The sequence below is a fragment of the Ovis canadensis genome, chromosome 1 (genome assembly GCF_042477335.2).
Source record: "Ovis canadensis isolate MfBH-ARS-UI-01 breed Bighorn chromosome 1, ARS-UI_OviCan_v2, whole genome shotgun sequence".
Taxonomy (NCBI): Eukaryota; Metazoa; Chordata; class Mammalia; order Artiodactyla; family Bovidae; genus Ovis; species Ovis canadensis.
In genome coordinates, this window is record NC_091245.1 from 67,668,874 (window position 1) to 67,813,052 (window position 144,179).

The 144,179-nt window shown below is 40.7% G+C and overlaps 1 protein-coding gene across 1 annotated transcript; it reads left to right on the plus strand.

Moving 5' to 3' along the window:
• The first annotated feature begins 35,817 nt into the window (after window positions 1-35,817).
• LRRC8C (leucine rich repeat containing 8 VRAC subunit C) lies at window positions 35,818-118,866 on the plus strand. Its single transcript, XM_069597462.1, has 3 exons — window positions 35,818-36,140; window positions 86,493-86,634; window positions 116,410-118,866. The coding sequence occupies exons 2-3, from the start codon at window positions 86,497-86,499 to the stop codon at window positions 118,681-118,683; spliced, it is 2,412 nt and encodes an 803-aa protein (XP_069453563.1). The 5' UTR covers window positions 35,818-36,140; window positions 86,493-86,496; the 3' UTR covers window positions 118,684-118,866.
• Window positions 118,867-144,179: the final 25,313 nt, after the last annotated feature.

Below are 144,179 nucleotides of genomic sequence, written 5' to 3' on the forward strand. Positions count from 1 at the left end.
ACTTTTATGTAATATACAGATTTAGTTTTTATAAACAGCAAATAAAAACAGCTTCAGTGTTGGAAGAAGTTGACTGGGCTAATCTTGCCTGTATACATTGATCCGTGCGCAAGCTCCAGGAATGAGGCCCTCCTCTTCCCAGGGTTCCCTGTGCAGTTGGGTAGTTATATTGTTCACCAAATGATAGATTTCAGATTTACGTAGTTGTCTTCCAGTTGCTAAGTTGTGTCTGACTCTTTGTGACCCCATGGACTGTAGCCCGCCAAGCTCCTCTGTCCATGGGATTTCCGAGGCAAGAATTCTAGAGTGGGTTGCCATTTCCTCCTGCAGAGGATCTTTCTGACCCAGGGATTGAACCCACGTCTCCTGTGGCTTCTGCACTGGCAGATTCTTTACCACCGAGCCACCAAGGAATGGTGGTATGACTATCATAACAGTAATATGAGTTTTTAAACTGTGCTACAAGGGCTGCAAGGCTCTGAAAACTGCTGGACTGATCCTAGAATACACTGGGAGGGTATGCAATCTGTCACTCTCCTGATTCATCTGTCCAGCAGTGTTCGTCCCTTGGGACTGGTTCACAAACCAACCCATCTCGCTCCCTTTCTTCTTCTTGGCTCCTGTTTCTCCATCTGCTGTTGGTTTAGCACTAACATTGACTAGTGGACCAGATGAAGTACAAAGTAAAAACCTAAGACAGGAGATGTTGAAGTTTAGGTAGGGAGAAGAGATGGAATTCTCTGGTAAACCAGGTACATAATAGTTTGAACTTTGGGATAGAAGACTTTCCCCTCTCTCAGTCACATACACAGAGTTTCAGGAGCACATTAGGAAGCAGATACCAAGAACTTTTCTCTGCTGAAGGGCAGAACTTGATATAGACTGAAGCAGGTTATGAAGGAAACTAGATGGCACTATTTTTCCCTGGAAATGTACTTTAAGCAAGGCTTTCTCTCACCTCTAAATGCCTTGGGAATGGGAATATGTGGAGGAGATGAAACCAGTGCCTGACCTAAGGCATCACTGCGAGGTGCTCTGGCTGAGTCCTGTCCTAACAGCCCAGAAGGCAGTCACCGGCCCCCACAATCGTGGCAACAAGGGTGACTCCGTGTTCACTCCTTTCCACTTTGCAAATCACTTTTCAAACATGCTGTGAAGGGAGCCTGGCTGTGCAGGCAGAGGCTGTGGCCATGCTGTTGAGGCCACAGCCTGATGCTCTGGAGCTGCAGCTCATGGTTGGGTTTCTGCCCCTTGTTTGGATTCTCTGAAATTCAGGTTCCTAGCTTGTTTTCTGTGTCCCTCTCATCTCTGAGATCCAGAGAAAAGCAGTTTATCCAAAGGCACAAAGCCAGAGCTTGAACTCAGCCCCATATTTACAGAAAAATATCCATATGCCAAGGAAGGATCAGAAGAAAGTCATCTTTCAACATGTGTAGTCTCTTTTTTGGAAAATATGTCTCTCTTCACCCTGTGTTGTCTCATTATGCTCCAGATGAGAGTTCTAAGTCCTGCCTCCTAAATACCAGTGCTTCTATAGAACAGCCTTTTCAGATTACTTCTTATATAGCAAATACCTTACATTTTGTGTGCCTTTTTACACAGGCCTGTTGTTGGTTTGTGTAGGGCTTCAGGCACATCATTTTTTTGCTCTCTGCCTCCCTCTGCCGCTGAGAAGGGAATAAATCAAATAGAAGCTTGCCTGCTTCCTGTTTCTTCCCCTTTTATTCAGTTTCCCCTTGCCTGCCTTCTGAGGGAAGATCTTTAGAATTCAGTGGCCCTCACTTAATCTCAGAGACTCCATCTCCAATGAGATGCACGTAGAAAGCCCTATGCGATGCCCAGCACCAGGATCAGACAGAACATGTTGGGTGCCTGGGCAGGAAACAATTCAGCAACCTTGAAACGTGCTTTGAATGTTCATTTATTAGGTATTTGGTAAAGATGGGGGAGCTGGTTTTCTACTAGTAAAAATCATGAAGCTTAAATAGGCTAATTATTTCCTTCTCCAAAAGCAATACTCACAAAAAAGTGAGGTAGAGCTTAAAGATGACTGAGCAGAGAGAGGTGGGGATTGGGGAGACAGTGTAAATAAGTAAGTCCTCATAGTATTTTTATCAAACACCCCAACAGACAGTCTCTTCTCCCAGGCCTCACAAGCAGGCCCATCACCTGCCAGGTCTCCCCTCTCTTTTTCCCTCCCAGAGCATCCTTCTCTTTTGGCTCTACTCTTTCCCTTCCCAGATTTCAGGTGCTACACCCTTCAGTATCTCTGTCTCTGACTGGACCGTTTAGCATTGTCCTAACCACATATTCCAAGCTTACATAAATCACCCTTTACTAAATCCCAACTTTGAGAGTATTAAATACCCATCATTTCAAGGGAGATGTTTTACTTTGTATTCATCAAAATAAATGTCTTTGAAATCACAGTGTCCAGAGGAATATGACTGTCAGCTGGTTCGTTGTGCTTGCAACCCTAGGAACTGGAGGCAAATGGGATTATACTAGGGACAGAATGGTTTCCCAGGTTCCTCAGGTTGTAGGTTTACCAGAAGAGGAGTAATAGATTTGGACCATTGAATACAACATGCTGAATAAAATAGGATGCATTTGGGAAAAAAAAAAAAAAAAGTCTTTCAGTTATCAGGATTCTCCCTTCCTACAAAGTGGTTTCCTGTCACAATTTCAGGTTCCAAATGATAGACTTATTCATTTTGCTGGATGGAAGTAGGACCAATTTGCAATCCTTAGTCTGGTAACCTAACAAATTGCATATGAAAACCCAAGTTAATTGGTCCTGACCTATTATCATTTATTCCAATAATATTTGGTGTTCTTTGTAAGTTAGTACCGAGGCAAATGTTGGAACATTGGGGGGACCAAATGCCACCTGTCTGAAGGGAGTTTCCCTCTAGTCTTTCCTTAAACTGGGTTAGGATTCACATCCTTGTCTTATGTGCCTATGTCTTAACGTGCTTCTATGGCATGTCCTAAAAAAACGCCACAGGTCATTTTGGGTTTGAGAAAAGGGCGGTTCTGTCACCCTTTCCATAATAGACTGAACCAGTCTTGGGTAACTGCTCTGTGAAAAAGGAAATACAGAAGAAGAAGAGGCCAAGTGAAAAAGCATTGATTCAATCTGCATTCTGAGGCCTGAGGGAAATTCACTGGCCTGGTGATTCCTGGGCAGAACAATATATTATAGACCTCATTAATGGCTTCAAACTGAGGAACGATAAAAATCTAATCATTTCATCTCTGCTCCTACAGCTTGGAGTCTGCCACCTTGGGGGAAACATCGTATTGGGATACACCAATAGCATCATTTACCTTCTGCGGATTCCCAGGTGGCAGCAGTGGTAAAGATTTCGCCTGCCAATGCAGGAGACACAGATTCGATCTCTGGGTTGGGAAGATCCCCTGGAGAAGGAAACGGCGACCTGCTCCAGTATTATTGCCTGGAAAATTCCATGGACAGAAGCCTGGCAGGCTACAGTCCATGGGTCACAAAGAGTTGGACGTGACTGAGCACGCACCTCCTGCAACTGGCCGAGTACTCTAGGTGGTTCTTCACGTGTGCTGTCGGTCCATCCAGCAACCTTATTTGGTGTGTTATTCCCAACTCACAGACAAGATAGCAAACCTAAAAATGAGAATTTCCCCAACATCTTGTGACAGTTCAGAAGAGGAATCTAGTTTAACTTACAGGTCTGCAAAGCACTTTCTACAGAGATTTAGGTAAACAGCACCCAGGATGAGCACTTCACCCTCTCACCCACCAGAGTATTTGAAGACGCACAGATCATGCTCTGCTTTTTCAGAGTTCACTAGTCTCCTTTTGGTAGCTTTTAGCCTGTTGCTTCCTTCTGTTCTATATCTATTTTAGTTTGTCTTCTCCTGAGCCAATGAGTCACTTCCTGTCCATACTATTTCCCCCATCCTCTCCTAGGATCACAGAACTTTCCAGCAGAAGAAACCATGGAGACTTTTTAGACAAAGAAAACCTAGGTGACTTGTCTAAGATCACAAGCCCACTGCCTGAGAGAGGTGGCACCGAAATCTGCATACCCCCCTGTTTGTGCTCTTCTCAGGAGCACAGGATTCTATAATAGGGGTCTCCAACCCCCAGGCCAGGAACCAGTACCCATCTGTGGCATTAGGAATCAGGCGACCCAGCAGGATGTGAGTGGTGGGCAAGTGAGTGAAGCTTCACTGTATTTACAATCACTCCCCATTGCTTTCATCCTTCTGATTCATGGGAAAATTTTCTTCCATGAAACCAGTCCCTGGTGCCAAAAAGGTTAGAGTATGCTGTGCTTGCGTCGCTTCAGTTGTGTCCAACTCTGCAATCCTAAGGACTGTATAGCCGCCAGGCTCCTCTATCCATGGGGTTCTCCAGGCAACAATACTAGAATGGGTTGCCATTCCTCCTCCAGGGGATCTTCCCATCCCCAGGATCAAACCCACCTCCTGCATTGGCAGGCAGGTTCTTTGCCACTAGTGCCACTTGGGAAGCTCCGCTAGTCTAAAACCAAAGCCCAGTGGAAGAGCCAAGACTAGCACCCAAACCTCCTCCCTAACTGCAAGTCCTGTGCCTTCTCTAACAAGCTGCGCTCATTTTAGCTATGTCCTGTATCCTGACAACACTTTCTGTGCAAAGTGCAGTGCTGGGCCCAAAGCACTTGAGACTCCTATCCCCACTTCACTTATCAGCTAGGCTCTGAAAGGAAGCCATCAATAATTAATCATTAGTGAGAACTTTTGAGTTCAATGGCCATAGACTTTATAAATGTATTTAAAATGTGTTAAGATAGGCACGGTCTCCATTTATAGAAAAGAGAAGTCAATCCAGGATGGTAAAATGACATGAGGTGACATGTTAGATTATATAGCTAGTATGTGACAGGCCCAGGTTTTGAACTGGAGACTCTGGCACCAAAGCACTGCTTTTTGTATAGTGCACACTGCCAAGATCATGTGACAAGCAAGTGATGGTGGTGTGAGAACAGCCTAGGATTTCAGCATCTGATCCAGTATTCTGTCCTTTAGACTGTGCAGACATGCTGGGAAAGGATTGATATGCACACAGATATATCCATATACACAAACACATCGCTTCAAACACCCTTTAGTATAAATACAACAATTTCATCCAAACGACTAATGTAATTTTAAACTTGTGGTTATTTTTGAAACTGCAGAGTTTTTCTTCCAATGTCCTAACCTAAACTATGAGCACACGTGCTCTCATCAGAGGAACAGAGTGCCATTCTGAGTTTCAGACCCTGTGTGAGATGATAGATAAAGACCTTATCCTGTTAAAAAAAAAAGAGTTGTCAATATTTTGATTCTTGCTTCAAGGTGCACATGGGGTTCCCAGTCAGTTTGGGTTTAATACAGAATTGCTGTTACAGTTTAACTCCCTGAGAATCTTGGTTTATTATACAGAGATGCTGGCAGACATTTTAGACTTGCAAAATGACTATCAATCACAGTTCAGGCTAAATTGATTCTAAATTCGCTCTGCTGATGTGGACTTTTGGAGAGTGCGGAGGAGGGGTAGGTGATGCTGTCCTTATTGAATTCCTGCTGTGTTCTGGATAAGGAGGTGTGTTCCTCACCCCAAGCTGGTGGTGTGTCCCCCCCGGCTCTGCATATTGGCTGCACATACCCCTAAACATGGAGAAAGCCTCACCTCAGGCTCTAAGAACCCACTTCTTGAAGCCTTGGTTCACTTGGCATTTCCAATTGGTTTCTTCAGAACACCTGCCCTTCGAGATAAGGGCATATCAGACCCACTGTGAGCTGCCCGATCAACCACCTCCAAGGCCCTTCACTCAGTGGAACTGCAGCTCCCAGATGACCTTCCACCCCAGCCACCAAGCTAAGCTCAGGAACAGAAGATGGCTTACCAAGTGACTTGGCAACATCACATTATCTGCTTTTATAGTCTTCTAGAAGATGAAAGAAATTGACCTGCCTCCCTTTTTCTTTCTGATGATGAGTCTAATTCCCCCAGCTTAGAAAAAACACCCACCAAGATTTTTTTTTTTTCCAAAATTGAAAATGAGCCAAATGGCTCAGGTGCTGCCTCAGATAATCAGCAGGGGCCCCAGCTGAGCCCCTGGCCAGAGTGGCTACAGGGAATCCCTTTCTGGGCATGAGCTGTGGCTCGGGAGTCTGGACAGGCTGAGGATGCCAGGGGCCAGCTCGTAGCGGGAGAGAATGTGGGATCCTTGTGACTTTTAGGATTTGACATTGGCCTTTGCTACTGCCATTTCCAGTGTGGTCTGTGGGTGCCTGCATGCTAAGGTCCCCATCTAATAGAGCCTAATGAAAGGGTGAGCTTAGGTGTCCCCTAGGGTGCCTTCCAACTCCAGTATTCTGATCTACGTAAGATGCTCCGTAAGTGAAGTGTTGATCAGGGTTATTATTGAGTAATTTTCCTAAGAGCTCGAGCGTGTCATACATTTAAATTTTAGCTTTATAAATGACTCATTTTTATGGCATGTGAACAAGTCTTTTATTCACTTAAGAACCTACTGCATAACAGCAGGTGAGGGAGGCTGGGATGGTTTTAAAGGGTTGCTCTGCCAAGCCTCCTATCAAGAGAACCAGATGTGTGGTGAAAAAGGAGCCATAGAGGGCAGGGCAGATAGGCACATTACCAGGAGGTCCTATGTCATCTCAGGTTACAGTTCCCTGTAAGCAGAAAAGACCTTGGGTGGCATGAGTAAAAAGGTGACATGGGAGGTACTTGACCCTCGTGGGCTTTTTTTTTTTTTTTTTTTAGATAGTGACAGGTGAAAGTCTCTCAGTTGTGTACAACTCTTTGAGACCCCATGGACTATATAGTCCATGGAATTCTCCAGGCCAGAATACTGGAGTGGGGAGCCTTTCCCTTCTCCAGGGGATCTTCCCAGCCCAGGGATCGAACCCAGGTCTCCTGCATTGCAGGCAGATTCTTTACCAGCTGAGCCACAAGGGAAGCCCCCCTCGTGGGCTTTTAACACCAAAGCATGAAATTCAAGGCTGATCCATCACCACTAATGTCCAGCCCATAGTCTAACCTGAGACCAACTGCTGCCTCCAAGCTTTCAGTTCTTTGGTTTCTGTTTCATGGGGCTCTGGGGCTACGTGTTCCATCAGCTAACAGGCTCCAGCTGCAGAGACACGCTTCCAGGCTTGGGTGTGCTGAGAGGTATCAGCTCCTCCCTGCTTTAAGGGTACAGCCCCGGCAGGGTGCCAGCGCCAAGGGCAGACTCGTCTGGCTGATCTGACCCATGATTGGCAGCCCTGGAGCTGTGTGCTGTGCACCTAGTTTGCACCCTGGTACCCAGCTGAAGACTAGTACAGGCCTAGGTGTGAACTCTGCTGTGTTTAGAAGAGGAGAAAGCAAGCCCCTTGCCTTAGAGCTAGGCTGTCAGCCGGCTGCACCCTGGGTTGGAGTCTTGTCTCTACCAGTGAGATCTGGGTAACCTTACCTCTCTGAGCCTCAGTTTCCTCATCTGTAAAGTGTAGATTCTATCCTACAAATGCCTAGTGCCTGCTCCCACACAGGCACTACCTTAGGTATTGACGATACAGTGGAATCAATAAGGACAAGACAAACAGCCTCATGAAAACAGACCTCCCTTGGTCTCAGGAGGATTCCAGGAGATTAAGTACAATGCTTAGCATCATGTTCAACCCCAATGAGTGTTCACTACATGTTAGTGGTCATGAGTTTTCCTCCCAAAGACAGAAGGTAGAAAATCTTTTAAAATATATTCTTTCTCATCTCTATCTTTACACATGTATTTCTCTTTCATGTTCCATTTGTCTAACTGACTTGAGTTCTTCCATTTCTTGGGTTCAGTGGTCACTTCCCCAGCATAGCAGCTGCCTGACCAGGTCCACATTCAGGCTCCCCCGTTTTGCGTTCTCATAGCGACTGGCACTCTACTTTGAGGTAGCCATCCCCTTGGTAACTACTACTTGTTTAACGTCTGTGTTCCTGACTAGACTGTAAATCTGATGTGGACAGCACCCATGGCTGCCTGAAGCGTCAGCACGGGGCTTTGAGATTCTCCGTGAATGTCTGCCGATCGGACCGGCCTACACGTGGAGGGGATGTTCTCCTCTGAAAGAGAAGAAAGTACATCAGACCAGAAAACGGAGAATCTGATCCATTGGGAGCACACGGCCCCTTTCTTTCCTCCCTCTTTTCTCTCTGCTCATATGAAGAGGACAGACAGCCAAGAGATGGCTGAGAAAACCAGCCATGCCCTGGACAGCACCCGCATCTCCCTGGGAGCAATCAGGTAACCAGGAGGGTATCAGTTACCTGATATCAGGAATCAATCAGGTAACCACATTATGATGCAAAGGAAGGCAGAAGGGTTCCCTGTTGGTACCAAGCATGTACCCACCACCACCAGGGCACTGCTGTGAACAGGGCAGGCAGAGCCTTCTCGGAGACCATGTACCACAGTCACGCTTGTCTGTTCTTCCTCAGTCAGATTGTGTGATTAAAGGAGGAAGTCTTGTCTCTTGTAGCTCTAGAGAGAAGAAGGCTGAGGAAATGGAATCTGACTCCACATGACTGGAATGGCATCAGCAGCAGAAATGTAACCATGCTGACTTTTTACTCTGTCACCCGGAATGACAGGAGCTGCCTCCTCCAGCCTCCCACCTCAGTACCTTGAGAAAGAGACGCAGTCTTTCACATGTGACTCACTGGAAATGTTCATTTTCTTGCCCTCTAGTGCACTGTGAGATTTAACAAAGCAGCACTGTGACCTGACCCCAGTGATCTGCTTCTGGCCAGCACCCAAACCCTCAGGGCAGTGCTGGACTTCCCACATGCATTCCTATAGGCCCACCACAGGAATGGCAGGGAACGGCACGGCAGTCCACTGGGCCAGGCCTTCCCAAACCTCCATGCCTTTGCCCACCCTGTGCTCTCACTCAGAGGCCCCTTCCTCCGATATAAATTTGGAAGATTATCTATCATCTACCTACTATTTAAAGAGGTGGGGCTATCAGACCACATTACCTGCCCCTTGAGAAATCTGTGTGCAGGTCAAGAAGCAACAGGTAGAACTGGACATGGAACAATGTACTGGTTCCAAATCAGGAAAGGAGTACATCAAGGCTGTATATCGTCACCCTGCTTATTTAACTTATATGCGGAATACAACATGCAAAATGCCAGGCTGGATGAAGCACAAGCTGGAGTCAAGATTGCTGGGAGAAATATCAACAACCTCAGATATGCAGATGACACACCCTTATGACAGAAAGCAAAGAGAAACAAAAGAGCCTCTAGGTGAAAGTGAAAGAGGAGAGTGAAAAAGTTGGCTCAAAATCAACATTCAGAAAACTAAGATCATGGCATCTGGTCCCATCACTTCATGGCAAATAGATGAGGAAACAATGGAAACAGTGAGAGGGTTTATTTTCTTGGGCTCCAAAATCACTGCAGATGGTGACCGCAGCCATGAAATTAAAAGACGCTTGCTCCTTGGAAGTAAAGCTATGACAAACCTAGACAGCACATTAAAAAGCAGAGACATTACTTTGCCAACAAAGGTCCAGAGTCAAAGCTATGGTTTTTCCAGTTGTCATGTTTTATGGATGTGAGATTTGGACTATAAAGAAAGCTGAGCACCGAAGAAGTAATGCTTTTGAACTGTGGTGTTGAAGACTCTTGAGAGTCTTTTGGACTGCAAGGAGATCAAACCAGTCAATCCTAAAGGATATCAGTCCTGAGTATTCATTGAAAGGACTGATGTTGAAGCTGAAACTCCAGTACTTTGGCCACCTGATGAGAAGAACTGACTCATTGGAAAAGACCCTGATGCTGGGAAAGACTGAAGGCAGGAGAAGGGGATGACAGAGGATGAGATGGTTGGATGGCATCACCGACTCAATTGACATGAGTTTGAGCAAGCTCTGGGAGTTGGTGATGGACAGGGAAGCCTGGCGTGTTACAGTCCATGGGGTCGCAAACAGTGGGACACAACTGAGCAACTGATCTATCTCCCTACCTCTTTATCTACCTAGCGATCAGCTTCTCAAACCTGCATTCATTTTTCAAGATTAAGACAAAATATTTTGTCTCTGACCACCTTCCTTCCCTCAAGTTACAGTTCAGTGCTTTTATTCTTAAACTTTATAAAAATGTAGTAAAGTTATTTATAGATTTCCTCCTCACTAAACTGACAACAGAAACCAAATCTTGTTAATCTTTCTTTCCCTTTCAACTAATAGAGTGCCTAGCACATTGTAGGTACAGAATGAATGAAAAGCAGAAGTTTAGGCATTGGCAAACCTCATCGCAGGACCAGGGGTCAGCCAGAAAGCCCAAGGAGAGGTGCACGTGCCAGAAACTGCTCGTGGGTACTTTTTGTGGACAGACTGTGAATACGAGAAGCCTTCGAAGGCTTGTGGGCAAGTGAACAACATGAGGAAGTAGAACTTTGGGCGCAGACTTTGAGGGTGTAATGGGAATGATGAGGTTATGGTATGAAAATCTTATGCTCATCCTACAGATGAGAGAACTGAAGCTTGGGAATGTTAAATGTTTCTGTAAAAACTCATACCACTGGTAAACAAATCTGGCTTAGAATCCAGATCTGATTTCAAAGTTTGTATTCTTAGACACTATGCAGAAACTCAACCAAATCTGCAAACACCGTCTTGAACTAACATCCTTTAGGTCTTCAGGGAACATTCTCCTAGCTTGTTAAGTGACTCCAGCCTGTCACTAACCCTGACTATGCCTACTTCAGTTTCCTCTTCAGTAAAACGAGGAGCATTGAGGTATGTGACTATAAAGGCAGTTTCAGGCTCTGATTCTCTCTGGAATGCAAATGGTTTCCTAATCTGGGGATCAGTGTGGTCAAAACATAAGTGTACTTGTGTATTGGCCCTGAAAACCTTTCACAGGTTGCAATCGTGACTCCAAAACACAACAAAGACTGTGAAATACGATCTTAAGTATTATCTTAAAGGTCTAATCATTCTTCCCAAATGGGCAGTTAAAATATGCTCAGGCACTAAAGCATGACTGTTGAATTCACAGAAATCATCTGTTTATCTCAATAGTCACACTCAAGTCACAGCAAAGCTTTCACTTGCTCTCTACCGCCTTAGGGCCTTTATTCTACCTGTAATTCTGTATCATAGTGAAAGAAAGTTCAGCAAGCACGGCTCTGACCTGTGGGACCTCCCCCCACCCCATCCCATTAGTCTCCATCAGACATAAATGCATTTCTCTGTCTTCAGGCTGAATCTTAGGGTAGAGCGGCTCTGAAAATGTCTATGTGGTTCAGGATGAACTTCACAGTGAAAAGTTTCCGCCTAAACCACTGACTAACATCCTGTTGTTGTTTTCATCAAATCTATGCAGTCCCTCCTTTGATTTGGCTTTCATTTGGAGTGATCTGTCCGATGCCATTTTTCTGAAACATTCGGAACAAGATACAATCTCATTATGGTCAGTGACATAGAGTGGACCTTTCAGAGCATAAAGAAACATCTGTCCTCCATCTGCAGTGCCTAAAAAATAGGACTTTCAATAGAGGACATTGTAGGACTCTAATGCCTTTAAAGGGCAAGAAATTCATTTCTGACTAAAATCTCCATAAATATGTCTAACAGAATATTTCCTCTTACATACTGTTTTTCAAAGAGCATTTCAGAGGCCACTAGTGCAGAGCATTTAATAAGAACATAATCTTTAGGTTCAACCAGACCTGGTTCAAATACTTTTTCTGTAATGTAGCTGTGTGCTCCTGGAAAGTGACTCAGTCCTGATAATTTTAGATTTTCTCAGGGATGTAAAATAGAATAATTGTACCTGCTCTGGTAGATAACGCTGTCAAAGAGAATGACGTGTGTGTGTGTGTGTGTGTGTGTGTGTGTGTGTGTTAGTTGCTCAGTCCTGTCCGACTCTTCGCAACTCTGTGGACTGTAGCCCACCAGGCTCCTCTGTCCATGGGATATCCCAGGAAAGAAAACTGGAGTGGGTAGCCATTCCCTTCTCCAGGAGATCTTCCCGACCTTGGGATCAAACCAGTTCTGTTTTGCAGGCGGACTCTTTACCATCTGAACCACCAGGGACGCCTGAGTGACACTTAGTCGGGCACTAAATAAACATCAGTTGTTCCTACTTCATCGTCGCTGTTGTTAATCCTTGGGCAGATTGGGCTGATTTCTCAGGCAGCTGAAAGAACACGGGATTTGGAATTAGACCTGAATTTGCACCCTACCACTGCCGTTTACTAGTTGTGTGGCCTTGGGGAAATTACTGAATCCTCCTCAACTCAGCTTCCTCACCGTAAAAGGAATATAAAAAATGATGCCAAAAGCTCAACTTCTCTGCACACCGGTGCCAAATCAAATCTCAGAGACAAGAGTGAAGTAGAGAAAGATAGTTTTATTACTTTGCCAGGCAAAGGGGAATACAGCAAGTGCCTGCCTCAGAAAACTATGTGTCCCCAACATGGAAAGGACAGTGAGAAGTTTTATAGTAATGCTTCAAAGAGGGCTTGTGATCAGCTCATGGACACTCTTCTGATGTGTTGGTGGTGAGGTAAGGAGGAGTCTGCATCATCAGCCTTCAGGTCTCAATTGCTCTGGGGTCTACATGCTTGTGGGCAGCATACCAAGGTTAATTGTAACTTCGTCCACCTGGAGGGGTTTCAGTATCTGCAAAACAGCTCAGACATTGTTGTGTGTATCCGTTGATGGGGAAACAGGACCTTGTTTCTCTTGACTATTTATCCCTAGTCTCGACTACCCTCCCTTCCCTAATTAACAACGGCTTGAATCTGCCCACTGGGACTCAGGAAGGTCATGGAGGCTGAATAAAAGTTATTTCCTATAATCAAAGAAATGGGGGACACAGAAAGGCTTTGTGTCCAGGAGCCCCCGTAGCACCCTGTTTGGTATCAAAACTAACTTGCGAGGTGCAAATGAGCTGGTTTATGTGAAATATATTTGCCAACTGTCAAACTCTAAGTGTTTAGCATTAGCATTATTTTGTCATTGTTAATATTATGGACTGAATGTAAATGTCTCCCCAAAATGTATATGTTGAAACCCTAACTCCCAATGTGATCATGTTAGGAGGTGGGGCCTTGGGCAATAATTAGATTTAGGTGAGGTCATGAGGGTGAAGCCTATAGGATAGGATTAGTGTCCTTATAAGGAGAGCCTGAAGCTCTCTCTTCTCTCCCACTCCCCATCTCTCTCTCTTTTTTTAAATTAATTTTTTAATTGATGTGTAATTGCTTTACAGAATTTTGTTGTTTCCTGTCAAACCTCAACATGAATCAGTCATAGGTATACATATATCCCCTCCCTCTTGAACCTCCCTCCCATCTCCCTCCCATCCTACTCCTCTAGGTTGATACAGAGCCCCTGTTTGAGTTCCCAGGGACATACAGCAAACTCCCACTGGCTATTTTATATATGGTAATGTAAGTTTCCATGTTACTCTCTCCATACATCTCACCCTCTCCTTCCCTCTCCCCATGTCCACAAGTCTGTTTTCTTTGTCTGTTTCTCCATTGCTGCTGCTGCTGCTAAGTCGCTTCAGTCGTGTCCGACTCTGTGCAACCCCGTAGACGGCAGCCCACCAGGCTCCCCCATCCCTGGGATTCTCCAGACAAGAACACTGGAGTGGGTTGCCATTTCCTTCTCCAATGCATGAAAGGGAAAAATGAAAGTGAAGACTCTCAGTCGTGTCCAACTCTTAGCGATCCCATGGACTGCAGCCCACCAGGCTCCTCCATCCATGGGATTTTCCAGGCAAGAGTACTGGAGTGGGGTGCCATTGCCTTCTCTAGTTTCTCCATTGCTGCCCTGCAAATAAATTCTTTGGCACCATCTTTCTAGATTCCATTAGTATTATGCATTAGTATATGATATTTATCTTTCTCTTTCTGACTTACTTCACTCTATAATAGGCTCTATGTTCATCCACCTCATTAGAACTGACTCAAATGTGTTCCTTTATGTGGCTAAGTAATATTCCATTGTGTATATGTACCACAACTTCTTTATCCATTCATCTGTCAATGGACATCTAGGTTTCTTCCATGTTCTAGCTATTGTAAACATTTCTGCAGTGAACACTGGGGCACGTTTGTCTTTTTCAATTTTAGTTTCCTGAGGGTGTATGCCTAGGAGTGGGATTGCTGGGTCATATGGTGGTTTTATTCCTAGTTTTTAAAAAAAGTCTCCATGTCATCTTCCATAGTGATTGTATCAATTTACATTCTCACAAATAGTGCAAAAGCATTCCCTTTTCTCCATACCCTCTCCAGCATTTATTGCTTGTAGACTTTTGATGAGGGCCATTCTGACTGATGTGAGGTGATATCTCATTGTAGTTTTGATTTGCATTTCTCTAATAGTGAGCAATGTTGAGCATCTTTTCATGTGCTTGTTAGCTGTCTATATGTCTTCTTTGAAGAAATGTCTGTTGAGGTCTTTTTCCCACTTTTTGATCGGGTTATTTTTCTGGTATTGAGTTGTATGAGCTGCTTGTATATTTTGGAAATTAATCCTTTGTCAGTTGTTTCATTTGCTATTATTTCCTCCCATTCTGAGGGCTGTCTTTTCATCTTCCTTATAGTTTCCTTTGCTGTGCGAAAGCTTTTAAGTTTAATCAGGTCCCACTTGTTTACTTTTGTTTTTATTTCTATTACCCTAGGTGGTGGGTCATAGAGGATCTTGCTTTGAGTCATCGAGAATTCTGCCTATATTATTCTCTAAGAATTTTATAGTTTCTGGTCTTACATTTAGGTCTTGAATACATTTTGAGCTTATCTTTGTGTATAGTGTTAAGAAGTATTCTAATTTCATTCTTTTACATGTAGCTGTCCAGTTTTCCCAGCACCATTTATTGAAGAGGCTGTCTTTGCCCCATTGTATATTCTTGCCTCTTTTGTAAAAAAATAAGGTTTCTGGGCTTCCTATCTTGTTCCATTGGTCTATATTTCTGTTTTTATGCCAGTACCATACTGTCTTGATGCCTGTAGCTTTGTAGTATAATCTGAAGTCAGGAAGGTTGACTTCCTGAAGGATGTCCTTCAGGAGAATGTCCTTCCTGAAGAATGAAGGACCAGCTCCATTCTTCTTTCTCAAGACTGCTTTGACTATTCAGGGTCTTTTGTGTTTCCATATGAATTGTGAAATTTTGTGAAATTTGTGAGTTTTTTTTGTCTAGTTCTGTAAAAAGTATCATTGGTAATTTGACAGGGATCACACTGAATCTGTAGATTACATTTGGTATGACAGTCATTTTCACAATATTGATTCTTCCTACCCAGGAGCATGGAATACCTCTCCATCTGTTTATGTCACCTTTGATTTCTTTTATCAGTATCATAATTTTCTCTATACTATTCTTTCATCTCCTTAGGTAGATTTATTCCCAGATATTTTATTCTTTTTTGTTGCAATAGTGAATGGGATTGATTCCTTAATTTCCTTTTTGTGATTTTTCACTGTTGGTATATAGGAATGCAAGTGATTTCTGTGTATTAGTTTTGTATCCTCCCCTCCCCATCTTAATTCATCTGTCTACAAGCCAGGAAGAGAGCCCTCATCAAGAACTGAATGTTGACCTTGGACTTCCAGCCTCTGAAACTGTGAGAAAGTCATGGCTGTTGTTTAAGCCACCCAATCTGTGATATTTTGACAGCAGTCCAAACAGTCCAAGACAACACCACCACCATCTAATTATTTTTCCAGAAGTTTTCATTTACAAAAGTCTTGATTATGTGCTCAAGTGATGATAACTGATTTCCATTCAGCCTCTGAAGTAAGGGTTCTGGGACAGACTAAGGGAGCACTGAGGCTAAACCATCTGTCTTCCCCAATGAAACATCACCATTACACATTAGGTGTGTGAGTTAGTGCTGATCTCCGTGAGCATTTAATGTTCACATGTCTGAAGAGATGCTGAGGCAGAAAAGGGTTGTTGACTATGGTCTCCACCTATCGTGTATTGTCTTTCTGTTATAATTGTTAGGTTTTTCATATTTCACCTCCTCCCCATCCCCACCCCCACCACATTTAAAACAAGTGGCAATCCAGCTCCTCCTGGGAACCTGATTTCCTGGGAACCTGATTCATCTGTCCTGCCCATAGGGTGGAAGTCCTTGGGCTTAGGGCTTTAAAACCAGCCAAACTTAAGTTTGAAGCCTGCTTCCCCGACTTTCTGTGTTACCTTGATCAAGTCACTTAACCTTTCCACACCTCCATTTTCTCATATGCAAAATGGGAGAGACCACCTGGTTGGGAAAAGTCAATAAGGCAGTACATTTAAAATTCTGAGAGCCACATCTGTCAGCCAGGGCCACTCACCAGCTTCACCCTCCTTCCTGGAGCTCTTGGATTATCCCTGCTCGCTTCTTTCACCTGATTATTGACACCTCTCCAGGGCTTTTGGTGAGATGATCACCAACAAAGTCAGCATCTACTGTGCTCGGGGAAATACTTATCAATACTGTATCTCAGTAAAAACAATAGACTTTATTAACTATATATGCTGATTGAATATTTTAAAGAGAGTGTATAAGCTTGGATATTCACAATATCTCTGGTGGATATATACACAAAAAAGGTAACACTGTAGACCCTTTTCTCTGCATACCTTTCTGTATTTTCTTTTAATTTTGCATCATGTGCATGTAATAACTTTTTAAATTACTTAAAAAACGTCAGTGATATGGGGATACTTTCTTGATTTGGATATTCTACAAAGAGTTCTCCAATGCCCTGAAGGTTAGCATAAACTCCAAAACTTTCTAATATATGGATAGGGGAAATGGTGGGTTTTGAAGCTGAAAACTACTGTCTAATAATAGCCTATTAAAGGCTATAAGAAGAGACTTTAATTCTGTGGCCTCTTTGCTGTAGAACATCTATAACCTCTCACCGCAAGGTGTACAAAGAAACCATTTGTCACCAGTAATAGGAGTAATGTTAATGGAGAGCTCACTGTGTCATGCACTGTTATGTGCATATTTCACACACTACATCAAGTTAATTTCACAACATTCTTGTGAACTGAGTCATTATTACTCATATTTTACATAGTAGAAAGTTGAGTCTCACAGAGTTTCCTAATTAGCAAGTGACAGAGCTGAGATTCAAACCTACTAAAGGGTTTTTAATGTTTCTTTTTTATTGCATAAGTTTGACAGGTAACATTGTATAAATTAAAGGTGATATTTATCACATTACATACTTATAGTATTATCATCTATATTATACTGTACATTAGATCTCAATTACTTATAATTACTCATTACAAGTTGGTACCCTTAAACACTATCAGTCTTATACCCCTACCAATAGTCCTCTGGTAACCAGCATTTTATTCTGGTATTTTTATTTGTCTTTATAGGTCAAACCTGTTGTAGGTTATGACAAGGGGCATTGGACTATTATAAGGATTAAATGAATTAATATATTTAAGTGCTTAGAACAGAATTTCTTATAAGTATCCATTCTCACTAAATACCAACATTAACACCTTGGAGTCAAGGAGGAATTTTGTAAGTTAGAAATAAGTGCAAGTCAGCAAAAGTACAGGAAGTCATTTTTATAAACTGAAATATGTTAAGGTCCCATTTATTCTGTAACTTAAAAGAGTCCTATGTTTCTCAAGATAGTTTTCCTTGTTTTTATTTCCGGTGTATTCCATTTCCTAGATCTTCCTAGAAGGTCTCCTGCCATAAATCTTTTGTGCCGCTCCTCCTCCTCCAGCATTTTACGCTTTTCAATTACAGACTTTTATTTTGGCCCTGCCATATGGCTTGCAGGATCTTAGTTCCCCAACCAGGACTGGAACCCATGCCCCCGGCAGTGGAAGTTTGGTGTCCTAACCACTGAACGACTAGGGAACTCCCCCATCATAGAAATTTTTAACATAAAATCCGAGAAAGATAATATTTTAAGGTGCAGCTATTAGGATGACCACCCGCACAAGCAGAAGCTTTGTGTTTGGATCGTCCTCGGTGGCTCTGATTGGGCTGTGTTTCTACCTGCGGGCGCTGAGAACAGGTGAAGCAGGGGACTTGCAGGGCAGTGTGCTGTTCCAAGTGGTTACGCGATAAAGACAGTTTGAGATCCTATTTTCAACATGTACGGGAATAGCAACTGCATAACTGCTTGCTATATAAAGCAAAAGAACAAGCAATATCTGAGCCTGACTGACACCATGTTTCTGCAGTCACATGCCAGGCTCACAAAAATACAAAGCAAGAGAGGAAAATCCCTTCCTTTTGCCACCAGAACTGCTTTATCCTCCCACCAGAACTGTAGTCTATTTGAGCTGCTCTAACAAAGCACTGGGGGCTTCGGGAGGTGGAGGGGCAGGGACTGGACTTCTTGCTATTCCTCAACAACAGCAGGTAATCTCCCATTTCAAGGCCTCCACCCAAATGCTCTTCCTTAGATACCGGATATCCATGTGGCTCATTCTCACACCTCCTTCAAGCCTTTCCTCAGCTGCCTCCTTTTCAGTGAGTTCTTCCATGACCCACATATTTTAAATTTGTAATTGCCCTTCCCAATTACTCCCTTCCCCTGCTTTATTTTGCTCCATAACCTTTATCACCAGCATATTTTACCTTCTACTCATTTGCTTTAGTGTTTATATCCCTCCAAGAGAATCTAAACTCCATGAAGGTGGAGACCTTATTTTATTCACTGCTATCTTCCCAGTTCTTAAAACAATGCCTGCCACAAAGTAGATGTTCCATAAATATTTGTTAAATGATTGAATGAAATCCTCAGAGGAGGATAATGAAGCAGAGAGAAGCTCAGTTTTAGCCCAAGATCACAGGACTAGTGTGTGCAAGGTTCAGGATTAGAACTCAGCCAGAGCTCATTGCACTCTCTCAAACTTGTTTGAGGCTTCCCTGGTGACTCAGTGGCAAAGAACCTGCCTGCCAATGCAGGAGACACAGGTTCAATCCCTGATCCAGGAAGATCCCACATGCTGTGGAGCAACGAAGCCCATGAGTCACAGCTAGTGAAGCCCACGTGCCCGAGAGCCCATGCTCTGCCAACGAGACAAGCCACCACCATGAAAAGCCCGTGCACCACAAAAGAGTTGCCCCTGCTGGCTGCAACTAGAGAAAAACCCAGCAGCAATGAAGACCCTGCACAGCAAAAATTAAATACATAAAATTATATTTTTTAAAATCTGATTTAGCAGCTGAGAGGGGGGACTCCCTATCCAACCATAAGACCTGGCTGGCTGGGCTATACTGTTGGGGAGGCACTCACCAAGGTTCAAATGCAAATCCTACTAGAAGGGCTGAGCTGAAACAGAACCAAGTCTTTTGGCAGCACTGTTGACAGACTCTGCTTAAGGAAAGTCATTTGAAGGCATATGAAGAAACGTTCCAGTTTTAAGACTGGCTTTAACTATTTTTCTTTCAGCTGTAGCTTTCTGGGACGATGAATGTACCATATGTCAGTATCTCCAGGTTCCCATACAAATTAGGAAACTAAAAATGCCCGATGATTAAAACAGATTTCTGCTTGTTTCCATGGGAAATCAACTGCTCCAAAACCTTAGGAAACTAAGAGGGAGGGAGACTGTTCAGCTCGAGGTGCTGTCTCGGAGTGGCTGCACTCTGCCTCCTAAGTTTCCCTCCAGTCTGTTCAACATTTTGGGCAGGCAGGGGGGCGGGGGGCGGGGGGGATGGGGGGGGTGGGGGGTGGGGGGTGGGGGGGTGTAGTCCTAGGTGGCCCACCCTGCTGGTAGCCAAGTGACACCACGGAGACCAGTGTGTCTTATCCAACTCCTATGAGCCTCCTGCCTCCAGGGGACTGGACACTCTACTCCGGGCCCTTCAGTGCTGGATCCCAGGCCAATGACACAGGAAGGGCCTCTTACTAATGACAAAGAGACACTGAACAGGCCTCTGGCCTCATCCTTTCAGCATGGTTTCGGCAAGTGCTGAGCCCGCTAGCAGGTCTTCTGGTGGACCAGGGGATGCCCCCTCCAGGACTCTTGTTTGCAGACTGACTGCTGACTACTCACAAGCAGGCAGTGCTAATTTGGGGAAGAGGGAGGAGTGGCCTCAAAACAGCAAGGGGGCCCTGGGCAGCTACACCAAGGATGTCTCTAGAAGGCTGTGAAGGATGTCTCTAGAAGGCTGTGATGATTGCTTGCTCCTGCCTGCCCCAGAAATAGCACCAATTTGCCTAAAAGAGAGAATGTTCAGAGAAAAGGCTGCAGAAAGATTTCAGTGTTGTCTTGCCAGTGGCAGTCTTTTATCTTCTTTGGGAAAACTGGCTCAGGTGCTTACCTTAGCCTAAGTTGCTGTTTAGTTGATAAATCGTATCTAACTCTTTGTGACCCCATGAACTTTAGCCTGCCAGATTCCTCTATCCATGGGATTTTCCATGCAAGAAAACTGCAGTGGGTTGCTGTGTCTTTCTCCAAAGGATCTTCTCGACCCACAGATCAGGAAGTATTGGCAGATGGGTTCCTTACCACTGAACCAACCTGGAAAGCCATAGCTTAAGTTCAGGGTTGTCAAACCACACCACCACTCTCCCTCAACCATCAGGCAAGCTGAGGGTGAAAAAAAATAACTTTTTCATGCTTTCCTAACCCGTAAGGTAATTCAGGCATGCCAGGGTGAGGCCCAAAGCTGGAAACTCAGCAGTAAAGTTGAGAGTAGAGTTTAAATTTGGATCCAGACAGCTTACTAACTTACTATCTGGGAGACCTCAGGGAACTCAGAGTCATAGTTTGAGTGTCTCTAAAGTGGTGATGACAATACCTCTTCCTCAGTGAGGTTACCAGAATGAAATAAACTAACTTAAATAAAAACACTCATACTGAGCCTGGTAGGCAATAGGTGCTCAGTGCCTGTGGCTTCTCTCTTCTTTCCCTCTGTTGCTATGTTTTATTGCCAAAATTGGAAATAGATAGCTTGGTGAGCAATAAATAGGCAATCCCCTCACTCCTCCCATAACCATTATTACCAGCACTAGCAGTTCAGTTCTTCTCAGAATTACCCCTGGCAATGCATAGAACAGAGGATTCCAAATCCTTGTACATATTATCCCACTGGCAACACATCAGCCAGGCTTGGTTGTCTTGCCTAGGTGGAATGTTTCTCAGAGACACTAAGTGGAAAAGGACACTGTGTCATCTTCTGCCAAAATAAACCACTGGTAGGTCCTTGTGGAATTAAGACCATAGATCACAATTCATTCCAAGTGCCTTCCCCTAGGCTGGTCAAAATATTTTAACTCCTCTTGTCTTTAAATGACTCACAGGCGTGATTCGTTACCGTGAGGCCATCCTTACAGGTTCCACGTAATCAAGATTAGAGGACACATGCAGTGTTATCATTCTGTGGTCCTGGGGAGGCTTTCAGTAAATCAATCTTTCCATCACAGCTCTGCTATACAAAATCATGCTCTGGTGACTTGATCTATTTCTGCAGATTTCCCGTAATAGCTTCTCAATACTGCCAGGTCTGTTTCTACCCCTACCCCAGTTCTAACACTGGCTTCCCAAGGTTGACACAGGCTCCACAGGTTAAAGGCGAAGTCGTCCACATGACTGTCTTCACTTCAGATGCTAGACATGAGTCTTGGGAGGTCCCCAGACCACCCACTCTTCTGCCCAACTAGCTACAAATTTGGGGGTTCCAGACTTTCCCAGTGGCTCAGTGGGTCAAGAATCCAACTGCAATGCAAGAGACACAAGAGATGTGGCTTTGATCCCTGGGGGAGGATATGGCAACCCATTCCAGAATTCTTGCCTAAAAAATCCCATGGACAGAGGAGCCTGGCAGGCTACAGTCCATGAGGTTGCAAAGAGTCAGACATGACTGAGCATGAGCACAATAAACAATATAACGACTTGAAAAATTCACTAGAAAGACTTACAGAGCTCAAGTACTAGACTTACAACTTTATTGGATACAACCAAGAGCAGCCAAATGAGATGCAAGAAATGAGGTCCAGGAGAGAAGCCAGAGCTTCAGTGCACTCCCCTCATGGAGTCAGGGCATGTTACTCTCCAGGCACATCTATGAGTTCATTAACCAGGAAGCTCCACTGAGCCCCAGTGTCCAGGGTTTTTACTGGGGTTTCATTACATAGGCACAACTGATTAACTCATTGGCCTCATGATTGAACTCAATCTCCAAGTACCCCAATCCCAGAGGTCAGGCTGGCCTAAGGGTCCAACACTCTAATCACATGGTTGTTCCTGCTGATGTCCATCCCTCATCCTGAAACTATCAAGAGGCCCAGGTGAGTCAGTTCTCTAACTTAACAAAGACATTTCATCATTCAGGAGATTCCAAAGGTTTTAGGACCTTTGTCCCAGGAATGGACAAACATCAGATATATTCTTCATTATATCACAGTCCCTTAATATTTACAAACCATCAGGGTTTTGAGTTTAAGCTTTTTCCTTGGGGCAGTGGAGAGAGATTTGAAATAAGTTGAAGTCATCATGTATTGAGAAACGACTATGGCCAGCCATTCACAATACATGCTGAGAGTAGTATTTGGACAATAAATTGGGCAACTATGTGGAGGGTGGTCTGGCTGAAGCTAAAATGGGGAAGACTGAGAAAGAGGCAGTGGCTGCTGTGTAGCCACAAAGTGGTGAGAGCTAAACTAGGGGAGCAGAAGTGGAAATGCAAAGGGAGGCATTGAGAGAGATTTTGAAGGAAGCTTTCAACTGACCATTTAAAGTTTTTTTTCCATTACAAGAGACTACCCAATGGACTGAGAAATCAGAACTACTTGAAGAGTCAAAATACCTTCTAAAGGTATCCAAGTAATATTGACAAAGTAGCTCCTCTGTGATTAACAGAACTTTGTATTCTAAACATTGAAAAATTCAACTAACATTAGGGATCTTAATGCTTTACCTCTTGAATAAATTTCAGGAACCCTGTTCTCATCATTAATGCCATATTCCCATTCATTCTTCTGAACAAAAAATGGGGACTCCCCTTGTCTTCAAATGAAACACTTATTTCTGTTTTAAAATGAATATTGTCAGTTTTCATCTTTCAAGCAGGCTTTTGAAATTTTTTCACTTCTAAGTTCAAGACCCTCTCTCTCCTTTAGATCAAAGATTCATGATGCATCCCTGAATAAATTATGTATAAAAGAGAACCTGTAATATTCTTGCATTAAAAACTATCTATTTCTTCCTGTACACAGATTTCAGTAAACAATAAAAGTAATATTTCAGAATTCTGTGTGTATGTTTTTCTCACACTAATTATTAAAATAGTGAATTACTTATACCTGTAGAAGTTCTGGAATATGACAGATATTTTAGATAAGAATTTTTCAAATAAAGTAATTTAACATTTAAATTTAGGAGCAAAGAGAAATGATGATTATTTTAATGTATAGGAATAGAAATGAAATCATAAAAATTATATATAGTTTGCTCAGGCAATAAGCATTCATTTTGTTGTTATTTTTCATTTGCTAAGTCATGTCCAACTCTTTGAGATTGCATGGACTGCAGCACACCAGGCTCCCCTGTCCTCTACTATCTCCCTGATTTTACTCAAATTCATGTCCATTGAGTCGGTGATGCTATCTAACCATCTCATCCTTTGCCTCCTCCTTCTCCTTTTGCCCTCAGTCTTTCCCATCATGAGGGTCTTTTCCAGTGAGTTGTCTCTTCACTTCAGGTTGGCAAAGTGTTGGAGCTTTAGCATCAGCCCTTCCAATGAATATTCAGGGTTGATCTTTAAGATTGACTAGTTTGATCTCCTTGCAGTCCTAATGTTTACTTTAAAATTTTTAAATTATATATAAGCTATTAGATGTTGACTTTTAAGAAAATTGGCAACTGGCAACTCTTCATGTTTGTCAATATGCTAAAAATATTTGGAGAAAAGGCTTCTTTGACATTATGTTAAAATAATTAAGTGAACAAGTAGTTTTTGAACCTCAACTAGGTGGGAAACAGAAAAAAATCTGAAGTGTCAAAAAAAAAGAAGATGTAATTAGCTGTTGAATATTAATAAAAATTAACATTTACTGCATGTTTACAATGTGTCCGGTACTGTGCTAATCATCACAGTCACACTGTAAAGTAGATATTAATACTATAATTTATCCCCATTAAACTATGGAGAAACTGAAGTTCAGAGGTTAAGCAACTTATCCAATTTCGCACAGCTAAAGATTCATTTCTATAAGCATTTATAAAAAAGAAAGTTGTTTTTTAAAAAAACTTTATGGAGAGAGAATTTGGATAGGACATTTAGAGACTGATGGGATTTGGAAGAGAGTAGAGAGATGAGAAAATAAATGAGAGAAGGCAGAAGGTAATGTGAAGACCTGCACAAAGTCAAAGTGGTAGTAGTCACAAAGCCAATGAAGGCATGTGCCCATGGGGTGAGAGTGCCCCTCAGGGAAACGACTGCAACACTTATGAAGGTGATTTGGACAAAAATTGGGTCCCTGGGCATTCAGGTATCATATTAGAAAAACATGCAATGCAGGCTAAAATGCAGATAAATCCAGATCCTTTTCATTGAGGAATTACACCACTTCTGCCCAGCTATTTGAGGCCTTACAGAAACCAGAAGATGGAACCCTATTTATGTTGGGGGAGATCATCAAAAAAGACATGACATCTGGTTTGACCTGCAAACTGGACCCAAGCAGTTGGAGGTACCCTACCTCCTCTCCTGTCCTTGGAATATGTGTTCTGTTTGCTTCCCCTACTCCCAGAAGCTGGCCCAAGAGGACTTCCCTGGAGGTCCAGCGGTTAAGACCCCATGCTTCCACTGCAGAAGTGCGGGCTTGATCCCTGGTTGGGGGAACTAAGATTCCACATACCACTAAGTACAGCCAAAAGAAAAAAAAACCTGCTGTTCCCAAGGATGAAGCCTTGAGACAATAATCTAGTGATGAGACTAGATTGCATACAACCGAACCTAGTTGAGGACTCCATATGGACTTTTAAGATTCTGGTGGCCACATGCAGAAATCTACTTGTCCTGCATCTGTCCAATGTAAGCCTTATAGAAAATCCCCTTATGAAGCCTGCCACCTACCAATCTGGAGTGGTCTGCTTCTTTGTTCCTTCTCTCCCTGACTTCTGGGTATGGGCTTCAGTTTCAGATCACACCTGGGAAGTTCCCAAGGAGGTTTGTGAACCATCAACTCACTTCTCTTAGACCTCTAGATTCACTCCAGATTTGAGAAGAAGCTTCTTCCAGTCCTTGACAGAAAAAGAAAAATACCGACCAATCTCCACAAAAGTTGTTCAGCAAAGCGCATGATGACTCCTGTATTTTCTTGTGAAAATGGTGGCAGGGGATGCAGAAGGGCATCTTGTTCTTGCAACTGAAATCTGTGCTATACCATTTGTCTTCATTAATCAGATACTGAGCAGATCTAACATTGCAGAGGGTTTTATAGGAAACTTTCCTATCACTAATTTTCAGAAATAGTTTTGGAATTTTAGAGACTGGCCAGAAATCTATAAATGCGGTGCATTAAATGATCTCATCATTCTAAGTAGCCAGCCAAAATTTTTAAAATTCCTTTCTCCTTAAAACACTCAGAAGTCCCCTACTATTGTTCACCTCCATGCTCTTTGGGAAGATTCACTCGGATAAGTCTCCAGTCTGATTTGAAGAAAAGCACTGTGATGTGATGTGATTGTTAGCCTAGACACAGTCACAATGTGCCCATCTGGGGTCTGTGGCAACTGTGGGTGACTTGTAGGCTGGTAATACCACTCCTGATAATCAAAAATTAAAGCTTGCCCAAGTAAAGAAATGGTAACTTTTACGCATGTAAGAATTAAAGATTTTAAAATTTAAAAAATAAAAAACTAAAAAAAAAAAATAAATAAAATTTAAAAAATAAAATAAAATAAATTTTAAAAAAATAAAAAATATTGTTACTTTTACCTCCTTCACTGGATACAGACTGTAAGATAAACATGCAACATCTATTGTATATTTGTTTTAGATTATTAAAATATTTTTCAAATGCATCTTGTGTCAGGAGTTTGACATGCATTGAAATGGAACATTTCAAAGTGGCTTAACTGGAGTATCTCCCTACTCAAAACGAGCCACACATTATCTCCCTTCTCAGTCACTGTGGGCTGATGATGGACGTAATTCTTCATTAAATGGTCCTGATATGTATTCATTATGGAGAGATGAAGAATGAAACATTATATCTGGGAAGATATTCTAGAGATAAAGCTACAAAGAAACAAAGAAATTGATGTTTATTTCCCTTAAGCAGTCCAGAAAAAAAAAAAAATCACATTTTCTAGAAGTTTAAAAAATTCTGACGTTATAAGGCAGAAAAAGATACAAGACTGCAGTAAGAGTTCAGGCTTTGGGGTCAGGTACCTTGACTCCATTTCTGGTTCTGCCACTTTCCCAGGTGACACTAGAGGTAAAGAATTCACCTGCTAATGCAGGAGACGCCAAGAGACATTGGTTCAAGCCCTGGGTCAGGAAGATTCCCTGGAGAATGAAATGGCAACCCACTCCAGTATTCTTGCTTGGAGAATTCCACGGGCAGAGGACACTGGTGGCTACAGTCCATGGGGCTGCAGAGAGTCGGAAACAACTGAATACACGTGTCCCGGGGCAAGACGCATTGCTTACCTGTGCCTTCAAGTTCCCTGTCTGTGAAATGGGGACAGTGATAGTACCTGCCTCGTCCTGTCGGTACATGGATTAAATGAAACAGTAAATGTAAAATGCTTTAAGCCCTGCCTGGCTGAGAGCACTCAACAAATGTTAATGTACTGATACTACCCTATTTGTAGCATTCAAATCACTGTAGCAAATTATCAGACAACCTCTTTAAAATTCCAGGCTAGGTTGCTCACAAATCAATTATTGTTATATTCTAAAGTCTCTGAAACCCTTTTGATCAGAAAACGTTCGTTTCAAAGCAACTGATCAAAAGCATTATTATAGAACACATAAAGTTTGAGTTCTGGTTTAGTCAATGAAATCAACATGAAGAAGTGACATCAGATTAGATGTAAATAGACTGTTGTTGTCAGGAGTATCTTACAAGCTGAAGAATATCATTGACATTCAAGAAATCTGGATGTTTTCAGTTTCTTAAATGTGATCACTGTTATTTTCATGTTATTGTAAAATGATCCTCCCTTTAGCCACGTGAAGCAATTTATCTATCTAAACTCCAGAGTTTTCCTTTATTTACACTACTTTTGGAAGCAATTAGTGAAGTTAACTCAGAAGTACACACACACACACACACACACACACACACACATATCTATTCTTTACTGTAATATGGTAAATTTCTTTGCACTGAGGATTAATTTTTAAATTCCTTTAAAATAATAAGCTAGAACATAAGATATTTTATAGTCATTCTAATGAAATGTTAACATGCTGTTGAGAAATTCATGGTGCCTTTCTTTGACAGCTCATAATCAGAGCACATCATTTCTATCAGCCTTCTATTGAATGTTCTCAAAAACAGGGATGGACAGCTCTAAATGGTATAACAGGCCTAGAGAAGCATTCATAGGAGAGTGTGTTCACAATAACAGGGAGGGAGACCACCTAAGGTCATGAATTATTCCACCCATGTTCAATTCATAGGGAGGAAAAAGCCAGTTACTGTCAAGGACTGTAAAAGGCTGAAGATGTTATTATTTGCAAGCTAAAAAAAGTCAGCCTGCCCCAGTTTCTTGGATGCTGGTAGAAGACATTAAACTCCTGGATCAGAGATGGGGAAAAGTTCATTTCTTACAGCAATAGCTGTAGCCAGAATATCAGCATTTTTTGTGTGTCTATTCCCTGAGCTTCAACATACTAACAGCAGGTTGTGTTGCAGAAGAAGAGCCATGATCTTAGGTAGTGTGAACCCTTTATAATGAGTGTGTCTGCCTGTCCTTTGCTCTGGAGAGAGACATTATAATATTATTATACTGAGCAGTCACTGTGCTTGCCCTTTGCTCCAGAGGGAGGCATTATCACTACTGTCAAAACTGTTCACTATACAAATGTCTTTGAAAATCTAGTCTGGAAGAAAGGGCAGTCAGTGTCTTGCTCACAAGATGTGCAGAAATATTATAGAGGCATGGACAGTTGTCTCCTGTCCAATAATTGGTAAATTATTCTGTGCTATCCCTTCAAGTGCATGGAACGTGTAGGTTGCTCAGTCATGTCTAACTCTTTTGCAATCCTATGGACTGCAGCCTGCCAGGCTCCTCTGTCCATTGGATTCTGCAGGTAAGAATACTGGATTGTCATTTCCTCCTCCAGGGCGTCTTCCCAACCCAGGAGTGGAACCTGGATCTCCTGCATTGCAGGCAAATTCTTAACTGTCTGAGCCACCAGGGAAGGCCATAGAAAGAAACTAAAGGCTAACACAAACATGTAAAAGCAAGGGAATATTCCCCAGTGTAAAGGAACAAGGCCACACTATTACCAATGAGAATGGGGGCTCCTTATCCTATTAAAGATGACAGGTACTCTATTATGGCTATTTGTAAGGAAAATGCCTGCAGATCACATCTGCCAGGAGGGCTTATCTTTGCAGGCATTTATTAAATTAATAGTTAATAGGGCCTATAATTCCCTTCTCTTCCCAAGGGGGGAGAATCTTATGAAGGTTCTGAAGTCTTTAACTCTAGAATAACAATTCAAACATTCTATTCTGAGAGATTTTATTCTTCTTGGAATGTTGATAGATATGACAAAGGAAATTGTTCAAGGTAAATGAAATTAGAGAAAAATCACTGCAGACGGTGATTGCAGCCATGAAATTAAAAGACGCTTACTCCTTGGAAGGAAAGTTATGACCAACCTAGATAGCATATTAAAAAGCAGAGACATTACTTTGTCAACAAAGTCCGTCTAGTCAAGGCTATGGTTTTTTACAGTAGTCATGTATGCATGTGAGAGTTGGACTGTAAAGAAAGCTGAGTGCAGAAGAATTGATGCTTTTGAACTATGGTGTTAGAGAAGACTCTTGAGAGTCCCTTGGACTGCAAGGAGATCCAACCAGTCCATCCAAAAGGAAATCAGTCTGGGGTGTTCATTGGTAGGACTGATGCTGAAGCTGAAACTCCAATACTTTGGCCACCTGATGCAAAGAGCTGACTCACTGGAAAAGACTCTGATGCTGGGAAAGATTGAGGGCAGAAGGAGAAGGGGACGACAGAGGACGAGATGGTTGGATGGCATCACCGACTCAATGGACATGGGTTTGGGTGGACTCCGGGAGTTGGTGATGCACAGGGAGGCCTGGCGTTCATGGGGTCGCAAAGAGTCAGACACGACTGAGCAACTGAACTGAACTGAAGTTCAGCAAAGTCAACAAGTATTTTTAGAGCAGGACTTCTCAGAGCCCTTAGCATGTTAATATTCACTGTGAATCCTCAAGAGGAACAGAGTGTTCCCCAATGGCTCCCCAATAGAGTGTTCTCCCAGTGGCCCCAAAGACCCCTATTTCTCAGGGTTCTCAAATGGTAATTCTACAAAATGCTACTTGGAAATGCCTCAGTACAGGAAAGGCTTTATCTCAGTGGCAATGGATGGTGGAAGACACAGGTGCTTTGGGAAGAAACTGCCTGACTGGTCTACCCCACTCTAGACATATTTCCCATAGATAACAACAAAGAATGCCTTCCTGCATCTTTGATTATATGTTGGTGACTATATCCATTACTTCCTGAAATCTAGGGAGGATAAATATTACTAGCAATAAACATGATCACCAAAGATCTTACCACTGTTACTGAGAAGGCAAACCAGGCTTTCTTGTTTCTTTCTCCAGAGAGGTAAACAATGTGAGTAAATTTAGGAAATTAATAAATGGACTCCAAAAAGTCTCAAGAAAATGTACCTTGTGTCAGTAGAGGTGGCAGCTTTAAGAAGATAGCATCCAGGCATGGCTGTAGCATTTTCTGAGTGAACAAAGCACCGTCCATGATACTTTTCCAAAGACAGAGTCATGTTTATGTAACAAGAGCATCTGCAGTTTCACTACCCAGATAAGGTGTCTTGAGCCATGGATATTCATGCCTCAGAGAGACAGAGAAGAGCAGCATTTTAGTCTGAGGAAAGAAGCAATTCTTCAGGCCTGAAATCAGGTGCTTTGTCAGGGCTGATGTCACTGAAATTTGAAGCAAGTTGATGGTAAAGTGTGATCTGAGATGTTCTAGGGTACATTCTACATGCATAATACGATATGGTGTAAAGAAAAGTATAAAAATGTTTAGTCCTGGGAAAAACAATGAGTTACCTCCCTTAGGAGGTAAATCCTAATGTAGTTTGTTTAATAAATAAGAAAGTTCTAACCCTCTTAACAGTGTTTCATTATCTTTAGAATAATTTATTTCTCGGCTAGAGCCAGTCATTTGTGGATTTAATTAACGAGTTAATACAGGCAAAGTTCTTAGATCAGTGGCTGTATGTATATGATTAAAAAGTAGTAGCAAGCAAATATTATTTAGTAGTGCAGTTATAGCAGTTACATTTGGATACCAAAAAAGTCACTCCTGAGACTATCAAACTCATTTTTACTTAAAACTTATACTACATGTCATCATGTGAAAGCTATTTATCATTGTCTGTATAAAAATAAAAATTCCAAGAATGAGGCTGCCTGGTATATTTCATATTGCCTAAGCTCAGAACCACAGACACTTCATGCTCTTTCATTAAGTTTGTTTTCAATCATAAAATGCTTCTCAATTAAAGAGCAAGCTGTAAAATCATCCCAGGAAGGCACATTTAGGATATGAGTATGCTACTGGGAAAAGCACAAATCAATGCAATCTCAAAAAGTATTGGAAAAGTACATCATAAACCTTACTGGAGATACTTGATGGAGTCAATTTAAAAATACATAATCCTTTCCCATGTGATTGAACAGTGGTTAAGCCTGAGAACTCTGAAATTAGGCTCGCCTGGGTCCAGATCCTAACACTTCCATTCATTGGTCATATGGCCTTTGGCTAGTTAATATGTGGCCTTTGGCTAGTTACTTGACTACAATCTGCCTCTCTATCAATAAGAGAAAATAACACTGCCTACTAGCTGGGGACAGCAACTAAATGATATAATACATAGAAATATTAATATAAAGCTAGTACTTGGCACATTAGCATGTACTTTGTAAGTGCTTATTACACCGTTATTTCCAAAGAATATCTCACAGGTTAGTGGGACCAAACACCTATTGTGTCTGCATGTGCACACACCTGCATGTGTTTTGAGGGAGATGTCTAAGTTATGATTTTAGAAGAATTTGACCCAAACTTTTCTAGAATCCTATTTTAAATCCTCAGCAACAATACCCTCGCCTCTGGCACAATTCTACTGCCATTTTAGGATCAAGACCACATTTGACCACATTACCTCTTGGGCAACTTCCTGCTCACAGGACATTTTCTAGGGAAGGTTTCTCTTGTCTGAGCATTTTTATTGGCATACAGTCAAGAATTTAAAAACTGTAGCTAAAGATGGGTTTTGTCTTCCAGCTATTAACTCAGAAAGTGCTAATGGTTGCAACAATGTTAACAGCTTAAACTTAAAAACAACCAAGTTTCCTGTTAGTTCAGGATCCTTCCCACAAAGCTCAGAAGAGGTCTGCTGAGCAGATGTTAAGAGGGTGGGCAGAGAATGCTGGGTAAAGTTCTGCTGGTGGTTTGGGTTTAGAATTCAGATTTTACTTTCACTATTACTGGGCAGGATCAACTGACATCCCATACAAAACACACAAGCACAGCAGGTTGATCTTAAAGAATGTGCCCAGCATTGAAAAATCAAGGTTTAAGCAGATACATGTACATAACACATAATTTTAGTATAAACAAAAGGGTTGAGGTTTTAGACTGCTGCTGCTGCTGCTAAGTCGTGTCCGACTCTGTGCGACCCCATAGATGGCAGCCCACCAGGCTCCCCCATACCTGGGATTCTCCAGGCCGGAACACTGGAGTGGGTTGCCATTTCCTTCTTCAATGCATGAAAGTGAAAAGTGAAAGTGAAGTCACTCAGTCGTGTCCGACTCTTCGCGACCCCATGGACTGCAGCCTACCAAGCTCCTCAGTCCATGCAGTTTAATACAAATTATAGTGAAAGAACCAGTACAGGAAATGGAAATATTTTTAAACTTGTTCTTTCAAAATTTATTGCCAGGCTCTCTGCTAGTATTGATATAAAAGTGAATAAAGAAACAGTAGAGAAGCAAAATGTAAAGAGATAAATGGCAGCATGCAACAGTGAAACAGAGATTCAAAAATACGTTCTATGGGAGCACAAGGAAGAGAGAATTACGCTTGCCCGGAGCCTGCAGAGCTCTACAGAGAAGGTGAATTTTGAAACATGCTTTCAAGGAATGAGATAGCTCAGGCTGCTTTTTATTGTAGCTAATAACAAGATAATGTAATATAATCACCATTTCCATACAATCTACCATGGCAATTGCATATTTTCTTTCTAAGGCTCAGGTCAGTTCAGTTCAGTTCAGTGTCCAACTCTTCGCGATCCCATGAATTGCAGCACGCCAGGCCTCCCTGTCCATCACCAACTCCCGGAGTTCACTTAAACTGATGTCCACTGGAACCTTAAAAAGAAGGTATTATTCCTCCAATAAAGATATGCAGAATGGGGTTCAAAAATTAAGAAACTCACGATCACATAGCTGCTGAATGGCAGATTCAGGATTTGAGCCCAGATCTACATCATTCCAGGCTTCCCAGGTGGCACTCACGATCACATAGCTGGTGAATGGCAGATTCAGGATTTGAGCCCAGATCTACATCATTCCAGGCTTCCCAGGTGGCACTAGAGGTAAAGCCTCCACCTGCCAATGCAGGAGACATGAGACATGAGTTTGATCCCAGGCTTGGAAAGATCCCCTGGAGTAGGAAATAGCAACCCACTCCAGTATTCTCACCTGGAGAATCCCATGGACAGAGGAACCCGGTGGGCTACAGTTTATGGGGGTCACAAAGAGTCAAACACAATTGAAGCAACTTAGCATGCACATACTACATCATTCCAAATTTTGTACCATGGTCATGAGTTGCCCAGAAAGATCTATTTCTGTTCCCTATTGTCAACCAGTATCTGGTTAACTTGTAACTATATGGAACTCACCCTGGAAGCCCATCTGGAATGCCAAACTTTGGCCTAAAGAACTGAATATTAAATGAAAGATCAAAATGGTAGCCCTGGCCCACAGGGCTTTTCTTTTCTCTGAACTTCAACCACATTTAGTTCAAAATGGTTTATACTGAGTCAAGTGCATGCCAGATTTCCTCTCCCATGAACTGTGAACACCTGGAAATCAGGGAATAAACGTAATCCTTCTTTGAGACCCACAGGGTCCAGCAATCACAGAAGCTGGCTGATGGCTAATTTACCTAGTGTTTTACAGAGGGCTTGATAAGTGTGTGTGTTGATTTCAGTTACGTTGACTGAAGTGAGGTGAAATCGACTTAAGGCTTACATTCTGTAAAATAAGAAAAGGAGACCTAAGCAGTACAATATAATGAGTTTCAAACTAGTGCCTCTCAGACTTCAGGGTGCATGGGAATCACCTGACTACACACAGAACTGTCCAGCTCATCCTACTAGAAGCAGGCACAGAGTAGACAAAGGTATTGCAATTAATGGGGTTGGAGCGGAGAGGGACTCAACTTGCAGGGACTCAAGTCCATCTGCAAGCTTCACCGCTGTTTCTGGTCCTTTTGTTCTCTGAGCAATAGTGCAAGTCGCTCACTCTTTGCTACCCCATGGACTGTAGCCCACCAGCTCCTCTGTCCGCGGGGATTCTCCAGGAGAAAATACTGGAGTGGGTTGCCATGTCCTCCTCTAGGAAAACTTCCCAACCCAGGGATTGAACCCAGGTCTCCTGCATTGCAGGTGGATTCTTTACTGTCTCAGCAATGAGTTGTAGTAAATACCACAGCTACCATTTACTAAGTACTTATAAAGTGTTTGGCCCTGTTCTTGGTGATTTAAGTGTGTTATTTAATTCTCACAGCACCCTATAGTACTATAGTTACATTGTTGATGGGGTTGGGGGAAGTAACAGTAATTTCCTTACATTTACATAGGAAAAGCAGGGATTTCTTCCTGGTTTACCTCAGTCCAAAGTCTAGGATTGTGATTCCTTGACACTGGGCAGTGAGGCAGCATTTCAGGGAGGACTAAGCTTGAGTTTAGGGTACTAGTAGCTCAAGGAAGATAGAGGTGCAGGCAGAAAGCCTCTGGAGAACAAAGCCCTCCGCAGGATATTTGTGCCCTTAGTGCCCATATCGCTGTTTAAATCCAGGTAAGGTATTTAACTTAACTGAGTTAACTAGTTAACTCAGCTAATACCTGGTGGCCTGCAAGATACTCACAATTTTTTTTTTAATTTTTTTTTAGCAAATTGCTAGTCAGCCTTTGTCTTTTCTCTAGGAAACTTCCAGGAATTTTCCCACCTGCTATCTAGGAGGAAGGCCCCACTTTAGAATTAAGTGTTGTTCACTGGGTTAATTAAGGCTAGTGTTAGGGTCATCTCCTAAAGACTAAGGGGGTTGAAGGTTATCTTCTGTGAAAGACACCCAACAACAGTACTGGAATTGGAAAAAGTGTAGGAATTTGCCAGAGGAGCATGGAAAAATCAGTTAAGACTAAGAAATCAACTTTTGACAAATTTTAATTTTGACTTGGAGATAAAAATGGGGTAAAAGGAGAGACGCCTGCTTTCTTAAGGTTTGGGGTGTAAGAACAAACCAACTAGCAAAAAAAAAAAAAAAGAAGATTAGCTGTCTATGAATTGCTCTGTTGGCATACACCCCTCTTTTCCTGAATGCCAAGACAAAGCAATAGTTTAATTGTTGGTGCTCTGAGAAAAACTCATATTGGTAAGGCATTCCAGAAGATCTTATATTACTTAGTAATCTTGTCTATACATTTTTCCACTGGGGAGATTTTGTGTACAGGTGACTCAGCTTTCAATAAGGCAGAGTTCGCTTTTCATCCTGAAATTGGGTAGAGAAAGGCAGAGAAGAAAAGCGTGGTTTAGGTCTATTTAAGACCGGGGGTGGGGGGGAGAAAGAAACCCCCTCCCCCATACTCTTTAAACAACAGGTGGTTTTGACGAGAAAAATCAACTCCATGCACAGTACGAAATTGCAGGCGGAGCATTCGATTTCAGTCCCCCAGAACCTGGCGCCAGGTTGTCAGGATGCGGGAACAAGGAGGTTCCTAGCGGACAGCAAGCTCAGGTGTCAAGGGAACGGCTCCTGGGCTTTATGGTCCAGGAAAACTGGTTTTTGTCTTTGTTCTCTGTCTCTCTCAGTGTGCCCCACCACCCCCTCCCACCCTTCTGCTCATCTGTGAGGGGAGCAGGATAGTGAGGAAGGATTATCTCCATCCTCCCCAGTCTTTCCGAGGAGTGCCCAGAAGGGCTATTTTTAGTGGTAGCGGCTCCCCTCCAACTTACCCCGGGGTGGAGCCGCGACTGCGGCGCGGCCGCCCAGCGCAGGGAAGCCTCGGGTTAGGGATGGGGAAGGTAGCGGCCCCGGTCCATTCCTCAGGCACTGGCCGCCAGGTGGGCGTTCCAGAGGCCGGAGCGGCTCCACCGGCAAGCGGCGGGAGATCTTCCTGGGCGCCCTGAAGGAAGCCCTCGGCGGCCGGCGGCTGTCCCCGGCGGCCGGCCCGGGCGCGGGGTGGTCTCCGCGGGGAGGAAGTTCCCGGGCCCGGCGGCCTGCGTCACAGCGGGGCTGGCACCGCGGAGCCGACGGGCGGGCGGCGCGGCGACCCCGGGGCCGGGCGCTGGGCGGCGCTGGCTGCCGCCGGCCGGGCCGCTCGCGGGGCGGCGCTGGAGGCGGCTCCGTCCGCGGCCGGGGAGGCGGAGGGGAGGAGGGCTGCGGGGCTGGGGCGTTAGCTGCGTCCCGGCTCGGAGCCCGCGAAGAGGACTAGGAGGAAGGCGCCGCCGTGGCCGCGGCCGCAGTGCTTCGGGGCGCGACGAGCCATGAGCAGCCGCCCGGCGGGCGACCCCGCTGCCGCTGGCCGCCGCTGAGCCCAGGCGGGAGACGGCTCGCCGCTCCCCAGCTCCGTTCGCCGCCGGCACCCTCGCGCCCAGAGGTAAGGGCGGGGACCGCCGAGGGATGGGATGGGATGCGATGGAGAGGGACGGCCCGCCGAGGACCGCCGGCTCGGTCCTCTAGGTGTGCTGGAGCCACGACTCGCCCCGCCTCGTTCGCGTCCCTGCCTTCCCCCGGCTCTCGGGCGGGCGGACTGTGGGCTCCTGCCCGGCGTGTGGTCCCTGGAGCCATCCGCCGCCGGAGCTCGGGGACCCGCCAATCCTTACCCCACCCATTCCGCGGCAGCCCAGCGTCGGGGGAGAGACCCCAGCCTGGCGCCAAGCGCAGCGCGGCAGGTTCTGCGGACTTGGGGGGATGGGGCTGGGGGACAGGGAGAAAACGGGGCCACGCAGGGGGAGGTCGTCGTTCTTTTCAACCTTAAACCTCCCTTAGACCCCAGCGTCTTTACCTGCTGGTCTGCCCTTCCCTTACCACCCCCGAGCCCCTGAAGTTAGCACTTTGGGGAGAGAGAGGAATTAGGTCTCCGAAGGGAACGAGAGCGCGATGCCTGCTCCCCAGCAGGACCCGAGGGGAGAGAGGGTTTCGCCGGATCTCGCGGGCCCCAGAAACCAGGTGTCTAGGCCGGCGATTGAGACCAAGACCGCTGCTTTCGACACAAACCCAGGCTCGCTGGTCTTTCTCTTTCCAGCTGGTTCTCAGCGACGACACGGCTAGGGATGGAGTTAGCAACTCAGCAACCTTAGGATGTGCTCTGTAGAAGCTAATTCCTTTCTTCTCTCCCTCTGCCAGTTCTTCCCTCCCCCACCCACGGTATACATCGGATTTTAGTCCCTTCAAAACCTTGCTCTCTACCTAGCTTTGGGTGCCACGGACACCTAGCCCACGTCCCAGGACAGATATTTCAAAGGGTTAGGGCCAAACTTCACTTTCGAATTCTTTTTAAGCATTTTAAACTCGCAGCAACCGGTGAGGAAACACTTTCAAGTCCCTATCCACCTTAAAGTAAAAAATAAGCCCCCATCAAACCGTGTGAGTGCCAGCAGCGATGGGCAGAGGGAGATTTGAATGACTATTTCACGCAGACTTATGGGGGAGGAACAGGTAAAGGAAATGGCAAGGCTTATTTTAGTCACACATTTCTTACAAGCTCTCAATCGTGTAAAAAATGTAGCCTTAACCAACGGTCACATTTCCGGACAGATATATAGTGGTTTCCTAAGGCATACTGGAGGCTTCTTCATGGACAAGTTATTAAAATGCCATCCAGATGAGAGATGTAGGCAACTGGCCTTAACGCTCTTGGCACAGTAGGGTACCATCACCTCAGCCGTCAGCTTTATAGTTTTTATTTTTCTTTACATTCTATTTTTAAATGATTTGTGTAAACCCCAAAGGTAAGCCATACTTTACAAAATTTGCTCAGATTCATAAACCTGTGGACATGTGTAACAGATTAAGTGTCTACAGCTCCAATCTGTGATATTTGCCTTCTTGTGACTTGCTTAGATAGGGAAGACCGTGGACCTAACTCAGACTGGCTTTACTTTGGAGTGATCAAATACTCTCTTTAGGTCAGATTGTTTGTTTGCTTTTGAGGGAGAGGTGGGGAGCAGCTTTGCAAGGATGGATGCTTTTCATGGTTCACATAACAGATTTGACCACAGATAAGGCCCACTCACCCACCAGCAGTATCAGAGATAGCAAGCATGTTTAACAACTTTCTTAGTAATAAAATGATCAAAGCCTTTGTTAACAGTACTAATCTCTTATTTCTCAGATGGACTAGGCACTTCAGGAAATGTATTTTGAAAAGTGTAAAAAGTATCTAATTTTTACCAATTTGTTAATGATTCTTAATAGTCTGTACTTAAGTTGTAGTCACCCATAACTTCATAGTAAAACCCAAGTTTGAAAAAGAAATAGAGTGGAAATACACACTTATTTTGCCAAGTGTGGTGTTAATAACCTAGTATGGAGCATTACTGTAATACAGGCTGCACTAGACGCCTGACATGCATGATCTCAAAATCTGACAACAAACCCTTAAGGCAGATGGCCATTCACACATCACAGAAGAGAGAGGCTCAGTGTGTGACTTATCCAAGACCCTACAGCTGAGTTAATGCCTGAATGAAGCCAAGCCTCTAGTTGTCTTTTCTTTTTTTTAAATTTATATTGGGGTATAATTGATTTACAGTGTTGTTTTAGTTTCAGGTATACAGCAAAGTGAATCTGTTACACAAATACATATATCCAAATCCTCTAGTCTTAATGATTTACTTTTTTGTTATTCAAAGCTGCCTCTCTCTCTCTCTTTTTTTTTTCCTAAATACATTTATTGTTAACTTACCATAAGAATTGGGGGATTAAGGAAGTCAGGTCACCTGTTCAGGGTTTTCTGGTATATAGTAGAATTCACATTTGGAATCAGGGCCATCTGTTTCCCAAACTCCTCTTCTTGCCACTGCTGTCTATTAAATGACTGATTTAGAGCTTAACCTAATGAACATTTCACTCCGGCTCATCAGCCATCTTCATTCACATGATAATGATGCCCTCATGAGCTGCAACACACTCCCAAATACTTTATACTCAATCCCTGGAGTACTGGCTATGTCTCCAGGCCCAGAATACTCATGAAAGCATATTGTAACCAAGGAGGTGACATGTATCCTGATGCAGGTATCATTAATTCACTTAATGTCTCTGAAAATATGAATCATTGTAGACTGGTATGGGGTAAAGGGCATGCCCTCAAGATAGGAAAAGCTGGTACAGATTCTGGCTCTACTACATAGAACAAGTGCCAACTAATTCACATTACTGAGCTTCTCTGAGCCACAGCTTTCTTATAAGTAAAGCCTACCTAGCTGGATCATGTGTGCATTCAATGTAACAGTGCTTACAAAGGACAGCTCCTGAAACCTGTGTGTTGTGTGTTCAGTCACTAAGTCGTGTCCGACTCTTTGCCATCCCATGGACGCAGCACACCAGGCTTCCCTGTCCTTCACTATCTCCTGGAGTTTGCGGAAACTCATGTCCATTGAGTCAGTAATGCCATCCAACCATCTCATCCTCTGCCACCCCCTTCTCCTGCCCTCAGTCTTTCCCAACATCAGGATCTTTTCCAGTGAGTCAGCTCTTTGCATCAGGTGGCTGAAGTATTGGATCTTCAGCTTAAGCATCAGTCTTTCCAATGAGTATTCGGGGTTGATTTCCTTTAGAATTGACTGGTTTGATCTCTTTGCTGTCCAGGAGACTCAAGAGTCTTCTCCAGCACCATAGTTTGAAAGAATCAATTCTTTGACGCTCAGCCTTCTTTATGGTTTAACTCTCACATCCATACATTACTAATGGAAAAACCATAGCTTTGAGTATATGGACCTTTATTGGCAACATGATGTCTTAACTTGTTAATACACTGTCTACATTTGTCATAGCTTTCCTTCCAAGGAGCAAGCATCCTTTAATTTCATGGCTGCAGTCACCATTCACAGTAATTTTGGAGCCCAAGAAAATAAAATCTGTCATTGCCTCTACTTTTTCCCCTTCTATTTGCCATGAAGTGATGGGACAAAGGACTTCCCAGATGGCACCAGTGGTAAAGAATCTGCCTGCCAAGGCAGGAGACGTAAGAGAAGTGAATTTGATCCCTGGGTCAGGAAGATCCCCTGGAGGAGGGCATGGCCACCCACTCTTGTATTCTTGCCTGGAGAATCCCATAGACAGAAGAGTCTGGTGGGCTACAGTCCATAGGATCACAGAGTCAGACACGACTGAAGCGACTTAGCAAAATGGGACAAAATGTGGTCCTGTCACCTAGTAGGTGCTTAATAAATGGTAAGAATTACTGTATTCTACCACTGATGGAAATTCCTGCTTAACTTTACATTTGTATATTTTACATGCATATAGCATTTAGTCAGCACTGCCATTGATTCACTCTTTTATATAAAGGCCTTATCTGCTTTTTAGCATCTTTAACTTTTGAATCACATCCTTGTTTTTGTAGTCTTGACTTATAAACATTTACTCACCTTACGTAGTTTTTCCTTTGCCCTACTCTGCACATTTTTTAGAATATGAATAGCCATCTTTCAATGGGATGGAATTTGTATATCTTGGCAAATGCACTATCCTGTTTTCTGCCTCTGGATATCTCAGAGGCTGATGATGTCTCAGAGGCTGATGATATCTGATGATATCTCAGAGGCTGATATCTCAGCCTTGCTTATCACTCAGAGCACCATGGCAATCCTAGTATCTCCCCACCACATACCTCACCCTTCACCGAGTCTCTACCAGCTGATGTTCTGCATCTACTTCAAGTGAAAAGTGAAAGTGAAGTCGCTCAGTCGTGTCCAACTCTTTGCAACCCCATGGACTGCAGCCTACCAGGCTTCTCCACCCATGGGATTTTCCAGGCAAGAGTACTGGAGTGGGTTGCCATTTCCTTCTCCAGGGGATCTTCCTGACCCAGGGATTGAACCCAGGTCTCCCACATTGTAGGCAGACACTTTACCCTCTGAGCCACCAGGCCCAACCTAAATGATACCTACTAGGTGAGCCATAGACCTTCCATTTTTAATCATTTGTCAGTTTACTTATAATTCAGATAACATATCCCAAGAATGATTTTTATATTTTTTAAGGTTATTTGTCTAGGTAATAACCTACAAAACTGTAAACTCGTTGAAGACAAGGACGTTTTTCTATTTCTTTATATGCTTTGCTTCAAATAAAACATCAGTTCAGTTCAGTCACTCAGTTGTGTCTAACTCTTTGTGACCCCATGAATCACAGCACACCAGGCCTCCCTGCCCATCACCAACTCCCGGAGTCCACCTAAACTCATGTCCATCAAGTTGGTGATGCCATCCAGCCATCTCATCCTCTGTCGTCCCCTTCTCCTCCTGCCCCCAATCCCTCCCAGCATCAGGGTCTTTTCCAATGAGTCAACTCTTCATGTGAGGTTGCCAGAGTATTGGAGTTTCAGCTTCAGCATCAGTCCTTCCAAAGAACACCCAGGACTGATCTCCTTTAGGATGGACTAGTTGGATCTCCTTGCAGTTCAAGGGACTCTCAAGAGTTTTCTCCAACACCACAGTCCAAAAGCATCAATTCTTCGGTGCTCATAATTTCAATTCCCTGCATGAAAGATGAGTCAGATATTCAGAGAGAGATCCTCAGAATAATTAGGAAACACACCCAAGTTATTTGTCTCTGTTACATGAGTAGTGGTACCCTCCTCTTTACTCTGAGACTTGTTCATCCCAGCCTTCTTCACTCCTTTAACTGGCATTACATTTAGTGGAAGGCCACAGTTCTTCAAAGCCTTGGCCATTAGGTACCAGGTAAGATATCTATGTTTCATTGATCAATTGCTGCTGTGGTGGTATAGTAACCTCATTAGGTTGTAAATGTATGAGTATATCAACAGTATTTGAGTAGTTTGGCATTTTAGATGGGGTAATGACCCCGATAGATTTCTTTAATTAGGATTATAATTTACCTATGGGAAAGAAATGCAGGTTTCCCCCATGATCTGCAAGCAGAGTTCCTCTGAAAATTTATGTAAGCTGAAATAGCATAGAGGGAAGGAACAGTTATCTTAGGACACATCTTACTAACCAATGCACAGAATACATGGAGATAAAGCACAGATGCTCACAGATACTGTTCCAAGTTATGGGGCTTGATGTGGAGATGCTGAGTCTAGTTCCTGGGAAGGAGCTTGGTGGCACCACTGTCCTTGCTGCCCTGGGTGTTCCCTGCCTCTGTATTTCTGCTTGAGGCAAAACCAGTGCTGAACACTAGCTTTGATTTTTGCCTCTCTTTTCCATAAGCGCAAAAATCCTTTTTGGATTTCTTTCAGTTAGTCAAAACAGGCACCACTATAGGTCTTTCATAAAAGTGAAGTGATGTTAAGGAAACTTTCAAAAAACAGGTATACCTGTACCTGCCTTAGAGAGAATGTTGAGATAATAAGCAAGGAGGATTTCAAACCTTTTGGTTGAAAATAGGACTAATCATGGCACAGTATGGAGGATACAATCAAATTTACTTTCATGAGAGAACAAACCAGTCACTCAGTCGTGTCCAACTCTTTGCGACCCCATGAACCACAGCACACCAGGCCTCCCTGTCCATTACCTACTTCCGGAGTTTACCCAAACTCATGTCCATTGAGTTGGTGATGCCATCCAACTATCTCATCCTCTGTCGTCCCCTTCTCCTCCTGCCCTCAATCTTTCCCAGCATCAGGGTCTTTGCAAAAGAGTCAGCTCTTCTCATCAGGTGGCCAAAGTATTGGAGTTTCAGCTTCAACATCAGTCCTTCCAATGAACACCTAGGACTAATCTACTTTAGCATGGACTGGTGAATCTCCTTGCAGTCCAAGGGACTCTCAAGAATCTTCTCCAACACCACAGTTCAAAAGCATCAATTCTTTGGCAATCAGCTTTCTTTATAGGTCAGCTCTCATATCCATACATGACTACTGTAAAAACCACCAGTTCAGTTCAGTTCAGTCGCTCAATCATGTCCGACTCTTTGCGACCCCATGAATTGCAGCACGCCAGGCCTCCCTGCCCATCACCAACTCCCAGAGTTCACGCAGATTCACATCCGTCGAGTCAGTGATGCCATCCAGCCATCTCATCCTCTGTCATCCCCTTCTCCTCCTGCTCCCAATCCCTCCCAGCATCAAAGTCTTTTCCAATGAGTCAACTCTTCACATAAGGTGGCCAAAGTACTGGAGTTTCAGGTTTAGCATCATTTCTTCCAAAGAAATCTCAGGACTGATCTCCTTCAGAATGGACTGGTTGGATCTCCTTGCAGTCCAAGGGACTCTCAGGAGTCTTCTCCAACACCACAGTTCAAAAGCATCAATTCTTCGGCACTCAGCCTTCTTCACAGTCCAGCTCTCACATCCATACATGACTACAGGAAAAACCATAGCCTTGACTAGATGGACCTTAGTCGGCAAAGTAATGTCTCTGCTTTTGAATATGCTATCTAGGTTGGTCATAACTTTCCTTCCAAGAAATAAACGTCTTTTAATTTCATGGCTGCAGTCACCATCTGCAGTGATTTTGGAGCCCAGAAAAATAGTCAGCCACCCTTTCCACTATTTCCCCTTCTATTTGCCATGAAGTAATGGGACTGGATGCCATGATCTTAGTTTTCTGAATGTTGAGCTTTAAGCCAACTTTTTCACTCTCCTCTTTCACTTTCATCAAGAGGCTCTTTAGTTCTTCTTCACTTTCTGCCATAAGGGTGGTGTCATCTGCATATCTGAGGTTATTGATATTTCTCCCAGCAATCTTGATTCCAGCTTGTGCTTCTTCCAGCCCAGCGTTTCTCATGATGTACTCTACATAGAAGTTAAATAAGCAGAGTGACAATATACAGCCTTGACATACTCCTTTTCCTATTTGGAACCAGTCTGTTGTTCCTTGTCCAGTTCTAAATGTTGCTTCCTGACCTGCATACAGGATTCTCAAGAGGCAGGTCAGATGGTCTAGTATTCCCACCTCTTTCAGAATTTTCCACAGTCTATTGTGATCCACACAGTCAAAGGCTTTGGCATAGTCAATAAAGCAGAAATAGATGTTTTTCTGGAACTCTCTTGCTTTTTTGATGATCCAGCGGATGTTGGCAATTTGATCTCTGGTTCCTCTGCCTTTTCTAAAACCAGCTTGAACATCTGGAAGTTCATGGTGCACGTATTGCTGAAGCCTGACTTGGAGAATTTGAGCATTACTTTACTAGTGTGTGAGATGAGTGCAATTGTGTGGTAGTTTGAGCATTCTTTGGCACTGCATTTCTTTGGGATTGGAATGAAAACTGACCTTTTCCAGTCCTGTGGCCACTGCTGAGTTTTCCTAATTTGCTGGCATATTGAGTGCAGCACTTTCACAGCATCATCTTTCAGCATTTGAAATAGCTCAACTGGAATTCCATCACCTCCACTAGCTTTGTTCACAGTGATGCTTCCTAAGGCCCACTTGACTTCACATTCCAGGATGTCTGACTCTAGGTGAGTGATCACACAATCATGATTATCTGAGTCATGAAGATCTTTTTTGTACAGTTCTTCTGTGTATTCTTGCCACCTCTTAATATCTTGTGCTTCTGTTAGAATTATGAGAGAATAATGAGAGAATTAGCATGGGGAAAAGACCCAGATAGTCTCACCACAAATATCAGAGGTGGAAAAATTTTAAAGGAACAGGTAAAAGAAGTGAAACACTATAATATTACTACACTATGCTATATTCTCTCTATATATATGTCTGTGTGTGTATGTATATATATATATATATCACACACTATAGCACCCTAAGACAATAATAACAAATACCATTATTTATTATTAATAATAAGTCTGCTAGATATGGGTCATTCCTGGGTTATAGAAATAGGAAAGAGACTGTGGAATCAAGATGGGCAAGAGAGGAAACTAGTGTGGCCTCGAATGCCTAGAATAATAACGTACTCCCATTCGCTCTCAGCATTCGCTCTCTTGTTCACAGAAGAACAAGAGGGTAATCTCAGAGCTTTATGTAAAGTAGATAGTTTGGCATATATAGTGAAAAACTCCTAAACGTATTAAAAGGTAGAGAATACCTGAACTCTTTTCCAATATCAGGCATTAAACAAAAAAATAGCCTGGGCTACCTACTTAAAAGTGTAACGCACTGTTACAAGTTTAGGGAGTGAATTTAAAATCCTTTTCTGGTGTTAGATCGATTGTCCTTTTAGAATATGATTCTGTAGTCTGTGAATGGAAGTCAGTAGAGACATGGTAATATTCAGAAAACGAATACAGTTAAGAAAAGAGAAAAAGGCAAAATTCAAGAACCAGTTTTAAGAAAACTGTTATAAAGCTTAGGGAAACAACTGAAAGTGTTCCAGATGACTGGGTATTTGAGGTCAAAGGCATCCAGGAGAACTATAGATTCTTTAAAGAACTCAGAAGAATGAAAGCTCTGTCCTTACTGGAGATGGGTGGGAAGGAAGAGCAAGGAGGAAAGTTATTTTGGCTGAACTCAAACACTGCCCAAAGGCTAGAAGCGCAAGAGAGAGTAATGAAGCTCTTAGGGAAGCATTTCTCAACCTTTAGTTCATGCCTACCCTCCTTCCAGAGATACATATGTTTAGATACATTGTAATGCCACAGATACCCTGTCTACCCACTTAGTACCCCATAGTACCCATAGTACCCACTTAGGTACTATGGCCTGTTGGCAGGCTACAACCTGAAGGTTCTTTTACTCTGCCCTGCAGACCCAGTAACCCACTCCAGTATTCTTGCCTGGAGAATCCCCACAGACACAGGAGCCTAGTGGGCTACGCTCCATGGGGTCGCAAAGAGTTGTACACAACTGAGCAACTAAGCATAGCACATAGCAGACCAAGTGTTTGACAGGGACAAGATTGCCCCCCTATTGAGAGCAAATGGAGGGACATGATTCTAGATTACGTTTGAAAATCACAAACGAGTCATGTAGAGCTAAAAGACATGAAGAACAGTGTATACATACACATTTTTCCTTTATAAGAAATCATATTTCATTGGCTCTTAAGCTGAAATGTATTTGTAAAAATATATTTCCACTTGTACCAGTTTCATCTTGGCAACATTATTACATTCATTAAGTTATATTCCAGACCTGCCTCTACCTGCGTTCTTTTGTTTCAGGGATGGGAAACCCTCCCCAAACTTTAAATGTGCAACATCTTTTATTTACTGACTTCTGTTATGCTGGGAAGGCTCTGATACTAACCATTCATTCTTGTGATTGTTCAGTTTTAATGAGTATAAATTAGTTTGTCTTTATTAGAGCATTTGCATTTCATGGCAGTTGTTTATTATGATGAAAGACTGTATTCCCTATCAAAGAAATCTTAACTCACAACAAGTAGATATTTGGTAGTGGGGGTGGGACTTCTGAAGTCACTCAGCTTTTTCATGTTTGTTTCCATGCTCTGGTTCCATAGGGAGCGTACGCCTGGGCTTCTGACATGGAATCTCAGAGCTTTGGGGGTTAGAGGAGCTTGGCTTCTTGATATATTGGCTTCTGTTGGCATTTGGAGGCTGTGGGCTTCCCAGGTGGCTCTAGTGGTAAAGAATCCACCTGCCAGTGCAGGAGACACAAGAGCTGAGGGTTTGATCCCTGGGTCAAGAAGATCCCCTGGAGAAGGAATAGCGACCCACTCCAGTGTTCTTGCCTGGAGAATTCCATGGACAGAGGATGCTGGTGGGCTGTAGTCCATGGGGTTGCAAAGAGTTGGACACCACTTAGCACATACACACACAGCCTTTGCATGCTCCTTCCTCCACCACAACTCATCTTCTTCTTTCAGCTTTTATTTTAACCGTATTATTCTTTCCCCCTCTCCTTTCCCATCAAGGCTTCAGGAATATCTTTGTTTTCCACATCTTTTCTCTTTGTTTGATTTTTAGAGCTGCACTGAAAGTCCCATGAGGGCAGAGGCCATTTGGCCATATTGGTCTTGTTCATTTCTGTATCCACAGCACCTGCACAGTGACTGGAACAGAGCTGCTCAAGAAACAGTTGTGGAATAAACACTTAATGATACATTTTGCACTAAAGTTTCTAACCTGCCATCTTACAGTATATCCCTTTCTGTTATTTTAAATTCTAGAAATGAAATTTAAGAGTGCAATTATAAGTTACTCTTCTTAATAGGGTCGTGACATATGTACACAGAAATATTTATATATGTCATTGGAAATTTGGAGTATTATATAAAACATGAAGCCAAAACATCAAAACAAATCCTAAATAAAAGGCAGTACATAAGCTAAATAGATGAAAACTCATGGGTCCAGCAATCAATACAAATTACTAACTACTCTTTCTCGAATACCTTAGGAATGTATTAAAATTAGAAACAGATTCAAATATCTTTTTTTAGATAGGAATGGTATAACCTATAAATCCAGCTTCTGGAAAAATACTTTGGGGGTCATTTAGCTAATAACACCTTGATTTTTAAAAATAACTCTGAGAATAGCTTCATTAGGAAAACACCTTCAAGCTAATTTATATTATGCGCCCTGAAATTAGCAAGGTCCAGGATAATTTCACATCAGCAAAGTTAGGAAATGCTATATATGGCACACAAAAATACCTTTCTAGTTAATGCACAGCTATGTAGATCCCTATAACCAGAAAATGGTGAAAGTTGAGGAGCTAGCGCTAGGGGTGTATCTAGGGTTTGGATCTTTGTTGAGTGTTTAAGCATTTTATCTAAGGAGCTGATGGTATAACGTGTATCTTATATTTCTGTATGTGGCCCCATGGTGCATAATGTAGTGTTGAAGCAAGAGTTGGAAATGAGCTTGGCAAAATAAAATAAAAATGAAGGAAATAGTCAAAACTGAGCACTGAAATTCACTTAAGGAAAGTATAGGATTGTACCTTGAAAAAAAATAAATAAACCAAACATAAAATATACTAGACTTCTATTTGTTTTGTTGTGTTCATTTCTATATCACCAGTATTTAGAATAGTAACTAATACGTTCGCAAAGGATCACTAAATATTTGTTGAATGAATAAATGAATGAACTGCAAGATGGACAAAGACTAACTGAATGCCATTAGGGCAAAAGTAAAGTTAATCCTGTGGAGATGGTAATGGATAACTATTAGACTGAAGAAACTGTTAGAAAACACTTTTTGGACAAATCATTTTTGAGTCTGTGTTACAGTTTTATTTTAGTCTTCCATGTAAAAGACTTCGAGTAGGTCAGAAGTAGTTTAAAAGTTCATCCTGACTAGGGACATTTTATAAACATAGTGGATGGTTAGATATTATTGTTAGGCTAGATAAAAAATGTGGGTTCAAGGTCATTGGATTTTTGCCTAACAGTTGACAGTTAACTGATTAGCTCTTTAGCTGGTTTCCAGAGACAAGTCTTCTCCCCCTTTAGCATTATACCGTATTTTGTAGGAGACTAGCCAGTACAATAAGGATGAAAAAAATTGAGGACATAAAGATTGGAAAGGACGAAGTAAAAGTATGTCTACTTACAGACTTTGTGTTTGAAATTAGGATTCCATATCCCAAGGAATCTACAAACAACAGCTAAAGATAAATGCCACAGTCATCTCTAATTAAGATGTGGATATTTAAAATTTAGAGACAAAATCTTTGAAATAAATCTGTTGTCAGTAACTTCCAGTCAGCCCTTGTACCTGAACTTGAAGATGATTTTACTTATCCTGAAAGGGTATCTAATAACATAATCACATTAATAACATTTTATTTAACTTTTTTACTTAACAGCTCTCCCCATAATGTGACTGCAATAAACAGAACAGCCTACTGTTGCCCTAATTAAGGAATTTGAGGAGCAAATCAATTAAAACTAATTATTTCCAGCATCTCTTTTACTTTTGAGTACCGCATCCTAGATTATAGGAGAGGGAGCACACCTTTGATGTTATCTAGAGGCTGTCTAGGAGAAGGCAATGGCACCCCACTCCAGTACCCTTGCCTGAAAAATCCCATGGACCAAGGAGCCTGGTAGGCTGCAGTCCATGGGGTCGCGAAGAGTCGGACACAACTGAGCGACTTCACTTTCACTTTTCACTTTCATGCATTGAAGAAGGAAATGGTAACCCACTCCAGTGTTCCTGCCTGGAGAATCCCAGGGATGGGGGAGCCTGGTGGGCTGCCATCTATGGGGTCGCACAGAGTCAGACACAACTGAAGCAACTTAGTAGCAGCAGCAGCAGAGGCTATCTAATGTGTCTCAAGCGTGTTTTGAATATTACCAAAAAATTGCTCTTTATTGCTCCAAATTAGAAACAATGTTAAACCAACATTTTTAATGTTGTCAGATAAGAATACAGATGCCCAGTAATAAGAGAAGGCCATATGGGTCACTGGCTTATTAACTACAATTAAGAAAGTGTTGAAGAAATCTCAGAATTTTAATTTCTTTAGAGTCCAGGAATCTCTTATTGTTCTGCTTGTTTGCTTTTAGTTATTTATGATTTTGAAATTTCAAAAAGCAGCCCCAAAGCAGGGAAGCTAATTGCCCCTTCTGAAAGAACACATTTGGTTTGAGTGAGGAAAAAATATCTTTTGTCAATTAGGTAGAATATATGGTAAATAAATAATTTTACATCTTCATATTAGGAAAAGTTTTTTCTGAGTTACCAGTTACCTATTCTATTAAGCTAATTAAAAACAGTTAATTTTATTTCAGTGTATTATTTATCATGTAAATCACATAAGCCAAACAATGGTGGATGACAGTATTTAAAGTGTTACACTTCAGTTCTTAAGAGAAAATAAATTTTACAAAGCATGTTATAATCATAGTATTATTATTTAAATGTTATAAAGAACAAATTATATTTATGTATAGATATTATACATAGGTTAAAACTATCATATATTATTTGCCAAAGGTTGTTCATTAATTATTAATCCTAAGTCTTCATATTAATTGTCTTTAATTAGTTTATACTGCCATTTAAAAATGATATAATCACAGTTCATATTAGAATATATCAGAGAAATATGACATTTCATGGTTTCACATTGCTGTAGGAGTACAAACAACAACCATTAAGTAAACTGGCACTAATTATAATTCAATGTTGCTGAACATATGTACAAAGACATAAATTTTTAGTGTAAATAATGATCTGGGGAGCTGTCTCTCAGAACTGTCTGAGATGCTGTGTTCTCAGTTTTATATGCCAAATAAAGCACAATTCTCAGCAACAACAACAAAAATGATCTGACCATGGCTTCCCTGGTGGCTCAGACGGTAAAGAATCTGCCAGCAATGTGAGAAACCCAGGTTCGAGCCCTAGGTTGGGAAGATAGATCTCCTGGAGAAAGGAATGGCAACCTACTCCAGTATTCTTGCCTAGAGAATTCCATGGGCAGAGGAGTTTTGCGGACTACAGTCCATGGGGTCGCAAAGAGTTGGACATGACTGAGTGACTAACAATTTCAGTTTCACTTTCATGAGACAAATACAAAGAAGTTAGTAACTTCCAGTTAAACAAGCATCCTATCAGAGAACAGGTCAGTCATGCAGGAACTAAAATACATTTTAACAGCTTCATTGAGATATAACCCACCTTCTATAACACTTATTATTTTTAAGTATATAATTCAGTGGTTTTTAGAATAATTATAGAATTGTACAACCATTACCATAGTCTGTCTTAGAACATTTTCATCACCTCCCCAAAAAAGTCTGTACCCATAAACTATCACTCCCCAACATATCTCCATTTCTTCTCCCAAGCTCTAGGCAGCTGTCTATCCTCAGTCTCTATAGATTTGCTTGTAGAAATTTCAGTAAATGATATCATGTTATATGTAATATTTTGTAACTGGCTTCTTTCACTTAGCATATATTTAAGATTCATCTGAGTTGTAGCCTGTATCAGTACAACATTCCTTTTAATTACCAAGTAATATTCCATTATAGGGGTATACCATATTTTCTTTTTCCATTCTTCAATTAATGGGCATTCATTCATGTTGCTTCCACTTTGAGGCTGTGAGGAGTAAGGCTCCTATGAACACTCATACAAGTTTTTGTGTGGATACATGTTTTGATTTCTGTTAGGTAGATCTGTGTAGAGGTGGAATTGCTGGGTTATCTGGTGTCTCTGTGTTTAACACTATGGTATAATTGAGGTATAATTTTTTCATGATCTCCCAATCTAGAATAAAATTGGGGCTAAGACTTTTAACTGTCTTTTAGTTAAATTCAAGAAAATAGTTAAATTTGTCCTGAGTACTCATTATCAGGAATATCAATTGAACTTTGAATTTTATGTAATTCAGTGCAGAGTACTATAAAGCTTTGCTAAATCTCTTTGAATTAAACATTCTGATTGAGAAATATAGAAAGAGCTGTTGAAGGGTGACCAGAAAGCTATTTGCATAGGTTTTAGTTCCTCATCCTTACTGACAATTCTACCCATTACCTCCAAACTTCCTTTTTGTGCATTTTTCTTCTTTTTGTTGTAAGATAGTGGTGAATATTTTTTGTGTTTCCTTATTCTAGGTATATATGTTTATTACCTCCTGCTTGGGATATGTGAATTCATTTTAGTCTTTACAGTCTTGTTAATTTCCCTCTGGAAAGAGGGAAAGGCTCTTTTAAAAGTAAAACACCTTTCCTTGGCTAACATTCTTTCAGGCACTACTCTTTTTGCCCAGGAGAGTGAGAGAGGGGCTGTCTTTTTAAATTGTAGATTCTATCGTTTTTCATCTATTTGAACTATTCTTTTAATCCACTGTCAGACCAATTCCTGACAGAAATTTCCCTTTACTCTTTACTACACAGCCTTATGAAATCACCCAAGCAGATTTCCCCTTCTCCCTTTATTTCAACATGAATCTATTTAAGGAGGTGTTTTTCTAGGGGAAAAAAGGACAAACTCTGACCACTTAACCTTCATTCTTAGAGATATTCAAAGCAAGGGAAAATGTATAGTTGTAGTAAGTGGCCAAAGAATTCACTGACCACAAAATAAACAAACAAACAAAAAAACAGATCACTGTAAATAACTATAGGAACAGGCAAATATACAAAACAACCTCTGAACCAATTCCCGCATACAGTGTTTTAACTGTTAGACGAATGTGAATACAAGTGCAAACATACACAAACCCACTGTAAGAAAACTCGAGATGAGACTTCTGTGAATGTTGTCAAGGGATAATTTTTAAAAAGTTAAACATGACTCGATGAATATAGAAGGAACCTGTCAAAGATTTATTCAACTCCTTATTGAGGGAGCTGATAAGATGGCAAAGCATTTAGTTTAAAGAGCATTCCAGGAACTGTTTGAAAAAGGAATGTTAGAATAACATTACTAGGGTAGATACAAAACTAGGTAATGTCCTTCAGGGCAGTAAAAAAACATATGTTTTGGGTTTTCTTTTCTATCGAACAAAAATCTACAAGTCTGGGATGTAATTAGTAGTAATTAGCAAGTCAAATAAAATATATTTCCCTAAATTATTCATGGGTAGGCCAGTTAAACAGTTCTGCAGTATAATAATAAAAGGATATCTGCCCTCTTTTTTCCTCACTTTCAAGTTTTAGATACTTTTTTTCCCCCTAAAAATGCATACTTGTTCATCCTAAGCTTCCTTTTGAAGGGCTTTTGTTTTTCTTAGTATTATAACAGAGATTTGGCTGTGGAATGTGTCAAATTCAAAACACTGGTCATTGAAATTCTCAAATTTAAAATATGGCATGGAAACTTTGGATTCTACATTTGACTCCATCTCTTGGGAGTCCTTTACGTCACTCAAATATCAAAATACCTCTCTGATCTCATCTTGGGGAGGAGTTCTTTAACTCCAACCCCAAGTTTAACCAATTCTTATGGTCCAGACTGCTCTCCAAGCTCTCAATTCAGATAGTAAATCATTGTAAACCCAGTGGAACAAGAGTCCTTTCAGGTAGCCACCAAACTTTGACATTCAAGAGATAAAATTGCTGTAGATCAGCAAAAAAATACTCCAGGCTCAGGAAGAGAAGCAAGGGATCTCAGTAGTGCACATGCCATGAAGTTCCTTGATCCAGTGGCTGCTGTTTTGCAATGAGTACATCTCCATGGGACCTCCAAGAACCGTGACAACAAAAATCAGCAAACTATGGGCCGTGTAGCTTGAGTCTGCAACCTGTTTTTGTATGGCCTGCTTGCTGAGATTGGTTTTTACATTTTTGGAGGGTTGTTTAAAGAAATTTTAAAGAGTATATAACATAGACCAGATGTGATATACAAGGCCTAAATATTTACTACCTCTCTATCTGTAAAGCTTCCCTGGTGGCTCAGATGGTAAAGAATCGGCCTGCAATGTGGGAGACCTGGGTTCAATCCCTGGGTTAGGAAGATCTCCTGGAGAAGGGAATGGCTACCCACTCCAGTATTCTGACCTGGAGAATTCCTTGAACAGAGGAGCCTGGTAGGCTACAGTCCATGGGGGTGGCAAAGAGTCAGGCTGGGCTGAGCAACGGGACTTTCACTTTCACTCTCCCTCTGTAGAGTAAGTTTACTGATGCCTGCATTAAAAAAAAAAAAAAAAAAGATAATTTTGTTGTTAGCATGTATCGAAGAATTACAATAGATTCCCTGGTGTGGTTTTTTTATTTTTTAAAGCTCTCTAGTAGGCTAATTCAAAGCTTTGCTCTTCCTAGGGACATTTTATAGGAAAAGAGAATGGTTAGAGAAGTGTTAGATTCAACATCAAAAGAAAGTAGTATTTGGTTAAAGGCTACTAAACTCTTGGTTAATGACTTATCACTGGTGTTTTTTTTAAAAACGCTCTCTAGTAGGCTGATTCAAAGATTTGCTCTTCGTAGGGATATTTTATAGGAAAAGAGAATGGTTAGAAAGTGTTAGATTCAACATCAGAAAAAAAATAATATTTGGTTAAAGGCTACTAAACTCGTGGTTGACAATTTATCAGCTGCTTGGGTTGGTAATTAATCTCCCAGAATATCTTAATGTCATTAAAGTTTATTAGAATAATTTAATTAAGCATTGTATCAGGAATATTAATTTCTTTTAGGGAGGAGGTTGGAAGTTATGTTACACAAACAGATTTGACACACTTTTTCATTTATAAGGCAATGTATTAGTATATATTAAAAACATACAATGGGTTACAATAAAACTAGACTCTAGGATTCTTTTGATACCACATTATTAATATTACAATTTAGGACTACACAAATAGGAAGATGAAAAACTTGGAAAAGAGTCAAAAGACCATCACAAAGAGGATTAGAAGATTGGAAAAGCGAAATCTATGTGGAAAAAATGAAAGGACCTGGGATATTTCAGCCAAAATGAGGAATACAAGGAGAAATTGAATAATCACTTCCAGTGGTATAAAGGGATCTTCAGTTGAACCTAAAGAGTGATTGTATATCTCTTTTGAAAAGAGATAGAAGCTTAACTTTCAGCATAAGAATTTAAAAAGAATTTGCTGACACCAAGTCATCAGACTTGCCACAAATTTTCATAGAGGCTGTGTCTTTGTTTAAAAACTGAACAGAGTTGGGGCTGTCTGTCCTGCGTTGAGTATGCTCTTGCCTGAAGGTATAGACAGATAATCCCTTGAGATCAGCCATGTGTTTTGAAGACCATACTGGGTGCAAACCACCAGCTAATCTGCTCTCCATTGAGGAAATTAAAGACCAGCCACTATCTTTCATAACATACTCTGTAACAGATGTGGTAGGATAAACAAATATCTGTGTGGCAAAGAGAAGGGGTAGTACTGCCATAGAAGAACAGGGAAATATTCACAAGTATTTAAATATCTGGAAAGAGAAACAATAAAACGATGGCTCATAAGGCAGAGACCTGGAGGAAGGGAGGGAGCCACCCATATCTGAGGAGAGAACGAGCCAGGAAACGGAACAGCAAACACAAAAGCATATCCTTGGCCTGATGGGCCAACAGCAAGGAAGCCAGTGTGGATGGTAGGCACTGGGGAAAGTGGTAGCTATTAGGAGAGGAGACTGTAGGCTCATGGAGTGTGTGTCCTCCTCTCTTGTGAGTGCAGTGAGGGGCCATTAGAGGGTTCTGAGCAACTGAGGGTCAAACTATGACTTGAGTTTTATTTCACTTATTTATTATATGTATTTATTTATTTGACTGTATCACATCTTCCTTGCAGCTTGCGGGATCTTTGTCGGAATTCGTGGGCTTCTCTCTGGTTGTGGTGTGCAGGTTCTAGAGTGCAAGTGCTCAGTAGTTGAGGCACACAGACTTTGTTGTTCTGTGGCACATGGGATCTTAGTTCCCTGACCAGAGATCAAACCCACATGCCCTGCATTGGAAGAGGATTCTTAACCATTGGACCACAGGGTAGTCCCGTATGACTTGAGTTTTAGAAGGATCACTCTGGTTGCAGTATAGAGAAGCCATTAGCCAGTGGCTTCAGTGCTTTTGTAATCTTAAAGTATTGTTGAAGACTCCCAAAGAGCTTTACATTGGTGATACCTCGAAATATTTACTATATTGGGCTCCCCTGGTAGTTCAGACTGCTGAACTATCTGTAAAGAATCTGCCTGCAATGCAGGAGACCCAAGTTTGATCCCTGGGTTGGGAGGATCCCCTGGAGAAGTGAATGGCTACCCATTCAAGTATTCTTGCCTGGAAAAGTCCATGGATAGAGAAGCCTGGCGGGCTACAGTCCATGGGATGACAAAGAGAAATTTAAAACTGTTAAGTATTTATTAACTTATTTTAAAATAACAAGAAAACATGTTAAACACATAATGTATTTTTATGAAAATAACTGCATTTTCCCCCAAAGAAAGACAATGTCATTGTCTTATATTGTTACACGTGTCTTTAATGCCTGGCATTCAGTATATTCACTGGCATAATATAGCCTCAAGAAAACTCTATACACTCACCAGAGAGTGTGAGTTAAAAAGGCAAATCACGTGTAGTATTCGTACAGGAATAGTTTTGACCTCACTGACTTTCTAAAAGGGTACATGTTGAGGAAAAATAAAATGGTACAGACTAGACAGTAGGAGAAAAGGATGGAAACATGGAGACTGCTGCAAAAAACCACATAAGACATACTGTGGTTGGGACTATAACTGGCAGGGTAATTAATGAGAAATGGTCAGATTCTGGATATAGTTTAAAAGTGGAACCATTAGGCTTTGCTGACAGAATATACCTGGGTGCAAGATAAAGAAGTCAAAATTAGCTTCAAGGTTTTAAACCAGGGGAACCATAATGTAGAAGATTGTGGGGACAGCAGATTTAGAGTTGAAGTGAATTCTGTTTTGGACTTACTTATTTTTAAATGCCTATTCAACATCCAATTGTAAATGTCAAGTTACCAGCTGGATATATGTCCAGAATTCAAGAGAGAAACTCTTTATTGCCTTTACATCCCTCAGTACTTTTAAAAGAAAGAATGCATAAAGCTGAGTTTTCTGAACTTTTCAGTATCTGAAATATATCACTTATTCTACTTTCAGATTTGGAAGTTAGTTTGGTTGGATGTTGAACTCCAGCTTGACAACAACTTTCACTAAGACTTTCAAATGTTTCAAAGAGGACACCGCAATTGGGGAGTACTTTTAGGCATATTCCATGAATGGTAGATATAGAAAAACATACAGTAAATAGAATTTTTAGAATCCAGAAGCTTCCTAGGAGAGAAGCCTAACTAATATTTTAATTAAATAATGAGGTTGATAACTGTTATATTACTGCCAAGAACTTCTCCAAGTGTGCATGCTTTAAACAGACTGCTACAGAGTTAGATTTCAAGCCCAGGTCTTTCTGGCTTGAAAATTTGCGTTGTAGCCATTGCATTATTTTGAAAATGGTGAATGAAGATAACTTACTTCCATTTTTACTTTTTAATGTGGCTGCTTATGACTAAACGTAGAGTTCTCAGAATACAGATGTTCAGTGAGGTAGTATATACCCATAAAATAATAGTATTAATACTTTTATTAGTTTTACTATTGACATATATTGCTTTGGACTAAGGATTTTATAATCAGCCTTAATGTGCGAAAATGAAATCATTTCATAGAGAAGAGAATTTGTACAAATTGCCCTGAAGTTTTATGTTAAAATACTATTGATAACTTGTCAGTGCCACAAGAAGGAACATACCCCACCTTTATGAATGGTCTGCCTGGTAAGCTCAGTCAGCAGTGGTCAGAGTGGTTTAGAGGAAAGATACTTTGTATGATGACAGTGTTCCTGCAAAATTTTCAGGAGACCTCTTCTTCACTAGGGGCTTCCCTGGTGACTCAGCAGTAAAGACTCTGCCTGCCAGTGCAGGAGATGCACATCAGATCCCTGAGTTGGGAGATCCCCTGGAAAAAGAAATGGCAACCTGCTCCACTATTCTTACCTGGGAAATCCCATGGCCAGAGGAGCCTGGTGGGCAACAATCTATGGGGTCACAAAAGAGTCGGACATGACTTAGCAATTGAAACAACAACAACAACATTCTTCACTAGAAGGGAAAAGAATTTTAGACCCAAACTGGAGCCATGCATAAGGGACCATATCACATTAGAGTATTTGATATGCAAAAATAAGGAAGTTGGTGGCAAGAAGCAAACATATTTGTAGAGACTGAAGAATGTGAGTATCTGAGAGCATCTTTACATTCACTGAGCTGTACTGAGATTTTTTTAAAAATTGAAATATACCTTGCTTTTAAAAAGCCCCCTTGTGCCGCATCCAAACCTGAGCAGAATGGGTCCCTTATACGAGGAAACCACAAGTCTTGAAAACAGTGGTGTTCCTTGATGTTCTTTGGCTGCACCAGTGTTTGGTTTAACTAGCATTTCTGGCAGTGGAATCACTTGAGTCTCAAAATTAGTTTGCTTAGAATTTTTATGTTTTCCTGTTGACACATTCAACCTGAATCAAAATTATCTGTGTGACATCATAAGCAGTATAAGTATAGCATTTGAAAACAGTCTACGACTATGATATGTTAATTAATATATTTGGGTGTGTTTGCTTGGAAACCTGGAAGCCTGTTTTAAAGTGTATCTGTCATTTAGACTAATCCGAGAAAGAGTCAGAAAATGTTAAACCTTTCTGACGTTTTAAAAGAGTCGTTCCCTATCTTTCAATGTCTCATATACCAACTAAATCATTTATTTAGTAAAATTATGGAAAGTAACAGACATACTGTACTTGAAAATAGACCGTTGTATCCTTCTTTTAGGAAAAATTATACCTAAGCATCATCAGTATTTTTATATTAGAATCACCTATAAAGATTAAAGAAATCTTCATTATCTTTAAAAAAAACACACACAGCATTTGATATAAAAATTGAACCTGTATATTATCTTTCATTATCAAGTAATAAACTATAAATTTTTAAATTTAAAAATATGGAAATACAATAGGAAAATGGAATAGCTGTACGCATTTAGGATGAGATAGATTCTACTCTTAAAAATCTTTAAAGTTTAACGTTATTAAGTGCTTGACCAAGAGACTGAAGAGCTAAGAGATTTAAAGCCAAAAGCCAAACAGTTAGGAGCCAACACCAATGGAAAAGCAAACAGAAAATTAAAAGAAAACATCTCTTAATATGTTATTCTGAATAATATGAATTTAAAAGAAAGCATTGCTGATTTTATAATGTAAGTTAATAGGACTTTTAAAAAATTATTTATTTTAATTGGAGGCTAATTACTTTACAATATTGAGGTGGTTTTTGCCCTACATTGACATGAATCAGCCATGGATGTATGTATTCCCCACCCTGAACCCCATCCCACCTCCCTCCCCATCCCATCCCTCAGGGTTATCCCAGTGTACCGATTCTGAGCTCCCTGTCTCATCCTTCACACCTGGACTGGCGATCTGTTTCACATATGGTAATACACATGTTTCAGTGCTATTCTCTCAAATCATCCCACCCTCGCCTTCTCCCACAGAGTCCAAAAGTCTGTTCCTTACCTCTGTGTCTCTTTTGCTGTCTCACATATAGGGTCATCGTTATCATCTTTCTAAATTCCATATATATGCGTTAATATACTGTAGTGGTGTTTTTCTTTCTGACTTACATCACTCGGTATAATAGGCTCCAGTTTCATCCACCTCATTAGAACTGATTCAAATGCATTCTTTTTAATTGGACTTCCCTGGTGGCTCAGACAGTAAAGCATCTGCCTACAATGCGAGAGACCCGGTTTCAGTCCCTGGGTGGGGAAGATCCCCTGGAAAAGGAAATGGCACCCCACTCCAGTATTCTTGCTTGGAAAATCCCACAGACGGAGGAGCCTGGTAGGCTACAGTCCATGGGGTCGAAAAGAGTTGGACACGACTGAGCAAGAGTAGCTGAGTAATATTCCCTTGTGTGTATGTACCACAGCTTTCTTATCCATTCATCTACCAGTGGACATCTAGGTTGCTTCCATGTCCTAGCTATTGTAAACAGTGCTGCGATGAACATTGGGGTACACTGTCTCTTTCAATTCTAGTTTCCTCGGTGTGTATGCCCAGCAGTGGGATTGCTGGGTTGTATGGCAGTTCTATTTCCAGTTTTTTAAGGAATCTCCACACTGTTCTCCATAGTGGCTGTACTAGTTTGCATTCCCACCAGCAGTGTAAGAGGGTTCCCTTTTCTTCACACCCTCTCCAGCAGTTATTGTTTATAGACTTTTAGATAGCAGCCATTCTGACTGGCGAGAGATGGTACCTCATTGTGGTTTTGATTGGCATTTCTCTGATAATGAATGCTGTTGAGCATCTTTTCATGTGTTTGTTAGCCATCTGTATGTCTCCTTTGGAGAAGTATCAGTTTAGTTCTTTGGTCCATTTTTTGATTGCTGCTGCTGCTGCTAAGTCACTTCAGTCGTGTCCAACTCTCTGCGACCCCAGAGACGGCAACCCTCCAGGCTCCCCCGTCCCTGGGATTCTCCAGGCAAGAACACTGGAGTGGGTTGCTGTTTCCTTCTCCAATGCATGAAAGTGAAAAGTGAAAGTGAGGTCGCTCAGTCGTGTCCGACTCTAGCGACCCCATGGACTGCAGCCTACCAGGCTCCTCCGTCCATGGGATTTTCCAGGCAAAAGTACTGGAGTGGGGTGCCATTGCCTTCTTTTGGTTGTTTATTTTTCTGGTATTGAGCTGCATGAGCTGTTTTGTATATTTTTGAGATTAATTCTTTGTCAGTTGCTTCATTTGCCATTATTCTCTCCCATCCTGAAGGCTGTCTTTTCACCTTGCTTATAGTTTCCTTTGTTGTGCAAAACTTTAATTAGATCCCATTTGTTTATTTTTGCTTTTATTTCCATTACTCTGGAAGGTGGGTCATAGAGGATCCTGCTGTGATTTATGTCGGAGAGTGTTTTGCCTATGTTTTCTTCTATGAGTTTTATAATTTCCATCTTACATTTAGATCTTTAATCCATTTTGAGTTTATTTTTGTGTATGGTGTTAGAATGTGTTCTAGTTTCATTCTTTTACAAGTGGTTGACCAGTTTTCCCAGCACCGCTTGTTAAAGAGATTGTCTTTTCTCCATTGTATATTCTTGCCTCCTTTGTCAAAGATAAGGTGTCCATAGGTGTGTGGATTTATCTCTAGGCTTTCTATTTTGTTCCATTGATCTATATTTCTGTCTTTGTGCCAGTACCATACTGTCTTGATGACTGTACCTTTGTAGTAGAGCTTGAAGTCAGGAAGGTTGATTCCTCCAGTTCCATTCTTCTTTCTCAAGATTGCTTTGGCTAATCGAGGTTTTTTATATTTCCATACAAATTATGAAATTATTTGTTCTAGTTCTCTGAAATATGCTATTGGTAGCTTGATAGGGATTGCATTGGATCTATAAATTGCTTTGAGAGGACATTTTAAGTAGTCACATTTCTAGTTTTTCAGAAACTCTTCTGTAGAGTAGGGGAAAACACCCTTGCCTGCTAATGCCTAAATTAAATCAAGAAGAAATTTAATTTTCAATTCTGTTATCCATGAAATGTTAGGTTTAGTGACTTACTTGGAATAATTGGCTCTAAAACAGATCACCTGGGTTGTATTCAGGCTCCTCTACTTACTGCTGTGTAACCCTGGGGACATTTGACCTAGTAAAGTCTCCATTTCTTCTGTAAGAGTACCCAGAACCTAGGTTGTTTTGAGATTAAATGATATGATACATGTACATGCCTAAACTTTAGCTCATACTGTGATGGAGATGCAATTTTTTTATTTATAAAGGGATCTTTGCTGTTAAGATTCACACTCACTGTTATTCTCAAGTAAAACACCTGTAAAGTTAAAATGGACCCCATCAGAACTACAGTTCTAATGTTAAAGCATCATCCTCATTTAGAAAATGTTCTGGAGGGTTAAATCATTACCATGCCTGTGGAACTCCTTGTCATTATGCTCAGAGGACGAGGTCAGAGGCTGGGAGTGCCAAAATGAGTAAGGCAGTATCTGCCTTTATAGAACTTAACAGCGTGGGTGAGGAAAATAGATGCATATGTAAATAACCAAGGGGAGTGAAGGAGTGAACAGATCAGGTAGGGAGAGAGTTGATCTTGGCCTACATATGAAAACATGCAGCCACAGGCTTCCAGAATTGAACACTGCAGTTACGGTCATGATCCTATCTAATGTTATCCTAGCAGCATGCTCTTTCTGCAGAAGGGTGGGCCACCTAGGGAAGCCTGTCAGTCCTGATGTGCTAATCCAGGGAGAGGTAAGGTACCTATTAACTGTAGACACGAAATGAAAATGTGAGTCCATAGAGTACTGAAATCATTTAAAGTAAGCAAATTCTGCTTCGGTAGGCCAAGGTGAAGCTCTCATTTTTCCCTAAGACCTTGCCTGGTTCATAGGTTTACTTTTTATCACAAAATGAGGAAGTAGATTTCTAGGGAACTAGATCGCAACCTCAGTTGCATGTTGGCATCACCTGGGCATGTTTAAGAAGCAACTGCTTGCCTGGAGTGATTTTCTGATCTAACTAGACCTGGGGTAGTAGTAGTTTTAAAGCTTTCCAGCTGATTACACACATTGAGAGCCTCTACTCTCTGTACCCTGGGTTTCATTTCCTCCAAGATTTTCTATTTCAGGATCCTGGTTCAGCCCAGATGTTGTCAACAGGTTTCCCGATGGGTCATTCCTGATTTAACAGGAGTCTGTGTGACTTCCCTTTGGGAACACGTGGCGTTCTCTGCTGTTTCAATAAGTGATACTGGCTTCTGGGGAAATACCCATCTTAGGCTCTGAGCAGAGTGGCAGGGGGCTTTCTCAGCTAGCACTCCGCCTCTGGGTTTTGAGTGTGAGTCTCACCCATTTTTCATGTCTCCATGGCATGACCAACCCACAAGTTTTGTTCTAGAACCTTCTATTGAATCATTTAATAGCAGGCTCTCCCTGTTTACCCTAAATCTATTATGCAGCAGTTTGAGACCTGTTTTTACGTCAAAATTGAAGTACTTTGTATTTGGCCATAGTCAATCCATAAACTTCTAGGTTCTTACATCTTCTGTTTTACGTATTCCTTTGCTATCTCGATTTTGATATTAATAACATGTCTGTATAAGTTCTGTTTCTACTGGTTTATTCTTTCAATCAAAAAGTATTATCTATTGAATGACAAATATGGGCCAGATACTCTCCTGGACATTAGGGACAGAGTGGTGTCTAAATCTGACAAAAATTTCTGCCTTCATAGGACTTATTGCCAAGGGGGAGGAGACAAGAGAAATATGTAAGTAAGTAAAATGTGTAGTATGTTCAAAGGTACTAAATGCTATGGAGAAAAATAAGGCAGCACAGGAAGAAAGGGACTGCTGGGGCTGGGGTGGGCTTGTAATATATTAAATCAGCTTTGCAGTATTAACCATGCGAGAGCTGGTGAAGGCTCAGACTAGAGTGGTAGTGACAGAAAGGGTGAAAAGTGGTTGGCATCTGCATGAGTTTCAGCAGGGCCTGAAGAAGGCAAGGGATTGAACCCTGCAGGTATCAGGAAGAGGAGGATTCCAGGCAGAGGGTAGGATATTGCAAATACGAGGGCTCTGAGGCAGGAGTGAACCTGGGGTGTTGAAGAAACTGCAGGAAATGCCAGTTTGGCTAGAGCAAGCCAGAGCGAAGGAGGCTGTGACACTGGTGCTGAGGGTGGGGAGAAGGCAGAGCACACAGGGCCTATGAAGATTTTTGTGAACATTTTGACTTTTTCTGAGTGAGATGGAATTATTAGAGGGTTTTGAGCACAGGAGAGACCCAATAGGACCATTTTGGTTGCTCAGGTGAGACAAATCTATGTGTCAGTGATAGAAACAGGGAGACCAGTTGTGAGGATATTGCAATAATCTAGCTGAGAGATGATGGCTTGGACCAGGGTAATAGCAACAGAGCTGAGTTGGAAATATCGAAATCTGGATATATTTTTGAAGGTAGAGTTTGTTTCTCTTAAGTGTCTAATGGATTTTCATATTTCTCTTGAAAGATAGAACTCAAACTCCAGTTAGGGACCAAGTAATGCTAGTTATAACAAAAGGTTGACTTGCAGGCTCTTGTTACCACCAATTCAGTGCCCTGATTTCTTTGTTTTACAGAATGATGGTAGATGCACCATGGCTTCCCATTGTCTTGACTTTCCCATTTTTCTGCTCTTGTGCATTGCTGGGCATTTGCCATTGAGAATTCTAACCTAAACTATCAATGATCAATGATCACTCTTGCCTGCTATTGTTTAACAAGTACCTGTCCTTCCCTTCTTTCAGTCTTTACCTTATTCAGTGGTAGGTCCCTGGAAGGTGATTTAGACAGGCAATGGGAATGAAGAACGTGATACTGCTACCATTATTACATAAGAGCCCAAGGTTCAAAATAAATCAGGTCGAAAACACCTCTTTTCCCACTCCTCCCCTGTCTTCCCTCTTCCAACTTCCTCAACAAATCAGAGAAAATTTTCCTTTTCAACCTCCATGTAAATCTCCCAGGTGGCCTTTTATGCCTTCCTTGCTTCTCTGCCCCAAAGTAGAGTGTAGGAATCATGAGAAGAATGCAGAGTGTTGCAAAAAAAAAAAAAAAATCTGTTGATTCTCTTCTTCAAAACTAAATACGCCTAACTCTTAAATTCTGGTATTCATGTAAATATTTTTGTTATACAGGCATACCTTGGAGATGTTGTGGGTTTGATTCCAGACCACCACAATAAAGCAAATATCATGATAAAAATGAGTCACACCAAATTTTTGGTATCCCAGTACATATAAAATTTATGCTTATACCATACGGTAGCCTATAAAGTGAGCAATAGTATTATGTCTAAAAAACAATGTACATACCTTAATTTAGAAATATTTTATTGCTAAAAAATGTTAACTATCATCTGACAATGCTGGGAGGCCACAAACTTTCAATTTGTAAAAAATCACAGTATTCGTGAAGTACAATAAAACAGGTATACCTGTTCATTTTTAACAACTGAGAGAATTCCAAAACATGTGTATACTCATATTCATTATTCATTCATTTATGACATATGACAGCAACCATTTATTGAGTCCTTTTTATGTGCCAGGCACTATTCTGCACACCGGGAGGCACAAGTGAACAAAATGAAGTCCCTGTTTCTTAGGAAATGTACATTATAATGCAGGAGAAAGACAAAACACAAATAAATAAGCCCGTATGTAGTACATCTGATAAAGATAATACTGTTGATAAAAGTCACTTAGGAGAATGAAAAAATGGACTGCTGGGATAGTGTGCCACTGATGGTGGCAAGTTAGTATTAATATTTTAAAGACGGTCACCAGAGACAGTGTTACATTATCGTAATAATGATGATATGACATTTTCACAGTAACCTTAGGGAAGTAACAGAGTGAGTCAATCTCACGTCTATTAGGAATACGCTCTTCGCTGCAGGAAGTCCTTAGGTAGTTATCTTGTACTTCCTAGTGACTTCGTCCTGTCCCATGCCTTTAATCCCTTCCTGTACCCTGATGAACCCCTAATTTATATTCCTGGCCAAATCTTTCCTAAATCTAGCCTAGTATATCAGACTTTCTGGAGTCCCTCCCCTTAAATGTCTTAATCACTTCAGTTCAGTCCAGTTGCTCAATCGTGTCTGACTCTTTGCAACCCCATGCACTGTAGCATACTAGGCTTCCCTGTCCATCACCAACTCCCAGAGCTTGCTCAAACTCATGTCCATTGAGTCAGTGATGCCATCCAACCATCTCATCCTCTATCGTCCCCTTTTCCTCCTGCCTTCAACCTTTCCCAGCATCAGGATCTTTTCCAATGAGTCAGTTGTTCCCATTAGGTAACCAAAGTAGTGGAGCTTCAGCTACAGCATCAGTCCTTCCAATGAATATTCAGGACTGATTTCTTTTAGGATTGACTGGTTGGATCTCCTTGCAGTCCAAGGGATTCTCAAGAGTCTTCTCCAACACCACAGTTAAAAAGCATTATTTCTTCAGCACTCAGCTTTCTTTATGGTCCAACTCGCACATCCATACATGACCACAGGAAAAACCATAGCCTTGACTAGTCAGACCTTTGTTGGCAAAGTAATGTCTCGGCTCTTTAATATGCTGTCTAGGTTTGTCATAGCTTTACTTCCAAGGAGCAAACATCTTTTTATTTCACAGCTGCAGTCACCATCTGCAGTGATTTTGGAGCACAAGAAAATAGCCTGTCACTGTTTCCATTGTTTCCCCATTTATTTGCCATGAAGTAATGGGACCAGGTGCCATGATCTTAGTTTTTTGAATGTTGAGTTTTAAGCCAGCTTTTTCACTCTCCTCTTTCACTTTCATCAAGAGGATCTTTAGTTCTTCTTCGCTTTCTGCCATAAGGATAGTGTCATCTGCATATCTGAGGTTATTGATATTTCTCCTGGCAATCTTGATTCCAGCTTGTTCTTTATCCAGCCCAGGATTTCACATGATATACTCTGCATATAAGTTAAATAAACAGGGTGACACTATACAGCCTTGACATACTCCTTTCCCAATTTGGAACCAGCCTGTTGTTCCATGTCCAGTTCTAACTGTTGCTTCTTGACCTACATACAGATTTCTCAGGAGGCAACTCAGGTGTTCTGGTATTCCCATCTCTTTCAGAATTTTCCACAGTTTGTTGTGATCCACACAGTCAAAGGCTGTGGCATAGTCAATAAAGCAGAGGTAGATGTTTTTATTTGTCTATGATACAACGGATGTTAGCAATTTGATCTCTGGTTCCTCTGACTTTTCTAAATCCAGGTTGAACATCTATAAGTTCTCAGTTCACATACTGTTGAAGCCTCACTTGGAGAATTCTGAGCATTACTTTGCTAGCATGTGAGATGAGTACAATTGTGCTGTAGTTTGAACATTCTTTGGGATTGGAATGAAAATTGACTTTTTCTAGTCCTGTGACCACTGCTGAGTTTTACAAATTTGCTGGCATATTAAGTGCAGCACTTTCACAGCATCATCATTTAGGATTTGAAATTGCTCAGCTGGAATTCCATCACCTCCACTAGCTCTGTTTGTAGTGATGCTTCCTAAGGCCCACTTGACTTCACATTCCAGGATGTCTGGCTCTAGATGAGTGATCACACCACTGTGGTTATCTGGGTCATGAAGATCTTTAATGTACAGTTCTTCTGTGTATTCTTGCCACCTCTTATCTTCTGCTTCTGTTAGGTACAAACCGTTTCTGTCCTTTATTGTGCCCATCTTTGCATGAAGTATTCCCTTGGTATCTCTAATTTTCTTGAAGAGGTCTCTAGTCTCTCCCATTCTATTGTTTTCCTCTGTTTCTTTGTATTGATCACTTAAGAAGGCTTTCTTATCTCTCCTTGCTATTCTCTGAAAGTCTGCATTCAGATGGGTATATCTTTCCTTTTCTCCTTTGCCTTTAGCTTATTTTCTTTTCTCAGCTATTTGTAAGGCCTCGTCAGACAACCATTTTGCCTTTTTGCATTTCTTTTTCTTGGGGATGATCTTGATCACCACCTCCTGTACAATGTCATGAGCCTCAGTCCGTAGTTCTTCAGGCGCTCTATCTATCAGATCTAATCCCTTCAATCTATTTGTCACTTCTACTGTATCATCATAAGAGATTTGATTTAGGTCATACCTGAATGGCCTAGTGGTTTTCCCTACTGTCTTCAATTTAAGTCTGAATTTGTCAATAAGGAGTTCATGATCTGAGCCACAGTCAGCTCCTGGTCTTGTTTTTGCTGACTGTATAGAGCTTCTCCAGCTTCAGCTGCAAAGAATATAATCAATCTGATTTCACTATTGACTGTCTGGTGATATCGATGTGTAGAGTCATCTTTTGTTTGTTGGAAGAGGGTGTTTGCTATGACCAGTGGGTTCTTTTGGCAAAACTCTGTTAGCCTTTGCCGTGCTTCCTTTTGTACTCCAAGGCCAAACTTGCCTGTTACTCCAGGTATCTCTTGACTTCCTACTTTTGCTTTCTAGTCCCCTATGATGAAAAGGACATCTTTTTTGGAGTTAGTTCTGGAAGGTCTTGTAGGTCATCATAGAACCATTCAACTTCAGCTTCTTCGGCATTAGTGGTCGGGGCATAGACTTGGATTACTGTGATATTGAATGCTTTGCCTTGGAAACGAGAAGAGATCATTCTGTCATTTTTGAGACTGCACCCAAGTACTGCATTTCAAACTCTTTTGTTGACTATGAGGCCTACTCCATTTCTTTTAAAGGATTCTTGCCCACGGTAGTAGATATAATGGTCATCTGAATTAAATTTGCCCATTCTGGTCCATTTTAGTTCACTGATTCCTAAAATGTTATTGTTCACTCTTGCCCTCTCCTATTTGACCACTTCTAATTTACCTTGATTTGTGGATCTAACATTCTAGATTTCTATGCAATATTGCCCTTTGCAGCATCGGATGTTACTGCCATCACCAGTAACATCCACAACTGTGCATTGTTTTTGCTTTGGCTCCATCTCTTTATTCTTTCTGGAGTTATTTCTCTATTCTTCTTCAGTAGCATGTTTCATATTTGTTGTTGTTTATCACTAAGTCTTGTCTGACTCTTCGCAACCCCATGGACTATAGCCCGCCAGGGTCCTCTGTCCATGAAATTCTCTAGGCAAGAATACTGGAGTAGGTTGCCATTCCCTCCTCCAGAGGATCTTCCCAACCCAGGAATCAAACCCAGGTTTCCTGCATTGCAGGCAGATTCTTCACCATCTGAGCCACCAGGGAAGCCCTGTCTCATATATAGTATGTCTCTAATTAAATTACTCATGCCCTCCCCCAAACCAGCTCCTTCTGTTGTTTTCTTCAGAAATTGTCAGCTCTGTCCATTAAGTTTGTCAAGTAAAAAATCTTGGTGTTATCTTCTTCTGTCTCACACCCCACATCTGACCCATCATATACATCATGAGTTACTTATATTGGGGAAAACTAGAAAAGAAGGAAACTTGGGGAGTTAGGATGAAAAAATTGAGGTTAAATATTAATAGAAAGCAGAACAGTAATAGAATCATCTGCAGGTGGTACTTGATGATATGAAGAAAATGAAGCTAAGGGATCATGTGCCCTAGAACTCAGGTTGACATAAAATCACATCATAAGTCAGATTCTCCTAAAAGAGCTACAATCTCAGAGTGGTTCACCTGTTTGGATATGTCTTAGCATTAAGAATTAGTTGGCAGAACTCAGGCTGTAACTCCACATGTTGGGATTAAGACTTTAAGTACCCATGGGAATTTTTTACATAAATGGCACCTGAAGCATTTTCTGTCCCCCGTGTGACCTGAATGGGGAAGCAAGAAATTCAGAATCATAATTTTTAAAAGACAATGAACAATTGAACCATGTTTAAAAAAAACAAATCCTCTTTGTGGGCATATCTGCAGGAAAGCAAAACACTTTGCTGAAGCATCAAGAAAAGGAGGTTCTGGTGCTTTTCTAGGGGCAAGAGACAGTTAACAGTGTCTCAACCAGGTTAACTTGAATAAGAACAATGAAAAGGAACTAAGTATTCACTGTCCTTCTGTTTTAATTTGGAATATGGTTCCCAGTATTCAGGTTCTCAGTACAGAAAGTTTTTGCTGTTTTGCTCCACTGAGTTCCTAAAAGTCACATGTAGAATCCCTGAATGAGACTGGAACAGTGTGAAATTGGGCGACTTTCATTCTCCACCCAGAGCTTCCCCCGTGGCTCAGTGGTAAACAATCTGCCTGCCAATGCAGAAGACGTGGGTTTGATCCCTGGGTCAAGAAGATCCCCTGGATAAGGGCATTGGCAACCCGCTTCAGGACTCTTGCCTGGAGAATCCCTCATACAGAGGAGCCCGGCGGGCTACAGTCCATGGAGTCACAGAGTCAGACAGGACTGAAGCGACTGAGCAGAGCAGCAGGTTCTCCACCCAAGGGTTTACCATTAAATGAAAAATAGGTGTAACCAAAAGTATCACATGAAAGTCCTTCTGTGGTTCTGATAAAATTCGGTCTTGCTAGCTATTTACTACAGACGTGTCAGTGGCATACTAGTTACTCCCTTAAGAGAAACTGAGTCCTTTATAAATTTTAAAAAGATCTTACCTCAGAGCGGATGTCTCTCTCAGTGCCAGATTTTAGACAACTGGATGCTAGTCACAAATCTGACTGCCCTGGATTTAGTCCTCAGATAATAGCTAACTCCCCAAATAGGAGTCTTTGTCAATGGATGACAAGGCTGAATTTCCCATTAAGGAGGTTGTTAGAGATGTAAAAAATTTCTTTCGTGAAGTGGAATGAGTCTGAACATTGGAATCTGACAGCGGAGTGGGGAGTTTTGCTTTACCCTCACAGGCTTTGTAACCTTGGAGAAATCATTTCATCGCTCTTGCACATTTATTCTTCTGAAGAGCTAAGATAATACCTTACCTCATGGGTTTAATGTGGAAGCTTAACAGATAAAACTTGATTAATACCTGCTGTGTAGTAGGCATAATAATATTAAATGTTCGTCATTACACCTTTCCTCTCCCCTTTAAAAAAGTGAGCTCTCGGTTTGTTTCGTTTTATAAAGACTTGTTTTAGTGTGATACCTCAAGTTAGAGCTGAAGGCCATAAATGCCAAGCAATTCTTATTCTTCATAGTAAATTCCCTATCACATCCACCAAATTGGATTCTTAGCTCTATTGGTAATGTTAGCAGTTGTCATATCTGAGTGCTGATTTCCTACCTAGAATAACAGTTAGTGTTTGCCAGAATTATACACTTCCCAGAAACTCTGTGAAGGAAGATGCCATCCTTTTCCCTATTTTAAGGAAGCAGAAGGATTGAGTAACTTGTTCATGGTCATCCAACTCCCCAGTGGCAGAGCCAGGATTCAGACCCAGGTACTTTGACCTCAGTGCTACGCCATGAATACTAGAGTAATCCTTTCATACTCAAGAATTGCATTAATATGAATGTCTCTTCTTGCTTTAATCATCAGGGACATAACTTTTCCCTAAAAGTAGAGATTGGACATGGAAAATGTAACCTATTCTTTCTGTTTTTCTTTCTTTTGCCTTTTCCTATAGTAAAACCAGAGCTCTAGACTGGGTGAGAGATTCTGTACCATTTGGGGAAAAAATAAGTGGGTGAAAGTAATGCATTAAACTGAACTTTTAAAATCATTTAAGATCACATGTCACTGAGAAAAGTCTCATTTGATCCCTGTACACTCTTTGCTTTCCCCCTATTTGATTCTGTGAGTTAAAAGAAAGGTACAGATTATTTATTAGATCAGCTTAGTCTTTATTACTGTGCTTCCACTCCCTTGGATATTTTCTTTCTTTAATCTGTCTACATGTTTTTCGCCTGTTGCTATGGTAAAGCTCATTCCATGATGTGAGAGATCTCAGTGCCAAAGAAGGTTTTCCTAATGTTAAATCCTGTATTTTCACTTCCACATTTTATCTTGGTGTTACTAGGGCAACCCAAATAATTTCATTTTCTCTTTGAAGTTGATACCTTTTAAAGTTTGTATACCCTCATGCTGACTCATTCATGTTCTTACTATTTTTTTTTGGTTTAATTCCTGCAGCTACTTTCTTTACACACACATTTTCTGCTTCTCTATAATCATAATAGCAGATGGACTGCGGTGTAGTGATTAAGTATTGGAGGGATTACAAATCCCACTGGGGATTAGAAAAAGCCTATGAACTTTCTCACCAGAAAAAAACAGCAGTTTAAGAAAAAAGATGAATATACAATGGGGAAAGGATTGTCTTTTTAATCAATGGTGTTGGGAAAACTGGACAACCACATGCAAAATACTGAAACTGGAACACTGTTGTATACCTTACACAAAAATCAATTCAAAATGAGTTAAAGACCTGAGTGTAAGAAAGACCTGAAAGCATAAAACTCCTAGGAGGAAATACAGGGGATAAGATCATTGACATCAGTTTTAGCAGTGAGCTTTTGACACCCAAAGCAAAGGCAACCAAAGCAGAAATAAACAAGTGGGATTACACCAAACTAAAAAGCTTTTGTAGAGCAAAGGAAGCCATCAAGAAATGAAGAGGCAACATATGGAACGGGAGAAATTGCTTGCAAATCATATATAAGTGATTAATATCCAAAAAATATAAAGAACTCATACAGCTCAATAGAAAAACTCAAACAATCCAATTTTTAAAAACAGGCAGAGGATCTGAATAGATATTTTTCCAAAGACGACATACAAATTGCCAACAAGCACATGAAAAATGTTAACTTCACTTATCAGCAGGGAAATGCAAATCAAAACCACAATGAAATCTCACTTCACTCCAATTAGAATGCCAATTAGCAAACTTCCCTCATGGCTAAGTGGTAAAGAATCTGCCTGCCAATGCAGGAGACATGGGTTCAATCCCTGATCTAGGAAGATCCCACGTGCTGCAGAGCAACTAAACCTGTGTGCCACAGCTATTGAGCCTGTCCTCTGGAGCCCGGAAGCCGCAACTCCTGAGCTCAGGTGCCACAGCTACTGAAGCCTTCGTGCCCCAGAGCCCATGCTCTGTAACAAGAGAAGCCACCACAGTGAAAAGCCTGTTCACCGCAGCTGGAGAGTGCCTCCCATTCGCTTCAGCCAAAGCTGTGCAGCAACGAAGACCCAGCACAGCCAAAACAAATAAAGAGTTATATTGAAAGAAAGAATGCCTACTGTCAAAAGGATGAGAAATAACAAGTATTGGTTAGAATATGGAAAAAGGGAAATCCTTGTGCCCTATTGGTAGGAATGTAAATTGGTGTGCGCTTGCATGCTCAATTGCTTCAGTCTGATTCTTTGTGACCCTATGGATTGTAGCTTGCCAGGCTCCTCTGTCCATGGGATTTCCCTGACAAGACTACTATACAAAACAGTATGGAGGTTCCTCAAAAAATTAAAAATTGCCATATGATCCACCTCTGGGTCTTTATCTGAAGAAAATGGAAACACTAGCTGGAAAAGATATCTGTACCCCCGTGTTCATTGCAGCATTATTTGCGACAACCAAAAGAGAAACAATATAAGTGTCCTTTGATGGATGAATGAATAAAGAAAATGTAGTAGCTATAAATATATACAATGAAATACAATCATAAAAAAAAAATCCTGCCATTTTCACCAATATGAATGGACCTTGAGGGCATTGTGCGAAGTGAAAAAGTGAGCCAGAGGAAAAAAAACACTCTGTGATTTCGCCTATATGTAGACTCTTCAAAAAAAAAAAAAAAGCTGATCCATGAAATCATAGATACAGAGAACAGGCTGGTGGTTACGAGAGGCAGAGGGTAAAGGGTGGTGGCTGAAATGGGTGGAGGTGGTTTGAAAAGTACCCAGTTATAAGATAAATGAATTCTGGGGACATAATAGACAATGAGGTGAATGTAGTTAACAAGACTGTATTGTATATTTGAAAATTGCTAAGAGAGTGGATTTTAGAAGTTCTCATCGCAAGAAAAAAATTTGTAATTGTGTGGTGATGGATATTAACTAAACTTATTCTGGTAATTATTTCACAATATATAATATCAATATACCAAATCATTATGTTATACAGCTAAAAATAAGACAGTGTTATATGTCAAGTATATCTCCATTACAAAAATAAATCATGGATAGAAATATTCAATAGTCTCGTTTACCCAAATGTATTTGGTTCTTGGATTTTGAATAGCAAATTGCAAGAATTTGTATAGCAAAAATCTGTCTCAGTCTATTCCAGTTCAGATTGTCAAAATTAAGGTCCCTATTTTTTCCACTTTTATTTTTACTTCATCCCAGGACAATTTCATGCCTGTTTTTATATCTTTGTCCTTCACTGGCAGGTCTCTTGGCAAACTACTTGCAGAGGTTAAATGGTTAGTTGGTATGCTTCTTTCCTAATGCAGTTCGGGCTCACAGAAACCCTTTGGGTTTGAATCCTTACAAAGAGCTCAGGCGCAAAAAGAAGGGATAACATTTTGAGTCTCCTTGAGAGCACATACTCAACTATCACTTCTTAGTTCTCTTTTATCCCCAGTATTTGATGCAGAGTGGTTGGATAACAAATGTTGGAAGAGAGAGAATGGGAGGAAGGAAAAAGGAGGGAATAGGAAGAAAGAAGTGAAAGTAAGAAGGTTCTACCCAAGGGAGGAAAGGAGAAAAAAAAAAAAAAAACAGACTAAAGGAGACACTCCTCTGACTAAAGACTGAATTTCTTGTGTGACTCAGAAGGCAGCTCCACAGGAGGAGCTCTGGAGAGATGCTGAGTGAGACGCTGCTCTGCAGGCTGGTGCACGTTTGCATCCAAATGCAGGTGAGAAGAGCAGCCTCTGGTCCTCACAGTTGCCACCTAGAAGTCCTTCTGACTTTTTGCCCTTTTCAGTCTAGGTACATGTAATTTGGGGACTTCCTCTGTCTCACAGAATCTGAACCAGCTCAGGCTACCCCTACCCTCATTGTCTCCAGATAGAAAATACCAAGTTCAACCTTATTTGAGTAAACAGAACCTTTCTAAAGAGTGATGGAGGGCAAAATAAATGTCTCAAGGGGGAACAAAAGAGATCTCCTTGTAGACCTTTCATTCTGCCCAGATATTCTCCAGGCCCTGCCCTTCCAACTTTACCAGAGTAACTATTCCTACCTCTACTTCCTATTTTCATGCAGGCTTCACTTCCTAAACCCCCAGGATCTCAGGTACCTCCTTATACTCACTACCAGGGGATCTGAAACTTCCACTTCATTGTACCTGTCACAGTTGTGATTAAATGATGGTATGTCATGTTTTCTTTTTTTTTTACACTGAATGTCTTTCCACCATCATATAGGGTCCATCGGACAGAGGTTATGTCTGTCTTAATCACTGGTATACCCACATTAGTGAGCTCAATACCCTGCAAATAAAAGCTACTGTGGTACCTGTAGAAAGAGTGAATAGCTGCCAGGCACTGTGTGCGGTAGGTGCAAGGGATATAATAAAGCTTTTCAAAGGCACTGCATCTATCTTTGAAAAACTGTGCCTCTGGAGTAGCTATCTCTAATGATAATGTATCCCTCTCTCAGCCTCCAGAAAGGAAAGATGAAAGATGAATCAAAATCCTGTGGCTTTTGACACCTCATTCCCCTAAATCCCTCTTCTTTCCCACAAAAATACATCTTTCATATCTAAAAACACTGAGTAGAAACAAACCAATTTATCTTCTCACCAATTTCTGTTCCTTTGTTGAATAGACGTTTATTTTGTTTTTCTGGAAACAATTTTGATTTATGTCTGTATAACTATTTTTTAAGGCCCTAGAACATTGGTCTGTTAAGTTTTTAACATGGGTCATCTGAAAATAGGATTAAACATTAGAGGACAAGTAAAAACAAACAAATACCCACAGTTGTTCCATAAATTTGTCTTTTCCGTTGGCCCTAAGCTACCCAAAATATCATTCACTCATTCCTAAATCCCATTTTACTTCAGAACTTCCAGAACTCTCTCAGCTTTGAAATGTTTGATTTTTTTTTTTTTGCTTATTTTTTAAAAAAATTTTATTATTGGAGTATGATTGCTTTACAATATTGTTTCTGCTGTATAACAAAGTGGAAATGTTTGACTTTTAAAAATAACTTTTTACTTGTTTCTTCCTCACTGTTTCCAATGATTGTCTTTTCTACATAGCTTTTCAGTATTTGTGATTAACAATGAAAGCTTCACAATTTAACAACTCTTGAATCAATTTTGTTCCTTTCGAGCATCCTCAATCTACCATTTTATCCTATTGATGAGGTTGTTTGAACAAAACTGCTTTAAATAACTACATGCTTTAGATAACTAATTGTCAACACACAAGTTGATCTATTACTGAGCTTTAGTATCTTGTTTTCTAGGTCTCTGAACCATTTAAAAATACATTTGACAGGACCCAGTATCTTTGAGATAATTTTCTCAGGAAGACCTCATCTGGCCCCAAGCCATCTTTCTTAGTAATAATAGCGACTGTGAGTAAACGATTTTAAGATACTATACAGTTTGTCTATAAAGATGGCCACTGTTTTGGGTCTCATTCCTAGTTATCTGATGGGCTCTAAATTTTTCCCTCTCTTTTCCTTTTGCTGACAAAGTATTCAAATGAATAAATCTGAGATTTCACGCTGGGAACTGTTTTTGGAACTTTGTTTTTAATGAATTATTCATTTGTTTGATGAAGATATATTGAGCACCTGTTATGTGCCAAGACTGTTAGGTGTTGGGAAAACAATGGAGACCAACATTCATTTGGAAACCAAATAAACGAATGGGAAATGGTGCCTGTGACGGGGGCCACAAGAGAGATCCACAGTGCTGTAAGAGCCCGCAGAGCTGGATTTGACCTAATCAGGGAGACCAAGGATGGCTTCCCTGAGTAAGCAGTACTAGAAACCCACTCTGCAGGAGGCACAGGAGTCTGAAAAGTGAGGAGAAATTAACAAAACATCCCCATTATAGAGTTAGCACCACATGGACCTGCTATAGTTGCTGGTATCTCCTTTGTGGTGACTTCTCAAGAGCCCCACACAACACTCAACCTTTGCAATCAAATAATGTATAGAACCTAGTTTCACTCTTTGCTTTTTTTGGAGTGGGGGAAATAGAGGGGTGTTTTTAGTATGTTTTCTATTTTATTTTTGGTAAAGAATATATCATCTTCAGAAACAGATGTATTTTAATGAATTGGTTTATATTTTCTGTATTTTTTTTTTCATTTAGATTTTTGGCACACTCTCAGTCTGACTGAGAGAGTCTACAAGTAGACGTTGACCATATTCTCCTAGAAGCTTCATATACAGAAACTTCTTATGCCCTTTGTCAGCTTCCAGAAGTGAGACTCAAGGAAAGTTGAATATCATCATGTTAGATTTAGCTTTGCTGTGAGAAAATAGTTGGAAGGGGGAACTCATATAATGTCTAACTTGGAAAATATGAGCCATTAAATCAATATGTTAACTTTAGAGCTAAACCCAACAGATATTTTTCTTTTAAGCACAAAACTTTGCATTAAATATTTATTGGCTGTATGGGTAAAAACAAATATTCCAATTTCCAGGTAGTTTCAATAGTCTGACAGTAAGATTCTGGTCATTTTCTCCTATAGTTCCCATCCACCTCCCCAGAGGCTGGAGGATCTGAACTTCTTTCTTCCATCGTGGATTTTACTGAGCACAGCCAACAGAAAAGACAAACCAAGAGTTGACTTCTTGAGAACAACTTTCTTGAAAAGAGATTTACTCAGCATTTAATATTTTTCTGCTATTAACAACCCTACCATGTTCCCTGATCTTAAAAGGGGAATTGTGAGTGGTAGATTCTTATAAAGATGAGTTTAACAAAAAAAGAGGATAAAAATGATGATACTACAAATCCTCTAGTCTTTCAGTCTCTCACTTTAACCATCAGTCTCTTTGTTTACTGAGGAGTGTTGCTTTTGCTGCTACTGTATTTAACATGGCTGGAAATTTCACATTTTACCCTATTAAACAACAAAAAAAAGAGCTTAGTGGCAAAGTTTTGATAACAGGTTACTTTAACTTCCCAGTCACTCTTGATTGGCACTCTGTTTTTATAAGTTCCAGGCCATCTATGTGTGTGAAAAGTGTTTGTAAAACACATCAAACTTTCTACTGAAACATAAAAGGCAACTCCCCCACTCCCCCCAACCCCAGCCCCCTGCCACAGACCCCTGTAGAATCATTAGGAATTTAATTCAACAAACTATTGAGCCTTTTAGGCCCCAGAGCAAGCAATATGAAATAAAAGATGACCCCTGCCTTTTCAATCTACTCTATTTTGTGAAAAATAAGCAAAAAGTTTAGTTTTAATGTTGTGGAGAGCAGGAATGTTTCTGTCCTCTTCACCTCTCCTCCCCGTCCTTTCCTCGGAAAGTCGCTTTCCAGGTAAATGGCTTCCGGCACTTATTTTGTTTGAATTTTCTGGCCTGCGCTATATATTCATGGTGTGTCAACTGCTTAGAACTGTTGTGCTTTCTTTATTCAAGGGGGAAACGTTAACTGGAGATAAACCTCAGTCTCTTTTCGCCCTTTGAAGGAAGAGAGATGTCAGCTTCAAAACAATCACTACACATATACTCAGTTGAAATCTAGACTTGGTTTTTGGATGTGGAGACTGATAACTGAAATCTTGTCTAAATTACATTTGAATGATATCAACCATTTAAGCGGAAACCCAGTCTTTTCAGGGGTTTAGAATCCTATGGGATGGGGGTGGGGGTTAAGTATACACTAACTTCCTGTAAGACTATTCCTGGTTTAAGGAAGGCGGAAACAGTGTGGAATGAAGAGATGACTGGGAAGAGCAGAGAGGTGCAGAGAGCTGAAGCCTTAATTCTCAGAGAGACTTTAGGTGTATTTAGAACAACAGATGAGGGAGAGAATGAATAACATTTGATGATAATCTTTTATGGTCAGATTTTAAGAAACTATTAGATCACTCTTTAGCCTCATTTTTGGAAAAAATTTCTGAGTTTACTTCAAATGTATAGAATAAGCATTAAATAATTACTAGTGTCATTTGGATGAAGCTGAAGTTCTTTGACAAAAATTCCAAAGAAGTAAAAATCTCACCAAGACTTATAAATGCAGTATTCTAAACTGTTAAATTGTAAATAAGGCTTTTATGTTTGGATCTGTTTGTGTCACTTGTTTCGTAATAGAGTAATGTTCTGAGAAGGGAATCACAAAACATGGCCATTGGATACTGGCTGGTGCTTAAGAAGTCATCATCGATCGATATATCCTCTTTGTAACTAGCGACAGACATCGTACATTAAATTTTCAGTGACCCTTAACTTTGAAATTATAAATTATTCCTGACTCTCATTCTCTTCTCAGTTTCTTCAGAAGTGGATGTTCTTTGAATAATCATTAATCAATGATTGTGAAGCTATGTGGTGATAGTCACACTCTTATTGCAGTATCAAGCTATAAGAGAGGATAACAGTAGAAGAATTATCTTTACTACAAAATGCTCATTTGGGTGTATGTCTGTTTACGACTATGTTTGCATGTTTAGGCCTCTTTGAATTTAACAAAAATATGTCAAGGGTCTGTTCTAAGACATTGTGCTATCTTCTAGAAGATACAGAGATCAACAAGATATAAATCGTGTCCTCAGTGAAATAAAAACAGCAACCTCTTTAAATGCACCATTGACACTGGAAACAGTAATCAAAGATCAATTACGATTCATGCTCTCGCGGAAATTTGTTTAATGCACATTCTCCTAGAAGCGTACACGGGGTGAGGCAGGCACTTTGTCTGTTTTATTCCCCTAGCACCCAGCACAGTGCTTGACGTATCTTAAACTTTATATTTTTAGTGTACATTTTAATATACATTTTAATATATATTTCTTATAATGCTATAATTATTTAGAGCAAGTGCACAAGTAAATGAATTATGCTTGTGAGAGAAAAATAAGCTACTGATAATAGTACTAACAAAATTTTAGTAAATTAAAAGCTAATGACTATGCTAAAGATAACTGTGGATACTGGTGTGTAAAGCAATAGCCTTGTGATATATGGTCTGAAGCAGTGATTAAAGGGTTTTTCTTTAAATATGGGAAGGATATAATGAGAAAAACGTTATGTATTAATTGACAAAGAACTAAAATTGCCAACTAAAATAATGTTTAAGATATTTTTGTTTATTTGGCCGCACTGGGTCTTTGTCATAGTATGGGGGATCTTTTATTAATAGTTGCAGCATTAATAGTTGTGATCTCTTAACTGCTGTGTGAGAACTGTTAGTTGCAGCTTGTGGGATCTGCCCACAGATGGAACCCGGGTCCCTGCATTGGGAGCGTGGAGTCTTAGCCACTGGACCATCAGGGAAGTCCCCAAGGAGTAATTTTTGTTCCCTACCACTCTTAGAAAAACAGGTTAAGCTCATTTTGAACGCTTCCCAAATAATGTGATTGGGCCATTAATTTAACACATGACATCATGGAAATATTCAAGGAGATGATAGTACCAAAGTATCCATTGGATTGTCAGATCAACTTGCCTTCTGAGTCTAAAGTTCTAATTTATGAGACTGTGAGAGCCCTAGAGCTAAGAATCCTTTAAATATATTAATAATAGTTTACTTTTCATTTTATGTTTTCAAAGAGAGACATGAAACAAGAAATTTTATTTAAGCCATTTGTTTCTTAGTATATATTTTAGATTCTTTGCATTCAGATCAGCATGATGTATTATTGACTAAGAGCTATAGAGTAACAGGTAAGGTGTGATTAGAAGTCAAGACAGCACTAGCTGTGTTCCTTGGGCAAGTCACCTAATCTCTCTCGGCTCAAGTTTTTACTCATAAAATGAGAGTTATGGAGTGGATGACTTCTGAAAGTGCCTTTCAGATTCTGAACAGTTATAAGCCACCTCTGAGTTTCTTTAAACTAAATAGATTTCTGTAGAACCATAAGATCATAGTCTTCTTTAGTGGGTTTTTCTAAAAAAGTTTTTGTCATGTATACTGCAATTGCAGAGTAAAATACAATCCAGAGTCATGCTCTCCTAAGAGAGAAATAAATCACTTTTACATAATTAGGAAATTTGGCTTTTTGTCTTTTTTATTTCCATCTTTGCATTGCTAAAGGAAAAGTAATTTGTTTTATAATTGATGTTTTGAGCATATTCCGATGACTTTATTTTGATTGGTACTGCTGAAAAGAACCCATAAATACATCATGGTACTCCTGTGCTCTTCCTCTCTTGCACTCCTCCGCACTGGCCTTGGCTGTGCCAATATCAAGGCCCTGCACTGCGGGATCTTCCTCCCGTGACAATACTTAGACACCCGCTTTGCTTTTATAATCACTAGTTCCAAACCAAAAGGCAATCACCCCTCCTGTCTCTATCAGAATTACTAGTTACTCAGTAATTTATTCAGCAAATATTGAGTGCCTACCATATGTCAAGCATTACTTTCTAGGTGCTGAGACACATCAATATACAAAGTAAAATTGGAAAGAAAATTCCTGTCATCGTGAAACTTACATTCTTTGAGGGGAGACAAACAATACATTAAGGAATGTATAATTTTTGACAGATGGGATGTGGGATGTAAGAGATGAAGAAGACTCAGGATGACTCCAGAAATTTTGGTCTAAGCAGCTGGATAGACGTCGTTGCCATCAAGGGAGGAAAGTTGCAAGAGGAACAGGGCTTTGCCAGGGATAGGAGAGGTGGGGATAAGGAGATGGAACTGGAGTGGGTTCCAGATATCCTGAGTTTAATGTGTCTACTGGGTGTCCAGATGGAGATATCGAGTTGGCAGCTGGGTCCACCATTTAAAGCATGATGACTTCGTGTGCTCACAAGGGAGTAAATGAGGTAGGGAAGAGAATTGGACCAAAGAATAAACACTGGGCACATCAAGGCCAGAGGTCAGGGAGAAGGTGAGGAAAGAGTCAAGGAGTTAAAAGAAGGAACAGCATGGAAAACAGGAGGAAAACCTAAAGGCTATAGCATCCTGAAAGCCAAGTAGAGAATATTACACCAGATGCCTCAGATAGAGCAGGCAAGGTGAGGGCTGAGAACTGACCATCAGATTTAGTTAGCCACACAGATGAATTATATATGTGTGTTTCTTTCCTGTAGAAGTCACATTTGTTGTGCTCAGGAATTATTGAATTTTTAGCACTCATTTTTGTAAGGGGCCACTCACTGTGTTACTGATGTGATTACTAGGATCACTTGGAATTGACTCTTGTTTTCTTGAGCAGTACTATACTGTCTGATGTCTAATGCTATTTTCCAACAGCCAGAAAAATGTGAGACAAAGCACTGGTAGTACATACCCACCTAATAGCCATTGGAAAACAGTGTTAGCAATCAGATTTGAATCAGAGTAGAATATATTTGATTTTCCTAAAGTCCTGGGTAATAAATAGTATAGAATTTGTTCTGTATAATTAATTCTTGAAAAGAAGATATTAAAATTCTCCTGAGATGGACAAGAAGACATTGTTTCAGGGAGAACGAAATAAATGAAAGAAAGAAACTGTGGGTTTGCAACTAATTTTATCAATATTCTTTACAAAAAGGATTATAGATCTGTATATTTTTGAGAGGTAACATTTTATAAACAATGAGTCCTTTAAAATGAGTTTTAGTAATAAGTATTTTTTTTAATTTACTTATTTTATTTGGAGGCTAATTACTTTACAATATTGTAGTGTTTTTTGCCATACCTTGACATGAATCAGCCATGGGTGTACATGTGTCCCCCATCCTGAACCCCCCACCCTCCTCCCTCCCCATCCCATCCCTCAGGGTCATCCCAGTGCGCCAGCCCTGAGCACCCTGTCTCATGCATCAAATCTGGACTAGCTAGTTTTAGTAATAAGTATTTTTAATGAAAGTAATACAAATGGATTTCTGCAAAAGGATACAGAGGCAAATATATAACAATGTAAAAGTTTATATATTTTTTATTAGGATATAAGAATCTTTTGATTTAATTTGAAATGCCATGTTTTTAAAGGCATTATCAGATAGGCAAAAATCTTACATAGTAAGTTAGAAATTAGAGTTGGGAGAAATATTAATATAATCATTTATATTTCTAAAATAGGGAAAAAATATAAATAGAATTATCCTGATTGATCTTTAGAGGAAAAAACTATGTAAACTTAGCAGTTTATTCAGAAGTGGCTTCTTCAACTTGATATGATAACTCTCAAAATGTCACAAATCATTTGGAAAGTACAATGATAACGAAAGAGAAATTGTGTTGTCACTATAATGCACAAAGAGGGGAGGAAGGTTAGGGAGAGAGGGGAATGTATATATAATTATGCTTCATTTGCACTATTGTATGGCAGAAACCAACACAACACTGTAAAAAGTTTTTAAAATATTGAAATAAAAAATGAGGGAAAGCACTGAAATTGGAGAAAGTACACAAAATTTTGTTTCAGTTAAGCAAGTGCAAGATTCCTTCACCCTCTCTTTAGTTTTAAGTCAAGAGGTTTTAAGTCAATTCCTATATTTCCTCTCTTCCCCTGCCTTTTTTTTTTTTTGCATCAAAAATAATTCCAAGGATTAAATCTGTACTGGATATTGGCTTTAAGCCTTGTGTTATGTTAAAACAACAAAGTCTACATGTATGTATTATACATGTGTCCACATACATTTATATGTAGTGTGTGTGTACATACATATAAGGGCATGTACATACCACATGCACATATACACACTTACCCTAAAGAGGTTAAGTACATTAAGAGTAGACTTAAAACTCTAAAGTCTGTTTCACCTCGACTGTTTCCTCCGACAATCCCTCTTAACTAGGCTGTACCAGTACTAGGAAGCAGTAGACAATACTTAAGTTTCCTAGATTGCTTAGTCTGTCTTTATTTTCCACATTAAGAGAAGGATGCCAGTGAGCCACCGAGGACTAGCAGAGCCTCGCCGTTATGAGTGCCCTAGGCCTTCGCTTTTTCCAGGCAAGCCACAGATGAAGGAACAGTGAACCTCTGCCTCAGTGGTTCTCAAAGTGTGGTTTGTGGAACACCAGTCACCTACACATTTTTAGAGGGTCCACAAGATCAAAGATCAAACCAGTCAATCCTAAAGGAAATGAGTCCTGAATATTCATTGGAAGGACTGATGCTGAAGCTGAAACTCCAATACTTTGGCCACCTGATGCAAAGAACTGACTCATTTGAAAAGACCCTGATGCTGGGAAAGATTGAAGGCAGGAGCAAAAGCAGGCAACAGAGGATGAGATGGTTGGATGGCATCACTGACTTGATGGACATGAATTTGAGCAAGCTCCGAGAGTTGGTGATGGACAGGGAAGCCTGGCCTGCTATAGTCATTGGGGTCACAAAGAGTCAGACACAACTGAGCGTCTAAATTGAACTGAACTGACAAGATCAAAACTAGTTTTTAATGCCAAGATATTTCTTGCATTTTTCACTGATGGTACAAAATCATTGGTGGGTAAGTCATCTTAGTGTGAATCAAGGTAGAGGCACCAAATTCTACTGTATTCCTCATTGGCACACATTTACAGCTTAAAAGAAAAAACTCCAGTTTTGTTTAATGTCCTGGTTGAATCCATAAAAATTATTATTTTAATAGCTCTTGACCCTTGACTACATATTGTAATAATACATGAAGTGATGAAAGGGAAGAATACATAAAGCATGTCTGCTGAATTCCAAGAACAGTAGGTAGGTATCTCAAGGAGAATCTTTATTTGAGTTGAAAGTTGAATTAGCCACTTTATCATAATGTACAGTTTTTAACTGAATAAAACAACTGATATTCAGACTTGAGTATGTGGAAGATAATTTCTCAAAATGAATGAAGCGAGCTTGACATTTCAAGAAGAACATAATATTTGCTGCCACAAATAAAATTCAAACTTTCAAGCGATGATTAGAATTTTGGAAAATTTATACACCACCATGAGCTTGACAGGCTCCAGTTACTTAAAAAATTTTCTGATGAAAGCATTAGTGATTTCAATGAATGTGATTTCTAAGTATAATTTGTCAGCATTTGGAAAATCTGCATGACTAAGTGATTCAGTATTTCCCATATTTTCCAGATGACCAATGTCGTTACCAAATCATATACAGATAAAAGATCCATTTAAAGTTCAAGACTGATGAATAAGTTTTAACAGCAAGGAGTTTGAAAAGTTCATTAATACAGTTTTTAGGCTCTATAGTGCAACTTACCAAGTTAATATGATATATTATAAAATTATAGTTATCCACAATTATATGAAAAGCCTGTTAAGATAGTCTTCCCTTCTCTAACTGCATATATTTGATTCATAAATTTCAATCAAAGCAACATATCAGAGCAGACTGAATGAAGAAGCAGATATGAGAATCCAGCTATCTTCTATTAAGTCCACTGGTAAAGAGATTTGCAAAAATGTGAAAAAATGCCATTGTTCTCATTAATTGTTTTTGTTTTGGAGAATATAGGTATCTTTATAATAACATAATATATGTTAACTTGGAATGAGTTTATTATTTTTAAATGAGTTAATATATATATTTTTTAAATTTCATTTTAATTTCTAATGTAGTAAGTATTGATAGGTATCACCCACCTAAAACGTGCTCTTTGAGGTCCTCCTCCTACATTTTAGGACATGAAGGGATTCCCAAGATCAAAAACCTTGAGAACCACAGCTTTTCATTGGTGTATTTTATTCCTGAAATTGTTCCTTGCATCAAAGAACAAGCCCAGTTCCCTCCAAGGTATGCAGGAAACTTATCACGAAGGAGACAATAACCAAATCTATCAAAAGATGTAAACTGTAGCACAAGTACCGTACTTGTTAGAGCTGTCACTGCACCTGGCTCGGGTCACTCCTAATTTGATTAGGTGAGAACTGCTCCATGAACAAGCATCTGAATCGACTCATCCATTTAACAGACAGTTGCTCAGGGCCTCTTGTTTTCCAGGCACTGTGGTAAGTGATGCAGGTGCAAAATAGAACAAACCAGCAGCTTCTAGGCAGAAAGTGGAAGTTAAGACGAGGTTTAGTGCCTGTCTGTGACTGCCACTGGACAGCTGTGACTAGAAAACACTTGGGGCCATGAGATTATAATGATCCATTGAGAAGAAAAAGGTCTTAAAGTGTCAGGAAAATCAAACTTTGAACTAGTCTGAAATGTTAATAACACTAGGAGTAGGCGAAGTTATTTGGCTTGAGTGGCTTGCCTGAAACATATGTTTTGAAAACACACACATGATAACATATAGGTTCTCCCTTCAAGATGCTTGCCACCCAGTGGGTGAGCAAAGTGGAGTTAAGAAAGTTGTGTTTCAGTAAAATGAGGAAATTTTATCAAATGCTGCACAGATGTCAAGTAGGTAGATCGTAGGTAAAAGGAACGCCAAGCGGCTGGATTTTCCATGTTGTGTTAAGACAAATTACTGCTTAAGAAAAAGTCAGGTAAAGCAGTGAGATGGAATGGAACATATTATAATAATTTCCAAAGATAAACACTGCTTATGAAAAAAAAAAAAAAAAACAAAGATAAACACTGGTGAACCCAAATAAGAGGCTTTCATTTTCTTTAGGCTGTTTATTGTACAGGCTTTAATTCAGTATTAGGGAAGAGAAGATCCAAACAAAAAGGCTTGGGAAGACAAGCACCAAATGCAGCCTTTCCCTGCTCTTTAATCAGACTATGTAACAAGGGCAGCTGTAAAGAGCGAGATTATTGGATCCAAAGATGGCAAAAGAGAAACCGTTTTTTTGGCCCTCACTGGCCACCCTTTTTCCTTGCCATGAGATAAGGAAAAAATATTCCTTCTCCCAGTAGCCAGATGATTAATGTGAAGTCTTAAATCATAATACAGGCAATGGGATTAAGCCAAAAGATAGAACAGTGCAGGCGAAGAAAAGGATGTGTCTCTTTTCCCAGAGCCTCAGTATACCCTATTCATCTTCTGTTATTCAGAGAGAGAGGCTGGGGCTTCCCTGGTGACTCAATGGTAAAATATTTGCAATGCAGAAGACTCAATACCTGGGTCAGGAAGATCCCCTGGAGGAGGAAATGGCAACCCACTCCAGCATTCTTGCCTGGAAAATCCCATGGACAGAAGAACCTGGCAGGGCTACAGTCCATGGGGCTGCAAAAGAGTCAGACATGACTTGGAGACTAAACAACAAACAACAGGTGTTTCCAGGGAAAATTGACTTCTCAGAGGATAAGTTTGTGGTTCACAGTGAAATATAAAGTGTTTAGGAAATAGAGGGGGAAAAAATCAAGTCAAAAATCACAGAGACGAAAAAAAAAAACAGGGCAAAACAAAGTTCTCCCCAACACCTCCTCCCCATATAAGATGATCCCATTTATAAGAAAAAGATTAGTGGCAAAGTCATTTGCCTTTCAGGACTTAGTAAATAATTAATACAAACGAATGCTGAGGTTTACACTTTAAAAATAGTTCAAAGCAAAAAAACCCAAGATGACAAGATAAATAGTAAAAACATTTTAAAAGATGGGCTGTGCTGTTTCTGGTATCTTCTGGCTCTTTCTGGCACATCTTTCTGACATTAGAGGAAAGGGAGAGACCAGGAAATAACCGGCAGCTTTGGTCATGCTCTCTCTCTGGGCCTTTAGCTTTGGCCCATTGGAGCTAAAGGGCACCGCTGATTGGACAGGAGTTAGTAAAGTTGCTTGCTGTTTCCATGTGGGGCTCCTTATTTCCTCAAGGGGTGGATTTCTCAATGACTTGTTAAAACCCTAAAGTACAGTGACAGCTCATGGACTAATTCAGACCACTGAATACAACAGGTTGGAGCAGAATTTTCAAATGCTGTGAACAATGCAGTATGTTGTGTGTAAAGATAAATGAATTCACCAGTCACCTCTCTTTTCTCAGAAACATGATTCCGGTGACAGAGTTCCGGCAGTTCTCCGAGCAGCAGCCTGCCTTCCGGGTGCTGAAGCCATGGTGGGATGTGTTTACTGATTACCTGTCTGTGGCCATGCTGATGATCGGTGTGTTTGGATGCACTTTGCAGGTAGGTGCCTAGGTTCATGTCAAAAAAGAGGCAGAGCAAGGCACTAACCCATCGAAACCTCTTTTAAAAGTGTGTGATTTTTAACCATGTATACATTTGTTGCTCTTTCTCTGTTTGCGTGTGGTATTTATAATCATGGCAGGGAGCCTGAAGCCTTATTTCCTGAACTTTCCTAATAAGGTAAATAGGGTATTTGTAAGATTTAGCCGAGTTCAAACAGCAGTTGAGTATAGTCAAGTAGTATTTGATGTCATGAATATCAAAGGGAGTCCTTTATCTTCCAAAGTTGGCTTTACAGTAAAATATAGCATAGATACATACCAACAGTGCCATTTACATTGTTAATATCAAGCTTTTTTCTTTATCTCTTATTTTCACTCCTAAGATTTTCTGAAAGAACTGACATTTTGATGAGATGTTTTCACACCCAGTGCTTTAGTTCTGAATTAAAATGTAACTGAATCATAATTTATTCCATATAGATACTGTACATTCATATGTTGAATTTAGATTTTTTTTTTTTGCACATCTGTGTGTCAGGCACTATCCTTTGTGGCCATAAGCAGTTCATTTCTAGGGGGAAACTAAACAAGAGGTCAGAACAGGTTGTGATAGAGGCTTCTGAAGAGCTCTGAGTGCAAAGGAGGGGAACCAGAGAAATGGTTGCAATACTAAAACTTGAGGACCAGTCAGGAAGAGGGAGCTGGCAATAAAGAAAGTGTTAGGAAGAGGAAAGAAAGTGCTAGGAAGAGGAAAGAAAGCTCTAAGTCATGGATGTGAGAAAAGGACATGCCGCCTCCGGGAGACAGTTTATAGGGCTGCCACCCTTTGGGTGTCTTCAGTGTGAGAGTTGAAGCAGCGCCTGGGAGTGGAGTCAGACCAGGAGGATGTGCTTGGTAAGGTAATGTCAGGAATGGTGGTAGAAAGTGAGTGATGGAAACTGAGGCACCTCTGGAAAAGGCAGCCCTAAGGACAGGTGCAAACCAGGAGAGAGGAGAGGCTCAGGTGTGGTCAGTGAAGGCAGGTGGTTCAACTAACTCACAGGCTGAGGACAGACAAACAGCCTTGAGAAAAACTAGGCCTTTAGAAACCTTAGTGCAAGGGTTGGAAAACTGAATGGAAGTTAAAGGCTGTGGGGTAGATGGAACTTTCATGTATTGATAGATCATCTGAGAGGAAAAGTCAGGAAAGAGGAAAGTAGCTAGAAGTGGTGCAGAAATAAAGACCTAGAAATAAAGACCTTTTTGTTGTTGATTTCAATAATAGTTAACATCTAGTGCTTCCTGGGGCTTCCCAGGTGGGTGCAGTGGTAAAGAATCCACCTGCAATGCAGGAGACGCAGGTTTAGCCCCTGGGTCAGGAAGATCCCGGAGAAGGCAATGGCAACCCACTGAAGTATTCTCATCTGGGAAATCCCATGGAGAAAGAAGCCTGGTGGGCTACAGCCCATAGGGTCGCAAAGGGTCGAACATGACTAAATGTCTAAGCACAGTGCTTCCTACGTGTCAGACACTCTTCTGAACACTTTACATATGTTTCAAATCATTTCATCCTCATACCAACCCTGGATGTTCTATTATTATCCCCATTTATAGATGCAAAACTAAGGCACCAAGAGATTAGGAAAACTTCCAAGGTGACTGACGAAACCCTTGTTGAAATCCAAACAGTTTGGCCCCAAGTCCGTATCCTAATCCCTAACACCAGGCTGCATTTTATTTGCAGGCTGAAAATATTTCGGCCTCCTCCCCATACCAATAAAATGATGCCAGTGAAAAACCAGAGTTTGAAAGAAAGGGCATAAATTCATTCATAAATAAAATAGTTGTTGAAGAACCTACTGTATGATAGACACTGTTGTACAGGCCAGGCATTGTCAATGCAGGAGATAAAAATAAAAGACAAATCTCCTAGCCTTATAAAATTTAAGTTCTATGGGGAAAAAAATAAGCAAAATCAGTCAGTTATATGCTGATTCACTGGAAAAGACCCTGATGCTGGAAAAGACTGAGGGCGAGAGGAGAAAGGGGTGACATAGGATGAGATGGTTGAATGGCATCACTGACTTAACGGACATGAGTTTGCGCAAACTCCAGGAGATGGTGAAGGACAGGGAAGCCTGGCGTGCTGCAGTTCACGGGGTCGCAAAGAGTCGGACATGACTGAATGACGGAACAGCAGCATCAGTATACATGTTAGAAGGTACTAAGAACAATGGAAAAGAAAATAAAGCATACAAGAATGGTAGGAAATCCCAGCAGCTGAGATTAGCACTTGCGGTTCTCAAACAGGGTGCCCTCACCAGGGAGGTGACTTGTGAAGAAGGAACTGAAGTCAGTGCGAGAGCAGCCTAATCCAGATATCCGGGGAGGAGCCGTCCTATCAGAGGGAACAGATGCAGCAAAAGACACGGAGAACCAAGCAGTCACAGTGCCTGCCCCTTCTACAGGAGAAACTGGCATTTGGCTTTCTCAGCTTTCTATCTCAGTTTCCCTGTGCCTGATACAGTACAATGTGCCTGATACAGTAGAACGTTAATTGTGTTTCTAGGCAACATTGCTTATGGCATCAACAGCTGCTGATTGGTCAACTACATCTGGGCTCAGGGAATGATAAAAATGCCCGGTAGGAAGACACAGATGGGATTTCTGTGCTTCTGGTGACACCTGTAACTGGGCATGTCCCTTGACACAGGAAGTATCTATCTACTGAGTTACAAGAGTTGTTGGCTCCTTGGGAACATAAGGCGTCAGAGTAAATCCAGAGCCTGCGCACTGTGGATCTCTCTTCCTTGCACCTGAGATGGTTGCGGAGGAAAAGCCTGGGGAGAGACTAGCTCTTGGGCAGCAGGGTGGACCACCACACATATAGTTGTGAAGATTCCCCCCAAAGGGAAAGAGCCTGATGCTGCCTGGCTGGCAAGCTCTGACTCCAGTCCTGTTTCCAAGTGATTCTGGAACCACGTGAGCTCTGTTATAATACTATAAGTTTGAATGTTGAGGTGAATGTTACAGGCCTGAAGCAGAGGCGTTCCTCATACACTGAGGGTAAAGCCAGGAGGCCAGTGGGCTAGAGCAGAGCGAGGAGTAGAGTAATAGAAGATTGAGGCCTGAGAGGCAACAGCTGCCAGATCTTGGAGGGCCTGGAGGCAACTGTAAAGATTCTGTCTTGCTCCGAGTGAGATGCTCTGTTTGGAGGGTTATCATTATCTGACTTAGGTTTTGACAAGACCACTCTAGGTGCTGAGAATACAGTGTGGGGGGCAAGGATGGAAACGGGAATGACTGAGAAGGCTAGTGCAATAATCCAGGCATGACACAAATCAGATGGCTTGGACTAGGAGTGAAGCTGTGGTTCTGGATATATTTTGAATGGAAAAAAAAAAAATGAGAGTTGCTAGAAGATTGGATTGAATGAGATGAATGAGAGAAAAAGAAATCAAGAATAACTATAAGGTTTTTAGGCCTGAGCCACTGGAAAAAGTTTGTTTTTGAGCATGTTAAGTTTGAAATATGTTAAATGTCCAAGCGGAGAAGTAAACAGTTAAATAGAAGACCCAGGAGTTGATGGTAAGAGAAGAATGATCATCTTCAGGAGGAAAGAGGTGTTGGATCCAGGATCCAGGCGGGGATTATCATTAATTTGGGTAGAGGGAGCACCTTCTACAAGAACAAGAATGATGGCTGCAGAGACATTTTTTGCAGGGAGAGGAAAGACACAGTAAGATGGGAGTGTATGCCTTAGAGCTTCGATGAAGTAGAAAGTGACCCATCTACTGAGAGATTGTGGGGGAAGGGAGGTAGCAAGATGCAGCAGACAAGGTGGGTATGGATTGGGGTCCTCGAGGAGAAGGGCGGATTTGGGAATGGCAAGTTGGGGAAATAGCGGGAGGAGAGTAACATAGGTCTGCAGGAAGACTCTGCATCTGTCTTACTTTATTGCTGTGCCACGCGTGACAGCGGAACTGCTGCAGGGACTTGCTTATTAACAGGCACAGGAGTTTTTCTTGTTTACGTATTCCATTGTAGAAAAGGAAACCACAGAGCATCTATAAGAACTAATAGCTAACTTGGAACAAAATAAATGAAAATGGGAGTGTGTACCTATGAAAATGCCATGATGAACATCATTTAGGAATATGGCTGCTGTGAGTTCAAGCACAACTTAAGCATCTCTTCCTGGGCCCTGGTCAGAACCATCTTCCCAGAGCACAGTCCCCATCATGTCTCTCTGCTACACAGAAGCTTCCAACTTAGCACCCTGCCCAGCACATCGAGTACCTGCTTCTCAGATGGGTGACCCAACCTGGAGCCTTCACACACAGGCCTGTTTCATCCTTACCACCCTTAAGAATATGGATGCCAGTTGACTGGATACCGGAAGTACAATCTGAGATGTCAAGGTTCTAAAACATCTGAAATACCCCAAAGGAAGATTGCATCAGAATGTGAAGGCTACAGAGCTCAGAATTCATATGGGGTAGACCATGGTCTAACAAACATCCCTAAGCACCCTCAGTATATCAGGTGTTGTGTGGTGTGCTAGAGACACTGGAAGAGAATACAGTGCAGCCCCTGCCCTCAGATTGCTAACGGCCTACAGACCACAGGAATACCAAAGCAATGCCGTTCAGTGTGTAAGCACCTCGATGGGGGTAGACTTCAAGAGCATTAAATATGATGTCATCTCAGCTACTGGAAGTTAGGGGCTTGAGGAGGTGAATTTGAGCGAATTCTCAAAGAATAAGTATATAAAACCAAAATATACATTTTTTTTTTGAAAAGAGGAATTAAAGGAAAAAAATCAGTATAAGCAGTAGATTTAGTATGATTATTTCGTAGAACCCTCATTGATGGGTCTTCATAGCCTTGTCCGGGGCATCCTGCTCTGGGTGGGGCATTCCCACAGAATCCAGGATGCTAATAGCACTCCCATTGAGTGACACTGGTAAAGAGCCTGTGACAGAATCTGTATGCATTTTGTTTAGCTCCTATAAGGACCCTTGGGAGGTAGATCAGTCCCATCTTCAGATGCGAATTCTCATCTGAAAAGTTAGGTGATGTCCCAAAGGCAGGAGAGATGCAGCCAGGGTTCAGATCTCAGGTCAGTTCTCCACCATGTGACTTTCACTCCTGTGTACCCTGCCATGGGTGGGATATTATGGAATCATTACAGTTGCAAATTGTAATGGCCAAATTTTGACTTGTAAAACAGAATTTTAAGTATAAAAATAAGTGCAAGATGACTGAAAGAGAACATAGAAAGTTATAACAAGACTGGTTTTTTTCTGAATTACAGCTTAGGTTCTCTAAAAGATTATTCACTGTACACCTACTATTAACAAATAACTTCTAACCTGTAATGAACATTAAAGAAACAAGAAATACAATACAAATTACTAAAGAAAGTAAAACCACCCAGTATTCATGCTGCAAATGAAAGTAATGTTCCCGAGGGGGAGAATTTAAGCTCTTCTTTTAGCTCTGCTGTGATAATCCTGTTTAATGACTGATAAATTCATAAACAAAAGGTTCTCTTTGAAGCTCAAAATCCTTTCCCGTTTCTAAGGGGGTCTTACAATAATCACAATATGTTTTTATGCCTTGATTTTCCCTTTGTGCAATAAAAGTGCAGTCATTCATTCTGATCATGTTTATAAAACAAGATAACTCTTGGGATTTGAAAACACAGCAAAGCAAAATCTCAGCAGGGTTAGAAGAGTACTCATTGGTGGTAAAATAGGATTCCAGCACTTTTTTTACTATTTTATAAATGGCCTCTTCCAATAGCGAACAATAGTTCATTATCTCTTTTTTTTTAATCATTATACAGTTACCCTTTCACTTTATTTTTTTAATTAATTTATTTTTTCAGTTGGAGGATAATTGCTTTACAGTGTTGTGTTGATGACTGCCATGCAAAAATGTGAATCAGTCATATATATATATATATATATATATATATATATATATGTATCCTCTCCTCTTGAGCCTCCCTCCCACCCCACCCCCATCCCACCCTTCTAGGTCATCTCAGAGCACCAGCCTGGGCTGCCTGTGTTATACAGCAGCGTCCCACTAGCTAACTATCTTACACATGGTAATGTATATAATTATCTCTTTATCCCAGAAGAGATGGTATGCATATAGCTTTAACACTATTCAGCTTTGAAAATACTGGGGAAAGGAGGAAGATATTGTCTTGTCAATGGTGTGTTGATTCTTGCCTAGCGATGTGAAGGGATCAAAATCAACATTTGTCTTACTCATCTGACAAATATTTATTCATTTCTGAGCAAGTGACTATTTTCAAGGCTGCCATGGACTAAGAGCACGCATAAAGAGCATTCCTTAGATTTTATCAGTCCACATAACAAACAAATATAAACTCATTGTAAACCAGGAGAGTGTATGTATCCTATTTCTGTACAGTCACACACCCTCAAGGACCAATAGCATAAACACCCAACCTTGTGCTATAAACAATGCTATTCAAATACTCACATTCAATAAAATAGACGAAATCCTGAAAGGTCAACACGCTGCTTCCTGGAAAAATAAGATTGCTTTAGATCTCTGCTCCATGACTCCAGGTTATCTTATTATGACCAAATCCAAAACAGCCCATGGTCAAGCCGTTACCAAATATAGAGTTAACAGTTAGAAACCAGCAACAGGAACTGGAAGATAAGCCCCCTAGAAACCCTAGGGGACTGCTCTGTGACTGCTACACAGGAAAGACATTTCCTGCTTTCTGAATTAGAGGGGAAAAAAGCCAAGAGAATGATTTCAATAACTTGAAATCACCTACAAAAAAGTCCATATAGACCAAGCCAATGGCCAGGAGCAAACTGCCCAGCTGAGTCACACTGAGAAGAGTTTGGGACATCAGAGCTTGCTGGTTGGAGCTGATCCTCACTTGTAGTTTTGCTTCATACTCAACTGCTCTGATTTAGAACATCAGCATCAACTCCATGGCAAATGGCCTTCAACTGAAAATACTCATAGGCAGGTCACTGGAAAGCACAGGTGGTAAAAATTAGTGATTTCGGAGTAGTTCATTTTTTAAAAAAATTTATTTGGCTGTGCGGGGGCTTAGTTGCAGCACATGGGATCTTGGTTACTGTGTGTGAGATCTTTTGTTGCAGCATGAAAACTGGGATTGAACCCAGGCCCCCTGCATTGGGAGCTTGGAATCTTAACCACTGGACCACCAGGGAAGTCCCCAGAATTGTTCGATTACGCGCCCTGAATCCTTGCTTCTGCCTCTCTCCCCAACCCTTTGTTCCATACTACCCAGGATCTCTAGTAGATTTCTCCTTTGCCAAATCTGAATTTACAGATGGAGACTCAGAAATTCTTCCTTAGATTAGCCTATTGTTTAAAGTGAAATTCAGAATCCTAATATAACAACAGATAGTACCAGTGGGGAGGCTTAAAATGAAGACCTCATCTAAGATATGTTTTATTAAGTTTCTGTGTACCCACAACATGTCACCATTCTACTTCACTCTTTGTGGACTATAAAACAAAAATCATTTGATGGTGAAAATAATTTTAAAGAGCAGCCTTTCTCATCTCATCATGGTGGTAGATGCTGTGAGAGAAACACTGTTTCAAAAATCCCTGTTACATCTGGTAACAAAAATATGCCTTAGTTAGGATTTCCTTGTTATGATGGTTTATTCAAACTGATACTTTTTCTTCCCTAGAACTTTATTTCTTGTCATCTATCACCTTGACAACTTAATGTGCAGTGAATTCCTGACCACAAGAATAATATATGAGTGCCTTTCACCTCCTTCTCTTGGGTTTAACACAGGACATGAATCTAAATGCTTTTCTTAGACCATCTGATGCCGCCCAGTGCCACTCAGTGAATGGGGAGCGTTTCCTTTTATTTCACTGTTACGGATTGTTGTGACTTTGTTGCCTATTGATTGTTTAATAATACATCTTTCCCTCAGATAACAAAGCACAGACAAGAGTACTGAATTTTTTCTTCTGTGAAGCAACTGAGATTTACTTATATTTAGTCTCTTGTTAGGACTTCCCGAGTGGCTCAGTTGGTAAAGAACCTGCCTGCAATGCAGGAGACCCAGGTTCAATCCCAGTCTCTTATAGATCCTATGTTGTAAATCACCAAAGTCTGTGTTTAAAAATCTCTGTTAAGCAGGTTTATCATGAGATGGAGGGAGATAACCTTGTATTTCTAATACAATGAGCTTTGATTTGGAGACCCTCCTCTATCCTTCATATGTCAGGCAAGCAGATTCACTCCTCCTCTTCCCTCGCTTGGTTCCTCCCCAAAACCCCTCTTTCCCATTTCACTGAGAACCCTGAACATGTCCAGATCTTCTCGGCCTTCGCAGGGTCTTGGTGCTAAGGATTAGGCTAACACTTGGCACTACATTTTAATTGCAGGGCTTGTAAGTTCCTACATTATATCTGGAATCTTATATTTAACCTACATAATGTGTGCTATTTTTTTGTCCCCATGCTACTGTTTTTCTTTGTGAAATCCTGCACTTTTGTTATTTTTATTTTACAGTTCTTATTGTTTCGGAACATCTGGCCTTCCTATAGTATTTTTTAAATCTAGTATTATTGTTTTGTATTTACTTTAATTTAAACACTCCCAACTAGAAAGATACATGTCAACTGAAAGATTTAACAAAATATAAGATCCCACTCACAGTGGCAATGAAAGCTATTAAGTATCTAGAAATTAAGCTAATCAAGACTACACAAGAACTTCACTAATAGCTTTGAAATGCCTCATAAATGACTTATAAGACAGTTTTAATAAATGGAAAGACACTGTGTTTTTGGATGGCACAAATTTGACATTACAAAGATGTTCAGTCCTCAAAAATTAGTTTATAAATTCAAAGCAATATTAAGAATATTCTAGAAGTTTTTTTTGAGAAACTTGGTGAACATATATAAAAATGTATATGAAGAGTGCTCACTTGTGGTGAAGGGGAATAGAATGGTGTAAGCTGATAAAAGGAAAGAAAAGAGAGGAGGAAGAGGAGATGGGGAGGGAGGGACTTTGCAGGAGCTGATAAAATACTGTGCTTGGAGGACTAAGGAAAGCTCAGCCCTCTGCCCCTGAGGGTTCCCTTGCCCACCACACACATGACAAAACACCTTGACTATATAAACTAATTTCTTCAGATTTCCTTTATAGAAGATGGGTCAGAAGCTCCATCTAATTCTTATTTCTTTCCCAACTGTAAATTTCTAAATCTCTGTGCAAATATTCTATTTACAAGCGGGAAATTTCCTAACTCTAAATCTCACAAGTGGGTACATCATTAACTCTTAAGATGTAGCATCCATTGTTTCAAGAGCAAAACTCTAGCTGAAAGAATTATCTCTAATTGTTGGAAATAGAAACCTTGTAAGACCAGGCCTCACTTGTAAGGTTCATTCATGTGTCCCCGGAAGGAAAGACAGTAGTGGTCCTGGATAAGTAAGTACTCACCAGAGTTCATTCTGTGGAATGACAGGATGAGTGAGGAAGAATGCATGCGACATTTTTGCCGTGTGCTAATGTACGGTGAGCATTTGTGTGCTAAGGCGCTTCAGTCGTGTCCGACTCTTTGTGACTCCATGGACCATAGCCTGCCAGACTGCTCTGTCCATGGGGTTCTCCAGGCAAGAATACTGGAGTGATTGCCATTTTGTTCTCCAGGGGATCTTCCTAATGCAGGAATCGAACCTGTGTCTGTTATGTCTCCTGCATTGGCAGGCAGGTTCTTTACCCATGGTGCCACCTTAACAGCCTTGAAAAGGGACTGAGACCTTTGAACTACCGAGATACTGTACTAATTTCTGGGTATTTTACACCATAACTCAAGAGACTGTGACCAGTAGAAAAAAGAGACCAAAAACCTGTACGAGACCTAGTTGAAGGTACACATAGCCTAAAGCTGAGAAAATTGATGAGATCATGAGAAAAGATAGCAGGTACTCATACGGCTGCCATGTGAAAAGTGTAAATGGTCTAAACTGATTTCATGTGTCCTAGGACACCAAATAGAACCAACAACAGACGTTTTAGAAGGAAGGCTTTGGCTCAGTACAAACCCAACTTTCAAAACGTTAAGCTCTTTCTGAAAATACCGTGTTCAGCTGAGAGTCTCCCGTTACTGGAGATGCACATGCAGAGAGTGAATGGCCGGGCAGAAGGGAGCCTACAAGGACAATCCACATGTTGAGAACTGTGGGCATTTGTCCTCTACATACGATCAAGTTCTAGGCAGTGAGTTTAGGCAGGGATAAAAATGACAAGGCCCTACCAAAAAACTATCAACTGATACATTTAAAATTCAATGTCAGGTGTATTTTAAGTGCTTTGTAAAAAAGCAGTGTAAGGAGAGAGAGAGACAGGGGCCCTACTTTAAGTAAGGTGGTCAAGGAAATCCACTCTGAAAAAGTAACATTGGAACAATACCAAAGGAGCTGAGATGGGGAGGCATGGGGGTATCCAGAAGAAGAACATTCCAGGCAAAGGAAACACGAGGCCAGTGTGGCAGGTACAGAGACGGCACAGGCGAGTGTGGTGCGTCCACTGTTTTCTTGCTAGGATCCACCGTGTGAGGCTTGACATCAGTCTTGACCTAAGTGGGACATTACCACAAATGTCAGGCATCTGAGATTTAAGCTTCAGACTTGTCAGAGTTAAGACAAAGAATTTAATCCTGTAGTATGTAAAATCTGGGACCTTATGACCTCCCAAAGCAATTAGTATTACCTCTTTGTTGACAACTAATCACAGTGTGTAGAAGAAAATACTAACATATCTCATTGCCCATTCAAGACTTCAAGTTGCTCAAAGGCAGGATCTGTGATTGGTACATCTTTGTACCCACTTTTATGTCTTAGACCTAACACACAAGAAATGTGTGTTGAGTGAATGCATCAATGTGCTTCAGCAGCTTTAAGAATTTATTAACTGTCTTAGTAAAAACAATTGTACAAACTCTTAATTTAAAACTGGATCATAAACTGATGGAGGGAAGCTTTGTGTGGTATAATTAATGAGAGGTGATAAAAATCAGATCTCCCCTGCAAAAAAGTAGAAAAAGCAGCCAGTAGCAAGTAATCTTTCTTTAGGAGTATCAGAGATTAAGCACAGCCCTCTGCAGAACTGGATAGGAATGCGAGGAGCATCCTCTCTAGAACAATTATCATAAACCCAGTGCCGGAGAAAGGAGACAGGCCCTTAAGCTTGAGCAATAAACTTGAAAGAAAAAATCCTTTGAGGATGTACTGCAAAAATGTGCTAAAAATAGATCAACAACTCCTGACTTGTATATTATGTGCCCTCACGTGTTAGAAAATTACAACCAAAATTGTGTAAAAAAAATAAAATCATGCTTTTATGGCAAAGAGGCTTAAGAAACTGTAGACATTGAGGCACCTTGGAAGAGCAAGTTACAGAATCACTGCAGTGAAGCCAATGAAGTATATTTTTACTGAACCAAGAATTTGTTATGTTTTGGCCATTTGTGGTTGTTTTATAATAAAGTTGAATGCCGTGGTGAAAATCAGGTCTTTCTTGTACAGCTGACTGTCCATTCATACGGATGTTGGGTGGAGAAATATTTTTAGGGCATCCCAAACTAAACCTCGTTGTGAGTGTTGACTGAGTTTTGTAATGGTGTTAGTACTTAACCATGTACACGTGAAATAGATTTTACAAGCTGCCTTGAGAGTCTAAAAACCTCCATGTTGTGTTGTGGGAAAATGGTTTCTTCTTTCTAAACAACCAGATTTCAAACAAACTTTTGAAGGCTTGCTTATGTTCATTAACTATTTAGTATACTTTAGTCTTTCAGAGATTAAAAAAAAAATTATTTAAAATTTAGTGGTTTCTGAGCAATGGTGATATTTTCATGATATTGGTTTAATCTAAAAAGGTCATTCTAATCTAAGAAGGTCTTGCACTAGTTAAAATTCTTTTAAAGAAACAAAAGTAATAGAATTTCAGAATTGGAAAAGAATTTAGAGATGATTTAGTACAAGTTCTCATCCAATATAGAAATCTCTTTTATGGCATCCTTGACAAATTAATATCTGGTTTCTATTTGAGCGAATTTGGTAATAGGGAGAAGTGTGCTGTTTAATCACATTTTTGCTATGAAACTGCAAGTAAATCAGTACATATTTACTGAATGTTGACTAGGTTCCCAGCACTGTTAGATATTATTGGGAGTAAAAATAATTTAAGGCTCCATCTCTTGAGAAGCTTAAGGAATAGTTGGAAAGCAAAGTAACACATTCATTTATTGTGCCAGTTTATTCAGTATATGGTGTTATAGGCACTGTGCTAAGTTCTGATAACACAAAACTTGCTCTTGGCCCTAAAGATGTTTAAACTGTTGCAAAGATAGACACTCAAATACATCTTTCTAAAACACAATATAATTGCTGGTGTGTGTGTGTGTGTGTGCGCACGCGCATGTGTGCATGTTCATATTGCAGTGACCATAGATTGCAATAGCTGCCAAAGAGGAAGAATAGTTATGTCTACCTGGGGAAATCAAGTTTCTTCATATTCTGTTTAGGATGGTTTAAATTATATTCCTGAAAAAAAAAAGTGTTGTGGTGTACTATAAAGAATAAAACTTGTAAGGCAAAATAAAATTTAATAAATGTCATGTGGAAGTGTCTAGCAAATAAAGACTTTCAACTTTTTAGATGTATGTAACAGTATTTTATTTCTAAGAATAAAGAAATAGAGGCTTTGAAATGTATACATCACTGCTTATTATGTAATAGCAAGTTAAAATCTTTAGGCTTCCTAAGAAGTAAACTATTCTGACTGGCAGTATTAGAATTAGATACTTTAGCTTTGAGTTGGTATCTCCCTACTCAAGGTACATTAATCTTAAGAGCTGGCGAGATTCTTTGGACCAATACCTAAAACTAAGGCTGTGTAATCTTAAATTCAAATGTGTTATGTTTTGGGATGTTAATGTAAGCTTCTAAAGTGTTGGAGCTGGACTCGGGAAATGCCTAATGCAGGAGGAGACGATGTTGCAGAGAGCCTCTTCTGAATCACTTCTGTGAATCGTTTGTATTGGTCAGTTGCTTAATTTTAAACCTTTAGAAATTCTGTAGTGTCATCCACAGTCTTTTGTCTAATAAACAGACCGTCAACTGCGTCATCAGTTTACCTTGTAAGAAACCTCATATATTCCGTGGAAATCTTAAATCTGGGTTAATTTTTTATAATTTCAGCTAGGTCAAGTAAAATTAAAGGAAAAATTGAAGCTTCCCTCAGAGCTTCAAGCAAAAAAAAATGGGGACTCTGCCATATGATGTTGGGTAAAACACATGGCCTTTCTGAGCCAGTTTCATTAAATGAGCAACATTGGCATCATTTTCATTTCACAGATGATGGGAGAAACATAATGGTAAAATAGAAATGTGTTATATTTGGTCTCTAACTCTAGACTTCAAAAGCCTTCTCTTCATCTGACATTTCTAGATGTCTTAGGTGTGATTAATTGAGTCTCTGGCAAAGAGATTGAAAGATGTGTAAGATCAAGGTCCAAATGCCCAGATCTTCCCTCTCACAGCTGTCTGCTTCCCTCTTCTAAAGGATCTGCAGGAGCTATACAAGCAAAGGACAGACAGACAAAAGAACATTTGATGAAAACTAAACTGTGGCCCCAGACCTCACTGTCACTCTCCCAGTGAGCTAGGCCAGAACTCAGATAAGTCACAAGGACTTCCTTTGGCTAAACACTGAAGGCTGAACGAGAAGCGGGTGGGAGAGCACAGAAAGCCTCCTTTATCCTCTTTCCCTGTACTTTAATCTCTGTCTCCCTGGAGCAAGAAAAGGGGAAGCTGGGCCAAGAAGAGACTGGATGAGGAGGAGCTTGTCTGAGCAATCCTCCCTCAGGCCCTTCCAGGGTATAATCCACTTCTAAGAGGGGGGCAGCTCCAAACCCACCTATCACATCAACTTCACAGAATAAGAGAGACTTCAGAGTGATGACTCCTATGAGAAGCTCTAAAGAGAGACTCCAGACAAACAAATTCCGAGAGAGCCCCTGCTCAAACTCAGAGCCTTAACCCCCAACCCCTTAAGTACCAAGGTTCAATACCTTTTCCTTTAATGTTACCATCTCTACCAACCCTCTTTCTCCTAGAAAAGGAGGAATAAAGTAGAGTCTTGAGTTCTGCCCAAAGATCAACCATCAGATGAGTTAGGAAAAAAGAAAAAAAAAATCCACAGCTAAAATTGACCTTATATGGTAAAAGGTCTATTCGCCTGGAATGTGTGGAACCAAATTAATGGTATTTCTGGAGTCCAGATAGCTTGACTTCCAAAAAAACATAAAATGATTGGAAAAAAGAATTCTCCAACCATCCATCACACCTAAATGACTCAGGATTGGCATGATTCTTGCCTTACCTGCAAGCCTTCTATATCATGTAAGTTAAAGTGTTTGTCGTTGGGCACGTCCAGCTCTGAGACCCCATGACCTATAGTCTCCCAGGCTCCTCTGTGCATGAAATTCTCCAGGCAAAAATACTAGAGTGGGTTGCCATTCCCTTCTCCAGGGGATCTTCCCGACCCAGGGATTGAACCTGGGTCTCAGCAGAATCTTTGCCATCTGAGCCACCAGGGTAGCCCTAATGATGTCATAACAAGATACAGCTGTTCTCTCCTACAAATAATACCATCTTTTCTTTCACATGGATTGACCCACAGCCTGGCAATTGACATCATTCATTTGCTGAATAGTAGAACAAATTATTCTTTGATTACTATAAAAGGTTTCTGAAATAAATTATCACTTTTTAAAAGATTCTTTTAGTACTTCTTTGTCTGTTTGGTTGGTGCCAGTGGTAGAATTCTGTATCTCTGTGCTGTTTGTACATTGGTGTGAATAGTCCAGGAGATTTATGTTTCCCTGGGACTCTTCCAGTTTCTATCTTAACTCTTGCTCACAAATTTGTCAGTGAACTACAGAGTGTCCAGAGATAAGTCAGCTCAACTGAGAACTAAGATTTCAGCCCCAGAGCGTTGCTTCAGAAAGAGCTTTTTCTTCATTATTTCGAGAGCATAATTTTAAATATTTCAAAATTCTAGGCAACAGAAATAAATTGCCATGGTTATGAATCACTAACAGTATGTTCCTATTGTTTATCCAGAGTTTTTGTATATGCACTAAATTTTCTCATATGGTTTTGACCTTGAAGTGGAACGCTTTCCACTTAACTCATGATAGATGAAATAATTCATTAGCCTACTTGGCTTATCTGAAGTTATTGATATTTCTCCCAGGAATCTTGATTCCAGCTTGTGCTTCCTCCAGCCCAGCGTTTCTCATGATGCACTCTGCATATAAGTTAAATAAGCAGGGTGACAATATACAGACTTGACTTACTCCTTTTCCTATTTGGAACTAGTCTGTTGTTCCATGTCCAGTTCTAAATGTTGCTTCCTGACCTGCATACAGGATTCTCAAGAGGCAGGTCAGATGGTCTGGTATGCCCATCTCTTTCAGAATTTTCCACAGTTTATTGTGATCCACACAGTCAAAGGCTTTGGCATAGTCAATAAAGCAGAAATAGATATTTTTCTGAAATGCACTTGCTTTTTCGATGATCCAATGGATGTTAGCAATTTGATCTCTGGTTCCTCTGCCTTTTCTAAAACCAGCTTGAATATCTGGAAGTTCATGGTTCACATATTGCTGAAGCCTGGCTTGGAGAATTTTGAGCATTACTTTACTAGCGTATGAAATGAGTGCAATTGTGAGGTAGTTTGAGCATTCTTTGGCATTGCCTTTCTTTGGGATTGGAATGAAAACTGACCTTTTCCAGTCCTGTAGCCACTGGTAAGTTTTCCAAATGTGCTGGCATATTGAGTGCAGCACTTTCACAGCATCCTCTTTCAGGATTTGAAATAGCTCAACTGGAATTCCATCACCACCATTAGCTTTGTTTGTAGTGATGGCCCACTTGACTTCATATTCCAGGATGTCTGACTCTAGGTGAGTGATCACACCATCGTGATTATCTGGGTCATGATCTTTTTTGTACAGTTTTGTACATTTGTACTCTTGATGAAAATGAAAGAGGAGAGTGAAAAAGTTGGCTTAAAGCTCAACATTCAGAAAACTAAGATCATGGCATCCGGTCCCATCACTTCATGGCAAATAGGTGTGGGAAACAGTGGAAACAGAGGCTGATTTTATTTTTCTGGGCTCCAAAATCACTGCAGATGGTGATTGCAGCCATGAAATTAAAAGACACTTACTCCTTGGAAGGAAAGTTATGACGAACCTAGACAGCATATTAAAAAACAGAGACATTACTTTGTCAACAAAGGTCCATCTAGTCAAGGCGATGGTTTTACAGTGGTCATGTATGGATGTGAGATTTGGACTATAAAGAAAGCTGAGTGCCGAAGAATTGATGCTTTTGAACTGTGGTGTTTGAGAGTCCCTTGGACTGCGAGGAGATCCAACCAGTCCATGCTAAAGGAGATCAGTCCTGGGTGTTCATTGGTAGGACTGATGTTGAAGCTGAAACTCCAATACTTTGGCCACCTGATGTGAAGAGCTGACTCATTGGAAAAGACCCTGATATTGGGAAAGATTGAGGGCAGGAGGAGAAGGGGACGACAGAGGATGAGATGATTGGATGGCATCACCAACTCAATGCACATGGGTTTGGGTGGACTCTGGGAGTTGATGATGGACAGGGAGGCCTGGCATGCTGCAGTTCATGCGGTCGCAAAGAGTCAGACATGACTGAGCAACTGAACTGGCTGACTGACTTGGCTTATCTGAAAATACCATGAAGCAAAAAGAAAACAGTGTTTAATTTTATCCACTTCCTCATTTTTCTTTTCTTTTTTTGTGAGTCCTAAAGAAGCTTTCCTCAAAAGTAAAGGGATGAAAACAATGTAGATACAACTAAAATTCAAGATGTAGGAAATGAAAACATTCTTGATGACTAGGAAGTCTCAGGCTAACCAGGGTTAAAAAAAATTAACATTCACAGTATGTATAGTCATCCTTACCTCGAAAAGTCAGTGTATGTATATTCATAGTGGTAGGAGAATTGCTTTTATTAAAGCGAGATATCAAAATGCAGATAGGATCCTAATGTAGATGTGTTGGTTTCTCTTTATACTTGGGATTTAAATGAATGGGTAGTGCCTCTCAAATCTGGCACTCTCTTTGTGTATCTTCAATGAGTCAGCACTTTGCTCCGGCTTTAGGAATCACTAGGCTGACATCACTTGGCAGTTTGGAGGTTGTGTGAAATGAGCTGCTTCATCTCAGACGAAGAGAGCTAGAAGGCCAGTTTTTCCAGATGTTCACTGGCATCTGATTTTATACATGTGTGTACTTGCCACTGTTGCAGTTTGTTTTCCTTTGGGGAGAGGGCACAGTGTTTGTTTATTCACCTCATATTTATTGTGCACTTACTTTGTACCAAGCAATGTCAATAGGATGGAGCTTATCTGTATCTTTACTGGTCTAGAAGGTAAAGTGATAATAGAAAATTAAACTATGTTTCCATAGGTGCTGCAATAGAGGGAAAATCCAGACTTAAAAAACTGCTCCCATTAACTGTATAATTTTGTTCTATACAGTAATGGCCCAGGTAATTATGCTTTAACCTTTTCAGAGTTTAATTCTTACACCAGACTAGTGGCATTTGATGTTCCTCAGAGAAATTTTTGATGACACTTCGCTAGAGAAGATCTGCTTGCCGTCCGGTTTTTAATCATGTACAGATGAATCCTACAGCATGTGTATTATTGCTGTACCTTACCACCAAGAGAACTCATTAATTCAAAAGTCTAAGTTTTAATCAGTTCATCCCTCCAATATCCCTGAGATTTTTTTTTTCCGAGGACATTGATTCCATGCCTCAAAAGTGCCAGGGAATGATTTTTTTTTTTTCTCCTTTTCCTGTTGCTATTGAGGAAATAAGCAACCCATAAAAACAGACTTTTTACTCAGTCCTTATGTTTATTAATAAACATCTTAAAATTTGGCAATTTTCTTTATACTGTTCTTTCTGTCTCTCTTTCTTTCCCTCTTTACACTCTGGGTCTAAACTTCCTCTATACACAGGGTGTTATTTCCTGACCATCACATAAGTTTTAAACATCATCATTAAATAAGGAAGATACCATGTGCATAGCAGGCAGGACATGATGCCACACCCTTGCAGTCTTGCTTTTCCATTTCCCCTGGAGACAAGGACTTGTTTGTGTTGGTGAGAGTGATGCCGTGTGTGTGGTGGCTCATGCGTGTCTATTTTTGTTCCCCATGGTGATTGCCCCCAAGTTCACATGTATTGGGCGTGGAGACTAGCAAGCTTTATGAATAAGACATTTGCTGAGAATTAAAGCGTTTAAATCTTCACCCATTTAGAACCATCTTGCATGCCTTTTTCAGTTCCTTTTATTTCTCAATAAGATGTTTGGTTCTTAAAATATTCTGTGAGCCTTGAAACAAATTCTGGCATTCTGAGTTAATCCTGTCACTGATGAGGGTAAATCTTATGTCTCTTGAGGATAGATGCTTTTGTCTCCTAGCGTGTTTCTGAGAGAACATAATTAATGCAGTTTGTACATTAACTGATAACTTAGTGATATGAAAATTAATTCCCTTCCCTTGTATCACCATCATTTTTTCCCAGGAGAAATGAGTCTACCTCAGAAAGGATGGCGACAGTCTGTCTTTTTAATCTTTTTTTAAAAAATCTTATTTATTTATTTATTCATTTTTGCCATGTTACACAGGCATGTGAGATCCTAGCTCCCCAACCAGGGATTGAACCCCTACCCCCTCCAGTAGAAGCACAGAGTCCTAACCACTGGACTGCCAGGGAAGTTCCATCTTTTTAACCTTATCCCTTGTTCTTTGTAAGTGCAGTTCTTTGCCTCCTATCTCTGGATCCCACAGGTTTCTGACCTTATCCTCCCCCCTAAACCTATCCAGGTCCAGCAGCTCTGAGGCTCCAGTGAAGTTGCTCTGACTCCATGAATCCTTCTCCGCTGCAAGCCTTAGCTTATTGCGCTTACCACGTCATTCCCTTGATGTGTATACAACATTGTGTGCACCCTTGTTTGACTTTTCATGTGGCTGTTTATGTTTCTCCAACAAGAATGTAAGTGCTTTTAGAACAGGGAATATTGGTTATGCCTCCTTGATTTTCCTATGATGGTTAGCATAAAGTAGATCTTCAGTAAGTTTTAGTTAATAAAGGATAGCCTGTCCTTAGTATCTCTGAATAAGCCCCAGGGAATAGATCTTTGGGATCTGTTTCTTACTAGATCATTCTTAGATCAGCAGAGATAACTTGTTCTATCAGACTGGGGACAAATCTGCTTGGTCTTCAGGGTCCAACCCTCTGGAACCAGTTGTATCTGGAGAGTGGAGGGAAGGTAAAGGATAAAGTTAATCACCTTCCTGTTGGCCCATCTGTCACTTTGTGACTGCAGTCTACCTGTCCATGTCCAACTTGCCATAACCAAGTTAAAGCATCATCTTTTAAAAGAACAGGCCACCATCTAAAGAATATACCTGAGTCACACATTAGCATACTGGAATGACGACTGCTGATTTATCATATGCAGCAAGTTTTCTCACTTCTTTCAGTGATAATACAATCATAACTATGATTTAAAGTCTAAACCAGAAAAATGATTTAGGAATTATAATTCATAGAAAAAGAGTACTGGACTTAATTGTCAAAGTTGTAGGAAAATGAGACCTCTCATATGCTGTTAAGGGGAGATGTATATAAAGAAATCCAGACTTTTCTTGGTGGGAGAAGCATTTGACGTCGTAAGTTTACCTTGTTTGGTACTACCCAAGCAATATTGTTTATTCATAATGGTAGCTTGCTCATCAGTCATTTCCAACTCTTTGCAACCCTTTGGACTGTGACCCCCACACCTCCTCTGTCTATGGGATTTCCATGGGTTGCCATTGCCTTCTCCGGGGAATCTTCCTGACCCAGGAATTAAACCCATCTCTGCTGTTTCCTGCATTGCAGGTGGATTCTTTACCCACTAAGCCAGTGGGGAAGCTCATAATAGTCATGAGACTAATTTTTTTTTAAATTTCAACACACTGCCTCCCTCTCCTGAAAAGATAGTAAGGCAAGAGTTATTCTTGAAAACACTCTGTTCAATGTGCATAGCCACGATAAAGCCATGATAAAGAGAGATATTAAAAACACATACATGGACTTAAAAGCAAGATAAACGGTTCTGTGGAGCACAAATGGAATACTGAGTGGGGCTGAGGCAATAGCCGGGCTATCATCCAAATGTAGGCAGTAGCAGCCAGGAGTTCAGCTCCTGCCAGTAAAGGAACTAAAAATGCACCAAGCAAGATAAGAGACTGGAGTCCGGTCACCATAGCCAAAGGCCCTCATTTCCAAGAGGAAGCTAAAAAGAATGGCGATTAACTGACTGCTAGAGCTGGTGCTTCAGAGGAAACCATGCATCTGGGGTGCCTCCCAACCAGGAACTGAGTCAGCCCGCCTGGAACTGTGAGAGCCTGACATCACAGCGGAGCAGCAAAACATCGTGACAGGTCCTAATAGTGGACTGGGAGGCTGGGTGCAGGAAACCACAGAAGAGCTCACGCGAGAAAAAGTCTCCTCAGAATGAGCCTACCGCCCAGAACGCATGAAGACAGCTATGCTAAGAAAGCCTCTCAGCAAAATTGACAGTTGGAATATTGATCACCCCACTCTAGAGGAAACTAAGCTTTGCAACAATAATGAAGTTAAAATAAACATATTTACTAAAGTGTAAAAAAATAAAAAGCAGAAAAAATAGATTTAGAGTGGTCAAGGAGATAAAACATAAAAAAGTAGGTAGATATGTCATAAGATCAAATGAATATAAAAAATTTAGAAAGCATAGAAATACAAAACTGCTGAAATTTAAAATATCAACAGGCAGAAGAATAACACTGTACTCAGTTGCAAGAAGTAATGAATTAGAATTCTGAGTTACCCAGAGCCCAGCACAGAGATGTGAATTAAAAAGTGCAGACACACCTGTGGAAAATCAGTTGAGAGACTCTAACATATATCTGATAGGGATTGCAGGAAAAAATGGAAGAAATGATGAAGCAATTTTTGAAGCAATTATTTAAAGAGATTTTCCTGAAGTTTTCCAAAATTGAAGAAAGTCAAGTCCTTAGCTATAAATATTGAGCAGTGTTCATCTACATACATTTAAAATTAAGGTGAAAATGTAAAAGATCTTTTATTAAAGATAAAATCTTCAAAGCTACCCTAGAGAAAGAGAGATTGCTCCTCAGAGAACAAACTCAAGCTGATAGCAGGCTTCTCATCAGCAAAAGAGGCCAGAATAAAATGGAATAATATGTTTAAGTGCTGAAAGGAAATTACTGTCAACGCAGAATTTTATAATTTACTGAATTATTACTCAAGAGTGAAAGCAATATAGACATGTTCAGACGTATGAGGCATATGAATTTTCTATCCACAGGCCCTTATTAAAAGAACTATTAAGGGATACACTTCAACCCATAGGCAAAGGAACTCGGGGGAAGATAAAGGATCTGAGACAGTGGGTGAGCACATGATTTAATAAATATGTAGATAATCACAATGAATATAGATTATTTTTTTATATTATGTGTTTCAAAGGAGAGCTAAAACAGATTCTGGGAAAAACAAAACAGGATAGTTCAATGGATAGTTAAAACATGCTTGGAAGAGGAGGTAAGGATTCTGAAAAGCTTTAAGTGTATACATTCTAAGAAATTATATGTAACCTTCACTACAGAAATTTAGTCTACACATTCCCAACCAGCTGAGGCAGGATGGAAAATAGAAGATGCGGAAAATGTTATCAGGGCAACAGAAAGCAGGAAGGAGGAAGAAATGGTATACACAAAAATAAAAATGTGGACATAAATCCAAATATCACTAAATATCCAAATATGAGTGAGGTGAGCTACAAAAGTGTAATAGATTAACTTCATTTGTAAGAAGAAAGAGGTGATTCATTTAGATTTTTTTTAAAAGTCCATAAAACAGATACCTAAAAAAATAACAAAATCACAAAGTTTCTAAATAGAGATTAAAGGAGGATATTAAAAAACAGGAAAAAGCTGATGAAGCTCTATTAATATTAGATAGTATTTAGACCTTCCATTTTCAAAAATGCACTCTTTATCAAAGCAAAGTATATTTTTAAATTTTAGAACATGCATAAATTCTTATAACACCACACAGGATACAAAAGAATCTCAACACCCCGAGGAATTCCCGGGTGCTGAACCTTTGCAGTGAACCTCTGGCAAACACTGGTCTGTTCTCTGACCTGGTTTACAGAATGTCATGTAAAATCAGGCAGCATGTAGTTTCTGAGGCTGGCACTGTTTTTAAATTAAAACTTGCCTGAATGCAGTCACCTTTGGAATATGTTTAATAAGTTATAGCACACCCACATCATGCAGTAATGTAGGCCTTAGAATGAAGTAGATCTCCACATGTGGGTGTGCTAGGGTCTGTAAGACATCCTATGAAAGTGAAAAATGTAAGGGGCAAGAACAAGGCATGTGGGAAGATGCCACGTGTTTATATGTTGTGTGTGCAAAGTCGCTTCACTCATGTCTGACTCTGTGACCCCATGAACTGTAGCTTGCCGGGCTCCTCTGGCCATAGGATTCTCCAGGCAAGAATACTAGAGTTGGTTGCTTTCCATTTCCTTCTCCAGGAGATCTTGACCGAGGGTTCGAACCCATGTCTCTTAACGTCTCCTGCACTGGGAGGGTCTTTACCACTAGCTCCACCTGAGAGGTCATGTCTGTCAACACACAGATACAGAGTACCCACCAAACTTATCAGGGCTTCCTAAGGAATGGCAGGGGAGTGGGAAAGTGAAGGGAGTACGCTCCCCTCTATGCTAAATATGCATCTTTTTAAAAAAAGATTTATAATAGCAAAAAATAAAGTGTTTAGGCATAACTTAATAAATGCCCAAAATCTATTTGAGGAAAGATATGAAACACTCCTGGGAGATACAAAATTAGCTTAAGCCAAGTGGAAACACACACATGGAGAGGAGGAATCAACACCATAAAGATGTCAGTGCTTCTTAGTTTATAAATGTAATATAATCCCAATGAAAATACCACCAAGGTGGTTTGGTGTTTTTTTGTTTTTTTTTTTTTTTTTTTTGCATCTAGACTATAAAGTTGATTATAAAGTTCATTGTGAAAGACAAGCATGAATTTGAGCACTTACAACACTCATTACTGATTTAGTCACCTATCTCCTGTTTGGGACCTTGAAGGCTGCATTGCTCTTGGTATCTCTGACATGATGTCTGACGTACAGCAGGCCCTTCACGAGGAGTGACTTTTCCTGAGGCACACTCAAAACTAGTTAGCACTTGTGTTCTACATGTCCCACACCTCCCCCATCAATGTCATTTGTCTCCTGCATGTAGAAGATAAGCTGGTCCTTATTTATGTTTCCCTGTCTTTGTTATAGCAAGCAGTTTCTCTGAAGCTGAGTGGTTTTGTTTGCTTGGGTTTGAATCTCAGCCCCTTGGTGTCTCATTCATGCACGTGTTGAACTGCTTCAGTAGGTTACCACTGGTCCCTGCTGCTTCTCACTACACTGCTTTTCTGGAAACCGCCTCAATTAAGTAGATCTTACTTTTTTACATTGTAATGATGGATGTTATGATTCTAACAAAGGGACTGAGAATCAAATAACCATCATCAAAAATACAATCAAAGATGTAGGTGAACATTAATAATTTAAAATTGTGAAAGTTACTATTAAAAGGTCCTAATTTACATTGACCATGCAAGATATTTCAATATGTGATCGAGTGTGTACATATTCCACGTAAAAATGTATCTCTTTGCTGGTATAAATTTGGCAATTATGATTTTAAATATTTGATTTCTTTTTCTAGCTCAGAGCAGCATTCCAGGACATAATTTAGATAGGTTGCTTCATTTTTTAAGGAAGTTCGGATTTTACCTTGTTTCTCTTAAAAACACACTGTGTAGAAAGCAAAATCAGGAAATGCAGTTTATTTCATCGACCCTACAATTTTTTTCCGAAAACAGCTGTTGTGTTATCTGAAAATAATTTGCAACTGGGAATTCATGAATTTGGCTCTTAGTGAGCCCATTTCTCCAATCACTGCAACCTTTGTGTTTCTTTTCCAGAAATATTATCCAGGTATTAGGACAGCCATGGAATGATTTTACATGTATATTTTTTATTCTTCTAGGAACTTTAGTTGTAAAGTCTTGAAGAACATTTTATATACTTTGTTACCTGGATGTCAGCTGCTCCATAGGATATAGAGGATATTGTATCACATTCCAGTCCATGAGCTCTCTGCATTCTAACAGACTCCTGGAAGAATTAGGTTCTCATGGTCCCAGTTCCTGCTTCCATGGAAACAATTTAGATTATAAATTTTTAGCATCCCAGGCAAACTCTCCTTATCTGTTCAATTTTGATCTAAGCATAAAATTATTTAGTCCTTTTGCCTGTGATTTCTACAGTTCATTCATAATACAGAGGGGGTGTGTGTGTGTGTGTGTGTGTGTGTGTGTGTGTGTGTGTTTAACAGATTTTACCAAAGGTTTAGGGAAGAGTGAAAGGTATTTACATCTCCAAATGCAAATAATGAGTATACACTGCAGCCTCCTACCACATTGCTTGACCTGTTTCCTTCGATTCTACCTCTCCTCTGCTGATTCACCTCCCCCTCCCTCCAACCCCGTTCATCCCACTATAGCATGGGTGGTTTAGCCATCTTTGTTGCTGATTTCATCTCACTTTTGCCCTCAGTGACTCATGCCCTTCTGTGTACAGCTTTTCCTTATTCTGAAACTAACTTAGGTATTTGCTTTAACTTAGATGATTTCATTCAAGAATTATTCTGAGAATTTCCCTAGTGGTCCAGTCGTTAAGACTCAGGGCTTCCCACTGCAGAGCAAATGGGTTTGGTTCCTGGCTGGGGAACTAAGATACTGTGCTGCACAGCGAAACAATAATTATTATTATTCAGTTCAGTTCAGTCGCTCAGTCGTGTCCGACTCTTTGCGACCCCATGAATTGCAGCACACCAGACCTCCCTGTCCATTACCAATTCCCGGAGTTCACTCAAACTCACGACCATCGAGTCAGTGATGCCATCCAGCCATCTCATCCTTTGTCATCCCCTTTTCCTCCTGCCCCCAATCCCTTCCAGCATCAGAGTCTTTTCCAATGAGTCAACTCTTGGCATGAGGTGGCCAAAGTACTGGAGTTTCAGCTTTAGCATCGTTCCTTCCAAAGAACACCCAGGACTGATCTCCTTCAGAATGGACTGGTTGGACCTCCTTGCAGTCCAAGGGACTCTCAAGAGTCTTCTCCAACACCACAGTTCAAACGCATCAATTCTTTGGTGCTCAGCTTTCTTCACAGTCCAACTCTCACATCCATATATGACTATTCTCAAATCTGTTCTTAGGGTGGTAACTTTCTTACCTTCATATATCTTGGATCAGATTCTCCTGTTCATCTTGCTTTTTAAATTTTTTTCTCTTCCCCTTGACCCCATTTCTTTCCCCTCTTTCTCACCCTTCCCCTACATAAACACACTGTGTAGGTGTAGCTCTAGTCTCGATGCTTTTTTCCTCCAGAGGCAGTCTGAGAGTTGTCCTTAGAAGAAAAGCATTGGATTTCTCGTCTGTGTGACGCATGTGTGGTACAAGCTGGTGGTGATGGTCTGAGCCTTGATGTTCTGCAGAACAGGATATGGTGGTGGGGCTTTCTTCCTGCTCTTACCTTAAGCATTCTTCCTTAGTCCTGCACTGCAGCCTGAAACCCTATCATTGTTCCTTAAAAAAAATTCCTTTAAGGCTTATTTTGTACTCTAATCTTTAAATTTCCGGATTAGGTAATGAGAAGTGAGGTATAGGTTTAATTAGGCAAGCTTCTCAAAACAGCAGAAAAGTTGAGACAAAATCTTTTAAGTTCTTACAAGCTGCTATTTACAAATATCCCATAAAACACCCTTTACCCTTTTTTTTTTAAGGAAGCCTTTCTGTCTTTTTTCTCTTTCTTTTACTGTACCTTTGAAAACACTGATGCTTCTCTCAGTTCTTCTCAGGGTTGGAGTGTTTACACTAATCATAGAAAGTAACTTCCTTCCTCTCTCCCATGGCTGTTTCACTGTTTAAATCCCCACAGTCTTTTCTCTTGGGCTCTGCCGCCTGCCCTCTTCCTTCTCATGGTGCCAGATAGACGTGCTATCACATCTTTGGGAATTCAACTCCGAGCTGTATCCCTGCTGGCGTCTTCTTGTGATGTGTCCTCTTGGCAGTATGAGCAGCTGTTTTTCTTGGTGACTAAATTCCAGCATCTTTTTCTACTCTCTGCTCATTTCTGACTAGTTAACAGCTTCTGGAAAGGATATCACTGTCTTTACCTTCCTGGGATTTAAATAAGCACGTTTAAAAATGACATCTTGAAAGATTGAAAGAAATATGACCTCGGAAAGCTGAGAGGAACTTCCAGAGTTCATCTACATATTACCTTCCTACGTTGGGCTGTTCTCTTAAAGCCATCGTAGCAGAAGTTTGGAGAAACGAGGAGACTTTCTGAAGTGGTGCTGTTTCATAGCTGTGTGAAGGTTGGCGGGCTGTTGAAGTTCGCTGAAGCTTAGTTGGGTTCTTCTGTAGAATGGGGAGAAAATGACCTACTTCTGTAGCATGGCACATGCTAGTCAATCAAGTGTGTTTGTTCTGAATATAAAGAGGTATCGCAGGAGGGCACACAACTGAGCCAGGGAGACGCAAGCAGGAGTTCAGGCCACACTTGCCCCTCAGCTGGACACCCTGGTGCCCGGCATAACCTAAAACCCTCTGCAGCAGCCAGGCTCCAGAGGTTAATCATCTGCCCCCATGAGGAGCCAGTCTGGAGAAGGGCAGGGCAGGAGGCAGTACTGGGACCATCTGGGTGCTTGGTAGGGACCTAGAACCTCCAGAAGGTACATACCTGCCTTTTTACCTTCTGGCTGATCTTGCTTTACACCAATGCGTCTCTGTTCTCATTACATCATTAACAATGTCATATTAACATACTTGGTGAAAGAAATGGCAACCCACTCCAGTATACTTACCAGGAAAATTCCATACACAGAGGAGGCTGGTGGGCTATAGTCCATGGGGTTGCAATAAATCAGACATGACTGAGCACAGAACAGCATTAACATGCCAGCTCAAAGGTGTCACTCTTGGAGAAGGTGCTGGGGAAACATTTCTGTTCATACTGGTCTCTAGCCTCCACCTTCTGCCTGCTTCACAGATGTGTTCAGTGGCTCAGTTGTGTCCGACTTTTTGCAACTTCATCAACTGTAGCCCACCAGGCTCCTCTGTCCATGGGATTTTCCAGGCAAGAATACTGGAGTGGGTTACCATTTCCTTCTCCAGATAATTGAAGCTTCATAGATAATTGGAGCATTAAATGAGACTACAATTTGGAAAACAGCTAGAACATGACCCCAGCCACTGAATTTCTTTTTCTGTTTGATATTTCTGCAGGGTAGACTCTAACATCTATGTAGGCTTTCTCCTACTATTTTCTGTTCCAGGGGTTTCCATGGTAGAGTGCTGGACCCCAAGAAATATAAAGGATACCCTATTGAAATATGAGATTAAAATGAAAACTTTATATTTATTTTAAACCTAAAGGAAAAATAAGCTTTCTAATATTTGGCTGATGGATTGGCAATACTTTATGGTTATAATTATAAATAGACATATGTGAGTGAGTGAAAGCCACTCAGTTGTGTCCAGTTCTTTGTAACCCCATGAACTATACAGTCCATGGAATTCTCCAGGCCAGAATACTGGAGTGGGTAGCCTTTCCCTTCTCCAGGGGATCTTCCCAACCCATGGATCGAACCCAGGTCTCCCTCACTGCAGGCAGATTCTTTACCAGCCAAGCCACCAGGGAAGCCCATAGACATATATATGCCCACAAATGGACATGTTTAACACTTTTTTTCTCTGATACAGGTAAGTGATTAAAATGTTTGTTTGAAGACATTCTCAAACATTCTTACACCACTGTAGTCATGGAACGCTCCGACTGCAGTCACATTTTTCTTCCCTGCCTTCTTCTGATTTCCATAGTAAATGGTAGTCCCTGGTATATCTTCTAGTCTACAGAGCATTTATATATCTTTATAAACAAAACTTCCTCTCTTCCCCCTAACCTCATTCTTTCATTGTTATCCACATAGGATATGGGAAGAGATAAGCTTTTCCCCTAAAACATGTATAACTTATAAAAGGTAATTTGTTACTTAGGATGAAGTAAAATTGAGATCTTTTTGGTTTAATCCTAGAAACTCAGTAAAATAAAATAAGAATGTGGGTTCTGGGTCCAGGTGGCTTGGGCCTGATGACATTAAGCAAGTTACCAAACCTTTCTGTGCTTTCATCTCCTCATCTGTGAAACTGGGGAGTAAAAAGAGTAATCTGCCTCATCAGGTTAAGGTGACAAAATAAGTAATATCTTTGACATTTTTGGAATGGAATTGCATATTAAACACAACAGAAAGTTTGTTGCTGTCATCACTGTAATCACTGTTCTTATTAACTTTATCCCTAGGAGAGATCCACGCCCAGAACTATGAATTGGAAGGACTAGCGTGGGTGTCAGTTCTAGATTCATCCACTTTCTCAGCAAATATATACTGGCCGTCTCCTATATATCAGATACTCAGCTAAGGGCTGGACGCACCACTGCACTGTCAAACCTTGTACAACGCTTCCCTCTAGGGGGCTGCATCTCCCACGTCAACAGCGTGTGGTCCTATTCCTCCTGCCGTAACAGTGCACTTCGTAATAGACTCAGCGTATACTTAACGTGTTCTTCTTCCTGAAGATGATTCCTCCGGGTTGGTTCAAAGTGTAGTTTGCCTCATCCTATCTCATCTTTGGGAAGAAAGTGTTCTCTCTTACTGAAATTGCAATCTTATGAGACTGCTGGACTTATTAGGGCTTAATATGATTTTCAACAAACTGAAGCATTAGTAGGGGAATAGAAGTTGATGTGATATTTTGTGTGAAAAGCAGCAAGTTTAGACATAACTATTTTACTATGAAACATTTCTATAGTCTTTCATCTCTCTCTGAATAAATAGCTTTTATAAAAGCATAGTAAATTCCCATTTTATTAAAACTAGTCGTATTCATCTATGCATGACTAGGTTATGGGTAGAAAAAAAGAGGAAATGATAAAGACAGGAATTTCTCCTGTATTTCCTCCTTTTAATCCTTTTATTTCTCATACAGAAACTAATATAATGTTGGGAGCCATCCAGTTCAAGACTGAATCTGATAAGAGGATGTACTTCCCAGACCAATGACTGGTTCCCCAAGGCTTCAGTGAAAGAAGAAATGCAAACTTTTGTAAAATACGTGAAATGTTCTTCAAATATTTGTCATGAACTGTTCCATGTCCTGAGAAAACTGCTCCATTTTGTGACATGAGTTAGATGTGGCAAACAAAGATATGCATTTCATTTTCCCAACCTGTGGGCTAAGAATAAAAATCTCGGTGCTGGAATTGAACATTGTATTCTCCAGGCAAAGGAAATGGACATTTATTGGATGTTATTGCTGCTTTCCTTCTCACTAATGACATTATGAAAGCTCTTTGAGTAATATAATTTGAAAATATTATTTCTGTGTTTCAGGTCATGCAAGACAAGATAATCTGCCTTCCGAAAAGAGTACAGCCTTCTCAGAACCACTCTTCCATTTCAAACGTCTCTCAAGCAGTGGCCAGTACCACCCCACTGCCTCCACCAAAACCATCTCCTTCTAACCCAGTCACTGTGGAAATGAAAGGGCTGAAGACAGATTTGGACCTTCAGCAGTACAGCTTTATTAACCAGATGTGCTATGAGCGAGCCCTCCACTGGTACGCCAAGTATTTCCCATACCTGGTCCTCATTCATACCCTGGTCTTCATGCTCTGCAGCAACTTTTGGTTCAAGTTCCCTGGCTCCAGCTCCAAAATAGAGCATTTCATCTCAATCCTGGGGAAGTGTTTTGACTCTCCCTGGACCACGCGAGCCTTATCTGAAGTTTCTGGGGAGGACTCAGAAGAGAAGGACAACAGGAAGAACAACATGAGCAGGTCCAACACCACCCAGTCTGGTCCAGAAGGCAGTCTGGTCAACTCTCAGTCTTTAAAGTCAATTCCTGAGAAGTTTGTGGTTGACAAATCCACTGCAGGGGCTCTGGATAAGAAGGAGGGTGAGCAGGCAAAAGCTTTATTTGAGAAGGTAAAGAAGTTCCGGCTGCACGTAGAAGAAGGTGATATACTCTATGCCATGTACGTTCGTCAGACTGTGCTTAAAGTTATAAAATTCCTCATCATCATTGCATATAATAGTGCCCTGGTTTCCAAAGTCCAGTTCACAGTGGACTGTGATGTTGACATTCAGGACATGACTGGATATAAGAACTTTTCTTGCAATCACACCATGGCGCACTTGTTTTCAAAGCTCTCCTTTTGCTATCTGTGCTTTGTAAGTATCTACGGACTGACGTGCCTTTATACGCTGTACTGGCTGTTCTACCGCTCTCTGAAGGAGTACTCCTTTGAGTATGTCCGGCAGGAGACTGGAATTGATGATATTCCAGACGTGAAAAATGACTTTGCTTTTATGCTTCATATGATAGATCAGTACGACCCTCTGTATTCGAAGAGATTCGCGGTGTTCCTATCCGAAGTGAGTGAAAACAAATTAAAGCAGCTGAACTTAAATAATGAGTGGACTCCAGATAAACTGAGGCAGAAGCTGCAGACAAATGCCCATAACCGCTTGGAACTGCCTCTCATTATGCTCTCTGGCCTTCCAGACACTGTTTTTGAAATCACAGAGTTGCAGTCCCTAAAACTTGAAATCATTAAGAACGTCATGATACCAGCCACCATCGCGCAGCTAGACAATCTCCAGGAGCTCTCTCTACACCAGTGCTCAGTCAAAATCCACAGCGCGGCGTTGTCTTTCCTGAAGGAGAATCTCAAGGTCTTGAGCGTCAAGTTTGATGACATGAGGGAGCTGCCCCCCTGGATGTATGGCCTCCGGAACCTGGAGGAGCTCTACCTGGTTGGCTCTCTGAGTCACGATATTTCCAGAAACGTCACCCTAGAGTCTCTGCGGGATCTCAAAAGCCTTAAAATTCTCTCGATCAAAAGCAACGTTTCTAAAATCCCACAGGCAGTGGTTGATGTTTCCAGCCATCTCCAGAAGATGTGCCTACACAACGATGGCACCAAGCTGGTGATGCTCAACAACCTGAAGAAGATGACCAATCTGACGGAGCTGGAGCTGGTCCACTGTGACCTGGAGCGCATCCCCCACGCCGTATTCAGCCTGCTCAGCCTCCAGGAACTGGACCTCAAGGAAAATAACCTGAAATCCATAGAAGAGATCGTCAGCTTCCAGCACCTGAGGAAGCTGACAGTGCTAAAACTGTGGCATAACAGCATCACCTACATCCCAGAGCACATCAAGAAGCTCACCAGCCTGGAGCGTCTGTCCTTCAGTCACAATAAAATCGAGGTGCTGCCTTCCCACCTCTTCCTATGCAACAAAATCCGTTACCTGGACTTGTCCTACAATGACATTCGATTTATCCCCCCTGAGATCGGAGTCCTACAAAGTTTACAGTATTTTTCCATCACTTGTAACAAAGTGGAGAGCCTTCCAGATGAACTCTACTTCTGTAAGAAACTGAAAACCCTGAAGATTGGGAAAAACAGCCTATCAGTACTTTCCCCCAAAATTGGAAATTTGTTATTTCTTTCCTATTTAGATGTTAAAGGCAATCACTTTGAAATCCTCCCTCCTGAACTGGGTGACTGTCGGGCTTTGAAGCGAGCTGGTTTAGTTGTAGAAGATGCTCTGTTTGAAACCCTGCCTTCTGATGTCCGGGAGCAAATGAAAACAGAATAACTTATTTTTGTTCAAAGTTTGACTGAAACATGCTTCTACCAAATACAGTATAAATAATTAGGTAGTCTAATGCCTTTCCTACTTTATTATTATTTTTCTTCTTTTTCGCACAAAACAAAATGTACACAAAGAATGAGTAAGGAGTATGTATTTTTTAATAAAATTTTAATTGTATTTTTTCAATATTAGTATTTTAAAGGTTTATTTGTCCTGGAACCTAATGTATCTATTATTGTTTTCTACTGACAGAGACAGATGGTTCCAACTGTTTTTGTTTGGTTTTTTTGTTTGTTTGTTTGCTTGCTTGCTTATTTGTTTTGGTTTTGGGGTAAATTCTTGTGGAAGGAAGGGAATTTTAAGTTGCATGCTTTTGGTATTTTTTAAATCGATGAAGATACTTTGCCAAGGTCATTTTTTAGCTTGTTTACATCTCTACAGGGTCTTTTTGTTTTCATTGTATGTGTACCAAGGAATCTCTGCTAGTTATTTTAATACTAGCTGCCTTCTGCATTGGTCAAGTATTTCATTGTATAGAAAACTCTTCTCTGGCGTATAAGCTCACATAAGTGCATTGTCATGGACTATTATTTTCAAAATTTTCCCTTGCCTCCAGCAGAACCCTAAATTTTATTCTTTCACATACCTGACAGTTTTTTATCATTAGGCAAGGATTTTATAAGTGAGCAAGGATGATAATCTTCCATGGTCAGCTTGCTTGGATTGGTCATTTATAATTTAACTGATTTACATTTTTACCAACATTTTTAAAATGTTGAAAATATTTTCCTTCAGTGAAAAAGGAAATGCAGAAGCTCCTCCCCTTTAATATCAATGTTGTTATGTAGTTCTGGTGAACAACCTTAGAAAAGATAATTTATTTTAATTAAAATAGCTAATTAAATTTAAACATCAGAATCAGAAGCCTGCTTTTTAGTAATTTAATCATCTTTGATATCTTGATATGTGCATACATCCGATGGAAAAAAAAAAAGTGCTACTAAAGCACCCTGCTAAAGAGCTGGTGCACTCTAGTCAGGCACACTGGTTCCTCTGGGCAGTGTGGCAGTGGTGATCTTTATTCAAATTCTGCCTGTTACACAAACTAATCAATGTATACATATATATATATATTAATCAATCTCCCTCAAGTCTACCCTTGCTATGAATGCTAGTGGTGCAAGCACAGAAACTATCTGTTCTCTTTGGCTTAAAAAAGTTTATCTTATCTAAAATAATTCTATTCCTTTATTTTTTTAAGTGTGAAAAAATAGCTGAATGGATATCACTTAGAAATAATTTTTGCCTGGTGGTCAGCACAGCTTTTATTTTATCTCTATACTAAAAAATCCAACATAGTGTGAAAGTGAAAGTAGCTCAGTCCTGTCTGAGTCTTTTGACCCCATGGACTCTACAGTCCATGGGATTCTCCAGGCCAGAATACTGGAGTGGGTAGCCATTCCCTTTCCCAGGGGATCTTCCCAACCCAGGGATCGAACCCAGGTCTCCCACATTGCAGGTGGATTCTTTACCAGCTGAGCCCCCAGGGAAGCCCAAAATGTATGGGTCTTGGGCAAAAGTTTTCACTGACTATTAGAACAGGAGAACACTATTTGTGGCCTCAATCCAGGAGCAGTGCTATCTATCATGGGAATTTTGTTTCATGCTCCAACTTCACACTCACTGTTTTCAGAACCCTAGTCTGATCTAAGATGGTTTTGTGACTTAACAAAAAAAAAAAAAGTAGGAAGATGGTTTGGGTTTCAAAATGCTGATTTTAAAATTTGCTCCTTGATCCTGGTAAATTTGCTTAATGACACTTCGAGTCATACATGGGACACAGCTCTACAAACTACTCAGCAGATACGTGTACCTCCATTGTATTTTAAACATTATGATACATCATGGGGTAAAGGATTTGGGGAAGAGATGCTTTTCATTTATTGAATAATTTAATCATGTAGACCAAAGTGCTTTGCTGTTTCTGCTCCATGTTTAAGTGTTAGAATGGTGATTTTGTATAGCTGGTTTATTTGGACTTGGAATTGAAACAATATGTTTAAAATAGCAACATGGTTTTACTTCTTTGATAAAATATTCAATTCTAGTATGTTTTTAGGATCTTGATTATGAACCATGAGTTGTATTTAGAGACATAGCACTACCTGTTTTAAACAAACAAACCTGGAAGATTGTCTGTCACTGAACATGGCAAGAATACCCCTGTTGGAAGGTGAGCTTTGATAACTACTGTTAAGACACTGGGTGCATTATTCTTCTGGATAAAATTTATAGTTGTTTTCTATATCACCCTTAAAAAGGGATCTATTCAGGTTAAACATCATATTTATGCTGAAAATCTTTATCTGGTGTTAACTTATAATCTCCCATGGGTTCATAACTGAAGTAAGTCACTAGAAATTAGTCTTTGTGACAACTTGCTCAAATATCAACATAATTTTATTTACTTAATAATTTCACAGGTTGACCCTAACCTAAGTTCTAAATAACATCCAGTAAATCAGTATACTTCTGAGTTTATGGTTTAACTAGGAAGGAAAATTCATAGATGTTTGTTAGATTTTATAAAAATTCAAAATGTTCTAACTTCATCTTGAGTCTAAATTTTCCAACTTGACCCTTTTAAATATTGTATATTTTTGTTCACATTCTTAAGTAAAAGCATTTAATTACTCTTTAGCCGTTAAATGGGAAACTCAGGTAAATGAACTGCTGACTTTTCTAAAGTTCTTTAATGAATCAACTCAGTGTTAAAAGGGGTATTTACCTAATCCTTTTCATATTTGTACAAGTGCTCTTGCTAAAAAGGAACACCTAGCTCTATTTCTCCAACTTCTATAAGATTCATGAGAAACTGCTTGTGTAAATATAAAAGCATCATACGTACTCAAGTCCTATGGCTACTGGACACCCTTGGTGAGTATGCTTTTTGGTCAGTTTTAATGGTTAAGTATAGACCAGTTGTTGACGGATGGTCCGGTTGAAACACAGCATTGGAACTCACCTAAAAAGACCACACCTCAGAAAGCTAGTTATTTGTTGGGTTTTCACTCACTTTGTTGTGTTTTTAGTACAATGGTTTCTAACATGAATGTTCTTGATTCAGTGAAACCTGTTATTTACACTGGTAAATTTTCTGATTGTTCACCTTCCTTTCCCCTGCCTTAGGTTTCCCATGGAGTTAGTGCAGTGAGTTCTAACAATTTCCATAGCATCCCATGTGCAGGCACTACTTTTTCAGAAAGGCTTGGAAAATAAGCCTGCTGTGAGTATTCTGTTCATTTATAGGTGCCTCTGAAGCCATCTTTACAGAGAGGGGCTTAGCAACCTGAAGTATTCCGTGAGTTACTGGGGATGAACAAAGTTCGCGTTTTTGCAACATACTATCTTATGATTTCTGTTATAAGAAAGGGAAGAAAAAAATATTTACATCTGTTGTTACCATTCCCCCCAAGAGTTTTGCTGTGGTTTATGTTCCTAATTCTAAGAAAAGTTCATTTTTTTAAGTAATGTTTTACTCTCTAATGTAGTGTAGTGATAGTCACTCAGCCATGTCTGACTCTTTGCTACCCCATGGACTGTAGCCCACCAGGCTCCTCTGTCCACGGGATTTCATAGCAAATACCTGATCAGTTGTAGTGGTATATTTATTATACTTAAACAGTGATCCATCTTTATGGAAACTGCAGTATTTAGTAGTAAAGAGATAAACTTCAAGACAACTTAAATTTGTTTAGAAACTAAATTGATTCAGTTTGCTTTCTCCTATGAATCTTGAATGTGATAATGCTATTCAAGCAGTTCACATTTTTGGTAGGATCTCAATAACTCAGGGTAGGTAGGGTTCCATAGCAAAATAGCACAGTTATTAGTGAGGGGAATGCCTCAAGGGTCTGTAAGATTTTCTCTCTCTTTTTTTTTTTTTTCCTGTCTATTCAGACACATTGTAAGGAAACTTGGACAGTCTCAGACCTGCCATTGATTTTTCAGATTTAGGCCTCAATGACATGCTTCTAATACAATTTCCTACCAGTCTTTCAAACGAGCTATCTACTCTTACTCCATCTTCTCAGAGATTTTCACTGATAAAGGTAACATGCTTAAATTCATTTTGGGGAGACGGGGAGGAGAGAAGCTCTCCTCCCACGCCAAGGAATTTTTTGGTTGTTGTTATTAGAAGACCTTAAAAAGGGGTATATAACTTCAAACAGTTTTTTGGTCCTCTTAAATAACAGTCCCTATGCATGGTTTTGGATATGGTATAAATTTGCTTTCTGCTGAACATTGTTCACTCTCCCATATGAATCTGCCTATTTAATGAATATTTTTTGTGGGGTTGAAACTCAATGCCTTATGTGGTCACTTAGATTTCCTTTTGCTGCTTGTTTCCTCTTACTGTATATGTTCAGATTTTGTCAGTGCTGGCAAAACCTCCAAGACTGTCAAGAAAATGCTTGAAAGTTGATCTGTCATAGTGTAAATTCATGATTCAATGTCTTAATGTTATTTGGCTATGTAGTACATAGGAACAGAAAATAAATTAAATAAAATCGTTTTTGTAATTTAAAATTGAGATCAGTCCCTTTCTTATTTATTTGTAGAAATCATGTTTCTCTTTTGCATTCTCTTGTGGTTTTGCATATTCTGTTACCAAGGCTCCCTGTACTCTGCAGGAAATAGGCTGCATGCATTTTTTTCACTTTGTATTTGGCTAGTTTCTGCAATTGTGACTAATGATTTCCTTCCTTAATTCTCTGCACTGCATCTACCTAAGGTGCCCCTGGAGTTTCATTTGGGTCATTAGTGCCTTGCTGTGTAATCTGGAGTGCAGTTTCTGTGTATTTGCCAGATCAGACTGTACAATGGCTGTCCAGCCCAGCTCTCAGTAAATACTTGTATGGTAATCATTGAGTCTACTTAAATCAGAATGGTTCTGTACAACTAGAAGGACTTCCCTAGTTAAACACACACACTCTTAAGCATAGGGAAGTGCTTAATAAAATAACTTTATGAACCCACTTATGCATAAAAAAATTGTGACTGGTAACTGTGATGCTAAATTATCATTTTACAGATTTTTCTGTAGTTGTTTATGACTCAATTATTTCACTGATAATCTGCTGATACTCCTTTGGGAAAGAACTGTTGAGATGAGGAGAGATTGTGAGTGCGACGAGAGGGGCCTTGCGAATATGTGTACAGAAACTTGGAATGATGGGAGAGCGCTGGAGAAACTCCAGAGACGAGCTGAGATGGGCAGCAGAGCAGAAACATCTCGTGATTCCAGCGCAAGTTGCACAAAGAAAAAGTTTCTGTCCACTGCCGCTTCCTACCGCCCCATCTTCCAGTCCTTTCATTCATATAGAAAATTGCGATAAACACTAAAATTAACTCAGTTGTTTCAGTTAGCAAGGTACAGGATAAGCACTTTGATTTAGATGGAGAGATATATGAAAGTCACTAAAATAAGTAGGGTACTTAAACAGCCATAGCACCAGGCCTGTGTGTTTCTGAAGGTATATTTGAATATCATTCTAAATATCCAAGCAGGAAAAAGTGAAAAGCTCTTCATAAGCTGCATTATTTTTATGTACAAATCTTTGAACACAGGTTATAATTTAGGTTTCATATTTAAGCATTTGTGAACAAATCAAGGTTCGAGTAAACATTTATGTGATCAGGCATACCACAGTGATGACATTTTCAGAGTCTGGATATTTTGCATAAAAATCACAGCACTAGGGGACTTCCCTGGTGGTCCTGTGGATGAGAATCTGCCTTGCAATGCAGGGGACATGGGTTCAGTCCCTGGTTGGGGAACTAAAATCCCACAGAGTGACTAAGCCCATGCGCTGCAAGTACTGAGCCCAGATGCCATAGCTAGAGTCTGTACACTGCAAAGAAAGATTCCACGTGATGCAGTGAAGAATCTGTATGCTACCACTGAGACCTGACTCAGCCAAATAAAGAATAAATAAATATTTTTAAAAACAAAGCATCAGGCAAAGATTTTATCACCAAACAACCAAGCTGGCCATTCTGATTATTGTGATTCAGGGGTATCTCTGTTGTAAAGCTTGGAAACAATTAGAAGATGGACTTTCTCTTTATTTTATTAGTCCTTTAATTAATTTTTTGAACTGAATAGTTGATTCACAGTGTTGTGATAGTTGTTACACAGCAAAGTGATTCACATATAAAGATATTGCTGCTGCTATTTAGTTGCTAAGTCTTGTCCGACTCTTTTCCAACCCCGTGAACTGTAGCCTGTCAGGCTCCTCTGTCCATAGGATTTCCCAGGCAAGAATACTAGAGTGGATTGCCATTTTCTTTCTCCAGGGGATCTTCCCGACTTAGGGACTGAACCTGCCTGTCTTGCTTGGCAGGTGGATTCTTTACCACTGAGCCACCTGGGAAGCCCCAGATCAGTTCAGTTCAGTCGCTCAGTCGTGTCCAATTCTTTGCGACCCAATGAATCGCAGCACGCCAGGCCTCCCTGTCCCATCACCAACTCCCAGAGTTCACTCAGATTTGCGTCCATCAAGTCAGTGATGCTATCCAGCCATCTCATCCTCTGTGGTCCCCTTCTTCTCCTGCCCCCAATCCCTCCCAGCATCAAAGTCTTTTCCAATGAGTCAGCTCTTCGCATGAGGTGGCCAAAGTACTGGAGTTTCAGCTTTAGCATCATATGGATATAAAAAAATATATATTCTTTTTCAGATTTTTTTCCATTATAGGTTATTAAAAGATATTGAATATAGTCCCCTGTGCTATGCATTAGGTCCCTATGGAATTAATTTTATTTCAACTCAGGTTACATCTAGACATCACCATTAAAAAGTATTTAGTTCCATTCTTATTAGTATAATATGATAATTACCTGATCAGGTAATACAGATCTTGGGAAAAGTGACACAAAGAGGCCACATATAAGTTTTGCATTTTATATCTCTTCCATAATTCTTCTAAGAAAAAAATCACCTCCTCAGCAGTGATTTTGGTATAGGGATAAACAACATTTTTATCTGAATTACAAAGTTCTTGGGATTCCATTGTAATTTCACATAGACTATCTGGAATAATTTTGTTAAAATCATACTCTAAGTAACATTTGAACAGCTTTCAACTTGTCAGGCTGATTTAGTCCAAGAATAAATAAAACCAATACAAGAACATGAAGTTACATCATTGTAAACTTGAGAAATAAATGTCCACAAATTTATGAAGTAGTAGGTGTGTTCCATTTATTCTATTGAGTTATATATATAAATTATAGTTCTTAATAATTTAAATTGCTTCATGAAAAATACTTTATGATGTAGCCAGTCTCAACAAAAACCCAAGGCCATGTACATTAATGACCACTAAAGTGGTGTTAAAGAAAAATTAACCTTGATACTTGTTAGAATGGTAAGAAAGGCTTTATTTAGAACTTATTTATTTATTCAAGGTTGTTTCTTAATTCTCCCAGGTTCTAGCCTCTGGTAATGTGACCTTTAGACTTTCTTGGAAGTCACATTCTGAACCTTAACAGTATCAGCATGTTCAGAGGTTGTTTTATGCATCCAGAAACAAAGACAGGATGCTAACTGCCCTTACTTTGGTGAGGAATTGTTTCCCTGCTTTGGTTGTTTTTTCAAATTGAAGTACATTTCATTAACGATGTGTCGCTTCAGGTGTACAGAAAATTGAGTGGGTTAATGTGTATATATACACTCCTTTCCAGATTATTTTCCGTTATAGGTTATTACAAGAAGTGAGGAAGTATTTAAAATGAGCTCATGCTTGTGAAATTGGAAGCTAGAGATTCAGCTTCAACCAAAACCATTCACTCTAAGCATTTAGCTATATAAATATTTTGTAAGTCCAGATAACCTCTCAGAGAAATTGAACTGGTGTCTAATGGAAAATATGAAAAATGTCAGAGGGATTAAATACCTGGTTTATTTACATAAGGCTTTTGTTTGTTATGAGGGCACAGGGAATACAGGTGTGATTGACTTAACCAGGAGCCTCCTGATGAGGGATGCTCAGTGCACTTTCTAAACTTCAGGCTGATTCATTGCCCTTCAGTTCTATCAACAATGTTAAAACCATCAAATCTCAAAAACTAGCTAGATCATTATTTTCAGAAAACTTCTCCTAAGTCAGAAACTGATATAATAAACTAAATAAAAATAAATGATTTTTAAAGAGTAACTACTAGTGACTATCGAGAGCTTTAACTATAAATCTGATCAAGAACTCACATCAAAAATGCCTGAAAGTTTACTGCAAAACCTTGTAGAAAATGCTTGTAAGACAGAAGTTGCATTCTAGGTTGTTTTAAAATATTTAGACTCATAGACATTTTTTTCTTATGTGTACGAGGAGGAAACAAACATACAAAAATGTGTCTAGGACTGTCTAAATGCTTTAAATAGACATGACAATAAAGGAATTATCAATAACCTCAGATATGCAGCTGACACAACCCTTATGGAGAAAGTGAAGAGGAACTAAAGAGCTTTTTCATGGTGAAAGAGGAGAGTGAAAAAGCTGGCTTAAAACTCAACATTCAAAAAACAAAGATGGTGACATGTGGTCCCATCACTTCATGGCAAATAGATGGGGAAACAGTGGAAACAGTGACAGACTTTGTTTTCTTGGGCTCCCAAATCACTGCAGATGGTGACTACAGCCAAGAAATTAAAAGACGTTTGTTCCTTGGAAGAAAAGCAATGACAAACCTTGACAGTGTATTAAAAAGCAGAGACATTACTTTGCTGACAAAGGTTCGTCTAGTCAAAGCTGTGGTTTTTCCAGTAGTCATGTATGCATGTGAGAGTTGGAGCATAGAGAAGGCTGAGCACCAAAGAGTTCATGCTTTTGAACTGTGGTGTTGGAGAAGACTCCTGAGAGTCCTTTGGACTGCAAGAAGATCAAACCAGCCAATCCTAAAGGAAATCAATCCTGAATATTCATTAGAAGGACTGATGCTGAAGGTGAACCTCCAATACTTTGGCCACCTGATGTGAACAGCCGATTGATTAGAAAAGACCTTGATGCTGGGAAAGATTGAAGGCAGAAGGAGAAGGGGAGGAGAGAGGATGAGATGGTTAGATGGCATCACTGACTCAGTGGGCATGAGTTTGAGCAAGTACTGGGAGCTGGTGAAGGATAGGGAAGCTTGGCGTGCTGCAGTCCATGGGGTCTCAAAAAGTTGGACACAACTGAGCAACTGAACAACAGCAATTGATTAGACAGGGATTCACAGGTTGTTAAATATTCATTAAAATGTCCCTTCTATCTTCAATCCTATCCATCCAAATCTAATTTTGGCTCTAATACTAAGATCCCAGAGATATTTTAAAAGAAATTTAAGACATTAAGAATTTCTCTCAACACTTTCTACATGCCTCATTATCCAGCACACTTACCAGTTGTACTATGATTATTTTAAGACTTACCATGTCTCTTCTTACAGAGTTGTAGTTCCAATGATTGCGGAAACCAAGACCTAATTTATTTTTGTATTTTTCTAAGTGCTTCTCATTCTGACTTCTATGAAATGAAGAGATCTTAGATGATAACTGAGGGTTCCAAGGTTGCTATTTCAACAGGCAGAAAGTATACAGCATCACTTTTTCTGACCTCACTTCTGCCATATTCTATTGGTGGTAATGGTTGTTCAGTTGCTAACTCATGTCCAACTCTTTGCAACCCCATGGACTGCAGCACGCCAGGCTTCTGTGTCCTTCACTAGCTACCGGAGCTTGCTCAAACTCATGTCCATTGAGTCAGTGATGCCATCCAGCCATCTTATCCTCTGTGGCCCACTTCTCCTCTTGCCCTCAACCTTTCCCAGCATCAGGGTCTTTTCTCTTGGTTGAAATAGTTGTAAATCTTGTCCATATCAGGGGCAGAGGAGTGGGGACATAGAACCCCACTTTTCGATGGGAGGAGCATCTATGTCTATCCACATACATGGAACAGGAGATACTGTTGAGACAAATCTGAGAAAAATATAATCTGACACACTACCCACACCATCCTCTTCAACTATTGGGCAGCACCTCTCTACTGCTGATTTTCACTGGCACTTGTAGCTAAGAAATGCAGGATCCATAGAGGCCAAGCACACTCACTCACTAACTTCCCGCAATCTGTCAGTATGTCCAGTGATTATTGTAAAAAAAACTAGAGAATTGAGAAAACTGGCATTTTCTTCACTTCTTTGTTTCTAATTTCTTTGGGAAAGCTGGGAGAGCCTGGCAGAATTTCTACTATGAAATAACTGGATGAAAGCCATCATTTCATTTTATTGAAATCGAACTTAAAGATCATCAGCTTTTTGACCGAGTATAAGCAAAGTGCATTCAGAAATTTTATTTGAGATCACGTTTCTCCCAGTGTTAGCCAAAAGTTCCTCTGTTCCTCAGAGATGTGTGTGTACACTACACACGACATACCCCTGGTCTGTGACACAAACTCTTAAGAGGAAAAGTCCTCTCACTCTATGGGGGAAGGCAATGTGCTCCCTTTGTCAAGTTTCTCAGTTAATGTTCTTTTCCAGGCATAGAAGCCTTCCTCCCACCCTAGCTCCCCGCCTGACAAAGCCTCACAGTGACTGCAGGACAGGCAGCAAAAACAGGTCTATTAAGCCTCTGGCCTCTTGCTTGCAGCAGCAGTCTCTGTTAGGTCCCACCCTTCTAGCTCAGGAGGAACATTTGGGGGCTGGAAAAGTTTTCTAGGAATTAATTACTCATGAACAAAGGGACCAGAAAAGTCTCAGAGATGTTTTCCAGCAGACAATTTAAGCTAATGACTTGCAGCTGGGCAGCCTGCCCTGCCCCAATTGAGGTGGACTGTCTACGTGTTGCTGCCTTAAGATCTGCGCTCTCCCTGGTTATGTGTGTGCCCAGTCATGTCCAAGTCTTTGTGGCCCCATGGACTATAGCCCGCCAGGCTCCTCTGCCCATGGAATTTTCCAGGCAAGAATACCAGAGTGGCGTGCCATGCCCTCCTCCAGAAGATCTTCCCAACCCAGAGACTGAACCCATGTCTCTTGCATCTCCTCCACTGGTAGGCTTCCCTTGTGGCTCACAGTAAAGAATTTGCCTGCAATGCAGGAGACCTGGCTTCAATCCCTGGGTTGGGAATCGTTGCTTTGAGCTTCACTTCTTTAACTATTCCTCCGGTCTTCAAAATGTCCTGCCTTTCTCCTTCCCTCTGAAGATCCCAAATCTCCAAGTTTAATCCTCAGTCCTTCATCCCTCTTCGTTCTTACCTCAGCCACAGCGGTCTCATTTACTTTCGGGGCTTTGCAGGTCTTCTAGAGCCACTCACAGATCTCTGCCTCTAGTTACCCCTTCTCTTCTGTCTCTCACTTCCACCTGCCTTCTTGGCATTTCTGCTTGTCCTGTCAACTGAAGACATGTCTTAAATGTATCTAGAGCAAATCTCGTTGAAGCAAAACTGGTCAGGGCAACAGCCTCCTTCATGGGTCTCCCCACAAACCTCTCATCCCTCCATCCTCGCTTTCTCTTCTACATTGCTAGTTTCCCAAAGTGTGGTTCTGATTGTATTGCCCCTCTGTTCAAAAATCTTCTCACTGTCTTCTTAATACAGCCATAGAATTCCTTTCATGATCTAACACAATCCAGGCCTCACCGGTATTTCCAACACAGGCCCTGTTATCCAATATGAATTCAAATTGTCACTCTTTGTAGACCTGCTGTATGACTTTGGGAACGTGCATGTGAACTCTCTGATGTCTGTTTGTGTTAAAGATATCCATATTTTGGTCTTTCCCAAGAAGCTCCAAAATGTTACATAACAATGCTGGTACCAATTCTGTCCTTACTAAGTTGTAAATTTCTTTTCTTAAAATGTATTTTATTGACATATAGTTGATTTATAATGTTAATTTCTGCTGTACAGCAAAGTGATTCATATATTATATATTTCAAATATATATACACACATTATTTGCTGTATTATTTTCTATTACAATCTTATCACAGGATATTGAATGTAGTTCCCTGTTCTATACAGTAGAGCTTGCTTATCTATTCTATATATAATTGCTTACATCTGCTCATCCTAAACTCCCAATCCATTCCTCTCCAGCTCCCTCTCCTACTTGGCAACATGAATCTGTTCTCCATGTCCATGAGTCTGTTTCTGTTTCATAATTTCATTTGTGTCCTATTTTAGGCTTAAATACAAGTGATAGCATATGATATTTGCCTTTCTCTTTCTGACTTACTTCACTTAGTAAAATAATCTGTAGTTCTATCCATGTTGCTGCAAATGGCATATTTCATTGTTGTTTGTGGCTGAGTAGGCTTCAGCAATATGTGAACCAAGAACTTCCAGATGTACAAGCTGGGTTTAGAAAAGGCAGGGAAACTAAAGATCAAATTGCCAACATTCATTGGATCACAGAGAAAGCAAAGGAATTCCAGAAAAACATCTACTTCTATTTCACTGACTACGCTAAAGCCTTTGACTATGTGGATCACAACAAACTGTGGAAAATACTTCAAGAGATGGGAATACCAGACAACCTTACCTGTCTCCTTAGAAACCTATATGCAGGCCAAGAGGTAATAGAACTGGACATGGAACAACAGACTGGTTCTAAATTGTGAAAGGAGTACAACAAATCTGTATATTGTCACCCTGCTTATTTAACTTATATGCAGAGTACATCATGTGAAATGCCTGGGTGGATGACTCACAAGCTGGAATCAAGATTGTTGGGAGAGACATCAACAACCTGAGATATGCAGATGATACCACTGTAATGGCAGAAAGTGAGAGGAACTAAAGACCCTCTTGATGAGGGTGAAAGAGGAGAGTGATAACACTGGCTTGAAATTCAACTTTCAAAAAACCAAGATCATGGCATCTAGTCCCATCACTTCATAGCAAATAGAAGGGAAAAAGTGGAAGCAGTGACAGATTTTATTTTTCTTCAGCTCCAAAATCGCTGCACACAGTGACTGCAGCCATGAAATTAAAAGACGCTTGTTCCTTGGAAGAAAAGCTATGACAAACCTATACAGCGTGTTAAAAATCAAAGACGTCATTCTCTTAACAAAGTTCCATATCATCAAAGCTATGGTTTTTCCAGTAGTCATGAGTGAGACTTGGACCATAAAGAAGGCTAAGCACTGAGGAATTGATGCTTTCTAATTGTGGTGCTAGAGAAGACTCTTGAGAGTCCCTTGGACTGCAAGGAGATCAAACTAGTCAATCCTAAAAGAAATCAATTCTGAATATTCATTGGAAGGACTGATGCTAAAGCTGAAGCTCCAATACTTAGGCCACCTGCTGGGAAGAGCTGACTCATTGGAAAACACCCTGATGCTGGGAAAGATTGAGGGCATATGGAGAAGGAGGCAACAGAGGATGAAATGATTAGGTAGCATCACCAACTCAATGGACATGAATTTGAGCAAACTCCAAGAGGTAGTGGAGGACAGGGAAGTCTGGCATGCTGCAGTCCCTGGGGTCACAGAGTCGGACACAACTTAGTGACTGAAAAACCACCACAACAAAGTATTCCTTTGTATATTCATACCACGTCTTCTTTATCCAGTAAATTTCCTTCATAGGTTCTCACTGAACCTGGTTCCAATCAAGATAAAGACAATCTGTACTCCTGAAATCCTACTTGCACATTTGAAATTCTACTTGCACCCGCAGCCACAAATCATAGCTATTTTCAAGGTCTCTATGATACAACCTAAAGTTTGATAGCCAGAAAGTAAAATGAAATGACAACGTAGTAATATTGCAGTCAACCAAATGACTGGTTAGCTACATGGTGGAGCAGTTAGCAGGGACTGTGAGAAGAAGCGGGTAGAATTAGGGAAGGAAAGCTTGTTTGCTTTTCTAGAAAGTTCAGATGCAGAAAGGTAACTGGAGATATGGGAAGGAAGGGCTAGAGTTCAAAGGCTGGCTGCCTCATAGCATGTGAATTCAAACCAGAGTTTATATCTCATCTTGGCCACTGTCTGGATGTGTATATTGGGGCAAATCCCTCAGCTCCTTGAGTCATAGTCTCCTCATCAAAAAATGGGTGAATGTTAGGGGGAGGGGTACACATCTTAAGGGCTGTTGTGATGATTAGCGTGTGATGTGTAAGACACGCTTAGCTCAGTGCTTGTACTCAAGAAATCTGCTAATATTGCAATGACTATGGACTGAGCTCTGGATAATGTAAAAAGTAGTCTACAATACTGCACACTTTCCTAAAGTCAACACTCATTTTGCATCTAGAATGTGCTAGGCATTGTCTTAAAGGCATTGTCCTTTGCCCTCAAGGACCTGGAGCATCCCAGGAGAACCGCAGATAAGCAATTACCATTAGGCAACATGCTGAGCAGTGCAGCAGGCATGTAAATGCAGCGAGTCACCCCTTTTTATCTTCAGGGGACTGGGTTTGTGGACCGTAAAAGCCCAGAAGGCTGGAAATAGGAAAACGGTTTATTTGGGGTCTGAAAAATTGCATTTCAGGAGACACAGATTCAGGTAAAGCCAAAAGAGTATTCCAGGGAAATGAAAGAGTCAGGGGCTTATAAAGACAAAAGCCATGAGGCTGTTTTCTGACATAAGAAAAGAAATATTTGTCCTTAATGGCTGACACCAGTTGTTTTAAGGTAAGTGTCGAGTAAGCATCTTGAGTTTCTGGCATGCGTTCTGGTTGCCTGCATTAAGACAGTAGTAGTCAAAAGGTCTGATTCTACCTAGGAGAGATGAGTACAAGCCACAGTTCCTCAGTGGCTCCACAGCTTCATTTAGAGAGCTCTCTTAGCAACACTGGTGTCATACTGATTTTCCTTTCACAGCACCAGGACCCCTTGCAGATACAGAAATCTGTGGCTGTTCAAGTCCCTTATATAAAATAATGTGGACTAATTTGGCCTCTGTATCCACAGAACCAACTGCAGTACTCTGAAAACACAGGCACTTTTTCTAACAACAAGCATTTTCTGAGTACATTACAGGGACCAGACATTATTCTAGGTGCTGAAGGATCAGAAATGAATATGATTCCTCTGTTTAAACAGTTCATAATCCAGTAGGAAATGACTGGATTGTTTCCAATAGCTACAGTGTGTACTGAGATCTCACCTAGATGTCCATTCACACTACATGTGAGCACAGAGAAGATGCAGTCAGATTCACCTGATGATAGGAAGGGTTTCAGGAGGTGAATCTGAACTGGGTCCAGAAGCAGGTGATGCCCAGGCAGAAGTGAGAGCACTGTGGGGAAAGAGATTTCCGAGTGAGCATGGAGGTCTCAGAGACATGTGACATCATTGGAGGGCTTAGGAGCAGGGAAGGATCAAGAACCTTTGGAGTGATGGGAAGTAAGGATGGATAGATTAGCTTGAGGATGCCCTGGATATGCCACCAACACCAGAGAGCTCTTTGGTTTATCCTTCAGATGGTGGGAAACAGGAAGGAATTTAATCTACCCTCAGTTATATTCCAAGCCTGGACAATCTTACAGAGGCTGACTGAGATCTTCCTCTCTGTTTTCAAATCCTTGTGAAAAGAAAAAAAAAAACTACCATCTGGTCTTGAGGAAAACCAAAGACTGCAAGGAAAAGCCAAGTGTGGGCAGACTGACAATGCCCAGAGCAAATTTGGCCGAGCACAATGAGACTCAAGCAGTAATGTGTTGCTTTAACTTGTCCTTGGCACTGGGACACCTCAGGGAAACCACCCAGCCGACTCAATCTCCTTTGTCCCTGCCTCTTCCTCTCCTTTCACACCCTAATTTCTTCCTTTGCTTTGCTGCCATTTTTTTTTTTTTAATAGACCAGCTGATTGCAGGAAACTTGCCCTGTTCAGAGTCTGGAAAGTCATAACGGAAACCACTCAGTTAAACTGAACTCTGAGTAGTATTCTCAGGGCAAAACTTCTCCCTCTGCCTCTGCCTCTTGTGGTTTGGGGATGCTCATTTGGAGGTGCCACTGGTCTCAGGGCACAACAGGATGTACAGCTGTACCTGCCCACCCTCTCTGAAGCCAGCGCCCGGCTGAGCCCAGGCTGCCTGCTTGAGTCACTTGGGCTGAATGGCCCAGACCAGGAGATGCGGAGGAAGACGTGGTTAGACTCAGCCAAATGTCCTTGTCTGACCTCTGCTCTTTTTCTGTCCCCAGAGGAAAGGTGGTGCTTTCCTGCCCACAGAACTTAATTTCCATTTCCCCATTCCTTACCATGCTGTACTCCTGTCCCACCTCTTGGGGAGAATGGGATTTGGTGTTTCACATGGACAGCACTCTGCAGAATCCCCTTTTGCTCAAAACCAAGGGCTTTGATGGGCCTACTGGGAAGACTATACGTTGAAAGCCAGAGGTTATCCCCCTTCTCTGCTGGTTCCATTTCTTAGTCTCTTTGCACTTCCTTCCTCCCTCAGGGTGATGCTCGGTTTCTGGCAGATCCCCATGAGCCAGCCACAGTGGGAGCATCTCATAACCCGTGTTCACCCTGACTAGACCAGGGGAGCCCCCAATCTGATCTCAGCCGGTGAGGCAGCAGCGAACAGTGGAATGAGGCAAGATCTTAATTCCCTGCTCAGGAAATAAACCTGGGTAGCCTAGAGGAGAACCAGGAATCCTAGCCACTAGACAAGCAAGGGCTAGAGGATAGAAGCTATTGTTGCCCTGGATCTCAGCCCCAAGTGAAAAATGTGTTTATTATGGAGGCAGAAACCGGAAATGCAGCTACAAAGTTCATTATTAGAGACATAGCACAACAACAAGTGGGAGAGCTCACAGAGATGCAGTTTGTTTAGTTACGAGAGGAGCGAGGCAGAGATACACACCCAGTGAGAAGAGGAGGAGTGCAGCAAAGACACACGCTCAGTCGTGTCCCACTCTTTGCCATCCCCGGACTGCAGCCCACCAGGCTCCTCTGTCCGTGGGGATTCTCCAAGCAAGAATACTAGAGTGGGTTGCCATGCCCTCCTCCAGGGGACCTTCCTGACCCAGAAATCGATCCCACATTTCTTGCATCTCCTGCACTGGCAGGCAAGTTCTTTATGACTAGCACCACCTCGGTAGCCCAGCAAAGAGGCGGTTAAGTCATTTATATAGGTCAGTTCTTCTGGGTCTTTGTCTTCCTTCAGGCCAATTTTCTGGTTTCTTTTTCCACACCTGACCTACCCTGGGACCCTCCCCTGGGACCCTCCCCTGGGGTGCACATGCACCCCTCAGCCAAGATGGATCTTGAAGTGAAGCCTTCTGAGAGAAGCAAGCCTCACTATGGTCTGACATTGGCTACAAAGTGACAGTCATGTCTGACTCTGCAATCCCAGAGACTATATAGCCTGCCAGGCAAGAATATTGGAGTTGATTGCCATTTCCTTCTCCTGGGGATCTTCCTGACCCAGGAATCGAACCCAGGTCTCCTGCATTGCAGGCAGATTCTTTATGAACTAAGCTACTAGGGAAGCCCCCTGGTCTGGCATTATCCCCTGACTTTTGACCCACGAAGAGCCTTTCTGGGCATGTTCAGCATCTCCCTTGTCCCAAAAGAGGGGAGAGTGGAGATCCCTTAATCTTTTACTCAAACAGGGTTTTGCTTCTCTTTTTCCTTGCTATGACTATTACCTTCAGGTGTTTACAAGAGACAAACACTGACTATTTACCCTGTTTTTGTTGTGTTGTTAATTCCATTTTGGAGGGCAAACAGAAGGCTGATTGTAAATGCCTCAACTGGAGCCCATCTAACTCTTATCTCAGGAAATGCAAACAGGAGGCTAGTTGTAAATGTCTAACCTGGAGCCCATCTCTCTCCTGCAGCAGCTCTTCCAACCACTTTCAGGCCCAGAGGAAGCACCACCCCTCTGAGTGTGACTCTACTCCCACAGCAACCGAGGGACCAGGTGACACTGCTTGGAAGTGGGGAGGAGCTTATGCCCGCAGGGTTTACTTGAACCAAAGTAGACCCAGGGATCCTCCCTGTTATGGATCATTCTGAGGCTCAGTTTTTAGGTATGCCCTGCCAGAGCTGTGCCATGTCACCAGGAAACCCGCCAAGTTTCATTGTGAAGCTGTGACCAACTCGTTAACAAGTACTCACTTTCCTCCTTCCCTGCCTTGCTTTTCTTTGTCTCTCACTTTCACAGCTTTGCCGTTGCACCTCCCAGAGAAACATTAGCAGGTACACTTTACCTTATGCTGTTTTCTAGGGAATAACACTGACCCATTAATTTGGTTCGTTTTTTCCTAAGTTGGCCTGGGCAGGTTTTAATCACCTCTTCCCTCTAATACCCCAAAGAAGATTATTTCTTGCTTCTGTCTTGGAGCAGAACACATTCAGATGTGTAGATCCCTGGAAAGCATTTGGTCAAAAGGAGAGCCATCACAGCACTATTAACAAGAGGGGGGAAAAAAGGAAGTGGAAACAATCTAAGCTTCCCAAACTGGACAGTGTTATTTTAAATGATAGATAGACATTTAAGATAATGTTGCAGACATTTATTGACAAACTTATTTATGATTGTTAATTGAAAAAAATTAGATCTAAGCACAGTGTAATCTCACTTTTGCAAGAAACAAAAAAAGATTCTCTCTTTGTAGAGAAAAGCTGGAGGAAGTCGTATGTCAAATGCAAACAGAAGTTGTCATCTGGTGGTGGGTGAGTTCTTTTTAAAAAAATTTTTTTAAAGAAGCTGGCTCACATAGTAATGGAGTCCAGCAAGTTTTTAGGAAGGGGACTCAGGTAAGAGCTGATGTTGCCATCTTGAGTCTGATGGTTGGAAACTCAGGTAGGGTTTCTGGGTAGCTGTCTTGAAAATTCCTTCTTCTTTTACTTCCTTTTTTAATTTGCTGTACTTCCCATCATGTAGGATCTTAGTTCCCAGACCAGGGATCAAACCTGCACCTCTGGCATTAGAAGAGTGGAGTTTTAACCACTGGACTACAAGGAAGTCTCTCCTTTGTTTTTTATATGTATCATTATTTTAAAGTTTTCCTCTAAGAAACATAATTAATTGTGATTTTTTTTTAATTTAAAAGGAAAAAAGCACCCTGGGCCTGCCTGGTGCTCATAAATTCACATTCTCCAGCAATAGTCTGTCATTTTAGAAGAAACCAGAGATGAGGATCCCAGAAACACTCTGGAAGATCAAGGATAACAGAGAAACTTTTATTTTTGGCGAGAATTATTAAGAGGAAGTGCTTTGCAATTATTCCAACGATGTATATTTGTTGAAGTTTGAAAGTAATATATCCACCTCTCTATCAAGAGAAGGGTTACAGTATTGCTGCTGTAACTCTCTTTTATGAGGCGGTTCATAAGGCATGACCACTTGTTTCATTACTTTATTATAATTAATAATTTTACTCTTCCTGAAATAAATGTATTTTTTCTTAAATACTTCTATTGATATATTTTTTTCAGTTCAGTTCAGTTGCTCAGTCGTGTCCCACTCTTTGTGACCCCATGGACTGTAGCACGCCAGGCCTCCCTGTCCATCACCAACTCCAGAGTTTACTCATATCCATTGAGCCGGTGATGCCATCCAGCCATCTCATCCTCTGTCATCCCCTTCTCATCCTGCCCTCAATCTTTCCCAGCATCAGGGTCTTTTCAAATGAGTCAGGTCTTCACATCAGGTGTCCAAAGTACTGGAGATTCAACTTTAGCATCAGTCCTTCCAATGAACACCCAGAACTGATTTCCTGTAGGATGGACTGGTTAGATCTCCTTGCAGTCCATGTGACTCTCAAGAGTCTTCAACACCACAGTTCAAAAGGATCAATTCTTCGGCACTATATCTTTTTAATTCTTGATAATTTCTAAGAGTAAACCATCACATTTGCACGGGGTGGGACAAATGGGCAAACCACTTATTCAACATATACTGAACTTTGTCCATTTTTCAGAAACTAAGCTGGGGCCTGGGGAATCAGAACTGGAAGACATCCACTCTTCCCTCAGTGAGTTGGTAGGGAATAAGGATCACCAAACTGACATTGCTGTTGACTGTTGTGGGCATTCTATGCCCAGGTCACAGAAGGACAGTCTGGATTGTGAGTGGTCAGGAGACACTTCTTTAGAGTAGGTGGTATCTGAGCTATATGCTGAAGGATATGTGGGAGCTAGCTAAAGAAAAGGAAAAGGACATTCCAAGCAGAGGTTAGAAGATGCAGAAGTGAGCAGATCCAGAGACTGGAAAAAGCTAAATCTGTTGATCCCTGGTGTCCAGAACTATCTGTGATGATGCGAAAGTTACTATATTGGGGCTGTTCAAAAAGGTAGCTGCAGGTGACATGTGGATATCGAGCAAGTGAGGAACTGAAATTTTAATTTTATTTCGATTTTTAAATTTAAATAACCACCTGTGGCTAGTATGATTTTTAAACCACTTTTTTAGGGAGTGATTGACATCCAAAAAGCTGTGCATAATTGATGTATACAGCTCGAAAAATTTGGAGAGCAGTGTACATCTGTGAAATCACCACCACAAATCTATGCCGTAAACACATCCATCACCTCCTAAAATTTCCATCTGTTCTCTATTTATTAGTCTTTTGTGTAGGCAGTGAGAATGCTTTACCAAAAGTCTAGTGTGTATTGAGCAGCATAGCTCTAGAAGAAATCTGCTGCTAGGCCGTGTACATTGCTTTTTTCTAGTAAATTTCATTTTCACCCTGAAGGTAAATAGGAGTCACAGCAACATTTCAAAACAGAATAATTACTTAGGAGAAACTTTATATGCAAATTTGGAAGGAAAGTAATTTCACCTTTCATATAGGTCTAAAAAAACATAACTTTATGTTGTTAAAAAATATATGATTATCTGACTTCCTTGATTCCTTTTTTCTTTTAAAATATTTAATCAGATGACTTTGTTTGGGAGGGGCAGGGAGAATAGCGCTTTCAGTTGTTTCCACTTTTTTCTGCCATTTGTGTTTCTCTTTTATATTCAATGTTTCAAATATGGTTTGTATTTAATCCCGACAGTTTTTAACATGCATTCACTTTCCATGACCCTCTTAGAGAAGGTGACAGAAAAGAAACGCGTTGAACAAACATAGCCATAAAATTTATCTTTGGAAATGATCTGACAGTGGAAACTGCCAAACAATTAGGTCACCTACAAACCAATAAGTAAAAGGATAGCCATCTCAATAGGAAATTGAGTAGATGGCATTAATGAGCCATTCCCTAGGGCTCGCATACAAATAGCCAATTAAACATGAAAAACAGCACTCAACCTTACCAGTATTCAAGCAAGTTTCCATGAAAATGAGGTTCCCATTTTTCAACAACCAAACTAGTGAAGTTTTATTTTGAAGACTGTCTATCATTGAGGATGTAGATAAACAATTGGTCTCTTAACCGTCTTAGGAATATGAATTGGTACATTCTTTCTGGAAGCCAGTTTTGCAGTATTTTAGCCAAAGACTTAAAAAGTTTAAGCCTCATCAGCCAGCTATCCCATTTCTGGGAATTTGCCATAAGGCAGTAATTGGGGTTTCTTGCAGAGATATATGTACAAGGCCATCTAGGTCTGTATTACATGCAATAGTGAAAAAAAGCAACCTAACTGTAGTTGGTTTTATTAACTAAATCATGATAGACTTATTAACTAAATCATGTTACATCTACACGAAACTGGACACTACATAGCCATTAAATGCCACGTTCTGTATGGATACTCATCTGCATGGAGGCAATGTCTGTGATTTATTTTTAGTGGAAATAATATCTACTCTCTATTAAAATGGAAGATTTACATTGAATATAAAAGATTGTGTAACTAGAAAAAATACTTGACAGATAGTCACCAAAATGTTAGCTTATCGCTTAGTAGTGTGATTATGTGTGGTCTTCGTATTTTTCTGTTTCTCTATATTTTATAATCTTCTACAATGAAAGTATATAGCATTTAAATAGAAAAACATTTTTTAGGTTGAAGCTGTTAATTAGGTGGGTAGAGTTCAATTGTGACAGAAGCAATTGAAAGAATGTAATTGCCACACTCCAGCTTTGCTAGATAAAACAATTAAAGTGCTGGCAGGCATGTACTAGTCTAGACTTATACACAGTAGAGATTTTAAAGAGGCTGAGTGATTTTGTAGTCCTTTCCAGAAGCTTTCCCTGCTGTTGGTAGCAGCAGAAGTGCTTTGATTAATCAAGATAAAATGTTTTCAACCAATGACAGTTATGAACATGAGATGATCCTGCAGCCAAATAGGTGGTTGGTTTATAAAAAGAAGGGATTTTCCTGTTGTTGCATGCGTGCCAAGTTGCTTCAGTCATGTCTGACTCTGTGTAACTCTATGGACTGTAGTGTAAGGCAAGTGCAGAGAAAAAAAAGAGAGAGGTGGGCAGTCAGGCAAGGAAAGGCAAAATTTATTAGAGGGAAAAGAGAGGATGACTGGCTCTTAAGGAGAACCATCGTCCTCACTTTTTGACAGGGTCTTTGTTATACCCCATCAGTGAAAAATTCTCTGAAGGGATGCTTAATTTTTAGCCTGTCATTGAGTCCTTGGTCACATAGCCAGAGGTCTGGAATCTGGTGGTCTCGAAGCTTTGAGAAGATAGGCATCAGTGAGAAAACAGAATGTCATTTGGGCAATTTGGTCAGCTTCAGGGATCACTGTGATTTTATTCTTCATTTGTGAGGTTAACATGATGAGCCATCTTAACAATGAGACCCCATGTGGGCCCTATCATGTAGCCTGCCAGGCCCCTCTGTCCATGGGATTTTCCAGGCAAGAGTACTGGAATGGGTTCTCCTCCTCCAGGGGATTTTCGAAACCCAGAGATGGAACCCACATCTCTTATGGGTGCCTGCATTATCAGGCAGGTTCTTTACTACTAGAGCCCCCGGGAAAGCCCCTACCCCCTTGTTAGGTTCTTCCTAAAATTTTAACCCAGACACATCTGGAAAAGAAGAGAGTGGAAAAGAAAGCTTTAACCACAGACCAAATAACCAGAACTTTCAGTGAATCAGAAATTCATCTGCCTTTGATTTTTAGGAGAAAATGGAAAATCACACAAAAATAGCGACTATTAATCCTCAAATAGTCAACTGAGGATTTCTCATAACTAACTTTCAGTACATTTGTCAAGGATTTATCGATTCAGACTTGTCTGCAGACTTCCCGCATCGGTATTTGTCATTCTATCCAATGAAAACAATTCCAAATGGCGAATTTGGAATTCCAGAAGTATTTTCATTATCAACCAAAACAGACGCAATAATGTTCTATACACTCTACTTACTGCTCAGAAGGAAGTGAGAAAAGGAAGGTAGGAAGGAAGGAAAGGAGGGAGGGAGGGAAGGGAGGGGAGGGATGGAGGTGGGGAGACCATATTAGACTGGGAAGATTAGATCTCATCCAAAGAACGACATATTCCTGCTGTGGTCAGATACTTAAGAGTGGAAAGAAGAAAAGATCATCTATTTCTAAAGTGTTGTGAGTGGGTAATGGGGTTTGAGCTTAGAAGCAGAAATGAAGGATAGTTGACTGGCAAATGATGGCAACTATGGGTCTCAGCACATTATTCTGTTGAGTTACTATTATGTGACCAAGGCTGGGTGGGACCAGAACTGGGTTATACATGAGTCTCAGTGTATAAGAAAAGACAAGGACAGTATCAGAGTTGAAGAAACATACCTGCTTTTAATAAGTACATTTTAGATCATTTCATTCAGTAGATGCTATGGCAGAGGCAGTGTAAAATGAATGAGCAATTTCACATTTTTGAGAGACAACACAATAATCTAAGCAGAGTTCATTTAGAAACTGCTAGATTCTTGACTCCTAAGAATACCTGGAACCAGTTCTTTTTTTTTTTTAATCAAACCAGTTGATGTTCATGCATATGCATGCAGCCCTAACATGCGGCCCCCCAAAAAAAAATCTCCCTCTGGAGAACTGGCTTTCATTTACCTTCCTTGGGTCCAGGTCTCGGGTGCTATGGTCTCTGACACCCTGCTTTGAGCTGTATGTGCCCTGAGCATTGGTGCTCACCTGAAGGAGACTTGGCTAATCTGAGATTCCCGTTCTGTATATCCCAGGATTTTGACCCCAGCTAGTTCCTGGAAACCTGACTTCCCGCTCAGCCTTCTAATTTCATGTTCTACTAGCTGCCATGCCCAGTAGCTGAGTGTGTCTGGGTGAGGCAGTCACACTTCAGATGTGGTACCCATATTGATGCTGCAAGTATCTCAGCCAGAGGTATAGACCTGCCTTCACATTCGTGCTTCATGGGTGGAGAGGAGGATAAAGGGCCAATGGCAGGCTGCTGGCAGGTAATGAATGACATGGCTCCTCACAATTGAATGCCTTTCTCCCTACCTCTTTTCCTAACTTATCTGTGGCTATAGATACCTTGTAGTGTATAATACTCATGTAACTTCCATGAACGTCAGAACTTGCATCCCCCCAAATCTGATGCTTAGCACATAGTTGATGTTCAATAAGTATTTGTTGAACGAATGAACGTGAATAATGTATGTGATCACTCTTACCTTATATCGCTTCCTCAACACTGATCACCTGGCATGAATTTCCAAACCCTGCCCCCATTGATGTTTACCTTTACCTGAGGAAATGAGTAATATCTGCTCTTGGGTGAATTAGTTACTTACTGTAAGGGCCTTTCACCAGAAGTCAGTCCTCTTAAGCAAGGCTGTTGTCTGATGGACCACTCTGCTTCTGCTCACAGCCCTGTCTGTATGAGAAAGAAGACAGGCTGGATTCTGGGCAGTCTTGTAGCCCAGTTCCAGCAGAGCATCTCAGGCAGGCAGAGTGAGGGCAGGGAGCTGCTGGTGTCCTATCTGTTCTTGCTCCAGGCCCAGATTCCCGTCTGAAAATGAGAAGACCCCCGACCTCATGGCTAATTTATCCATCAGACAGAGACGGCCTAAGGTCCATGAAACTTTTTAGAGACCCACAGAAAATGCTTTCATTTTCTCTTAAAATCAGAAGAAAAGGGAAATGGCAACCCATTCCAGTAATCTTGCCTGGAAAATTCCATGGACTGAGGAGCCTGGTGGGCTACAGTCCATGGGGTCGCAAAGAGTCAGACACAACTGAGCAACTTCACTTCACTTCAATAATGATTCCAGCCTTCATTATACTTATTTTTGTACCAACACAATCATAAAATAACATTCTTAATTTTTTTTTAATGGAGGAAGGAGTCCATGAAAATCACAGTGCCGAGCAGAAGAGCAGACTCGCCAAGCCCTGTGCTGCCCTGGGAGGGCTGGTCCCTCAGGCACCTTCCCAGAGAGAAGCCCGCTCTTCTGTATGAAGGCAGAGAGGGCTTCAGAACAGCCCCGGCCTCCTAAATAAGGCACATCCCAGTCCAGTATACACTCTCCCCTCACTCCTCGAACTGAAATATGGGGAAAAGCTGCATGATCTCACCCTTCTAAAGAAGACAAACCCGGAAGTGACTCCATCCCCTGACGCTCAAGCAGAGAAAGCTCATCGATGACGTCA

What these genes read in the sequence shown, in the direction of transcription:
- LRRC8C (XM_069597462.1), top strand. Translation starts at nt 86,497, where the DNA reads ATGATTCCGGTGACAGAGTTCCGGCAGTTCTCCGAGCAGCAGCCTGCC. An exon ending in TGTTTGGATGCACTTTGCAG is followed by an intron (nt 86,635 to 116,409) that starts GTAGGTGCCTAG and finishes TCTGTGTTTCAG; the next exon opens with GTCATGCAAGACAAGATAAT.